General features: G+C 46.8%; 3 protein-coding genes across 5 annotated transcripts; 1 reads left to right on the top strand and 2 right to left on the bottom strand.

Annotated features, from left to right (window-relative positions):
- Nucleotides 1-5,358: 5,358 nt before the first annotated feature.
- On the bottom strand, nt 5,359-7,089 carry LOC124015221 (trophoblast glycoprotein-like). Its single transcript, XM_046330273.1, has one exon. The coding sequence runs from the start codon at nt 6,821-6,823 to the stop codon at nt 5,753-5,755; it is 1,071 nt and encodes a 356-aa protein (XP_046186229.1). The 5' UTR covers nt 6,824-7,089; the 3' UTR covers nt 5,359-5,752.
- Nucleotides 7,090-32,288: 25,199 nt separating this feature from the next.
- On the top strand, nt 32,289-75,957 carry LOC123990917 (basic salivary proline-rich protein 4-like). The gene is made up of 2 exons (XM_046291943.1): nt 32,289-32,299; nt 75,114-75,957. The coding sequence occupies exons 1-2, from the start codon at nt 32,289-32,291 to the stop codon at nt 75,955-75,957; spliced, it is 855 nt and encodes a 284-aa protein (XP_046147899.1).
- A 4,872-nt stretch (nt 75,958-80,829) lies between these two features.
- Nucleotides 80,830-101,130, bottom strand: smyd4 (SET and MYND domain containing 4). Of its 3 annotated transcripts, none has more exons than XM_046330168.1 (10): nt 100,831-101,130; nt 96,888-97,032; nt 89,672-89,761; nt 87,630-88,728; nt 85,792-86,061; nt 85,117-85,289; nt 84,696-84,843; nt 83,618-83,734; nt 83,395-83,518; nt 80,830-82,078 (listed from the first exon to the last, which is right to left on the bottom strand). In XM_046330168.1, exons 1-10 carry the CDS (start codon nt 100,962-100,964, stop codon nt 81,949-81,951), a joined length of 2,430 nt encoding a protein of 809 aa, XP_046186124.1. In that variant the 5' UTR covers nt 100,965-101,130; the 3' UTR covers nt 80,830-81,948. The 3 variants fall into 3 exon arrangements, with proteins under 3 accessions (XP_046186124.1, XP_046186132.1, XP_046186140.1); XM_046330176.1 differs by having other exon boundaries at nt 84,696-84,840; XM_046330184.1 differs by lacking the exon at nt 80,830-82,078 and having other exon boundaries at nt 83,605-83,734.
- Nucleotides 101,131-122,500: the final 21,370 nt, after the last annotated feature.

Genomic DNA, 122,500 nt, shown 5'->3' with positions numbered 1-122,500 from the left:
TATGATGAGTACTCTATGATGCGTACTCTATGATGCGTACTCTATGATGAGTACTCTATGATGAGTACTCTATGATGAGTACTCTATGATATACGCATCATAGAGTAATATTCAGACTGAGTGTAAATCTCCAGTCTGTTAATTCATTAACGAGGGTCAGACCTTGCTAAGCGCCTGCAGATCAGAGCCAGGTGCAACACTCAGAGATCGTCTCAGTTTCCTAATAGAATGGAATTACCTGATTAATTGATTAGTGGAGTTCATGTAATATGGCTTGAGACAGACAGACAGACAGACAGACAGACAGACAGACAGACAGACAGACAGACAGACAGACAGACAGACAGACAGACAGACAGACAGACAGACAGACAGACAGACAGACAGACAGACAGACAGACAGACAGACAGACAGACAGACAGACAGACAGACAGACAGACAGACAGACAGAGAGAGAGAGAGAGTGAGCGAGACAGACAGAAAGAGAGAGTGAGAGACAGACAGAGAGAGAGAGAGAGTGAGCGAGACAGACAGAAAGAGAGAGTGAGAGACAGACAGAGAGAGACGGACGGACGGAACATGAACATTGTGGTAATTGTCTCCTATTTGCCACTTTGGCAAGTTACATTTCTCTTCACAATTAGCTGCCAAGTTACTGTGACACTTTTAAACACAGTATATAGCTGTAGAGAAGAAGAAAGAGAAGGAAGGAGGAAGAGAAAGAAGAAGAACGAGGACGAAGGAGAATGAAGGAGGAAGAGAAAGAAGAAGGAAGAGGAGGAAGGAGGAAGGAGGAAGGAAGGAGGGAGAGAAAGAAGAAGAAAGAGGCGGAAGGAGAATGAAGGAGGAAGAGAAAGAAGAAGAAAGAGGAGGAAGGAGGAAGGAAGGAGGGAGAGAAAGAAGAAGAAGGAGGGGGAAAGAGGAAGGAAGGAGGGAGAGAAAGAAGAAGAAAGAGGAGGAAGGAAGGTGGAAGAGAAAGAAGAAGAAAGAGGAGGAAGGAGGAAGGAAGGAAGGTGGAAGAGAAAGAAGAAGAAAGAGGAGGAAGGAGGAAGGAAGGAAGGTGGAAGAGAAAGAAGAAGAAAGAGGTGGAAGGAGGAAGAGAAAGAAGAAGAAAGAGGAGGAAGGAGAATGAAGGAGGAAGAGAAAGAATAAGAAAGAGGAAGAAGGAGGAAGGACGGTGGAAGAGAAAGAAGAAGAAAGAGAAGGAAGGAAGGAGGAAGGAGGGATAGAAAGAAGAAGAACGAGGAGGAAGGAGGAAGGAAGGAGGGAGAAAAGAAGAAGAAAGAGGAGGAAGGAGAATGAAGGAGGAAGAGAAAGAAGAAGAAAGGGGAGGAAGGAGGAAGAGAATGAAGAAGAAAGAAGAGGAAGGAGGAAGGAAGATGGAAGAGAAAGAACAAGAAAGAGAGAGAAGGAGGAAGGAAGGAGGGAGAGAAAGAAGAAGAACGAGGAGGAAGGAGGATGGAAGGAGGGAGAAAAGAAGAAGAAAGATGAGGAAGGAGAATGAAGGAGGGAGAGAAAGAAGAAGACAGAGGAGGAAGGAGGAAGGAGGGAGAGAAAGAAGAAGAAAGAGGAGGAAGGACAATGAAGGAGGAAGAGAAAGAAGAAGAAAGAGGAGGAAGGAGAATGAAGGAGGGAGAGAAAGAAGAAGAAAGAGGAGGAAGGAGGAAGAGAAATAACAAGAAAGAGGAGGAAGGAGAATGAAGGAGGAAGAGAAAGAAGAAGAAAGAGGAGGAAGGAGGAAGAGAAAGAAGAAGAAAGAGGAGGAAGGAGGAAGAGAAAGAAGAAGAAAGAGGAGGAAGGAGAATGAAGGAGGGAGAGAAAGAGGAAGAAAGAGGAGGAAGGAGGAAGAGAAAGAAGAAGAAATAGGAGGAAGGAGAATGAAGGAGGGAGAGAAAGAAGAAGAAAGAGGAGGAAGGAGAATGAAGGAGGGAGAGAGAAGAAGAAAGGAGGAAGGAGGAAGAGAAAGAAGGAGGAGGAAGGAGAATGAAGGAGGAAGAGAAAGAAGAAGAAAGAGGAGGAAGGAGGAAGAGAAAGAAGAAGAAAGAGGAGGAAGGAGGAAGAGAAAGAAGAAGAAATAGGAGGAAGGAGGAAGAGAAAGAAGAAGAAAGAGGAGGAAGGAGGAAGAGAAAGAAGAAGAAATAGGAGGAAGGAGAATGAAGGAGGGAGAGAAAGAAGAAGAAAGAGGAGGAAGGAGAATGAAGGAGGGAGAGAGAAGAAGAAAGGAGGAAGGAGGAAGAGAAAGAAGGAGGAGGAAGGAGAATGAAGGAGGAAGAGAAAGAAGAAGAAAGAGGAGGAAGGAGGAAGAGAAAGAAGAAGAAAGAGGAGGAAGGAGGAAGAGAAAGAAGAAGAAATAGGAGGAAGGAGGAAGATAAAGAAGAAGAAAGAGGAGGAAGGAGGAAGAGAAAGAAGAAGAAAGAGGAGGAAGGAGGAAGAGAAAGAAGAAGAAATAGGAGGAAGGAGGAAGAGAAAGAAGAAGAAATAGGAGGAAGGAGGAAGAGAAAGAAGAAGAAAGAGGAGGAAGGAGAATGGAGGAGGAAGAGAAAGAAGAAGAAAGAGGAGGAAGGAGGAAGAGAAAGAAGAAGAAAGAGTAGGAGAAGGAAAAGCGCATCACCAGGTGAAAGGGAATATGTTTGATGAGAGAGAGAGAATCAAACGCACAAGTGAAACAAGATAGTTTCATGTTGTTGTGTGCAATTGCGTATTGCACTGAGGCTAGTGCTGTATGGTCGCTGTCCACGGTGCTGATCTCTGCCTCGTCGACCACTGGTGCTGAACCTGACAGCTGTGTGTGTGTGAAAGAGAGAATTATCTGAGGTCAAACTGATGTTACCCAGTCACAGTGACCCTCCTTATCACTTAGACCCCCCCCCACACCCCCCATCCCCGGGAGATCGCTCTTACTGAATCCCGTTTGACCTTGTCGTTTAAATAAAGAAAACAGCTGCGGTCATCTATCTGCAGAGGCTGCTCATTAACTGTGGCGCGCGGCGAGCCGATGGGTTTATTAGTCTATCATCATTCTCATGCTCTTAGTCACGGTCTCTGATGAGATTAAACCACAGGGGGTTGGTGGCACCTTAATCAGGGAGGACGGGGCTCGTGGTAATGACTGGAGTGGAATCAGTGGAACGGTATCAAGTGCGTGGTTTCCATGGTTTCCATGGTTTCCATGGTTTCCGGGTGTCTGATGCCAGTCCATTTGCTCCGATTCCAGACATTATCATGAGCCGTCCTCCCCTCAGCAGACCTCCTGCCGGATTAAACTATATTTTTCGTTCTGCCATAATCATATCATCATTTAGCCCTCCCGTCCCGTCCCGTCCCGTCCCGTCCCGTCCCGTCCCGTCCGCCCGCCGACGTACTGGAGCACACGTAGGTCGTGCTGAAACGCCCTCCTACGCCGCGGCCGACAGCCCTGTTCTTAAGCTCGGTTGGTGATGTGACAGAGATGTTTCTCCACCAAAAAGTGATTCAGCGTTTCTCCCATCTTTTTCAAATTGTCCCTCATAACGACCGTAGTAGAATGGGTTCCATGGATTATTCATCATCACTTTCCTTTACTCGTTTATTATGGGGGATTTTAGGCCTCCTATTTAGTTATTCTCTTTAGGAACTGCAGAGCAGCCCTGGTCCTACAGGCTTTACCTCCTGACATCTCCTGGTGAGTTATGTCGCTGAGGGATCTGTCTCTTGTCGCATGTAATACGTGGCTCACTGTTCAACAGACAGAGATGTCACAGACCTCTACTGTTCTACTAGTGGCTCACTGTTCAACAGAAAGAGATGTCACAGACCTCTACTGTTCTACTAGTGGCTCACTGTTCAACAGAAAGAGATGTCACAGACCTCTACTGTTCTACTAGTGGCTCACTGTTCAACAGAAAGAGACGTCACAGTCACAGACCTCTACTGTTCTACTAGTGGCTCACTGTTCAACAGAAAGAGATGTCACAGTCACAGACCTCTACTGTTCTACTAGTGGCTCACTGTTCAACAGAAAGAGATGTCACAGACCTCTACTGTTCTACTCGTGGCTCACTGTTCAACAGAAAGAGATGTCACAGACCTCTACTGTTCTACTCGTGGCTCACTGTTCAACAGAAAGAGATGTCACAGACCTCTACTGTTCTACTAGTGGCTCACTGTTCAACAGACAGAGACGTCACAGACCTCTACTGTTCTATTAGTGGCTCACTGTTCAACAGAAAGAGATGTCACAGACCTCCACTGTTCTACTCGTAGCTCACTGTTCAACACTGTTCAACCTCCCAGTCTGGATTGGTCCACCTCCCAGTCTGGATTGGTCAACCTCCCAGTCTGGATTGGTCAACCTCCCAGTCTGGATTGGTCAACCTCCCAGTCTGGATTGGTCAACCTCCCAGTCTGGATTGGTCAACCTCCCAGTCTGGATTGGTCAACCTCCCAGTCTGGATTGGTCCATCTCCCAGTCTGGATTGGTCAACCTCCCAGTCTGGCTGGCATTGTATTTACACATCCTTTGGATTGGTCAATTTTTGGTCTTCCCAGTCTGGATTGGTCAACCTCCCAGTCTGGATTGGTCTACCTCCCAGTCTGGATTGGTCAACCTCCCAGTCTGGATTGGTCAACCTCCCAGTCTGGATTGGTCAACCTCCCAGTCTGGCTGGCATTGTACTTACACATCCTTTAGTCAATTTTTTCTTCACTCTCCCTTTTTCACAGTCACTCACTCAAGCGCGAGCGCACACACACACACACACACACACACACACACACACGCACGCACGCACGCACGCACGCACGCACGCACGCACGCACACACACACACACACACACACACACACACACACACACACACACACACAGTGTCTCTCATTAGTTGTTTGTTGATGAAGACAAATAATCTGGGACAGAAGTTATAGAGCCACATTCTCTCTTCATCAACTAGATCTCACAGTCTCTCGTCAGAATCAGACGTTCATCCATGTTTCTCAAACGTCTCATTTCGAAGTTGTTGAAGGTTGTTGAAGGTTAAGGTTTGGTATTAACTCTGAATAGTTCAATGAAGGTTTTATGGTTTAGGATTGGCTTAAATCAACAACAAACAAAAACAACTTTGTATCAGTGGATTCGAACATGCGACCTTTGGCACAAGAGGTTTCCACGTCATCTCCCGACATCCCCAGACATGGATGGACATTGAATATTGACTTGCATCGCGGGTGACCTTGCTGCTCAACATACATTAATCCCATTAATAATTCTCAATTGTTTTATTGAATAGATACATTTTCTACTGTAATTACAGTTTATACATGTATTTACATACTGATACAGTCGTTTAGAATCATCTGTAGGAGGAACTCAAACTATTTATTCTGTTGTCGAAAGTAGTCACAACTAAACCGTCCTACTGTACATCTATATTTTAACTAGTCTTATGTGCTCTCATGTCTCCATGATGGAAGATAAGCATGTTTTCTTTTTTTGTGTGTTGTACATTGTATATTTACAGAAATGTATAATTCAAACAGATATTTACAATAAAGTTTCCATATTGATCACTGCTTTTGAACGCACATTGTATTTGTCCCTCCTGGATAATGAAGTCTGTTGCTTTCCAAATCATTGGCTACATATTAGAAACAACTACAGTTGATATCAGTTGAGAACAAAACGGATACTAATTGCTCTTCCGTTCATGAAACAGTTTACTCTGTACATAAAACAACGATTGATAATGGCATAGATTGAGGGAGTGAACGTTAAACATTAAACGGCGACGTTAGCCAACCGGGGATCGGAGTCCTGCTCGTACCGGTAATGGTACACTTCCATCTGGTCGCGGCACGCATCACGGATGTTGTTGAGCCACCGTTTGATGCCTCTCCGGTTTAGATAGAGCACCATGAGGAATACAATACCGATCAGCGCCATGACTATCCCTAGGAACACGTAGGACACAGCCTCCAAGTTCTCATTGAGACAATTCACGTCCTCACCGCGTAACCGCTCCAGTGGAATCCCCTTTTTGGCATCAGGCTCAGCGCACAGGAGCCGCGCGGCGTCCACACATTGGGAAGAGTTCTTTAACCAGAGGTAGAAGGACTCGAGTTCACAGTTACACCTGAAAGGATTTAGTGACAGATAAATGCGCACTCTCTTGTGACGGTACAAACTAGATATGTTATCTTTACCGATGTTCTCGATGGAATTGTTGGTGAGAACTAAAGTGTGGAGGTTGAACGCGTCCAACCGTGAGATGGGTATGGTTTTCAATCGGTTTCCTGACAGCTCCAGCCGGTGGAGGTTGCGTAACGTGTCGGTGCCCTGCAGCGCGTTGGAGAGCTGCGCCACGGCTGGAGCAAGGAGCGAGTTGTTCAGGTAAAGAGAACGGAGCTCCCGCAGTCCGTGAAACGCCCGGGCCGAAATATACACCAACGGGTTGTGGCTCAAATCGAGTAAATTCAACCTGGGTAGTCCCGTGAAAGCGTCGGCCTCGATCACCATGATCCCGTTATGTGACAGTGAGAGGGTCGTTAGTTCGAGTTCTGTCCCGTTATTCGTGGAGAACGCTCCTCCCGGTAACGTTGAGATGTTGTTCCCCCTGAGTATTAACGTGGTCGCCCAGGCAGGTATGTCACCCGGTAACTCAGTGTGTTCGGCATCCCGGCAGGTCACCGTCCCGGAGTCTCTGACACAGATACAGGATAACGGACACTCTTCCTCTGCTTTGACAGAAGAAAACAACAAACACACGAACACGGCCTCGGCTAATAAACAAAAACACCGGCCTTTCAGAAAAGAAAGAACCTCTCGTAAAACGCCACCAAAATAATACATTTTTCAGTTAGACGTCTTGCACAACGTCGTTTCGAAGTGGGAGACAGGACACACTTCCCCTCTCTCTGAGGCCACAGGTCAAGTAGTTTCCTCGGTTAATTTGCTTGAGAATAAAAAATATAAAAAACTCTCAATAGTATTTATTCTTCTTCATTCTCGCATTCCTTCTTTCTCTCGTCCCCCCAAAAATGTGTCCGGTCTCTCTGTCCCTCCGGAGTTTGACGCGCAGTGAAGTGACAGTATGAGTACAGTAGAATGTTGGCAGAGCTGCGACGTGAGATTGTGGAAGAGGAAGAGGCTGCGGATTTAGGGTGTGTGGACAGCAGATTATTCTCTCTCTCATCTCTCCACCCCCATCTCTCTCTCTCTGAGGTGTTTTTAACGTCTCGTTTAGTGAGTGAGTGAGTGAGTGAGTGAGTGAGTGAGTGAGTGAGTGAGTGAGTGAGTGAGTGAGTGAGTGAGTGAGTGAGTGAGTGAGTGAGTGAGTGAGTGAGTGAGTGAGTGAGTGAGTCAGACTGAGGAGAGATCCCTGTAGCACTCTCACACACTCTCACAGCACCAGCATGTGAAGAGGACACGATCCACAGAACTGACTGAATGACAGGCAGGCAGACAGACAGACTTTCCTGTTCTCCTCTCTCTTCCACCTCAACTGGTGATGGAGAGAACACCTCTAAAGCCACTTCAGCTGAGCTGATGGAACAAAGTGTGTGAGAGAGAAAGAGTGGAGTCTTGTTTTCAGGTTACCAGAATAGAAGAGGAGACTTGACAGTTGACACTGGTCCTGGCTAGACACCCTAATTAAATCCAACCATTAGAGTGCTACCAACTTCAACCTACACCCCTAGCTTACTAGCCTATTACTATTAGCTTACTAGCCTATTAACATTAACCTACGAGCCTGTTACCATTAGCTTACTAGCCTAATTCCATTAACCTACCTGCATATTACCATTAACCTACCTGCATATTACCATTAACCTACCTGCATATTACCATTAACCTACCTGCAGATTACCATTAGCTTACTAGCCTATTACCATTAACTTACTAGCCTATTACCATTAGCTTGCTAGCCTATTACCATTAGCTAACTAGCCTATTACCATTAGCATGCTAGCCTATTACCATTAGCTTGCTAGCCTATTAACATTAACCTACGAGCCTGTTACCATTAGCTAACTAGACTAATTCCATTAACCTACCTGCATATTACCACTAGCTTACTAGCCTATTACCATTAGCTTGCTAGCCTATTACCATTAGCTTACTAGCCTATTACCATTAGCTTGCTAGCCTATTACCATTAGCTAACTAGCCTAATTCCATTAACCTACCTGCATATTACCACTAGCTTACTAGCCTATTACAATTAGCTTACTAGCCTGTTACCATTAGCTTACTAGCCTATTACCATTAGCTTACTAGCCTATTACCATTAGCTTACTAACATATTACCATTAACCTACTAGCCTGTTACCATTAACCTACTAGCCTGTTACCATTGATTAACCTACTAGCATATTACCATTAACCTACTAGCCTATTACGACAGATGCTAGTCTACTGTCTTTCTCTCAAATGCCAGTCAGTTGCTGCTACAGTGTAGGCCTAGTAGTTATACCACTGCTTTGCAGAGCCCTCAGTTGTTCAAAAGTGATTAGCTGTTATATGACTGTGTCACAATGTCCCAGCTGTCATAGCCTACTGCTTGGTATAAAGGGATGTGTTGGCCTTGAATACTGGATAATGTGGTGATTTTTCTTTTTGGCCATAAGGCGTAGGATGCTGGGCCTTAATGGATGATCTGTAACAGGCCTTAATTAATGGATGATCTATAACAGGCTTTAATTAATGGATGATCTATAACAGGCCTTAATTAATGGATGATCTATAACAGGCCTTAATGGATGATCTATAACAGGCCTTAATGGATGATCTATAACAGGTCTTAATGGATGATCTATAACAGGCCTTAATTAATGGATGATCTATAACAGGTCTTAATGGATGATCTATAACAGGCCTTAATTAATGGATGATCTATAACAGGCCTTAATTAATGGATGATCTATAACAGGGCTTAATTAATGGATGATCTATAACAGGCCTTAATTAATGGATGATCTATAACAGGCCTTAATTAATGGATGATCTATAACAGGCCTTAATTAATGGATGATCTATAACAGGCCTTAATGGATGATCTATAACAGGCCTTAATGGATGATCTATAACAGGCCTTAATTAATGGATGATCTGTAAAGGTGTATATCAACTATGTTCCCCTTCTCTCATTGTATGAGTGCTGATCTAAGATCAGTTTAGCCTTTAATTAAAATCATGATCTAAATAAGGCCTTAATTAATGGATGATCTTAATTAATGGATGATCTGTAACACTACCAGGTCAAACCTTAATGGATGATCTGTAACAGGCTTTAATTAATGGATGATCTGTAACAGGTCTACCAATTCAATGGTTTTTCTATATTTTTTTAAACTATTTTCTACGTTGTAGAATAATAGTGAGGACATCGAAACTATGAAATAACACATATGGATTCATGTAGTAACCAAAAGAAGTGTTAAATATATTTTATACTTTAGATACTTCAAAGTAGCTACACTTTTGCCTTAAAATCATAGTAAATAAGATCCCTCTGTCCATCTTGATATTTTATTTTTATTGGCCAGTCTGTGATATGACTTTTTCTTTGCAACTCTGCCTCAAACGGCCAGACATGCCTACCTCTTCACTGTTAACTTTGAGACTGGTGTTTTTAAGGTACTATTTCTATAACATTTTTTGTAAAACTATTTTCTGACGTTGTAGAATAATAGTGACCTGACCCCCCAAATTACCTGAATAACACATATGGATTCATGTAGTAACCAAAAGATTAGTGTGATCCCCCCTAACATTTTATACCCCTTCAAAGTAGCTACATTCCATGATTCCCACCCCATGACATTTGCACCTGAGTTCCCCTGTCCATCTTTATTTTATTTTTATTGGCCCCCCCCCAAGATTACCTATTCCCCCCAACATTTTGACCTTTGCAACATTCTGCCTAGAAGGCCAGCATTACCTGATCCCCCCTTCAACATTTGAGACTGATTTTTGCCCCCTATTCCCCCCAACATTACCTGATTCCCCCAACATTACCTGATTCCCCCAACATTACCTGACCCCCCAACATTACCTGATCCCCCAACATTACCTGATCCCCCCCCAACACTACCTGATCACCCCCAACATTAACTGATCCCCCCCAACACTTACCTGATCCCCCCAACATTCCTGATTCCCCCAACATTACCTGACCCCCCCCCCCCAACATTACCTGATCCCCCACCCAACATTACCTGATCCCCCCAACATTACCTGATTCCCCCCAACATTACCTGACCCCCCAACATTACCTGATCCCCCCCCAACATTACCTGATCCCCCCAACATTACCTGATTCCCCCCCAACATTACCTGACCCCTCCAACATTACCTGATTCCCCCAACATTACCTGATTCCCCCCAACATTACCTGATCCCCCCCAACATTACCTGACCCCCCAACATTACCTGATCCCCCCAACATTACCTGATCACCCCCCAACATTACCTGAACCCCCCAACATTACCTGATCCCCCCCCAACATTACCTGATTCCCCCTTCAACATTACCTGATTTCCCCCCAACATTACCTGAAACCCCCCCAACATTACCTGATCCCCCCAACATTACCTGATCCCCCACCCAACATTACCTGATCCCCCCCAACATTACCTGACCCCCCCCAACATTACCTGATCCCCCCAACAACATTACCTGATCCCCCCCAACATTACCTGATCCCCCCCCCAACATTACCTGACCCCCCAACATTACCTGATTCCCCCCCAACATTACCAACATTACCTGACCCCCCAACATTACCTGACCCCCCCCAACATTACCTGATCCCCCCCAACATTACCTGATCCCCCCCCCAACATTACCTGATCCCCCAACAACATCCCCCCACCTGATCCCCCAACATTACCTGATTCCCCCCAACATTACCTGATCCCCCCATTACCTGAACATTACCTGATCCCCCACAACATTACCTGATCCCCCCAACATTACCTGACCCCCAACACTACCTGATCCCCCCCAACATTACCTGATCCCCCCCCATCCAACATTACCTGATCCCCCCCCAACATTACCTGATTTCCCCCCCCAACATTACCTGATCCCCCCAACATTACCTGACCCCCCAACATTACCTGATCCCCCCCAACACTACCTGATCCCCCCAACACTACCTGATCCCCCCAACATTACCTGACCCCCCCCAACACTACCTGATCCCCCCAACATTACCTGACCCCCCCAACATTACCTGATCCCCCAACATTACCTGACCCCCCCCAACATTACCTGACCCCCCCCCCCCCCCAACATTACCCCCCCCCCCCCAACATTACCTGATCCCCCCCCAACATTACCTGACCCCCCCAACATTACCTGACCCCCCCCCCTAACATTACCTGACCCCCCCCATTACCTGACCCCCCCCACATTACCTGGACCCCCCAACATTACCTGATCCCCCCCACCAACATTACCTGATCACCCCCCCAACATTACCTGATCTCCCCACCAACATTACCTGATGGGTGGAGCAAAAAGCCTCTGAGTGGCCCGTCTCGGCATAAAGACAGGAATACACAACGTCGTCAAACGGACGCTCGTGAGCGTGGAAATCAATCCACATGAACTAGTCTCATGAACAAAACACTAAGTAGTTCTTGTATTGAATTGAATAGAATAAAATAGAGAGAGATCTTTAATGTAGCCGTTGGCTGCATTTATACAGTCAAAACAACAAGGGAACTAGCCGTTTCTCTCTCTGTGTTTTCTTCTATTGAATTATATATAGCCTCATATTTAAACAGCTACGTGGGCAGGGGGGGGACGACACATGACAGGCACTAATTAGACAAATGTGGTTAGGCTGTTATAAGGTATTATATAAGCCAATGGTCATCTGTAAGGGATTTATCAGGTGATTTTCTTATTTGTCTAATATACGTGTTTCTATCTTACGTGTCCGTAATTAACCATTTCTAAGGCATTTATAAATTGTGTTCACCACTTATTAATCATTACTCCCACGTTAATAAACCATTTACTAATCATTAGTCTCTCTGTAGCCTCTAATCTAAAGTGTGTGCTATTTATACTTTATAGATTTGAGTGACAAATGGAGAGACAGACTGCACACCAGGGAGTCAGAGGCCCAGTAATAGTGGTGAGTTGAGGCAACAGAGGCCCAGATATACAGAGGCCCAGTTAAACAGAGGCCCAGTTATAGTGGTGAGTTGAGGCAACAGAGGCCCAGATATACAGAGGCCCAGTTAAACAGAGGCCCAGTTAAACAGAGGCCCAGTTAAACAGAGGCCCAGTTAAACAGAGGCCCAGTTAAACAGAGGCCCAGTTAAACAGAGGCCCAGTTATAGTGATGAGTGGAGGCAACAGATGCCCAGTTATACAGAGGCCCAGTTAAACAGAGGCCCAGTTAAACTGAGGCCCAGTTAAACAAGGCCCAGTTATAGTGATGAGTGTAGGCAACAGAGGCCAGTTATACAGAGGCCCAGTTAAACAGAGGCCCAGTTATAGTGGTGAGTTGAGGCAAAAGAGGCCCAGTTAAACAGAGGCCCAGTTATACAGAGGCCCAGTTAAACAGAGGCCCAGTTATAATGGTGAGTTGAGACAAAAGAGACCCAGTTAAACAGAGGCCCAGTTATACAGAGGCCCAGTTATACAGAGGCCCAGTTATACAGAGGCCCAGTTAAACACAGGCCCAGTTAAACAGAGTCCCAGTTAAACAGAGGCCCAGTTATAGTGGTGAGTTGAGACAAAAGAGGCCCAGTTAAACAGAGGCCCAGTTATACAGAGGCCCAGTTATACAGAGGCCCAGTTATAGTGGTGAGTTGAGGCAAAAGAGGCCCAGTTAAACAGAGGCCCAGTTATACAGAGGCCCAGTTATACAGAGGCCCAGTTATAGTGGTGAGTTGAGGCAACAGAGGCCCAGATATACAGAGGCCTAGTTATACAGAGGCCCAGTTAAACAGAGGCCAAGTTAAACACAGGCCCAGTTAAACAGAGTCCCAGTTAAACAGAGGCCCAGTTATAGTGGTGAGTTGAGGCAACAGAGGCCCAGTTAAACAGAGGCCCAGTTAAACAGAGACCCAGTTAAACAGAGGCCCAGTTAAACAGAGGCCCAGTTATAGTGGTGAGTTGAGTCAACAGAGGCCCAGTTAAACAGAGGCCCAGTTATACAGAGCCCCAGTTAAACAGAGTCCCAGATATACAGAGGCCCGGTTATACAGAGGCCCAGTTAAACAGAGGCCCAGTTAAACAGAGGCCCAGTTATACAGAGGCCCAGTTATACAGAGGCCCAGTTAAACAGAGGCCCAGTTATACAGAGGCCCAGTTATACAGAGGCCCAGTTAAACAGAGGCCCAGTTAAACAGAGGCCCAGTTATACAGAGGCCCAGTTAAACAGAGGCCCAGTTATACAGAGTCCCAGTTAAACAGAGGCCCAGTTATACAGAGGCCCAGTTATACAGAGGCCCAGTTATACAGAGTCCCAGTTAAACAGAGGCCCAGTTATACAGAGGCCCAGTTAAACACAGGCCCAGTTAAACAGAGTCCCAGTTAAACAGAGGCCCAGTTATAGTGGTGAGTTGAGACAAAAGAGGCCCAGTTAAACAGAGGCCCAGTTATACAGAGGCCCAGTTATACAGAGGCCCAGTTACAGTGGTGAGTTGAGGCAACAGAGGCCCAGATATACAGAGGCCCAGTTAAACAGAGGCCCAGATATACAGAGGCCCAGTTAAACAGAGGCCCAGTTATACATAGGCCCAGTTATACAGAGGCCCAGTTAAACAGAGGCTCAGTTAAACTCCTGCCCCCCAGGAGGATAGGAATGGACCTTCCTGTTTGTGTTCACACTGTGTCTGTTTGCATGCGTGACCATTAATGAATGAGTTTCTATCCCCACAGCTGCCGAATCGTGTCACTTCTGTCTCTCATACTTCTCTCCTAGATTTACAACTCCCCAGTATACAAACACACTCTCTCTCTCTCTCTCTCTCTGTCTCTCTCTCTCTCTCTCTCTCTCTCTCTCTCTCTCTCTCTCTCTCTCGCTCTCTCTCTCGCTCTCTCTCTCTCTCTCTCTCTCTCTCTCTCTCTCTCTCTCTCTCTCTCTCTCTCTCTCTCTCTCTCTCTCTCTCTCTCTCTCTCTCTCTCCCCTCCCTCTCCCTGTCTCTGTGTCTCCCCCTCCCCGCACCTCTCTGATTCAGAGGGGTTGGGTTAAATGCACAAGACATATTTCGGTTGAATACATTCAGTTGCGCAACTGGGCCTTATATATATATATAAAAATAACTGACTATATATATACACAGTGGTGGGAAATAAGTATTTGGTCACCTACAAACAAGCAAGATTTCTGGCTCTCATAGACCTGTAACTTCTTCTTTAAGAGGCTCCTCTGTCCTCCACTCGTTACCTGTATTAATGGCACCTGTTTGAACTTGTTATCAGTATAAAAGACACCTGTCCACAACATCAAACAGTCACACTCCAAACTCCACTATGGCCAAGACCATAGCGCTGTCACCAGAAGCAAAATTGTAGACCTGCACCAGGCTGGGAAGACTTTATCTGTAATAGGTAAGCAGCTTGGTTTGAAGAAATCAACTGTGGGAGCAATTATTAGGAAATGGAAGACATACAAGACGACTGATAAACAACCTCGATCTGGGGCTCCACGCAAGATCTCACCCGGTGGGGTCAAAATGATCACAAGAACGGTGAGCAAAAATCTGCCTGCTCCTCCTCTCCCCCCAGGACCCCAGCTCTAGGTCCTGCCTGCTCCTCCTCTCCCTCCAGGACCCCGCCTCTAGGTGCTGCCTGCTCCTCCTCTCCCTCCAGGACCCCGGCTCTAGGTCCTGTCTGCTCCTCCTCTCCCTCCAGGACCCCAGGACCCCGGCTCTAGGTCCTGTCTGCTCCTCCTCTCCCTCCAGGACCCCAGGACCCCGGCTCTAGGTCCTGTCTGCTCCTCCTCTCCCCGCAGGACCCCAGGACCCCGGCTTTAGGTCCTGTCTGCTCCTCCTCTCCCCCCAGGACCCCAGGACCCCGGCTCTAGGTGCTGCCTGCTCCTCCTCTCCCCCCAGGACCCCGGCTCTAGGTGCTGTCTGCTCCTCCTCTCCCCCAGGACCCCAGGACCCCGGCTTTAGGTCCTGTCTGCTCCTCCTCTCCCCCAGGACCCCAGGACCCCGGCTCTAGGTGCTGCCTGCTCCTCCTCTCCCTCCAGGACCCCGGCTCTAGGTCTGCCTGCTCCTCCTCTCCCTCCAGGACCCCGGCTCTAGGTCCTGTCTGCTCCTCCTCTCCCTCCAGGACCCCAGGACCCCGGCTCTAGGTCCTGTCTGCTCCTCCTCTCCCCGCAGGACCCCAGGACCCCGGCTTTAGGTCCTGTCTGCTCCTCCTCTCCCCCCAGGACCCCAGGACCCCGGCTCTAGGTGCTGCCTGCTCCTCCTCTCCCCCCAGGACCCCGGCTCTAGGTGCTGCCTGCTCCTCCTCTCCCCCCAGGACCCCGGCTCTAGGTGCTGCCTGCTCCTCCTCTCCCTCCAGGACACTGGCTCTAGGTGCTGCCTGCTCCTCCTCTCCCTCCAGGCCCCCGGCTCTAGGTCCTGTCTGCTCCTCCTCTCCCTCCAGGACCCCGGCTTTAGGTCCTGTCTGCTCCTCCTCTCCCTCCAGGCCCCCGGCTCTAGGTCCTGTCTGCTCCTCCTCTCCCTCCAGGACCCTGGCTCTAGGTCATGTCTGCTCCTCCTCTCCCTCCAGGACCCCGGCTCTAGGTCCTGTCTGCTCCTCCTCTCCCCCCAGGACCCCGGCTCTAGGTCCTGTCTGCTCCTCCTCTCCCCCCAGGACCCCGGCTCTAGGTCCTGTCTGCTCCTCCTCTCCCCCCAGGACCCCGGCTCTAGGTGCTGCCTGCTCCTCCTCTCCCTCCAGGACCCCGGCTCTAAGTCCTGTCTGCTCCTCCTCTCCCTCCAGGACCCCGGCTCTAGGTCCTGTCTGCTCCTCCTCTCCCTCCAGGACCCCGGCTCTAGGTCCTGTCTGCTCCTCCTCTCCCCCAGGACCCCGGCTCTAGGTGCTGTCTGCTCCTCCTCTCCCCCCAGGACCCCGGCTCTAGGTGCTGTCTGCTCCTCCTCTCCCAGGACCCCGGCTCTAGGTCCTGCCTGCTCCTCCTCTCCCCCCAGGACCCCGGCTCTAGGTGCTGCCTGCTCCTCCTCTCCCTCCAGGACCCCGGCTCTAGGTCCTGTCTGCTCCTCCTCTCCCCCCAGGATCCCGGCTCTAGGTCCTGCCTGCTCCTCCTCTCCCCCAGGACCCCAGGACCCCGGCTCTAGGTCCTGCCTGCTCCCCCTCTCCCCCAGGACCCCGGCTCTAGGTCCTGTCTGCTTCTCCTCTCCCTCCAGGACCCCAGGACCCCGGCTCTAGGTCCTGCCAGCTCCCCCTCTCCCCCCAGGACCCCGGCTCTAGGTGCTGCCTGCTCCTCCTCTCCCTCCAGGACCCCGGCTCTAGGTCCTGTCTGCTCCTCCTCTCCCCCCAGGACCCCAGGACCCCGGCTCGAGGTCCTGTCTGCTCCTCCTCTCCCCCCAGGACCCTGGCTCTAGGTGCTGCCTGCTCCTCCTCTCCCTCCAGGACCCCGGCTCTAGGTCCTGTCTGCTCCTCCTCTCCCCCCAGGACCCGGCTCTAGGTCCTGTCTGCTCCTCCTCTCCCCCCAGGACCCCGGCTCTAGGTCCTGTCTGCTCCTCCTCTCCCCCCAGGACCCCGGCTCTAGGTCCTGTCTGCTCCTCCTCTCCCTCCAGGACCCCGGCTCTAGGTCCTGTCTGCTCCTCCTCTCCCTCCAGGACCCCAGCTCTAGGTGCTGCCTGCTCCTCCTCTCCCCCCAGGACCCCGGCTCTAGCTGCTGCCTGCTCCTCCTCTCCTCCTCTACTGCCTGCTCCTCCTCTCCCCCCAGGACCCCAGGACCCCGGCTCTAGGTGCTGCCTGCTCCTCCTCTCCCTCCAGGACCCCGGCTCTAGGTCCTGCCTGCTCCTCCTCTCCCCCCAGGTCCCCGGCTCTAGGTCCTGTCTGCTCCTCCTCTCCCTCCAGGACCCCGGCTCTAGGTCCTGTCTGCTCCTCCTCTCCCCCCAGTACCCTGGCTCTAGGTGCTGCCTGCTCCTCCTCTCCCTCCAGGACCCCGGCTCTAGGTCCTGTCTGCTCCTCCTCTCCCCCAGGACCCCAGCTCTAGGTGCTGCCTGCTCCTCCTCTCCCCCCAGGACCCCGGCTCTAGATCCTGCCTGCTCCTCCTCTACCTCCAGGACCCCGGCTCTAGGTCCTGCCTGCTCCTCCTCTCCCCCCAGGACCCCGGCTCTAGGTCCTGTCTGCTCCTCCTCTCCCCCCAGGACCCCGGCTCTAGGTGCTGCCTGCTCTTCCTCTCCCTCCAGGACCCTAGGACCCCGGCTCTAGGTCCTGTCTGCTCTTCCTCTCCCTCCAGGACCCCAGGACCCCGGCTCTAGGTCCTGTCTGCTCCTCCTGTCCCCCCAGGACCCCAGGACCCCGGCTCTAGGTCCTGCCTGCTCCTCCTCTCCCCCCAGGACCCCAGGCCCCCGGCTCTAGCTGCTGCCTGCTCTTCCTCTCCCTCCAGGACCACGGCTCTAGGTCCTGTCTGCTCTTCCTCTCCCTCCAGGACCCCAGGACCCCGGCTCTAGGTCCTGCCTGCTCCTCCTCTCCCCCAGGACCCCATGACCCCGGCTCTAGGTCCTGTCTGCTCCTCCTCTCCCTCCAGGACCCCGGCTCTAGGTCCTGCCTGCTCCTCCTCTCCCCCCAGGACCCCAGGCCCCCGGCTCTAGGTGCTGCCTGCTCTTCCTCTCCCTCCAGGACCCCAGCTCTAGGTCCTGTCTGCTCCTCCTCTCCCTCCAGGACCCCGGCTCTAGGTCCTGCCTGCTCCTCCTCTCCCTCCAGGACCCCGGCTCTAGGTCCTGTCTGTTCCTCCTCTCCCTCCAGGACTCCAGGCCCCCGGCTCTAGGTCCTGTCTGCTCCTCCTCTCCCCCCAGGACCCCAGGCCCCCGGCTCTCCTCTCCCCCCAGGTCTTGCTTGCCTGCTCTTCCTCTCCCTCCAGGACCCCAGGACCCCAGCTCTAGGTCCTGTCTGCTCCTCCTCTCCCTCCAGGACCCCGGCTCTAGGTCCTGCCTGCTCCTCCTCTCCCCCCAGGACCCCAGGCCCCCGGCTCTAGGTGCTGCCTGCTCTTCCTCTCCCTCCAGGACCCTAGGACCCCGGCTCTAGGTCCTGTCTGCTCTTCCTCTCCCTCCAGGACCCCAGGACCCCGGCTCTAGGTCCTGTCTGCTCCTCCTCTCCCCCCAGGACCCCAGGACCCCGGCTCTAGGTCCTGCCTGCTCCTCCTCTCCCCCCAGGACCCCAGGCCCCCGGCTCTAGGTGCCGCCTGCTCTTCCTCTCCCTCCAGGACCCCAGGACCACGGCTCTAGGTCCTGTCTGCTCTTCCTTTCCCTCCAGGACCCCAGGACCCCGGCTCTAGGTCCTGCCTGCTCCTCCTCTCCCCCCAGGACCCCATGACCCCAGCTCTAGGTCCTGTCTGCTCCTCCTCTCCCCCCAGGACCCCAGGCCCCCGGCTCTAGGTGCTGCCTGCTCTTCCTCTCCCTCCAGGACCCCAGGACCCCAGCTCTAGGTCCTGTCTGCTCCTCCTCTCCCTCCAGGACCCCGGCTCTAGGTCCTGCCTGCTCCTCCTCTCCCTCCAGGACCCCGGCTCTAGGTCCTGTCTGCTCCTCCTCTCCCTCCAGGACTCCGGGCCCCCGGCTCTAGGTGCTGCCTGCTCCTCCTCTCCCTCCAGGACCCCGGCTCTAGGTCCTGCCTGCTCCTCCTCTCCCTCCAGGACCCCGGCTCTAGGTCCTGCCTGCTCCTCCTCTCCCTCCAGGACCCCGGCTCTAGGTCCTGTCTGCTCCTCCTCTCCCCCCAGGACCCCGGCTCTAGGTCCTGCCTGCTCCTCCTCTCCCTCCCAGGACCCCGGCTCTAGGTCCTGCCTGCTCCTCCTCTCCCTCCCAGGACCCCGGCTCTAGGTCCTGTCTGCCCTCCTCTCCCTCCCAGGACCCCGGCTCTAGGTCCTGCCTGCTCCTCCTCTCCCTCCCAGGACCCCGGCTCTAGGTCCTGCCTGCTCCTCCTCTCCCTCCAGGACCCCGGCTCTAGGTCCTGCCTGCTCCTCCTCTCCCTCCCAGGACCCCGGCTCTAGGTCCTGTCTGCTCCTCCTCTCCCTCCAGGACCCTGGCTCCAGGTCCTGCCTGCTCCTCCTCTCCCCCCAGGACCCCGGCTCTAGGTCCTGTCTGGGTCTGTGTATGTGTGTCTGTGGGTGTGTCTGTGGGTGTTTGTCTGTGTGGTAATGGCGATCCACTTGGCTCGTGGCCCAACGGTTGACATTGAACCATGTAATTGAGTTAGCCAAGGCTGCCCATCCTCATCACCTAGCTGGTGTGTATATATGTGATCAGCTGCCCATAACACTAGCAGTACAAGGCTCTCATTTGTCATTTCCCTCATTACTGACAGAACGCGTGTGTGTGTGTGTGTGTGTGTGTGTGTGTGTGTGTGTGTGTGTGTGTGTGTGTGTGTGTGTGTGTGTGTGTGGTGTGTGTGTGTGTGTGTGTGTGTGTGTGTGTGTGTGTGGCTGTGTTTGTGTTTGTGTGTGTGTGTGGCAGAGCGAGAGAGTATGAGTGTGTGTGTGTGTGTGTGTGTGTGTGTGTGGCAGAGCGAGAGAGTATGAGTGTGTGTGTGTGTGTGTGTGTGTGTGTGTGTGGCAGAGCGAGAGAGTATGAGTGTGTGTGTGTGTTTGTGTGTGTGTGTGGCAGAGCGAGAGAGTATGAGCGTGTGTGTCTGTGTGTGTGTGTGTGTGTGGCAGAGCGAGAGAGTATGAGCATGTGTGAGTGTGTGTGTGTGTGTGTGTGTGTGTGTGTGTGTGTGTGTGTGTGTGTGTGTGTGTGTGTGTGTGTGTGTGTGTGTGTGTGTGTGTGTGTGTGTGTGTGTGTGTGTGTGTGTGTGTGTGTGTGTGTGTGTGTGTGTGGCAGAGCGAGAGAGTATGAGCGTGTGTGTGTGTGTGTGTGTGTGTGTGTGTGTGTGTGTGTGTGTGTGTGTGTGTGTGTGTGTGTGTGTGTGTGTGGCAGAGCGAGAGAGTTTGAGCGTGGGTGTGTGTGGCAGAGCGAGAGAGTATGAGCGTGTGTGTGTGTGTGTGGCAGAGCGAGAGAGTATGAGCGTGTGTGTGTGTGTGTGTGTGTGTGTGTGTGTGTGTGTGTGTGTGTGTGTGTGTGTGTGTGTGTGTGTGTGTGTGTGTGTGTGTGTGTGTGTGTGTGTGTGTGTGTGTGTGTGTGCATATTGAGAACTTCTTTGGAAGTGCAGATCTCCCTTATTGTTCCATTCCCCTGCAGCGCTACTCCCCCTCTCAGCGCTACTCCCCCTCTCAGTGCTATTCCCCCTCTCAGCGCTACTCCCCCTCTCAGCGCTACTCCCCCTCTCAGCGCTACTCCCCCTCTCAGCGCTACTCCCCTCTCAGCGCTATTCCCCCTCTCAGCGCTATTCCCCCTCTCAGCGCTACTCCCCCTCTCAGCGCTACTCCCCTCTCAGCGCTATTCCCCCTCTCAGCGCTACTCCCCTCTCAGCGCTACTCCCCCTCTCAGCGCTACTCCCCCTCTCAGCGCTACTCCCCCTCTCAGCGCTACTCCCCTCTCAGCGCTATTCCCCTCTCAGCGCTACTCCCCTCTCAGCGCTACTCCCCCTCTCAGCGCTACTCCCCTCCCAGCGCTACTCCCCCTCCCCACTCTTTATTGCTACGTTTTATAACAGTCATCTGACTCTTCACCTCTCCTTCTGGGCTGTGGAATGAGTGATACACTGGAGAAAGCTGAGTCACCATCTAACACTCAGAGCCCACACACAGACAGACAGACAGACAGACAGACAGACAGACAGACAGACAGACAGACAGACAGACAGACAGACAGACAGACAGACAGACAGACAGACAGACAGACAGACAGACAGACAGACAGACAGACAGACAGACAGACAGACAGACAGACAGACAGACAGACAGACAGACAGACAGACAGACAGACAGACAGACAGTAGAGTAAGGGTACAGAAGCTAAAAAGGGTTATTGAGGAGTTCTTTCCTACTGTGAGGGTTGTGAATAACCATTTTTTTCCTACTGTGAGGGTTGTGAATAACCATTTTTTTCCTACTGTGAGGGTTGTGAATAACCAGTTTTTCCTACTGTGAGGGTTGTGAATAACCATTTTTTTCCTACTGTGAGGGTTGTGAATAACCATTTTTTTCCTACTGTGAGTGTTGTGAATAACCAGTTTTTTCCTACTGTGATGGTTGTGAATAACCAGTTTTTTACTACTGTGAGGGTTGTGAATAACCAGTTTTTTCCTACTGTGATGGGTGTGAATAACCAGTTTTTTCCTACTGTGAGGGTTGTGAATAACCAGTTTTTTTAATCTCCAACACGTTTTATGTGCTACACTGTTAGAAAGGTCCTGTAATGTTTACTGCTGACTGATTAGGCTACTTACTGGTTGCAGTGAAAATACAGTAAACAACAAGTTACTGTATTTTGGGTATACACACGTACACACATGGTAAGACACACTCTACACACACGTACACGTGGTAAGACTCGCACTCTTTTTTGAATTGTCAAGAGGAGTTTAACAAGGTTGTCCGCTGTCACCATATCTATTCATTATGTCCATTGAAATGCTATTGAAATCAGATCCAATGACAACATTAGAGGATTAGAAATCCAAGACTTAAAAACAAAGGTGTTCATGTATGACGATGACTCAAGTTTTATATTAAGTCCGCAAGCTAGATCCCTGCAATGTCTCATTAACGATCCCTGCAATGTCTCATTAACGATCCCTGCAATGTCTCATTAACGATTCCTGCAATGTCTCATTAACGATCCCTGCAATGTCTCATTAACGATCCCTGCAATGTCTCATTAACGATCCCTGCAATGTCTCATTAACGATCCCTGCAATGTCTCATTAACGATCCCTGCAATGTCTCATTAACGATCCCTGCAATGTCTCATTAAAGATCCCTGCAATGTCTCATTGAAGATCCCTGCAATGTCTCATTGAAGATCCCTGCAATGTCTCATTAAAGATCCCTGCAATGTCTCATTGAAGATCCCTGCAATGTCTCATTGAAGATCCCTGCAATGTCTCATTAACGATCCCTGCAATGTCTCATTAAAGATCCCTGCAATGTCTCATTAAAGATCCCTGCAATGTCTCATTAAAGATCCCTGCAATGTCTCATTAAAGATCCCTGCAATGTCTCATTAAAGATCCCTGCAATGTCTCATTAAAGATCTAGATAACTTTTCTGGACTCTCTGGACTAAAACCTAAGTGTAGAACATTGGCCCAAACAGGACCAAGCCTGACCTGCTGAGAAGTGAAGGACTCCATCCTAGCTGGAGGGGTGCTCCCATCTTATCTACTAACATAGACAGGGCTCTAACTCCTCTCGCTCCACAATGAGATAAGGTGCAGGTCAGGCAGCAGGCAGCCTCGTGGAGTCTGCCACTAGCACAGACAGTGTAGTCAGCTCAGCTATCCCCATTGAGACCGTGTCTCTGCCTCGACCGAGGTTGGGCAAAACTTAAAATGGCGGTTTTCGCCTTAGCAATCTCACTAGGATAAAGACCTCCTCCATTCCTGTCATTACTGAAAGAGATCGTGTTTCCTCACATCTCAAAATAGGGCTACTTAATGTCAGATCCCTCACTTCAAAGGCAGTTATAGTCAATGAACTAATCACTGATCATAATCTTGATGTGATTGGCCTGACTGAAACATGGCTTAAGTCTGATGAATTTACTGTGTTAAATGAGGCCTCACCTCCTGGCTACACTAGTGACCATTTCGCCCATCGCACGGAGGTGTTGCTAACATATACGATAACAAATGTAAATTTACAAAAAAAAACAATGTTTTCGTCTTTTGAGCTTCTCGTCATGAAATCTATGCAGCCTACTCAATCACTTTTTATAGCTACTGTTTACAGGCCTCCTGGGCCATATACAGCGTTCCTCACTGAGTTCCCTGAATTCCTATCGGACCTTGTAGTCATAGCAGATAATATTCACATTTGTGGTGACTTTAATATTCACATGGAAAAGTCCACAGACCCACTCCAAAAGGCTTTCGGAGCCATCATCAACTCAGTGGGTTTGTCCAACATGCCTCCGGACCTACTCACTGTCACAGTCATACTCTGGACCTAGTTTTGTCCAATGGAATAAATGTTGTGGATCTTAATGTTTTTCCTCATAATCCTGGACTATCTGACCACCATTTTATTACGTTTGCAATCGCAACAAATTATCTGCTCAGACCCCAACCAAGGAGTTTCAAAAGTCGTGCTATAGATTCTCAGACAACACAAAGATTCCTTGATGTCCTTCCAGACTCCCTCTGCCTACCCAAGGACGCCAGAGGACAAAAATCTGTTAACCACCTATCTGAGGAACTCAATTTAACCTTGCGCAATACCCTAGATGCAGTTGCACCCCTAAAAACTAAAAAAAACATTTGTCATAAGAAACTAGCTCCCTGGTATACAGAAAATACTCGAGCTCTGAAGCAAGCTTCCAGAAAATTGGAACGGAAATGGCGCCACACCAAACTGGAAGTCATCCAACTAACCGAAATGTGTCTGTACAAGTTAGAACTACAACTTCTGTAGAAGTTGGAATTCTGCAGCAGATATTTTTTTAAACATTTGAACGGGTGCTTGTATCTCAAATGGGGGTAGTGCTACAGAAGGCTATATGGATCAGTGTGAAAAAAAAACACCTTTTATTCTCAAAAATAATAATATAATATAATATTTTGTATTATTATGTTTCACTTCTTCCATACCGATGCCTCTTTACAGCGATGAACCCTACAGGCCAACGCACACAAACACTAGTGGTGAGCAGGTCAACTGTTTGTTCACCCACTCCCAAATGCTAGTAACCCATCTGCAACTGCCCGACTATATGGAATAAAGTGAAAATCGAAGGCCTCAACCCACTCGAACCCACTAATGCGCTGTAGGCTACAGTCAGAGACTGCATCATTTGTTTTTGACAGGGGATGCAGGATTTATTTTTGCCTGTTTTCTGCTGAGTCGTCTATTTGTTCCTCAGCTTCTCTTCTGTCATTATTTGCTTTTTATTGGCCAGGTCGCAATTGTAAATGAGAACTTGTTCTCCAACTTGCCTACCTGGTTGAATAAAGGTGAAATAAAATAAAATAAATATATATTTTACCCTAGAAGACTAAATAAACCCTTTCTCACCAGAATAATGTTATAAACCGACAGAATTTATGCTTCAATCTAGTAGTTTTCACTGTTATCTCTTCTTACGCTCTTCTTACGCTGTGCCTTGATGTTTAACAACAACAAAGAGACAAAGACATTTAGACACCGGGGAGAAAATGCAATTAACCCTCCCCCTCCAAAAAACAGGAAAGATGTTCAGTTTGACTGGTTGTAAGGACATAGAAACCTGTAAAAATGACCCAACATGTTTCTGATAAGATTTCAGTTCGTCTTGGTTGCATATTTTATGTTGCTGTTATGATGCTGATAAAGACAGTACCTTTACAGACTGTCCCTAACTGTGGTTGAAATACTATCAGCTGTCATAATGCTGATAAAGACAGTACCTTTACAGACGGTCCCTAACTGTGGTTGAAATACTATCAGCTGTTATGATGCTGATAAAGACAGTACCTTTACAGACAGTCCCTAACTGTGGTTGAAATACTATCAGCTGTCATAATGCTGATAAAGACAGTACCTTTACAGACGGTCCCTAACTGTGGTTGAAATACTATCAAATCAAATTTCAAATCAAATTTATTTATATAGCCCTTCGTACATCAGCTGATATCTCAAAGTGCTGCACAGAAACCCAGCCTAAAACCCCAAACAGCAAACAATGCAGGTGTAAAAGCACGGTGGCTAGGAAAAACTCCCTAGAAAGGCCAAAACCTAGGAAGAAACCTAGAGAGGAACCGGGCTATGTGGGGTGGCCAGTCCTCTTCTGGCTGTGCCGGGTAGAGATTATAACAGAACATGACCAAGATGTTCAAATGTTCATAAATGACCAGCATGGTCAAATAATAATAAGGCAGAACAGTTGAAACTGGAGCAGCAGCACAGTCAGGTGGACTGGGGACAGCAAGGAGCCATCATGTCAGTTAGTCCTGGGGCACGGTCCTAGGGCTCAGGTCCTCCGAGAGAGAGAAAGAAAGAGAGAATTAGAGAGAGCATATGTGGGGTGACCAGTCCTCTTCTGGCTGTGCCGGGTGGAGATTATAACAGAACGTGGCCAAGATGTTCAAATGTTCATAAATGACCAGCATGGTTGAATAATAGTAAGGCAGAACAGTTGAAACTGGAGCAGGAGCATGGCCAGGTGGACTGGGGACAGCAAGGAGTCCTCATGTCAGGTAGTCCTGGGACATGGTCCTAGGGCCCAGGCCAGTTGAAACTGGAGCAGCAGCATGGCCAGGTGGACTGGGGACAGCAAGGAGTCATCATGTCAGGTAGTCCTGGGGCATGGTCCTAGGGCTCAGGTCCTCCGAGAGAGAGAAAGAAAGAGAGAAGGAGAGAATTAGAGAACGCACACTTAGATTCACACAGGACACCTGAATAGGACAGGAGAAGTACTCCAGATAAACAAACTGACCCTAGCCCCCCGACACATAAACTACTGCAGCATAAATACTGGAGGCTGAGACAGGAGGGGTCAGGAGACACTGTGGCCCCATCCGCGGACACCCCCGGACAGGGCCAAACAGGAAGGATATAACCCCACCCACTTTGCCAAAGCACAGCCCCCACACCACTAGAGGGAAATCTTCAACCACCAACTTACCATCCTGAGACAAGGCCGAGTATAGCCCACAAAGATCTCCGACACGAGTACAACCCAAGGGGGGAACCCAGACAGGCCGACCACAACAGTGAATCAACCCACCCAGGTGACGCACCCCCCCCAGGGACGGCACGAGAGAGCCCCAGCAAGCCAGTGACTCAGCCCCGTAACAGGGTTAGAGGCAAAGAATCCCAGTGAAAAGAGGGGAACCGGCCAGGCAGAGACAGCAAGGGCGGTTCGTTGCTCCAGAGCCTTTCCGTTCACCTTCCCACTCCTGGGCCAGACTACACTCAATCATATGACCCACTGAAGAGATGAGTCTTCAGTAAAGACTTAAAGGTTGAGACCGAGTTTGCGTCTCTGACATGGGTAGGCAGACCGTTCCATAAAAATGGAGCTCTATAGGAGAAAGCCCTGCCTCCAGCTGTTTGCTTAGAAATTCTAGGGACAATTAGGAGGCCTGCGTCTTGTGACCGTAGCGTACGTGTAGGTATGTACGGCAGGACCAAATCAGAGAGGTAGGTAGGAGCAAGCCCATGTAATGCTTTGTAGGTTAGCAGTAAAACCTTGAAATCAGCCCTTGCTTTGACAGGAAGCCAGTGTAGAGAGGCTAGCACTGGAGTAATATGATCAAATTTTTTGGTTCTAGTCAGGATTCTAGCAGCCGTATTTAGCACTAACTGAAGTTTATTTAGTGCTTTATCCGGGTAGCCGGAAAATAGAGCATTGCAGTAGTCTAACCTAGAAGTGACAAAAGCATGGATTAATTTTTCTGCATCATTTTTGGACAGAAAGTTTCTGATTTTTGCAATGTTACGTAGATGGAAAAAAGCTGTCCTCGAAATGGTCTTGATATGTTCTTCAAAAGAGAGATCAGGGTCCAGAGTAACGCCGAGGTCCTTCACAGTTTTATTTGAGACGACTGTACAACCATTAAGATTAATTGTCAGATTCAACAGAAGATCTCTTTGTTTCTTGGGATCTAGAACAAGCATCTCTGTTTTGTCCGAGTTTAATAGTAGAAAGTTTGCAGCCATCCACTTCCTTATGTCTGAAACACATGCTTCTAGCGAGGGCAATTTTGGGGCTTCACCATGTTTCATTGAAATGTACAGCTGTGTGTCATCCGCATAGCAGTGAAAGTTTACATTATGTTTTCAAATAACATCCCCAAGAGGTAAAATATATAGTGAAAACAATAGTGGTCCTAAAACAGAACCTTGAGGAACACCGAAATGTACAGTTGATTTGTCAGAGGACAAACCATTCACAGAGACAAACTGATATCTTTCCGACAGATAAGACCTAAACCAGGCCAGAACATGTCCGTGTAGACCAATTTGGGTTTCCAATCTCTCCAAAAGAATGTGGTGATCGATGGTATCAAAAGCAGCACTAAGGTCTAGGAGCACGAGGACAGATGCAGAGCCTCGGTCCGATGCCATCAAAATGTCATTTACCACCTTCACAAGTGCCGTCTCAGTGCTATGATGGGGTCTAAAACCAGACTGAAGCATTTCGTATACATTGTTTGTCTTCAGGAAGGCAGTGAGTTGCTGCGCAACAGCCTTCTCTAAAATCTTTGAGAGGAATGGAAGATTCGATATAGGCCGATAGTTTTTTATATTTTCTGGGTCAAGGTTTGGCTTTTTCAAGAGAGGCTTTATTACTGCCACTTTTAGTGAGTTTGGTACACATCCAGTGGATAGAGAGCCGTTTATTATGTTCAACATAGGAGGGCCAAGCACAGGAAGCAGCTCTTTCAGTAGTTTAGTTGGAATAGGGTCCAGTATACAGCTTGAAGGTTTAGAGGCCATGATTATTTTCATCATTGTGTCAAGAGATATAGTACTAAAACACTTGAGCGTCTCTCTTGATCCTAGGTCCTGGCAGAGTTGTGCAGACTCAGGACAACTGAGGTTTGGAGGAATACGCAGGTTTAAAGAGGAGTCCGTAATTTGCTTTCTAATAATCATAATCTTTTCCTCAAAGAAGTTCATGAATTTATCACTGCTAAAGTGCAAGTCATCCTCTCTTGGGGAATGCTGCTTTTTAGTTAGCTTTGCCACAGTATCAAAAAGGAATTTCGGATTGTTCTTATTTTCCTCAATTAAGTTAGAAAAATAGGACGATCGAGCAGCAGTAAGGGCTCTTCGGTACTGCACGGTACCGTCCTTCCAAGCTAGTCGGAAGACTTCCAGTTTGGTGTGGCGCCATTTCCGTTCCAATTTTCTGGAAGCTTGCTTCAGAGCTCGGGTATTTTCTGTGTACCAGGGAGCTAGTTTCTTATGAGACTTTAGGGTGCAACTGCATCTAGGGTATTGCGCAAGGTTAAATTGAGATCCTCAGTTAGGTGGTTAACGGATTTTTGTCCTCTGGCGTCCTTGGGTAGGCAGAGGGAGTCTGGAAGGGCATCAAGGAATCTTTGTGTTGTCTGTGAATTTATAGCACGACTTTTGATGTTCCTTGGTTGGGGTCTGAGCAGATTATTTGTTGCAATTGCAAACGTAATAAAATGGTGGTCCGATAGTCCAGGATTATGAGGAAAAACATTAAGATCCACAACATTTATTCCATGGGACAAAACTAGGTCCAGCGTATGACTGTGAGAGTGAGTGGGTCCAGAGACATGTTGGACAAAACCCACTGAGTCGATGATGGCTCCAAAAGCCTTTTGGAGTGGGTCTGTGGACTTTTCCATGTGAATATTAAAGTCACCAAAGATTAGAATATTATCTGCAATGACTTCAAGGTCTGATAGGAATTCAGGGAACTCAGTGAGAAACGCTGTATATGGCCCAGGAGGCCTGTAAACAGTAGCTATAAAAAGTGATTGAGTAGGCTGCATAGATTTCATGACTAGAAGCTCAAAAGACGAAAACGTCATTTTTTTTTTTGTAAATTGAAATTTGCTATCGTAAATGTTAGCAACACCTCCGCCTTTGCGGGATGCACGGGGGATATGGTCACTAGTGTAGCCAGGAGGTGAGGCCTCATTTAACACAGTAAATTCATCAGGCTTAAGCCATGTTTCAGTCAGGCCAATCACATCAAGATTATGATCAGTGATTAGTTCATTGACTATAATTGCCTTTGAAGTAAGGGATCTAACATTAAGTAGCCCTATTTTGAGATGTGAGATATCATGATCTCTTTCAGTAATGACAGGAATGGAGGTGGTCATTATCCTAGTGAGATTGCTAAGGCGAACACCGCCATGTTTAGTTTTGCCCAACCTAGGTCGAGGCACAGACACGGTCTCAATGGTGATAGCTGAGCTGACTACACTAACTATGCTAGTGGCAGACTCCACTATGCTGGCAGGCTGGCTAATAGCCTGCTGCCTGGCCTGCACCCTATTTCATTGTGGAGCTGTTATGATGCTGATAAAGACAGTACCTTTACAGACAGTCCCTAACTGTGGTTGAAATGCTATCAGCTGTCATGATGCTGATAAAGACAGTACCTTTAGAGACGGTCCTTAACTGTGGTTGAAATACTATCAAATCAAATCAAATCAAATCAAATTTTATTTGTCACATACACATGGTCCTGTAACTGTGGTTGAAATACTATCAAATCAAATCAAATCAAATCAAATGTTATTCAGATGTTAATGCTTGTGCTTTAGTTCCGACAATGCAGTGATAACCAACAAGTAATCTAACTAACAATTCCAAAACTACTGTCTTATACACAGTGTAAGGGGATAAGGAACATGTACATAAGGATATATGAATGAGTGATGGTACAGAGCAGCATACAGTAGATGGTATCGAGTACAGTATATACATATGAGATGAGTGTGTAGACAAAGTAAACAAAGTGGCATAGTTAAAGTGGCTAGTGATACATGTGTTACATAAGGATGCAGTCGATGTTGTAGAGTACAGTATATACATATGCATATGAGATGAATAATGTAGGGTAAGTAACATTATATAAGGTAGCATTGTTTAAAGTGGCTAGTGATATATTTACATCATTTCCCATCAATTCCCATTATTAAAATGGCTGGAGTTGGGTCAGTGTCAATGACAGTGTGTTGGCAGCAGCCACTCAATGTTAGTGGTGGCTATTTAACAGTCTGATGGCCTTGAGATAGAAGCTGTTTTTCAGTCTCTCGGTCCCAGCTTTGATGCACCTGTACTGACCTCGCCTTCTGGATGATAGCGGGGTGAACAGGCAGTGGTTCGGGTGGTTGATGTTCTTGATGATCTTTATGGCCTTCCTGTAACAACGGGTGGTGTAGGTGTCCTGGAGGGCAGGTAGTTTGCCCCCGGTGATGCGTTGTGCAGTCCTCACTACCCTCTGGAGAGCCTTACGGTTGAGGGCGGAGCAGTTGCCGTACCAGGCGGTGATACAGCCCGCCAGGATGCTCTCGATTGTGCATCTGTAGAAGTTTGTGAGTGCTTTTGGTGACAAGCCGAATTTCTTCAGCCTCCTGAGGTTGAATAGGCGCTGCTGCGCCTTCTTCACGAAGTGTGAGTGGACCAATTCAGTTTGTCTGTGATGTGTATGCCGAGGAACTTAAAACTAGCTACCCTCTCCACTACTGTTCCATCGATGTGGATAGGGGGTGTTCCCTCTGCTGTTTCCTGAAGTCCACAATCATCTCCTTAGTTTTGTTGACGTTGAGTGTGAGGTTATTTTCCTGACACCACACTCCAAGGGCCCTCACCTCCTCCCTGTAGGCCGTCTCGTCGTTGTTGGTAATCAAGCCTACCACTGTTGTGTCGTCCGCAAACTTGATGATTGAGTTGGAGGCGTGCGTGGCCACGCAGTCGTCAGGGAGTACAGGAGAGGGCTCAGAACGCACCCTTGTGGGGCCCCCGTGTTGAGGATCAGCGGGAGGAGATGTTGTTGCCTACCCTCACCACCTGGGGGCGGCCCGTCAGGAAGTCCAGTACCCAGTTGCACAGGGCGGGGTCGAGACCCAGGGTCTCGAGCCGAGCTTGGAGGGTACTATGGTGTTGAATGCCGAGCTGTAGTCGATGAACAGCATTCTCACATAGGTATTCCTCTTGTCCAGGTGGGTTAGGGCAGTGTGCAGTGTGGTTGAGATTGCATCGTCTGTGGACCTATTTGGGCGGTAAGCAAATTGGAGTGGGTCTAGGGTGTCAGGTAGGGATGGAGGTGATGATGGTCCTTGACTAGTCCTTAGCTCAAAGCACTTCATGATAGGGATTGATTGAATATGTCCGGTCATGATGCTGAGTGAGTGAGAACAGCATTCTCACATAGGTATTCCTCTTGTGGGTTAGGCAGTGTGCAGTGAGATTGCATATGGTGTCAGGTAGGGTGGAGGTGATATGGTCCTTGACTAGTCTCTCAAAGCACTTCATGATGACGGAAGTGAGTGCTACGGGCGGTAGTCGTTTAGCTCAGTTACCTTAGCTTTCTTGGGAACAGGAACAATGGTGGCCCTCTTGAAGCATGTGGGAACAGCAGACTGGTATAGGGATTGATTGAATATGTCCGTTTATAGTCATGATGCTGATAAAGACAGTACCTTTACAGACGGTCCCTAACTGTGGTTGAATTACTATCAGCTGTCATGATGCTGATAAAGACAGTACCTTTACAGACGGTCCCTAACTGTGGTTGAAATACTATCAGCTGTCATGATGCTGATAAAGACAGCACCTCTACAGATGGTATCTAAATGCCATTCACAATCTCTCAAGATGCTGAAAGAAATAAATTATATTTCTTCTGTTCCTGAGTCAAAATGTAGTCTACATTTGGTGTATCATTTTACTGCAATTAATTAATTAATTCTGCAGGAGTTAATATTAACCACGTCAACACATCATTTCCCAACGTAGCCGGAATGTAGCCGTAGCGTAGCCGGAACGTAGCCGGAATGTAGCCGTAGCGTAGCCGGAACGTAGCTGTAGCGTAGCCGGAACGTAGCTGTAGCGTAGCCGGAACGTAGTCGTAGCGTAGCCATAACGTAGCCGTAGCGTAGCTGGAATGTAGCCGTAGCGTGGCCGGAATGTAGCCGTAGTGTAGCCATAACGTAGCCGTAGCGTAGCCGAAATGTAGCCGTAGTGTAGCCGTAGCATAGCCGGAACATAGCCGTAGCGTAGCTGTAGCGTAACCGTAGCGGAACATAGCCATAGCGTAGCCGTAGCGTAGCCGGAATGTAGCCGTAGCATAGCCGGAATGTAGCCGTAGCGTAGGCGGAATGTAGCTGTAGCGTAGCCGGAATGTAGCCGTAGCGTAGCCTGAATGTAGCCGTAGTGTCGCCGGAACGTAGCCGTAGCGTAGCCGGCACTGCTATCATCCTCTTTAACCACATCAACAAATCTTTTCCCAAACGTTACTTTTCCTCCCTTCTCTTTATTTTTAACTCTCCATTTTGCAGCTTGTCTCTAACAGAATTAGACGCTGACATTGTCTTTTTTCCCACCATGGATCAACGGTAACTTTCTCTGCCCGTTCCTGATTGGGCGATTGGTGTGTCGGCTATTTGGTGCAGTTAGACCCTAAAGCTTAGATTCACTCACTGACGCCAGATAATGAAAGATAAACCTCAATGTAGCCTCTCGATATAAAAATGCACAATAATTATATTTTAAGGAATTGTTTTCACTTTTCTTTATTATTTATTCAACCCGTCGGCTCTTCATCCACACAGTATTTAATCACCCTGAACCCTCTTCATCCACACAGTATTTAATCACCCTGAACCCTCTTCATCCACACAGTATTTAATCACCCTGAACCCTCTTCATCCACACAGTATGTAATCACCCTGAACCCTCTTCATCCACACAGTATTCAATCACCCTGAACCCTCTTCATCCACACAGTATTTAATCACCTTGAACCCTCTTCATCCACACAGTATTTAATCACCCTGAACCCTCTTCATCCACACAGTATTTAATCACCCTGAACCCTCTTCATCCACACAGTATTTAATCACCCTGAACCCTCTTCATCCACACAGTATTTAATCACCCTAAATCCTCCCACCCGCAGATATAACCGCAGTTTGAGTCAACATACACACACACACATACACACACACACACACACACACACACACACACACACACACACACACACACACACACACACACACACACACACACACACACACACACACACACACACACACACACACACACACACACACACACACACAAACAGGGTAACAGATAAGGTCGGAGAAGGTGGTCGGTGTCGTCTGTCTCTGGAACATAAATAAGTCATTTAGCTGTAATGGAGTGAGCCCCAGCCTCACTTGGCCAAGGCACCCGGAGAAGTTACAGATCCTTCTATCGCAGGACTGTACTGTACACAGCACGAGCCTCAGCTAAGGCACTGTCAAGGCAGTCGCTGGTATCCCAAATACCAGCATTTAATGCCCTTATGACAGTGTTATAATGCCCTTATGACAGTGTTATAATGTCCTTATGACAGTGTTTTAATGCCCTTATGACAGTGTTATAATGTCCTTATAATGCCCTTATGACAGTGTTATAATGCCCTTATGCTAGCATGGTGTCCTTATGACAGTGTTTTAATGCCCTTATGACAGTGTTATAATGTCCTTATGACAGTGTTATGTCCTCATGACAGTGTTATAATGCCCTTATGACAGTGTTATAATGCCCTTATGACAGTGTTATAATGCCCTTATGACAGTGTTATAATGTCCTTATGACAGTGTTATAATGTCCTTATAATGCCCTTATGACAGTGTTATAATGTCCTTATGACAGTGTTATAATGCCCTTATGACAGTGTTATAATGTCCTTATGACAGTGTTATAATGCCCTTATGACAGTGTTTTAATGTCCTTATGACAGTGTTATAATGTCCTTATGACAGTGTTATAATGCCTTATGACAGTGTTATAATGTCCTTATGACAGTGTTATAATGCCCTTATGACAGTGTTTTAATGTCCTTATGACAGTGTTTTAATGCCCTTATGACAGTGTTATAATGTCCTTATGACAGTGTTATAATGCCCTTATGACAGTGTTATAATGCCCTTATGACAGTGTTATAATGCCCTTATGACAGTGTTATAATGCCCTTATGACAGTGTTATAATGTCCTTATGACAGTGTTATAATGTCCTTATAATGCCCTTATGACAGTGTTATAATGTCCTTATGACAGTGTTATAATGCCCTTATGACAGTGTTATAATGTCCTTATGACAGTGTTATAATGCCCTTATGACAGTGTTTTAATGTCCTTATGACAGTGTTATAATGTCCTTATGAGTGTTATAATGCCCTTATGACAGTGTTTTAATGTCCTTATGACAGTGTTTTAATGCCCTTATGACAGTGTTATAATGTCCTTATGACAGTGTTATAATGTCCTTATGACAGTGTTATAATGTCCTTATGACAGTGTTTTAATGCCCTTATGACAGTGTTATAATGTCCTTATGACATCTATGTATTCCGCCATCTGTCGTGTCGTGTTTCCTCAATGCTCGCCCTTTTCTGCACCTCGTGTCCTCATGCAGCGCACTCACAAGGTACTGGACATGCTTCCTGACGGGTCATATTCAAATGATTTCCTGTTTTCGCCAAGTTCCTCCTCGAGAGTGCGCCAGGAGGCGCTCCTCATTCACCTGCATAACAATAAATCACTTGTCACACACCCACTGTTCACACCCACTGGTCTTACACACACACACACACACACTCCCACTCTCACACACACACACACACACACTGCACCCACACACACACACACAGGGTAATGCCCTTATGCTAGCATGGTGTCCTTATGACAGTGTTATAATGCCCTTATGACAGTGTTATAATGTCCTTATGACAGTGTTATAATGCCCTTATGACAGTGTTATAATGCCCTTATGACAGTGTTATAATGCCCTTATGACAGTGTTTCAATGCCCTTATGACAGTGTTATAATGTCCTTATAATGCCCTTATGACAGTGTTATAATGCCCTTATGACAGTGTTATAATGCCCTTACGCTAGCATGGTGTCCTTATGACAGTGTTTTAATGCCCTTATGACAGTGTTATAATGTCCTCATGACAGTTATAATGCCCTCATGACAGTGTTATAATGCCCTCATGACAGTGTTATAATGTCCTTATGACAGTGTTATAATGCCCTTATGACAGTGTTATAATGCCCTTATGACAGTGTTATAATGTCCTTACGACAGTGGTTTAATACCCTTATGACAGTGTTATAATGTCCTTATAATGTCCTTATGACAGTGTTATAATGTCCTTATGACAGTGTTATAATGCCCTTATGACAGTGTTATAATGTCCTTATGACAGTGTTTTAATGTCCTTATGACAGTGTTTTAATCCCCTTATGACAGTGTTATAACGTCCTTATGACAGTGTTATAATGCCCTTATGACAGTGTTTTAATGTCCTTATGATAGTGTTTTAATGCCCTTATGACAGTGTTATAATGCCCTTATGACAGTGTTATAATGCCCTTATGACAGTGTTATAATGCCCTTATGACAGTGTTATAATGCCCTTATGACAGTGTTATAATGTCTTTATGACAGTGTTATAATGCCCTTATGCTAGCATGGTGTCCTTATGACAGTGTTATAATGCCCTTATGACAGTGTTATAATGTCCTTATGACAGTGTTATAATGTCCTTATGACAGTGTTATAATGCCCTTATGCTAGCATGGTGTCCTTATGACAGTGTTATAATGCCCTTATGACAGTGTTATAATGCCCTTATGTCCTTATGACAGTGTTATAATGCCCTTATGACAGTGTTATAATGTCCTTATGACAGTGTTATAATGTCCTTATGACAGTGTTATAATGCCCTTATGGCAGTGTTATAATGTCCTTATGACAGTGTTATAATGCCCTTATGCTAGCATGGTGTCCTTATGACAGTGTTATAATGCCCTTATGACAGTGTTATAATGACCTTATGACAGTGTTATAATGCCCTTATGACAGTGTTATAATGTCCTTATGACAGTGTTATAATGTCCTTATGACAGTGTTATAATGCCCTTATGGCAGTGTTATAATGTCCTTATGACAGTGTTATAATGCCCTTATGCTAGCATGGTGTCCTTATGACAGTGTTATAATGCCCTTATGACAGTGTTATAATGTCCTTATGACAGTGTTATAATGACCTTATGACAGTGTTATAATGTCCTTATGACAGTGTTTTAATGCCCTTATAATGTCCTTATGACAGTGTTTTAATGCCCTTATAATGTCCTTATGACAGTGTTATAATGCCCGTATGACAGTCTTATAATGCCCTTATGACAGTGTTATAATGCCCTTACGACAGTGTTATAATGCCCCTATGACAGTGTTATAATGTCCTTATGACAGTGTTATAATGTCCTTATGACAGTGTTATAATGCCCTTATGCTAGCATGGTGTCCTTATGACAGTGTTATAATGCCCTTATGACAGTGTTATAATGCCCTTATGACAGTGTTATAATGCCCTTATGACAGTGTTATAATGTCCTTATGACAGTGTTATAATGTCCTTATGACAGTGTTATAATGCCCTTATGGCAGTGTTATAATGTCCTTATGACAGTGTTATAATGCCCTTATGCTAGCATGGTGTCCTTATGACAGTGTTATAATGCCCTTATGACAGTGTTATAATGACCTTATGACAGTGTTATAATGCCCTTATGACAGTGTTATAATGTCCTTATGACAGTGTTATAATGTCCTTATGACAGTGTTATAATGCCCTTATGGCAGTGTTATAATGTCCTTATGACAGTGTTATAATGCCCTTATGCTAGCATGGTGTCCTTATGACAGTGTTATAATGCCCTTATGACAGTGTTATAATGTCCTTATGACAGTGTTATAATGACCTTATGACAGTGTTATAATGTCCTTATGACAGTGTTTTAATGCCCTTATAATGTCCTTATGACAGTGTTTTAATGCCCTTATAATGTCCTTATGACAGTGTTATAATGCCCGTATGACAGTCTTATAATGCCCTTATGACAGTGTTATAATGCCCTTACGACAGTGTTATAATGCCCCTATGCTAGCATGGTGTCCTAATGACATTCTTATAATGCCCTTATGACAGTGTTATAATGCCCTTACGACAGTGTTATAATGCCCTTATGACAGTGTTATAATGTCCTTATGACAGTGTTCTAATGCCCTTATGACAGTGTTCTAATGCCCTTACGACAGTGTTATAATGGCCTTACGACAGGTGGTTCAGGTAAAGTGTACCTGTCCCAGCCCTCCTGATCCCACGAAGAGAAACACTATTGAAACATGGTCACAGACGGTTTAGGCAGCTGATACGTCATGTGAACCCAAGTGTGTTTGTCTACTGTTACATAATGGTTTCTATTCGCTAGCCCGGTGACCGCTGTTTGTCCCACACACACACACACACACACACACACACACACACACACACACACACACACACACACACACACTATTGTTATTGTAGCCATTTTACAGGGACAGTGCCCATTAGTTTACATCAATATTACAGTAATGCAATGTACATTAAATGTGCCAAGAGATCATTTTCACCCGTATTCCGTAGGCAGGTAAGGGCCTTCACACAGCCACAATGCCAAGGTGGCAGGCAGCCACTTATAGTGAAGAGAGGGGCTATTAGTGACACCTTGGAAAGAAAACTGCCTATGAGATAGAGAGGGAGAGAGAGAGAGGGGAGAGAGAGAGGGAGCAAGAGGGGGAGAGAGAGAGGGAGCAAGAGGGGGAGAGAGAGAGGGAGCGAGAGGGGGAGAGAGAGAGGGAGGGGGAGAGAGAGAGAGAGAGGGGAGTGAGAGAGCGAGAGGGGGAGAGAGAGAGGGGGAGTGAGAGAGCGAGCGAGAGAGAGAGCGAGAGAGCGAGAGAGAGAGAGAGAGGGAGCGAGAGGGGGAGAGAGAGCGAGAGGGGGAGTGAGAGAGCGAGAGGGGGAGAGAGAGCAAGGGGGAGAGAGAGAGAGAGATACTTCTGGCGTCTCTTACTGGTCAACAATCATCTCTCAGTAAGTGATGTCATCAGTGAATCAAGGTTCCATTACGTCCATTTGGCATAAAGCAGGAGATCATAGTTTAGGAGGTGTGGCGGTGGAATGGATCTGAATGTGGCCAATGAGATTGGATGGGTTCTGTGAATGGATCTGAATGTGTCCAATGAGATTGGATGGGTTCTGTGAATGGACCTGAATGTGTCCAATGAGATTGGATGGGTTCCGTGAATGGATCTGAATGTGGCCAATGAGAACACTACGATGACCCTAATCTTCTCTTTTTTTTAGGACTTAATATTACAATCTGCAGCCTAGGGGTGGAGTTTTTTAAACGTGTTTTAATTAGATTAATTTAACCTTTATTTAACTAAGCGAATCAGTTAGGAAACAAATTCTTATTTACAACGACTGGCTTTACCGGGGAACAGTTGGTTAACTGCCTTGTTCAGGGGCAGAACGACAGAGTTGTACCTTGTCAGCTCGGAGATTCGATCTAGCAATCTTTCAGTTACTGGCCCAACGCTTTAACCACTAGGTCACCTGCCGCCCCTGTTGACGTTTGCAAGTACAATCACTGCACACGCAGTTCACCTTCTCGATGCATCCAGATTCTGTCACCCCTCTCTCACAGCCGTCTCCGAGCTGAGACGATATATTTATGTCTCCGTCGTCAGAGCTCGATTAGTCTCTCTGAAACAAACAGCTTCCGGTAATCTATCAGTGCTCCAGCTAAACCGCTTAGTTTTCGGGGTCAGTTGTGACAAAGAATACAAGTCAGAATTGGGATGCGCATCATCGGTGATGTCACTACCGTATCCGCCAAAGACCCGCCTCCCCAAACTCCTGATTTGTTGGGAGAGTTGAGGAGACTCCAAGGAACATTTTTTTTCTCTCCCCCTTTTGTAAATGTCAGAGAAAAGCTGACAACCCCCCGAGATATTTTGTACGTTGCTCGGAAGGTTTGGATATCCAAGACTAGAGGCGATAGGCCTTTTGTAAAAAGCAGTGCACGATAAAGTATAACCTCAGCCCAGTTTTCCAGCTTCCACCATCCATCACCAGGTCCTTCCTCATTCTCCTTCCCGCTCAGGGTGAGCCTCTCTCGGCTTGCGGCCGCTGATCTATCGCCATGGGCAGCTCAACCTTGTGGAGATGGATGGCTGGGCTGATGCACTCTCTGGCCACAGTAAGTTATGGATGGCTGGGCTTGGCTGATGCACTTTCTCCACACAGTAAATTATGGATGGTGTATAGCAGAGGTGTGGAATCCAGTCACATGATTTGGACTCAAGTCACAAATATGGTGACTTGCAACTCGACTTTGACTTTAACACCAATGACTCGTGACTTGACTTGGACTTGAGCCTTATGAGTTGTCCTGACTTGATACCCTCCCCAAGCCTCCCCAACCCTACCCAAACGTCCCCAAGCCTCCCCAAACCCTCCCCAAGCCACCCCAACTCTCCCCATCTCTCCCCAAGCCTCCCCAAGCATCCCCAAACCCTCCCCAAGCCTCCCCAACTCTCCCCAAGCCTCCCCAAGCATCCCCAAAGCCTCCCCAGGCCTCCCCAACTCTCCACAACCCTCCCCAAGCCTCCCCAACTCTCCCCAAGCCTCCCCAACTCTCCCCATCTCTCCCCAAGCCTCCCCAAGCATCCCCAAACCCTCCCCAAGCCTCCCCAACTCTCCCCAAGCCTCCCCAAGCATCCCCAAAGCCTCCCCAGGCCTCCCCAACCCCACAACCCTCCCCAAGCCTCCCCAACTCTCCCCAAGCCTCCCCAACTCTCCCCAAGCCTCCCCAACTCTCCACAACCCTCCCCAGGCCTCCCCAACTCTCCCCAAGCCTCCCCAACCCTCCCCAAGCCTCCCCAACACTCCCCATGCCTCCCAAACCATCCCCAACCCAAGATTGACTAGGCTTGGCAGTTGGTTTCCTAAATCCTGCCTGATGTTACTGCTGTTCCTAAAGCCATTGACGTACGGCAGCCTAATGTAACCACACAGAGAGCGCATGTGTGTGTGTTGAGGTTGGCCAATCGTGTACGAGCCTACATCGCCCCATTGCGATCCTCGATAGTCGATCACTATGGGGGTGGGGGGGGGGGGGTTCTCATGGCTTCCCATGAGTTTCCATGGAAATATAACATTTATTTGGAAAGTAATAAATATATTTTTAAAAGCATTCCTGATTTGCGTAAATGTAATATACAAACTATTAATCTTGTTAAAAATATGAAATGGTATTACATTTGGTGAATAGCACATTATGACTTGTTTAGGACTCGAAACTCAACGTTTAGGACTTGAGAATTGACTTGAGACCTGACTCGGACTTGTCTGCCGTGACTAGGGACTTGAGTGCAAAGACTTGAGACTTGACTTGTGACTTGTAAAACAATGACTTGGTCCCACCTTTGGTGTATAGTGGTGGAGAGATGTGTGTGGACAGACCAGGACTATAGAGATGGAGAGATTGACAGAGCAGGACTATAGAGATGGAAAAGACCAACTATAGAGATGGAGAGATGGTCAGAGCAGGACTATAGAGATGGAGTGATGTGTGTGGACAGACCAGGACTTAGAGATGGAGAGATGTATAGGACTATAGAGATGGAGAGATGTGTGTGGACAGAGCAGGACTATAGAGATGGAGAGATGTGTGTGGACAGACCAGGACTATAGAGATGGAGAGATGTGTGTGGACAGAGCAGGACTATAGAGATGGAGAGATGTTTGTGGACAGAGCAGGACTATAGAGATGGAGAGATGTGTGGACAGACCAGGACTATAGAGATGGAAAGCTGTGTGTGGACAGACCAGGACTATAGAGATGGAGAGGTGTGTGTGGACAGACCAGGACTATAGAGATGGAGAGATGTGTGTTGAAAGACCAGGACTACTAACTGAAATCCGACTTCCGCTCTATCCCGATCCCTCCAACACACACACACACAAACACACACCGGAGAGGAGAGGTTGGCCCAGAGGGCAGCAGTACTGAGGCGGCCACAGAGTTGGCAAGTTTTTTAATTAGGGGGTATAATGCTGAGCGAGAGAGAGGATATTATTAGGGGGTATAATGCTGAGCGAGAGAGAGAATATTTTTTTACCAGGGGATAGCCATCCTAGTCCTCTATCAATCTACCAACAAATCCACTCTGCATTACAGCTGGATGGAAAGACTGAGAGAGAGGTGGGAGAGATGTGTAGATAGACAGAGAGAGGAGGGAGAGATGGGTAGATAGACAGAGAGAGAGGAGGAAGAGATGGCTAGATAGACAGAGAGAGAGGAGGAAGAGATGGCTAGATAGATGAGATGGCTAGATAGATGGAGAGAGAGGAGGGAGAGATGGGTAGATAGATGGAGAGAGAGGAGGAAGAGATGGCTAGATAGACAGAGAGAGAGGAGGAAGAGATGGCTAGATAGATGAGATGGCTAGATAGATGGAGAGAGAGGAGGGAGAGATGGGTAGATAGATGGAGAGAGAGGAGGGAGAGATGGGTAGATAGATGGAGAGAGAAGATGAAGAGATGGGTAGATAGATGGAGAGAGAGGAGGGAGAGATGGGTAGATAGATGAAGAGAGAAGAGGGAGAGATGGGTAGATAGATGGAGATGGCTAGATGGGTAGATGGAGAGAGAGGAGGGAGAGATGGGTAGATAGACAGAGAGAGAGGAGGGAGAGATGGGTAGATAGACAGAGAGAGAGGAGGGAGAGATGGGTAGATAGATGGAGAGAGAAGATGAAGAGATGGGTAGATAGATGGAGAGAGAGGAGGGAGAGATGGGTAGATAGATGGAGAGAGAAGAGGGAGAGATGGGTAGATAGATGGAGAGAGAGATGAAGAGATGGGTAGATAGATGGAGAGAGAGGAGGGAGAGATGGGTAGATAGATGGAGAGAGAGATGGGTAGATAGATGGAGAGAGAAGATGAAGAGATGGGTAGATAGATGGAGAGAGAAGAGGGAGAGATGGGTAGATAGATGGAGAGAGAAGATGAAGAGATGGGTAGATAGATGGAGAGAGAAGATGAAGAGATGGCTAGATAGATGGAGAGAGAGGAGGGAGAGATGGGTAGATAGATGGAGAGAGAGGAGGGAGAGATGGGTAGATAGATGGAGAGAGAAGATGAAGAGATGGCTAGATAGACAGAGAGAGGAGGGAGAGATGGGTAGATAGACAGAGAGAGAGGAGGGAGAGATGGGTAGATAGATGGAGAGAGAGGAGGGAGAGATGGGTAGATAGATGGAGAGAGAGGAGGGAGAGATGGGTAGATAGATGGAGAGAGAGGAGGGAGAGATGGGTAGATAGATGGAGAGAGAAGATGGAGAGATGGGTAGATAGATGGAGAGAGAGGAGGGAGAGATGGGTAGATAGATGGAGAGAGAGGAGGGAGAGATGGGTAGATAGATGGAGAGAGAAGAGGGAGAGATGGGTAGATAGACGGAGAGAGAGGAGGGAGAGATGGGTAGATAGACAGAGAGAGAGGAGGGAGAGATGGGTAGATAGATGGAGAGAGGAGGGAGAGATGGGTAGATAGATGGAGAGAGAGGAGGGAGAGATGGGTAGATAGATGGAGAGAGAAGAGGGAGAGATGGGTAGATAGATGGAGAGAGAAGATGAAGAGATGGGTAGATAGATGGAGAGAGAAGAGGGAGAGATGGGTAGATAGATGGAGAGAGAGGAGGGAGAGATGGGTAGATAGATGGAGAGAGAGGAGGGAGAGATGGGTAGATAGATGGAGAGAGAAGATGAAGAGATGGGTAGATAGATGGAGAGAGAGGAGGGAGAGATGGGTAGATAGATGGAGAGAGAAGAGGGAGAGATGGGTAGATAGATGGAGAGAGAAGATGAAGAGATGGGTAGATAGATGGAGAGAGAGGAGGGAGAGATGGGTAGATAGATGGAGAGAGAGGAGGGAGAGATGGGTAGATAGATGGAGAGAGAAGATGAAGAGATGGGTAGATAGATGGAGAGAGAGGAGGGAGAGATGGGTAGATAGATGGAGAGAGAAGAGGGAGAGATGGGTAGATAGATGGAGAGAGAAGAGGGAGAGATGGGTAGATAGATGGAGAGAGAAGATGAAGAGATGGGTAGATAGATGGAGAGAGAAGATGAAGAGATGGCTAGATAGACGGAGAGAGAGGAGGGAGAGATGGGTAGATAGATGGAGAGAGAGGAGGGAGAGATGGGTAGATAGATGGAGAGATAAGATGAAGAGATGGCTAGATAGACGGAGAGAGAGGAGGGAGAGATGGGTAGATAGATGGAGAGAGAGGAGGGAGAGATGGGTAGATAGATGGAGAGAGAGGAGGGAGAGATGGGTAGATAGATGGAGGGAGAGGAGGGAGAGATGGGTAGATAGATGGAGAGAGAAGAGGGAGAGATGGGTAGATAGACGGAGAGAGAGGAGGGAGAGATGGGTAGATAGATGGAGAGAGAGGAGGGAGAGATGGGTAGATAGACGGAGAGAGAAGAGGGAGAGATGGGTAGATAGACGGAGAGAGAGGAGGGAGAGATGGGTAGATAGACAGAGAGAGAGGAGGGAGAGATGGGTAGATAGATGGAGAGAGAGGAGGAAGAGATGGCTAGATAGATGGAGAGAGAGGAGGAAGAGATGGGTAGATAGACAGAGAGAGAGGAGGGAGAGATGGGTAGATAGATGGAGAGAGGAGGGAGAGATGGGTAGATAGATGGAGAGAGAGGAGGGAGAGATGGGTAGATAGATGGAGAGAGAGGAGGAAGAGATGGCTAGATAGATGGAGAGAGAGGAGGAAGAGATGGCTAGATAGATGGAGAGATGGGTAGATAGATGGAGAGAGAGGAGGAAGAGATGGGTAGATAGACAGAGAGAGAGGAGGGAGAGATGGGTAGATAGACGGAGAGAGGAGGAAGAGATGGGTAGATAGATGATGGCTAGATAGACAGAGAGAGAGGAGGGAGAGATGGGTAGATAGATGGAGAGAGGAGGAAGAGATGGGTAGATAGATGGAGAGAGAGAGGATGGAGAGATGGGTAGATAGATGGAGAGGAGGAATCGGGATATTATATTATTATTATATATTATAAGAGATGGCTAGATAGATGGAGAGAGAGGAGGGAGAGATGGCTAGATAGACAGAGAGAGAGGAGGGAGAGATGGGTAGATAGATGGAGAGAGAGGAGGGAGAGATGGGTAGATAGATGGAGAGAGGAGGAAGAGATGGGTAGATAGACAGAGGGACAGGAGGGAGAGATGGGTAGATAGATGTACTTACCTCTGTCACCAGTGATAAAACGAATGGCACTATACTAGACAGCATCCAGGTGGTGTCACCATAGAAAAAAACTGGCATTTTAAATCTGAGCTTTTTAACTAGAGAGAGGGGAAGGAGAGATGGATTGATGGACACAGAGATAGGGGGAGATGGATTGATTGACATAGAGAGAGAAGGGGGAAGAGATGGAGAGATTGATAGATGGACAGAGAGAGAGGGGAGAGATGGACAGAGAGAGAGAGGGGGGGAATTTATAGATGGACAGAGAGAGAGGGGGAGAGATTTATAGGACAGAGAGAGATGGACTTAGAGAGAGGTGAAGAATGTATCTACATTTATTTCAGTACAGTGAATTAAAAAGGGGAAGGTCATTATGTTTTTTCGGCGGGGGACAAGGAGAGGCAGACCTATTCTTAGTTTTGACCCATCGGCTGGTAGACATGACAGAAGTAGAGGGGAGACTACAGCATGACCAGGTTTGCAGCCCAAATAGTACCCAATGGGCCCTGGTCTAAAGTAGCGCACTATATAGGGAATAGGGTGCCATAGGGCTCTAGTCTAAAGTAGTGCACTATATAGGGAGCCATAGGGCTCTGGTCTAAAGTAGTGCACTATATGGGGAATAGGGTGCCATTTGGGAGTCTGTCCCAGACAGACATTCATTACTGCTTCTTCCAAGATTCCGTCCCGGAGAAGGGAATGATTTAGAATGGCAGATCAGAGGCACGCAGGAAATATTATCATCTCTACTGGAAATATGACTATAGATATTACAGGACCAGAATATAAAATGAAGAGAACCAGAATATAAATAAGTAGAGGTCACCAATAGAAATAAGTAGAGAACCAGAATATAAATAAGTAGGGGTCACCAATAGAAATAAGTAGAGAACCAGAATATAAATAAGTAGAGGTCACCAATAGAAATAAGTAGAGGTCACCAATATAAATATGTAGAGGTCACCAATATAAATATGTAGAGAACCAGAATATAAATAAGTAGAGGTCACCAATAGAAATAAGTAGAGGTCACCAATAGAAATAAGTAGAGAACCAGAATATAAATAAGTAGAGGTCACCAATAGAAATAAGTAGAGGTCACCAATATAAATATGTAGAGAACCAGAATATAAATAAGTAGAGGTCACCAATATAAATAAGTAGAGTTCACCAATATAAATAAGTAGAGAACCAGAACATAAATAAGTAGAGGTCACCAATATAAATAAGTAGAGGTCACCAATATAAATAAGTAGAGGTCACCAATATAAATAAGTAGAGGTCACCAATATAAATATGTAGAGAACCAGAACATAAATAAGAGAAATATAAATATGTAGAGAACCAGAACATAAATAAGTAGAGGTCACCAATATAAATATGTAGAGAACCAGAACATAAATAAGTAGAGGTCACCAATATAAATAAGTAGAGGTCACCAATATAAATAAGTAGAGGTCACCAATATAAATAAGTAGAGGTCACCAATATAAATATGTAGAGAACCAGAACATAAATAAGTAGAGGTCACCAATATAAATAAGTAGAGAACCAATATAAATAAGTAGAGGTCACCAATATAAATAAGTAGAGAACCAGAATATAAATAAGTAGAGGTCACCAATATAAATAAGTAGAGTTCACCAATATAAATAAGTAGAGAACCAGAACATAAATAAGTAGAGGTCACCAATATAAATATGTAGAGAACCAGAACATAAATAAGTAGAGGTCACCAATATAAATAAGTAGAGGTCACCAATATAAATAAATAAGTAGAGGTCACCAATATAAATAAGTAGAGATCACCAATATAAATAAGTAGAGGTCACCAATAGAAATAAGTAGAGATCACCAATATAAATAAGTAGAGGTCACCAATATAAATATGTAGAGAACCAGAATATAAATAAGTAGAGGTCACCAATATAAATAAGTAGAGGTCACCAATATAAATAAGTAGAGATCACCAATATAAATAAGTAGAGTCAGCAATATAAATAAGTAGAGGTCACCAATATAAATAAGTAGCAATATAAATATGTAGAGAACCAGAATATAAATAAGTAGTTACCAATATAAATATGTGAGAACCAGAATATAAATAAGAAGGTCACCAATATAAATAAGTAGAGGTCACCAATATAAATAAGTAGAGGTCACCAATATAAATAAGTAGAGGTCACCAATATAAATAAGTAGAGTGTAACGTCGTTCGTCTGTTGAATGAAGAGAGTCAGACCGAAATGCAGCGTGTAGGTTACTCATGACTTTAATGAAGGAATTGCGGTACATGAAATAACTGAAATACGAAAACATCAAACGGAACGTGAAACTAATTACAGCCTATCTGGTGACTACTACACAAGACAGGAACAAACACCCACAAAATACAACTCGAAAGTCAGGCTGTCTAAATACGGTTCTCAATCAGAGACAACGACAAGCACCTGACTCTGATTGAGAATCGCCCCAGGCAGCCAAGCCTAACTAGACACACCCCTAATCAGCCGCAATCACAAATAATACAAACCCCAATACGAATACAACATATAAACCCATGTCACACCCTGGCCTACCCAAACATATAACAAAAACACAAAATATAATGACCAAGGCGTGACAGAACCCCCCCCTAAGGCGCGGACTCCGGGACGCACCTCAAGAGCATAGGGAGGGTCCGGGTGGGCGTCTGTCAATGGTGGCGGTTCTGGCTCGGGACGTGGACCCCACTCCATAAATGTCCTAGTTCCTCCCCTTCGCGTCCTGGGATAATCCACCTTCTCCGCCGACCATGGCCTAATGGTCCTCACCCTGATCCCCACATAACTGAGGGGCAGCTCGGGACAGAGGGGCAGCTCGGGACAGAGGGGCAGCTGGGACCGAGGGGCAGCTCGGGACAGAGGGGCATCTCAGGACAGAGGGGCATCTCAGGACAGAGGGGCAGCTCGGGACAGAGGGGCAGCTCGGGACAGAGGGGCAGCCCGGGACAGAGGGGCAGCCCGGGACAGAGGGCCATCTCAGGACAGAGGGGCAGCTCGGGACAGAGGGGCAGCTCGGGACAGAGTGGCATCTCAGGACAGAGGGGCAGCTCGGGACAGAAGGGCATCTCAGGACAGAGGGGCAGCCCGGTACTGAGAGGAAGCCCAGTACTGAGAGGAAGCCCAGTACTGAGAGGAAGCCCAGTACTGAGAGGAAGCCCAGTACTGAGAGGAAGCTCAGTACTGAGAGGAAGCTCAGTACTGAGAGGAAGCTCAGGCAGGTAGTAGGCTCCGGTAAATCCTGGCTGGCTGGTGGAACTGGATGATTCAGGTTGTCTGGCCGATCTAGAAGATCTTGGCAGACTGGCACTTCTGGCGGATCCTGGCAGACTGGCGATGCTGGGCCGACTGGCGGCGCTGGGCAGACTGGGAGCACTGGGCAGACTGGGAGCACTGGGCAGACTGGGAGCACTGGGCAGACTGGGAGCACTGGGCAGACTGGGAGCACTGGCGGCGCTGGACAGACAGGAGACTCCGGCAGCGCAGGAGAGGAGAAAGGCTCTGGCTGCGCTAAACAGGCGGGAGACTCCGATAGCGCAGGAGGGGAGAAAGGCTCTGGCTGCGCTAAACAGGCGGGAGACTCCGGCAGCGCAGGAGAGGAGAAAGGCTCTGGCTGCGCTAAACAGGCGAGGCGCACTGGAGGCCTGGTGCAGAGAGACAGGAACAAACACCCACAAATTACAACGCGAAAGTCAGGCTGTCTAAATACGGTTCTCAATCAGAGACAACGACAAGCACCTGACTCTGATTGAGAATCGCCCCAGGCAGCCAAGCCTAACTAGACACACCCCTAATCAGCCGCAATCCCAAATAATACAAACCCCAATACGAATGCAACATATAAACCCATGTCACATCCTGGCCTACCCAAACATATAACAAAAACACAAAATATAATGACCAAGGCGTGACATAGAGGTCACCAATATAAATAAGTAGAGGTCACCAATATAAATAAGTAGAGGTCACCAATATAAATAAGTAGAGGAAACCAGAACATAAATAAGTAGAGGGCACCAATATAAATAAGTAGAGGTCACCAATATAAATAAGTAGATGCACCAATATAAATAAGTAGAGGTCACCAATATAAATAAGTAGAGGTCACCAATATAAATAAGTAGAGGTCACCAATAGAAATAAGTAGAGGTCACCAATAGAAATAAGTAGAGGTCACCAATATAAATAAGTAGAGGTCACCAATAGAAATAAGTAGAGAACCAGAACATAAATAAGTAGAGGTCACCAATAGAAATAAGTAGAGGTCACCAATAGAAATAAGTAGAGGTCACCAATAGAAATAAGTAGAGGTCACCAATAGAAATAAGTAGAGAACCAGAACATAAATAAGTAGAGGTCACCAATAGAAATAAGTAGATGTCACCAATAGAAATAAGTAGAGGTCACCAATAGAAATAAGTAGAGGTCACCAATAGAAATAAGTAGAGGTCACCAATATAAATAAGTAGAGGTCACCAATAGAAATAAGTAGAGGTCACCAATATAAATAAGTAGAGGTCACCAATATAAATAAGTAGAGAACCAGAACATAAATAAGTAGAGGTCACCAATTGAAATAAATCAAATCAAATGTATTGATAAAGCCCTTCGTACATCAGCTGATATCTCAAAGTGCTGTACAGAAATCCAGCCTAAAACCCCAAACAGCAAGCAATGCAGGTGTAGAAGCACGGTGGCTAGAAAGGCCAAAACCTAGGAAGAAACCTAGAGAGGAACCAGGCTATGTGGGGTGGCCAGTCCTCTTCTGGCTGTGCCAGGTGGAGATTATAACAGAACATGGCCAAGATGTTCAAATGTTCATAAATGACCAGCATGGTCGAATAATAATAAGGCAGAACAGTTGAAACTGGAGCAGCAGCACAGCCAGGTGGACTGGGGACAGCAAGGAGTCATCATGCCAGGTAGTCCTGAGGCATGGTCCTAGGGCTCAGGTCCTCCGAGAGAGAGAAAGAAAGAGAGAAAGAGAGAATTAGAGAGAGCATACTTAAATTCACACAGGACACCGGATAGGAGAAGTACTCCAGATATAACAAACTGACCCTAGCCCCCCGACACATAAATACTGGAGGCTGAGACAGGAGGGGTCAGGAGACACTGTGGCCCCATCCGATGACACCCCCGAACAGGGCCAAACAGGAAGGATATAACCCCACCCACTTTGCCAAAGCACAGCCCCCACACCACTAGAGGGATATCTTCAACCACCAACTTACCATCCTGAGGCAAGGCCGAGTATAGCCCACAAAGATCTCTGCCACGGCAAAACCCAAGGGGGGGGGTGCCAACCCAGACAGGAAGATCACATCAGTGACTCAACCCACTCAAGTAACGCACCCTCCTAGGGACGGCATGAAAGAGCCCTAGTGAGCCAGTGACTCAGCCCCTGTAATAGGGTTAGAGGCAGAGAAGCCCAGTGGAGAGAGGGGAACCGGCCAGGCAGAGACAGCAAGGGCGGTTCGTTGCTCCAGAGCCTTTCCGTTCACCTTCACACTCCTGGGCCAGACTACACTCAATCATATGACCCACTGAAGAGATGAGTCTTCAATAAAGACTTAAAGGTTGAGACCGAGTTTGCGTCTGTCACATGGGTAGGCAGACATTCCATAAAAATGGAGCTCTATAGGAGAAAGCCCTGCCTCCAGCTGTTTGCTTAGAAATTCTAGGGACAGTAAGGAGGCCTGCGCCTTGTGACCGTAGCGTATGTGTAGGTATGTACGTCAGGACCAAATCGGAGAGATAGGTCGGAGCAAGCCCATGTAATACTTTGTAGGTTAGCAGTAAAAGCTTGAAATCAGCCCTTGCCTTGACAGGAAGCCAGTGTAGAGAGGCTAGCACTGGAGTAATGTGATCAAATGTTTTGCTTCTAGTCAGGATTCTAGCAGCCGTGTTTAGCACTAACTGAAGTTTATTTAGTGCTTTATCCGGGTAACCGGAAAGTAGAGCATTGCAGTAGTCTAACCTAGAAGTAACAAAAGCATGGATTCATTTTTCTGCATCATTTTTGGACAGAAAGTTTCAGATTTTTCCAATGTTACGTAGATGGAAAAAAGCTGTCCTTGAAACAGTCTTGATATGTTCTTCAAAAGAGAGATCAGGGTCCAGAGTAACGCCAAGGTCCTTCACAGTTTTATTTGAGACGACTGTACAACCATTAAGATTAATTGTCAGATTCAACAGAAGATCTCTTTGTTTCAGAGGACAAACCATTCACAGAGACAAACTGATATCTTTCCGACAGATAAGATCTAAACCAGGCCAGAACTTGTCCGTGTAGACCGATTTGGGTTTCCAATCTCTCCAAAAGAATGTGGTGATCGATGGTATCAAAAGCAGCACTAAGGTCTAGGAGCACGAGGACAGATGCAGAGCCTCGGTCTGATGCCATTAAAAGGTCATTTACCACCTTCACTAGTGCCGTCTCAGTGCTATGATGGGGTCTAAAACCAGACTGAAGCATTTCATATACATTGTTTGTCTTCAGGAAGGCAGTGAGTTGCTGTGTAACAGCCTTCTCTAAAATCTTTGAGAGGAATGGAAGATTCGATAAAGGCCGATTCGTTTTTTATATTCTCTGGGTCAAGGTTTGGCTTTTTTCAAGAGAGGCTTTATTACTGCCACTTTTAGTGAGCTTGGTACACATCCGGTGGATAGAGAGCCGTTTATTATGTTCAACATAGGAGGGCCAAGCACAGGAAGCAGCAATTTCAGCAGTTTAGTTTAGGGAGGGGTATAGGGGGGGGGCTGCCGGTTTCGCTGACACTCACCTTGCTCCGCTAATGTATTCTACATTGTATTGGTACATTTTAAGTCCTGTTATATTCAATTATTTTAATTTAATTTAAAAATTAAATGCCCTTTAATATAAACCACATGGACCAAAACAACAAAAATGTATCCCTCATTTTAAAACCCTGTGACATGGACTAAACTGCTGTTTGAATATGGTGAACCTATTCGTACATTATTTTTTCTTTTAAAGAGTTTGGATTGCTACCAAACAGAAAGTTGGCATATCAACATCATCGACTTCAAATGAGTCTTCTGACACAAGTCGTAGAGTAAAACTGGGAGAACGTCGTGTTTGTGAGAGTCTCCCCTCCCCATCATGGACAAACCGTTAGGAATCTACAGACGTTTCTGTGAGAAGATCGATTTCTGGGATGTCTAATGATCTGACAAACATTCTCGTATACTGTAAAAATATGGATCTCATACGGTAATAATAATATACGGTAATAATGCATCTAATTTACGGTAATAATGTGTCTCATACATTGTAAAAATGTGTGTCTCTTATATGGTAATAATATGCTCATATACCGTAATAATGAATCTCATTTACAGTAATAATATGTCTCATTTACGGTAATAATGGGTCTCATATACTGTAATATACTGCCCCAGGGCAAGTAACACTGAAACATGCATGAGAGCATCAGCTGTTCCGGATGACTGTGTTGTCACGCTCTCCGTAGCCGATGTGAGTAAGACCTTTAAACAGGTCAACATTCACAAGGCCGCAGGGCCAGATGTATTGCCAGGTTGTGTGCTACGGACATGTGCTGACCAACTGGCAAGTGTCTTCACTGACATTTTCAACATGTCCCTGACTGAGCCTGTAATACCAACATGTTTTAAGCAGACCACCATAGTCCCTGTGCCCAAGAAAGAGAAGGTAACCTGCCTAAATGACTATCGAGCCATAGCACTCACGTCTGTAGCCATGAAGTGCTTTGAAAGGCTGGTCATGGTTCACATCAACACCAGTATCCCAGAAACCCTAGACCCACTCCAATTTGCATACAGATCCACAGAATCTCTATTGCATTCCACACTGCCCTTTCCGACCTGGACAAAAGGAACACCAATGTGAGAATGCTATTCATTGACTACAGCTCAGTGTTCAACACCATAGTACCCTCAAAGCTCATCAATAAGCTAAGGACCCTGTGACTAAACCACTCCCTCTGCAACTAGATCCTGGAGTTCCTGACGTGCCTCCCCCAGGTGGTAAGGGTAAACAACAACACATCCGCCACACTGATCCTCAACACGGGGGCAACTCAGGGGTGTGTACTCAGTCCCCTTCAGTACTCCTTTTCACCCACGACTGTATGGCCAGGCACTCCAAAACCATCATTAAGTTTGATGGTATGCCTGAACACTGACAACGATGAGACAGCCTATAGGGAGGTCAGAGATCTGGCAGTGTGGTGCCAGGACAACAAACTCTCCCCCAATGTGATCAAGACAAAGGAGCTGATCGTGGACTAGAGGAAACGGCGTGCCAAACAGGCCCCCATTAACGTCAACGGGCCTGTAGTGGAGCGGGTCGAGAGTTTCAAGTTCTATCATGGTCCAAACACACCAAGACAGTCGTGAAGAGGGCACAACAAAACCTTTTCCCAATTAGGAAACTGAAAAGATTTGGCATGAGTCCCCGGATCCTCAAAAAGTTCTACAGCTGCATCATCGAGAGCATCCTGACCGGTTGCATCACCGCCTGGTATGGCAACTGCTCGGCATCTGACCATAAGGCGCTACAGAGGGTAGTGCGTACGGCCCAGTACATCACTGAGGCCAAGCTTCCTGCCATCCAGGACCTCTATACCAGGCGGTGTCAGATGAAGGCCCTAAAAATTGTCAAGGACTCCAGCCACCCCAGTCCTAGACTGTTCTCTCTGCAACCTCACAGCATGCGGTACCGCAGCACCAAGTCCAGGTCCAAGAGGCTTCTCAACAGCTTCTAACCCCAAGCCATAAGACTCCTGAACATCTAATAAAATGTCTACCCAGACTATTACATTAACCCCGCCCTCTTTTACACCACTGCTACTCCTACTACTGTTTATTATCTATACATAGTCACTTCACCCCTACCTACATTTACAAATAACCTCTAATCTGTACCCCCTGCACACTGACTCGGTACTGGTTCCCCCTGTATATAGCCTCCACATTGACTCTGTACCGTAACACCCTGTATATAGCCTCCACATTGACTCTGTACTGTAATACCCTGTATATAGCCTCCACATTGACTCTGTACCGTAACACCCTGTATATAGCCTCCACATTGACTCTGTACTGGTTCCCCCTGTATATAGCCTCCACATTGACTCTGTACTGGTATCCCCTGTATATAGCCTCCACATTGACTCTGTACCGGTACCCCCTGTATATAGCCTCCACATTGACTCTGTACCGTAATACCCTGTATATAGCCTCCACATTGACTCTGTACCGTAATACCCTGTATATAGCCTCCACATTGACTCTGTAACGTAACACCCTGTATATAGCCTCCACATTGACTCTGTACCGTAATACCCTGTATATAGCCTCCACATTGACTCTGTACTGGTTCCTGTATATAGTATCGTTATTGTTATCTTATTGTGTTACTTTTTAGTATTTTTTACTTATTCAGTCAACATTTTCTTGAACTGCACTGTTGGTTAAGGGCTTGTAAGAAAAGCATTTCACGGTAAGGTCTACACTGTTGGTTAAGGGCTTGTAAGAAAAGCATTTCACGGTAAAGTCAACACTGTTGTATTTGGCACATATTGATTTGATTTAATATAATAATAATAATAATATATGCCATTTAGCAGACGCTTTTATCCAAAGCTACTTACAGTCATGTGTGCATACATTCTACGTATGGGTGGTCCCGGGGATCGAACCCACTACCCTGGCGTTACAAGCGCCATGCTCTACCAACTGAGCTACAGAAGGATTTGACTCCAGTATATCCACATTTTCAGTTTCATGCGACAACCTCAACTCAGACTATTTAAGTAAATATCTCATTGAAACGGCAGTGAAGTAGAGGAATATTTTCAGCAGCGTCTGACTTCTCTCTCCTGGCCAAACTGTCCCGTTGTGCGTTTCACCGCCTCTGAACCCCCTAATAGATTGGAGTGAGTGTGCGGCGTGGAAGAGCCACGGACAGTGTGTGTGTGTGTCAGAGGAAGAGTGTGTGTGTCAGAGGAAGAGTGTGTGTCAGAGGGAGAGTGTGTGTCAGAGGAAGAGTGTGTGTGTGTCAGAGGGAGAGTGTGTGTGTCAGTGGGAGGTTTTTTAAGGGCAGAGGGGCTATTAAAATGATCAGTGGGTGGGGTGTGATTACCAAGTCCTTCTCAAGCAATGGTAGTTAGGTAGACTATAGTATATATAGGTCCTGGGCTCTGCGTTAGGTAGACTATAGTATCTATAGGTCCTGGGCTCTGAGTTAGGTGGACTATAGTATCTATAGGTCCTGGGCTCTGAGTTAGGTGGACTATAGTATCTATAGGTCCTGGGCTCTGAGTTAGGTAGACTATAGTATCTATAGGTCCTGGGCTCTGGTCTTTAGGGCTGTAGTCTCTATAGGTCCTGGGCTCTGAGTTAGGTAGACTATAGTATCTATAGGTCCTGGGCTCTGAGTTAGGTGGACTATAGTATCTATAGGTCCTGGGCTCTGAGTTAGGTGGACTATAGTATCTATAGGTCCTGGGCTCTGAGTTAGGTAGACTATAGTATCTATAGGTCCTGGGCTCTGAGTTAGGTAGACTATAGTATCTATAGGTCCTGGGCTCTGCGTTAGGTAGACTATAGTATCTATAGGTCCTGGGCTCTGCGTTAGGTGGACTATAGTATATATAGGTCCTGGGCTCTGAGTTAGGTGGACTATAGTATCTATAGGTCCTGGGCTCTGCGTTAGGTGGACTATAGTATCTATAGGTCCTGGGCTCTGCGTTAGGTGGACTATAGTATCTATAGGTCCTGGGCTCTGCGTTAGGTGGACTATAGTATCTATAGGTCCTGGGCTCTGCGTTAGGTGGACTATAGTATCTATAGGTCCTGGGCTCTGAGTTAGGTAGACTATAGTATCTATAGGTCCTGGGCTCTGAGTTAGGTCAGACCAGAGCCCAGGACCATCACAACCTTTTGGATAAGTAAGGCAAGACAGGATTTCACACAAATAGCTCATCATTGATCTCTGTCATTCAATTGAGCATCCATTATTGCACCCTAATCCCTATGTAGTGCACTATAGATCGCTGCAGCTGTACATAGTCCATCTGTAAATAGCCCACGAAATCTACCTACCCCATCCCCATACTGTTTTTATTTACTGTTCTGCTCTTTTGCACACCAGTATCTCTACCTGCACATCATCATCTGCTCATCCATCATTTCCAGTATTAATCTGTTAAATTGTAATTATTCGCTCCTATGGCCTATTTATGGCCTTGCCTCCTCAAGCCTTTTGCACACAATGTATATAGACTTTCTTTTCTCTACTGTGTCATTGACTTGTTTATTGTGTTATTGGCTTGTTTATTGTTTTATTCCATGTGTAACTCTGTGTTGTTGTTTGTGTCACACTGCTCTGCTTTATCTTGGCCAGGTCACAGGTGTAAATGAGAACTTGTTCTCAACTGGCCTACCTGGTTAAATAAATGTGTTTTTTCTTTAAATAGTTTTGACCAGGGCCCATATGGCTTTGTAATGTTACCATTTAAGGAATAGGGACACAGACCAGGAGATTCACCTCTCCAGGTGAACTCTGTGTCCAACCTTAGAAGGGTCAAAGTTCGTTGCTGTGGCGACGAGTCCCCGTATCCATAATGCATGGTGTCATTAGGGACTGTTACCCGGCATTTTGGCGCAGTGATTGACAGGTGGAGGTCTGAGTCAGGATTGTCGTTAGTAACCATACCTGTCTATGTTACCGACGGTGACGCGTGTGTGGTTATAGAATACACAGGTGTTTTTGAACTGATAATTTCATTCCCGTTGTACAGCATGCAGGAGGGGGGGGGTGGGTCACGTTAGCTTTTTCACAACGCAGGACAATCAAAGAAAAATAAATCGCTAATTGACATTTATTGTAGTAGAGGCAGTTCTGCAGAGGGGTCACCAGCTGGCACAGTCACAAAGTAATACAATCTGATTTTAAACCTAACCCACTAGGCTACCTGCCACAAAATGAAACATATTTGGCAGAAAATGGCTTTGTTTTCATCAGATGACAACAGACGTGGAACAATATTTGGCTAGCAGCCTCACATACTATATACCTGGGTAAATGTACTGTACAGGTTAGTATCACTGAGAGTGACCTAGCTTAGCACTAGACAGTCAGATATATACCTGGGTACAGGTTAGTATCACTGAGAGTGACCTGGCTTAGCACTAGACAGTCAGATATATACCTGGGTATAGGTCAGTATCACTGAGAGTGACCTAGCTTAGCACTAGACAGTCAGATATATACCTGGGTACAGGTTAGTATCACTGAGAGTGACCTAGCTTAGCACTAGACAGTCAGATATATACCTGGGTATAGGTCAGTATCACTGAGAGTGACCTAGCTTAGCACTAGACAGTCAGATATATACCTGGGTACAGGTTAGTATCACTGAGAGTGACCTAGCTTAGCACTAGACAGTCAGATATATACCTGGGTACAGGTTAGTATCACTGAGAGTGACCTAGCTAAGCACTAGACAGTCAGATATATACCTGGGTACAGGTCAGTATCACTGGGAGTGACCTAGCTTAGCACTAGACAGTCAGATATATACCTGGGTACAGGTCAGTATCACTGGGAGTGACCTAGCTAAGCACTAGACAGTCAGATATATACCTGGGTACAGGTCAGTATCACTGGGAGTGACCTAGCTTAGCACTAGACAGTCAGATATATACCTGGGTACAGGTTAGTATCACTGAGAGTGACCTAGCTTAGCACTAGACAGTCAGATATATACCTGGGTACAGGTCAGTATCACTGAGAGTGACCTAGCTTAGCACTAGACAGTCAGATATATACCTGGGTACAGGTTAGTATCACTGAGAGTGACCTAGCTTAGCACTAGACAGTCAGATATATACCTGGGTACAGGTCAGTATCACTGAGAGTGACCTAGCTTAGCACTAGGCAGTCAGATATATACCTGGGTACAGGTTAGTATCACTGGGAGTGACCTAGCTAAGCACTAGACAGTCAGATATATACCTGGGTACAGGTCAGTATCACTGGGAGTGACCTAGCTTAGCACTAGACAGTCAGATATATACCTGGGTACAGGTCAGTATCACTGGGAGTGACCTAGCTTAGCACTAGACAGTCAGATATATACCTGGGTACAGGTCAGTATCACTGGGAGTGACCTAGCTTAGCACTAGACAGTCAGATATATACCTGGGTATAGGTCAGTATCACTGAGAGTGACCTAGCTTAGCACTAGACAGTCAGATATATACCTGGGTACAGGTCAGTATCACTGGGAGTGACCTAGCTAAGCACTAGACAGTCAGATATATACCTGGGTACAGGTCAGTATCACTGGGAGTGACCTAGCTTAGCACTAGACAGTCAGATATATACCTGGGTATAGGTCAGTATCACTGAGAGTGACCTAGCTTAGCACTAGACAGTCAGATATATACCTGGGTATAGGTCAGTATCACTGGGAGTGACCTAGCTTAGCACTAGACAGTCAGATATATACCTGGGTACAGGTCAGTATCACTGGGAGTGACCTAGCTTAGCACTAGACAGTCAGATATATACCTGGGTACAGGTCAGTATCACTGGGAGTGACCTAGCTTAGCACTAGACAGTCAGATATATACCTGGGTATAGGTCAGTATCACTGGGAGTGACCTAGCTTAGCACTAGACAGTCAGATATATACCTGGGTATAGGTCAGTATCACTGGGAGTGACCTAGCTTAGCACTAGACAGTCAGATATATACCTGGGTACAGGTCAGTATCACTGGGAGTGACCTAGCTTAGCACTAGACAGTCAGATATATACCTGGGTATAGGTCAGTATCACTGGGAGTGACCTAGCTTAGCACTAGACAGTCAGATATATACCTGGGTACAGGTCAGTATCACTGGGAGTGACCTAGCTTAGCACTAGACAGTCAGATATATACCTGGGTACAGGTCAGTATCACTGGGAGTGACCTAGCTTAGCACTAGACAGTCAGATATATACCTGGGTACAGGTCAGTATCACTGGGAGTGACCTAGCTTAGCACTAGACAGTCAGATATATACCTGGGTACAGGTCAGTATCACTGGGAGTGACCTAGCTTAGCACTAGACAGTCAGATATATACCTGGGTACAGGTCAGTATCACTGGGAGTGACCTAGCTTAGCACTAGACAGTCAGATATATACCTGGGTACAGGTCAGTATCACTGGGAGTGACCTAGCTTAGCACTAGACAGTCAGATATATACCTGGGTACAGGTCAGTATCACTGGGAGTGACCTAGCTTAGCACTAGACAGTCAGATATATACCTGGGTACAGGTCAGTATCACTGGGAGTGACCTAGCTTAGCACTAGACAGTCAGATATATACCTGGGTACAGGTTAGTATCACTGGGAGTGACCTAGCTTAGCACTAGACAGTCAGATATATACCTGGGTACAGGTTAGTATCACTGAGAGTGACCTAGCTTAGCACTAGACAGTCAGATATATACCTGGGTACAGGTTAGTATCACTGGGAGTGACCTAGCTTAGCACTAGACAGTCAGATATATACCTGGGTACAGGTTAGTATCACTGGGAGTGACCTATCTTAGCACTAGACAGTCAGATATATACCTGGGTACAGGTTAGTATCACTGGGAGTGACCTAGCTTAGCACTAGAGAGTCAGATATATACCTGGGTACAGGTTAGTATCACTGAGAGTGACCTAGCTTAGCACTAGACAGTCAGATATATACCTGGGTACAGGTTAGTATCACTGGGAGTGACCTAGCTAAGCACTAGACAGTCAGATATATACCTGGGTACAGGTTAGTATCACTGAGAGTGACCTAGCTTAGCACTAGACAGTCAGATATATACCTGGGTACAGGTCAGTATCACTGAGAGTGACCTAGCTTAGCACTAGACAGTCAGATATATACCTGGGTACAGGTTAGTATCACTGAGAGTGACCTAGCTTAGCACTAGACAGTCAGATATATACCTGGGTACAGGTCAGTATCACTGGGAGTGACCTAGCTAAGCACTAGACAGTCAGATATATACCTGGGTACAGGTCAGTATCACTGAGAGTGACCTAGCTTAGCACTAGACAGTCAGATATATACCTGGGTACAGGTCAGTATCACTGGGAGTGACCTAGCTTAGCACTAGACAGTCAGATATATACCTGGGTACAGGTCAGTATCACTGGGAGTGACCTAGCTTAGCACTAGACAGTCAGATATATACCTGGGTACAGGTCAGTATCACTGGGAGTGACCTAGCTTAGCACTAGACAGTCAGATATATACCTGGGTACAGGTCAGTATCACTGAGAGTGACCTAGCTTAGCACTAGACAGTCAGATATATACCTGGGTACAGGTCAGTATCACTGAGAGTGACCTAGCTAAGCACTAGACAGTCAGATATATACCTGGGTACAGGTCAGTATCACTGAGAGTGACCTAGCTTAGCACTAGACAGTCAGATATATACCTGGGTACAGGTCAGTATCACTGAGAGTGACCTAGCTTAGCAGAGTGACCTAGCTTAGCACTAGACAGTCAGATATATACCTGGGTACAGGTCAGTATCACTGAGAGTGACCTAGCTTAGCACTAGACAGTCAGATATATACCTGGGTACAGGTCAGTATCACTGGGAGTGACCTAGCTTAGCACTAGACAGTCAGATATATACCTGGGTACAGGTCAGTATCACTGAGAGTGACCTAGCTTAGCACTAGACAGTCAGATATATACCTGGGTACAGGTCAGTATCACTGGGAGTGACCTAGCTTAGCACTAGACAGTCAGATATATACCTGGGTACAGGTCAGTATCACTGGGAGTGACCTAGCTTAGCACTAGACAGTCAGATATATACCTGGGTACAGGTCAGTATCACTGGGAGTGACCTAGCTTAGCACTAGACAGTCAGATATATACCTGGGTACAGGTCAGTATCACCTGGGTAGTGACCTAGCTTAGCACTAGACAGTCAGATATATACCTGGGTACAGGTCAGTATCACTGGGAGTGACCTAGCTTAGCACTAGGCAGTCAGATATATACCTGGGTACAGGTCAGTATCACTGGGAGTGACCTAGCTTAGCACTAGACAGTCAGATATATACCTGGGTACAGGTCAGTATCACTGGGAGTGACCTAGCTTAGCACTAGACAGTCAGATATATACCTGGGTACAGGTCAGTATCACTGGGAGTGACCTAGCTTAGCACTAGACAGTCAGATATATACCTGGGTACAGGTCAGTATCACTGGGAGTGACCTAGCTTAGCACTAGACAGTCAGATATATACCTGGGTACCTAGGTCAGTATCACTGGGAGTGACCTAGCTTAGCACTAGACAGTCAGATATATACCTGGGTATAGGTCAGTATCACTGGGAGTGACCTAGCTTAGCACTAGACAGTCAGATATATACCTGGGTATAGGTCAGTATCACTGAGAGTGACCTAGCTTAGCACTAGACAGTCAGATATATACCTGGGTATAGGTCAGTATCACTGAGAGTGACCTAGCTAAGCACTAGACAGTCAGATATATACCTGGGTACAGGTCAGTATCACTGAGAGTGACCTAGCTCACTAGACAGTCAGATATATACCTGGGTACAGGTCAGTATCACTGAGAGTGACCTAGCTTAGCACTAGACAGTCAGATATATACCTGGGTACAGGTCAGTATCACTGGGAGTGACCTAGCTTAGCACTAGACAGTCAGATATATACCTGGGTACAGGTTAGTATCACTGAGAGTGACCTAGCTTAGCACTAGACAGTCAGATATATACCTGGGTACAGGTCAGTATCACTGACCTGGCTTAGCACTAGACAGTCAGAGTGACCTAGCTGACCTAGCACTAGACAGTCAGATATATACCTGGGTACAGGTTAGTATCACTGAGAGTGACCTAGCTTAGCACTAGACAGTCAGATATATACCTGGGTACAGGTTAGTATCACTGAGAGTGACCTGGCTTAGCACTAGACAGTCAGATATATACCTGGGTACAGGTTAGTATCACTGAGAGTGACCTAGCTTAGCACTAGACAGTCAGATATATACCTGGGTACAGGTCAGTATCACTGGGAGTGACCTAGCTTAGCACTAGACAGTCAGATATATACCTGGGTACAGGTCAGTATCACTGAGAGTGACCTAGCTTAGCACTAGACAGTCAGATATATACCTGGGTACAGGTCAGTATCACTGGGAGTGACCTAGCTTAGCACTAGACAGTCAGATATATACCTGGGTACAGGTTAGTATCACTGAGAGTGACCTAGCTTAGCACTAGACAGTCAGATATATACCTGGGTACAGGTCAGTATCACTGAGAGTGACCTGGCTTAGCACTAGACAGTCAGATATATACCTGGGTACAGGTTAGTATCACTGAGAGTGACCTAGCTTAGCACTAGACAGTCAGATATATACCTGGGTACAGGTCAGTATCACTGGGAGTGACCTAGCTTAGCACTAGACAGTCAGATATATACCTGGGTACAGGTCAGTATCACTGAGGGTAGTGACCTAGCTTAGCACTAGACAGTCAGATATATACCTGGGTACAGGTCAGTATCACTGGGAGTGACCTAGCTTAGCACTAGACAGTCAGATATATACCTGGGTATAGGTCAGTATCACTGGGAGTGACCTAGCTTAGCACTAGACAGTCAGATATATACCTGGGTACAGGTCAGTATCACTGGGAGTGACCTAGCTTAGCACTAGACAGTCAGATATATACCTGGGTACAGGTCAGTATCACTGAGAGTGACCTAGCTTAGCACTAGACAGTCAGATATATACCTGGGTACAGGTTAGTATCACTGAGAGTGACCTAGCTTAGCACTAGACAGTCAGATATATACCTGGGTACAGGTCAGTATCACTGGGAGTGACCTAGCTTAGCACTAGACAGTCAGATATATACCTGGGTACAGGTCAGTATCACTGGGAGTGACCTAGCTTAGCACTAGACAGTCAGATATATACCTGGGTATAGGTCAGTATCACTGGGAGTGACCTAGCTTAACTAGACAGTCAGATATATACCTGGGTATAGGTCAGTATCACTGGGAGTGACCTAGCTTAGCACTAGACAGTCAGATATATACCTGGGTACAGGTCAGTATCACTGAGAGTGACCTAGCTTAGCACTAGACAGTCAGATATATACCTGGGTACAGGTCAGTATCACTGAGAGTGACCTAGCTTAGCACTAGACAGTCAGATATATACCTGGGTATAGGTCAGTATCACTGAGAGTGACCTAGCTTAGCACTAGACAGTCAGATATATACCTGGGTACAGGTTAGTATCACTGAGAGTGACCTAGCTAAGCACTAGACAGTCAGATATATACCTGGGTACAGGTTAGTATCACTGAGAGTGACCTAGCTAAGCACTAGACAGTCAGATATATACCTGGGTACAGGTTAGTATCACTGAGAGTGACCTAGCTTAGCACTAGACAGTCAGATATATACCTGGGTATAGGTCAGTATCACTGAGAGTGACCTAGCTTAGCACTAGACAGTCAGATATATACCTGGGTATAGGTCAGTATCACTGAGAGTGACCTAGCTTAGCACTAGACAGTCAGATATATACCTGGGTACAGGTCAGTATCACTGAGAGTGACCTAGCTTAGCACTAGACAGTCAGATATATACCTGGGTACAGGTCAGTATCACTGAGAGTGACCTAGCTTAGCACTAGACAGTCAGATATATACCTGGGTATAGGTTAGTATCACTGAGAGTGACCTAGCTTAGCACTAGACAGTCAGATATATACCTGGGTACAGGTTAGTATCACTGAGAGTGACCTAGCTAAGCACTAGACAGTCAGATATATACCTGGGTACAGGTCAGTATCACTGAGAGTGACCTAGCTTAGCACTAGACAGTCAGATATATACCTGGGTACAGGTCAGTATCACTGAGAGTGACCTAGCTTAGCACTAGACAGTCAGATATATACCTGGGTACAGGTCAGTATCACTGAGAGTGACCTAGCTTAGCACTAGACAGTCAGATATATACCTGGGTACAGGTCAGTATCACTGAGAGTGACCTAGCTTAGCACTAGACAGTCAGATATATACCTGGGTATAGGTTAGTATCACTGAGAGTGACCTAGCTTAGCACTAGACAGTCAGATATATACCTGGGTACAGGTTAGTATCACTGAGAGTGACCTAGCTTAGCACTAGACAGTCAGATATATACCTGGGTACAGGTTAGTATCACTGAGAGTGACCTAGCTAAGCACTAGACAGTCAGATATATACCTGGGTACAGGTTAGTATCACTGAGAGTGACCTAGCTTAGCACTAGACAGTCAGATATATACCTGGGTACAGGTTAGTATCACTGAGAGTGACCTAGCTAAGCACTAGACAGTCAGATATATACCTGGGTACAGGTTAGTATCACTGAGAGTGACCTAGCTTAGCACTAGACAGTCAGATATATACCTGGGTACAGGTTAGTATCACTGAGAGTGACCTAGCTAAGCACTAGACAGTCAGATATATACCTGGGTACAGGTTAGTATCACTGAGAGTGACCTAGCTTAGCACTAGACAGTCAGATATATACCTGGGTACAGGTTAGTATCACTGAGAGTGACCTAGCTAAGCACTAGACAGTCAGATATATACCTGGGTACAGGTTAGTATCACTGAGAGTGACCTAGCTTAGCACTAGACAGTCAGATATATACCTGGGTATAGGTTAGTATCACTGAGAGTGACCTAGCTTAGCACTAGACAGTCAGATATATACCTGGGTACAGGTTAGTATCACTGAGAGTGACCTAGCTAAGCACTAGACAGTCAGATATATACCTGGGTACAGGTCAGTATCACTGGGAGTGACCTAGCTTAGCACTAGACAGTCAGATATATACCTGGGTACAGGTCAGTATCACTGGGAGTGACCTAGCTTAGCACTAGACAGTCAGATATATACCTGGGTACAGGTTAGTATCACTGAGAGTGACCTAGCTTAGCACTAGACAGTCAGATATATACCTGGGTATAGGTCAGTATCACTGAGAGTGACCTAGCTTAGCACTAGACAGTCAGATATATACCTGGGTATAGGTCAGTATCACTGAGAGTGACCTAGCTTAGCACTAGACAGTCAGATATATACCTGGGTACAGGTCAGTATCACTGGGAGTGACCTAGCTTAGCACTAGACAGTCAGATATATACCTGGGTACAGGTCAGTATCACTGGGAGTGACCTAGCTTAGCACTAGACAGTCAGATATATACCTGGGTACAGGTCAGTATCACTGGGAGTGACCTAGCTTAGCACTAGACAGTCAGATATATACCTGGGTACAGGTCAGTATCACTGGGAGTGACCTAGCTTAGCACTAGACAGTCAGATATATACCTGGGTACAGGTCAGTATCACTGGGAGTGACCTAGCTTAGCACTAGACAGTCAGATATATACCTGGGTACAGGTCAGTATCACTGAGAGTGACCTAGCTTAGCACTAGACAGTCAGATATATACCTGGGTACAGGTCAGTATCACTGGGAGTGACCTAGCTTAACACTAGACAGTCAGATATATACCTGGGTATAGGTCAGTATCACTGAGAGTGACCTAGCTTAGCACTAGACAGTCAGATATATACCTGGGTACAGGCCAGTATCACTGAGAGTGACCTGGCTTAGCACTAGGCAGTCAGATATATACCTGGGTATAGGTCAGTATCACTGAGAGTGACCTAGCTTAGCACTAGACAGTCAGATATATACCTGGGTATAGGTCAGTATCACTGAGAGTGACCTAGCTTAGCACTAGACAGTCAGATATATACCTGGGTATAGGTCAGTATCACTGAGAGTGACCTAGCTTAGCACTAGACAGTCAGATATATACCTGGGTATAGGTCAGTATCACTGAGAGTGACCTAGCTTAGCACTAGACAGTCAGATATATACCTGGGTACAGGTCAGTATCACTGGGAGTGACCTAGCTTAGCACTAGACAGTCAGATATATACCTGGGTACAGGTCAGTATCACTGGGAGTGACCTAGCTTAGCACTAGACAGTCAGATATATACCTGGGTACAGGTCAGTATCACTGGGAGTGACCTAGCTTAGCACTAGACAGTCAGATATATACCTGGGTACAGGTCAGTATCACTGGGAGTGACCTAGCTTAGCACTAGACAGTCAGATATATACCTGGGTACAGGTTAGTATCACTGGGAGTGACCTAGCTTAGCACTAGACAGTCAGATATATACCTGGGTACAGGTTAGTATCACTGAGAGTGACCTAGCTTAGCACTAGACAGTCAGATATATACCTGGGTACAGGTCAGTATCACTGGGAGTGACCTAGCTTAGCACTAGACAGTCAGATATATACCTGGGTACAGGTTAGTATCACTGGGAGTGACCTAGCTTAACACTAGACAGTCAGATATATACCTGGGTACAGGTCAGTATCACTGAGAGTGACCTAGCTTAGCACTAGACAGTCAGATATATACCTGGGTACAGGTTAGTATCACTGGGAGTGACCTAGCTTAGCACTAGACAGTCAGATATATACCTGGGTACAGGTTAGTATCACTGGGAGTGACCTAGCTTAGCACTAGACAGTCAGATATATACCTGGGTACAGGTTAGTATCACTGGGAGTGACCTAGCTTAACACTAGACAGTCAGATATATACCTGGGTACAGGTCAGTATCACTGAGAGTGACCTAGCTTAGCACTAGACAGTCAGATATATACCTGGGTACAGGTTAGTATCACTGGGAGTGACCTAGCTTAGCACTAGACAGTCAGATATATACCTGGGTACAGGTTAGTATCACTGGGAGTGACCTAGCTTAGCACTAGACAGTCAGATATATACCTGGGTACAGGTTAGTATCACTGGGAGTGACCTAGCTTAGCACTAGACAGTCAGATATATACCTGGGTACAGGTTAGTATAACAGGGCTGAGCCCCTCCATGGAAGGACATTATCACTAATATAACAGGGCTGAGCCCCTCCATGGAAGGACATTATCACTAATATAACAGGGCTGAGCCCCTCCATGGAAGGATCTTATCACTAATATAACAGGGCCGAGCCCCTCCATGGAAGGATCCTATCACTAACATAACAGGGCCGAGCCCCTCCATGGAAGGACATTATCACTAATATAACAGGGCTGAGCCCCTCCATGGAAGGACCCTCTCACTAACATAACAGGGCCTCCATGGAAGGACCTTATCACTAACATAACAGGGCCTCCATGGAAGGACCTTATCACTAACATAACAGGGCCCCCTCCATGGAAGGACCTTATCACTAACATAACAGGGCCCCCTCCATGGAAGGACCTTATCACTAACATAACAGGGCCTCCATGGAAGCCCCTCCATGGAAGGACCTTATCACTAACATAACAGGGCCGAGCCCCTCCATGGAAGGACCTTATCACTAACATAACAGGGCCCCTCCATGGAAAGAGACCCCATTCTCATATTACAGAGTCCTGCCTTTATAGGATTCTGTCTTTGCATAACGTACAGAGTCCCCTCCCTCTATATGGAGTCCCCTCCCTCTATATAGAGTCCCCTCCCTCTATATAGAGTCCCCTCCCTCTATATAGAGTCCCCTCCCTCTATATGGAGTCCCCTCCCTCTATATGGAGTCCCCTCCCTCTATATAGAGTCCCCTCCCTCTATATAGAGTCCCCTCCCTCTATATAGAGTCCCCTCCCTCTATATAGAGTCCCCTCCCTCTATATAGAGTCCTTCTGTGGTCCTTCTGTAGCTCAGTTGGTAGAGTCATCCCGCTATATAACCCCCCTCTAGGGTCCCCTCCCTCTAGTGGAGTCCCCTCCCTCTATATGATCCCCTCCCTCTATATGGACCACCCATATATAGAATGTATGCACACATGACTGTAAGTCGCTCCCTGGATAAAAGCGTCTGCTAAATGGCATATATTATTATTATATATTATAACTAACAGTTCCGCCCACTAACCCGCCCACTAACTAGAGTCCCCCCTCTATATTCAGTCCACTAACTCCCCTCTATATGGAGTCCCCTCCCTCTATATGGAGTCCCCTCCCTCTATATGGAGTCCCCTCCCTCTATATGAAAACAGCTTCCCTTGACCTGTCCATTATTTTCTTCACATCTCAGAGCAAGTTCACGCCCACTAACTAACAGTTCACGCCCACTAACTAACAGTTCACGCCCACTAACTAACAGTTCACGCCCACTAACTAACAGTTCACGCCCACTAACTAACAGTTCACGCCCACTAACTAACAGTTCACGCCCACTAACTAACAGTTCACGCCCACTAACGCTCATACCTGCTTTTGGTTGGGTTTTAACGATGGTAGAAACCCTTTTCACCTCCTAAAAATAACGCATGCTTATGTTTCACGTGTCATCTTGCTTCCACCTTTCGTCCTGTATCCTGCTGACCACAGTACGTCCAGCTGTCATAGATGTACGTATGGTCTTGGTTAATGTACTCTTTCAAAAGTAGAGTATAGCCTGGGTGTCATATGGCCTGATGTACTCTTTCAAAAGTAGAGTATAGCCTGGGTGTCATATGGCCTGATGTACTCTTTCAAAAGTAGAGTATAGCCTGAGTGTCATATGGCCTGATGTACTCTTTCAAAAGTAGAGTATAGCCTGAGTGTCATATGGCCTGATGTACTCTTTCAAAAGTAGAGTATAGCCTGGGTGTCATATGGCCTGGGTGTCATCTTCTCTTCATGTTCTTGCTACTTCAGCCTGGCAACGAGACCTATTTATATTTAATGCTTTTGCTCTCCTTAATGGTTCGCTCCAACAACAGTCAGATATATACCTGGGTACAGGTACTGTACAGATCAGTATCACTGAGAGTGACCGAGCTTTGCACAAGACAGTGAGATATATACCTGGGTACAGGTCAGTATCACTGAGAGTGACCTAGCTTAGCACTAGACAGTCAGATATATGCCTGGGTACAGGTACTGTACAGATCAGTATCACTGAGAGTGACCGAGCTTTGCACAAGACAGTGAGATATATACCTGGGTACAGGTCAGTATCACTGAGAGTGACCTAGCTTAGCACTAGACAGTCAGATATATACCTGGGTACAGGCCAGTATCACTGAGAGTGACCTAGCTTAACACTAGACAGTCAGATATATAGCAGGGTCCTTCTGTAGCTCAGTTGGTAGAGCATGGCGCTTGTAACGCCAGGGTAGTGGGTTCGATTCCCGGGACCACCCATACGTAGAATGTATGCACACATGACTGTAAGTCGCTTTGGATAAAAGCGTCTGCTAAATGGCATATATTATTATTATTATATATAGGTCAGTATCACTGAGAGTGACCTAGCTTAGCACTAGGCAGTCAGATATATACCTGGGTACAGGTTAGTATCACTGGGAGTGACCTAGCTAAGCACTAGACAGTCAGATATATACGTGGATAAATGTACTGTACAGGTCAGTATCACTGAGAGTGACCTAGCTTAGCACTAGACAGTCAGATATATACCTGGGTACAGGTTAGTATCCCTGAGAGTGACCTAGCTTAGCACTAGACAGTCGTATTCTACCATTTACCCAGGTACATGTCTATGTCAAATCTCTGCTGGTTCTCTGTCTCTCACACCTGATGCACAAACATACACACACATTCACATACAGACATATCGACTCCTTCTCCCAACGCACACTCTTCTCACTCTACCTTCTACCTTCAGTCCCCGCGATATGCAACTGTTCAGGGAAGTCAGGAACCAATACACGCAGTCAGTCAGGAAAGCTAAGGCCAGCTTCTTCAGGCAGAAGTTTGCATCCTGTAGCTCCAACTCCAAAAAGTTCTGGGACACCGAAGTCCATGGAGAACAAGGGCACCTCCTCCCAGCTGCCCACTGCACTGAGGCTAGGTAACACGGTCACCACCGACAAATCCATGATTATCGAAAACTTCAACAAGCATTTCTCAACGGCTGGCCATGCCTTCCGCCTGGCTACTCCTACCTTGGCCAACAGCTCCGGCCCCCCCGCAGCTCCTCGCCCAAGCCTCTCCAGGTTCTCCTTTACCCAAATCCAGATAGCAGATGTTCTGAAAGAGCTGCAAAACCTGGACCCGTATAAATCAGCTGGGCTTGACAATCTGGACCCTCTATTTCTAAAACTATCCGCCGCCATTGTCGCAACCCCTATTACCAGCCTGTTCAACCTCTCTTTCATATCGTCTGAGATCACCAAGGATTGGAAAGCTGCCGCGGTCATCACCCTCTTCATAGGGGGAGACACCCTGGACCCAAACTGTTACAGACCTATATCCATCCTGCCCTGCCTATCTAAGGTCTTCGAAAGCCAAGTCAACAAACAGGTCACTGACCATCTCGAATCCCACCGTACCTTCTCCGCTATGCAATCTGGTTTCCGAGCCGGTCACGGGTGCACCTCAGCCACACTCAAGGTACTAAACGACATCATAACCGCCATTGATAAAAGACAGTACTGTGCAGCCGTCTTCATCGACCTTGCCAAGGCTTTCGACTGTCAATCACCATATTCTTATCGGCAGACTCAGTAGCCTCGGTTTTTCGGATGACTGCCTTGCCTGGTTCACCAATTACTTTGCAGACAGAGTTCAGTGTGTCAAATCGGAGGGCATGTTGTCCGGTCCTCTGGCAGTCTCTATGGGGGTGCCACAGAGTTCAATTCTCAGGCCGACTCTTTTCTCTGTATATATCAATGATGTTGCTCTTGCTGCGGGCGATTCCCTGATCCACCTCTACGCAGACGACACCATTGTATACACTTTCGGCCCGTCATTGGACACTGTGCTATCTAACCTCCAATCGAGCTTCAATGCCATACAACACTCCTTCCGTGGCCTCCAACTGCTCTTAAACGCTAGTAAAACCAAATGCATGCTTTTCAACCGATCGCTGCCTGCACCCGCATGCCCGACTAGCATCACCACACTGGATGGTTCCGACCTTGAATATGTGGACACCTATAAGTACCTAGGTGTCTGGCTAGACTGCAAACTCTCCTTCCAGACCCATATCAAACATCTCCACTCGAAAATCAAATCAAGAATTGGCTTTCTATTCCGCAACAAAGCCTCCTTCACTCACGCTGCCAAGCTTACCCTAGTAAAACTGACTATCCTACCGATCCTCGACTTCGGCGATGTCATCTACAAAATTGCTTCCAACACTCTTCTCAGCAAACTGGATGCAGTTTATCACAGTGCCATCCGTTTTGTCACTAAAGCACCTTATACTACCCACCACTGCGACTTGTATGCTCTAGTCGGCTGGCCCTCGCTACATATTCGTCACCAGACCCACTGGCTCCAGGTCATCTACAAGGCCATGCTAGGCAAAGCTCCGCCTTATCTCAGCTCACTGGTCACGATGGCAACACCCATCCGTAGCACGCACTCCAGCAGGTGTATCTCATTGATCATCCCTAAAGCCAACACCTCATTCGGCCGCCTTTTGTTCCAGTACTCTGCTGCCTGTGACTGGAACGAATTGCAACAATCGCTGAAGTTGGAGACTTTTATCTCCCTCACTAACTTCAAACATCAGCTAGCTGAGCAGCTAACCGATCACTGCAGCTGTACATAATCTATTGGTAAATAGCACACCCATTTTCACCTACCTCATCCCACAGTTTTTATTTACTTTTCTGCTCTTTTGCACACCAATATCTCTACCTGTACATGATCATCTGATCATTTATCACTCCAGTGTTAATCTGCAGAATTGTAATTATTCGCCTACCTCCTCATGCCTTTTGCACACATTGTATATAGACTCTCCTTTTTTCTCTACTGTGTTATTGACTTGTTAATTGTTTACTCCACGTGTAACTCTGTGTTGTCTGTTCACACTGCTATGCTTTATCTTGGCCAGGTCGCAGTTGCAAATGAGAACCTGTTCTCAACTAGCCTACCTGGTTAAATAAAGGTGAAATAAAAATCCCTCACCCTATCTCCCTCAATCCCACTCCCTCTCTTCCTGTCTCCCCAATCCCACTCCCTCTCTTCCTGTCTCCCCCAATCCCACTCCCTCTCTTCCTGTCTCCCCCAATCCCACAGCCTCTCTTCCTGTCTCCCCCAATCCCACTCCCTCTCTTCCTGTCTCCCCCAATCCCACAGCCTCTCTTCCTGTCTCCCCCAATCCCACTCCCTCTCTTCCTGTCTTCCCCAATCACACTCCCTCTCTTCCTGTCTCCCCCAATCACACTCCCTCTCCCCCAATCCCACTCCCTCTCTTCCTGTCCCCCCCCCAATCCCACTCCCTCTCTCCATGTCTCCCACTCCCTCTCTTCCTGTCTCCCACTCCCTCTCTTCCTGTCTCCCCCAATCACACTCCCTCTCTTCCTGTCTCCCCCAATCCCACTCCCTCTCTTCCTGTCTCCCACAATCACACTCCCTCTCTTCCTGTCTCCCCCAATCACACTCCTTCTCTTCCTGTCTCTCCCACTCCCTCTCTTCCTGTCTCCCCCCCAATCCCACTCCCTCTCTTCCTGTCTCCCCCAATCACACTCCCTCTCTTCCTGTCTCCCCCAATCCCACTCCCTCTCTTCCTGTCTCCCCCAATCCCACTCCCTCTCTTCCTGTCTCCCACAATCCCACTCCCTCTCTTCCTGTCTCCCACAATCACACTCCCTCTCTTCCTGTCTCCCCCAATCACACTCCCTCTCTTCCTCTCTCTCCCAATCCCACTCCCTCTCTTCCTGTCTCCCCCAATCCCACTCCCTCTCTTCCTGTCTCCCCCCAATCCCACTCCCTCTCTCCATGTCTCCCAATCCCACTCCCTCTCTTCCTGTCTCCCCCAATAACACTCCCTCTCTTCCTGTCTCCCCCAATCACACTCCCTCGCTTCCTGTCTCCCCCAATCCCACTCCCTCTCTTCCTGTCTCCCCCAATCCCACTCCCTCTCTTCCTGTCTCCCACAATCACACTCCCTCTCTTCCTGTCTCCCCCAATCACACTCCTTCTCTTCCTGTCTCTCCCAATCCCACTCCCTCTCTTCCTGTCTCCCCCAATCCCACTCCCTCTCTTCCTGTCTCCCCCAATCCCACTCCCTCTCTTCCTGTCTCCCCCAATCCACTCCCTCTCTTCCTGTCTCCCCCAATCCCACTCCCTCTCTTCCTGTCTCCCACAATCCCACTCCCTCTCTTCCTGTCTCCCACAATCCCACTCCCTCTCTTCCTGTCTCCCCAATCACACTCCCTCTCTTCCTGTCTCCCCAATCACACTCCCTCTCTTCCTGTCTCTCCCAATCCCACTCCCTCTCTTCCTGTCTCCCCCAATCCCACTCCCTCTCTCCATGTCTCCCCCAATCCCACTCCCTCTTCCATGTCTCCCCCAATAACACTCCCTCTCTTCCTGTCTCCCCCAATCACACTCCCTCTCTTCCTGTCTCCCCCAATCACACTCCCTCGCTTCCTGTCTCCCCCAATCCCACTCCCTCTCTTCCTGTCTCCCCCAATCCCACAGCCTCTCTTCCTGTCTCCCCCAATCCCACTCCCTCTCTTCCTGTCTTCCCCAATCACACTCCCTCTCTTCCTGTCTCCCCCAATCACACTCCCTCTCCCCCAATCCCACTCCCTCTCTTCCTGTCCCCCCCAATCCCACTCCCTCTCTCCATGTCTCCCACTCCCTCTCTTCCTGTCTCCCACTCCCTCTCTTCCTGTCTCCCCCAATCACACTCCCTCTCTTCCTGTCTCCCCCAATCCCACTCCCTCTCTTCCTGTCTCCCACAATCACACTCCCTCTCTTCCTGTCTCCCCCAATCACACTCCTTCTCTTCCTGTCTCTCCCAATCCCACTCCCTCTCTTCCTGTCTCCCCCCAATCCCACTCCCTCTCTTCCTGTCTCCCCCAATCCCACTCCCTCTCTTCCTGTCTCCCCCAATCCCACTCCCTCTCTTCCTGTCTCCCCCAATCCCACTCCCTCTCTTCCTGTCTCCCACAATCCCACTCCCTCTCTTCCTGTCTCCCACAATCACACTCCCTCTCTTCCTGTCTCCCCCATTCACACTCCCTCTCTTCCTCTCTCTCCCAATCCCACTCCCTCTCTTCCTGTCTCCCTCCCCAATCCCACTCCCTCTCTTCCTGTCTCCCCCAATCCAACTCCCTCTCTCCATGTCTCCCAATCCCACTCCCTCTCTTCCTGTCTCCCCCAATAACACTCCCTCTCTTCCTGTCTCCCCCAATCACACTCCCTCGCTTCCTGTCTCCCCCAATCCCACTCCCTCTCTTCCTGTCTCCCCCAATCCCACTCCCTCTCTTCCTTTCTCCCTCTCTTTCACACCCTCTGTTCCTGTCTCCCCCAATCACACTCCCTCTCTCCCAATCCCACTCCCTCTCTTTCACACTACAGATCACCAGGTTTCTGTCACTCCCACACATGGACTGGCTTTTTCCACTTGGTTGGACATTTCTGTTACACACACACACATATTTACACAGTACATGTGATAATTCATCTCCATCACTTTAAAACCCTCTGAGTCTCTACCATTCCCACCCTCTTTCCCATTCCCCTCCAGTCCCTCTTTCTCCCCCCCCCTCTCTCATTCCTTCCCTCCCCCAATTCTCTCCCCATTCTGTTCCTCCCTCCCCCATTCCCACCCTCCCTCTGCCCCCCCCCATTCTCTCCCTGCCTCCCTCCCTCCCTCGCCTGGCTGGTATCATTCTCACCAGCTGATTTGACTCATTTTCCTCTCTGACCTTGACCTCCCCAGCCCTTTGATTGGCAGCTCTCCATCCGCTACCAATCAGAGGGCTGGTGGTAGTTTCTGATTGGCAGGTGTCCCAGGAAACCATGCCCCGTTTTAAATGATCGTCAGGTTGTCTTCCTTGCCTCAGTGAATCGGCACCGTTTGCTCACTCTTCCTCTTCCCCTGACAGTTGTGAGGACAGACTGAAACACAGACTTCAGCAGAGTCCCATACTTGTGTCCTTTCAGACAGAAATTATTTCAGAAAAGAGATGAGGTTAAAAGCCAAGGGAAGATATTATTATATTTACACTTTAATACATTATACATAAACAACATTCCCATAGAAACGACCATCAACACTATATGTACATAGAAACGACCATCAACACTATATGTACATAGAAACAACCATCAACACTATATGTACATAGAAACTACCATCAACACTATATGTACATAGAAACCACCATCAACACTATATGTACATAGAAACTACCATCAACACTATATGTACATAGAAACGACCATCAACACTATATGTACATAGAAACGACCATCAACACTATATGTACATAGAAACCACCATCAACACTATATGTACATAGAAACGACCATCAACACTATATGTACATAGAAACGACCATCAACACTATATGTACATAGAAACGACCATCAACACTATATGTACATAGAAACGACCATCAACACTATATGTACATAGAAACGACCATCAACACTATATGTACATAGAAACGACCATCAACACGATGGTAATTTAGCAGATACTCTCATCATCCAGAGAAACTGACAGTCAGTACATTGAACTGAGTTCAGTAGGAGAAAACAATGACGTCACAGCAATTAGATCATCTGCTAAATGGCATATTATTATTATTATATTATTATTATATTATTATTATTATTATATTATTATTATTATATTAGATCATACTGTATGCCACTTTTATTTGATTGACACTTATCAGGGTTTGGGGTCAATTCCATTTCGATTCAGAAAAAGTAGACCCAATTCCAATTCCACATGTTCTTTAATTGAAAAGCATTGGAAGATAAAATGGACACCAACAAAAAAAAAATGGTCTTGGGAGGCTTCTGAACCTGGAAAATTAAATATTGGTTCCAGTCAACAGCAATGGTCGACACAGTCGAGAGGGGGCAACGCCACCACCCAGTCGAGAGGGGGCAACGCCACCACCCAGTCGAGAGGGGACAACGCCACCACCCAGTCGAGAGGGGACACCCCCACCACCCAGTCGAGAGGGGGCAACGCCACCACCCAGTCGAGAGGGGACGCCCCCACCACCCAGTCGAGAGGGGACGCCCCCACCACCCAGTCGAGAGGGGACGCCCCCACCACCCAGTCGAGAGAAGGAACCCCCACCACCACCCAGTCGAGAGGGACACCCCCACCACCCAGTCGAGAGAAGGAACCCCCACCACCCAGTCGAGAGGGGAACCCCACCACCACCCAGTCGAGAGGGACACCCCCACCACCCAGTCGAGAGAAGGAACCCCCACCACCCAGTCGAGAGGGGAACCCCCACCACCATCCAGTCGAGAGGGACACCCCCACCACCCAGTCGAGAGAAGGAACCCCCACCACCCAGTCGAGAGGGAGCACCCACACCACCCAGTCAAGAGGGTCACCCCCACCACCCAGTCAAGAGGGGGCACCCCCACCACCCAGTCAAGAGGGGCACCCCAACCACCCAGTCAAGAGGGGGCACCCCCACCACCCAGTCAAGAGGGGCACCCCCACCACCCAGTCAAGAGGGGGCACCCCCACCACCCAGTCAAGAGGGGCACCCCCACCACCCAGTCAAGAGGGGCACCCCCACCACCCAGTCAAGAGGGGGCACCCCCACCACCCAGTCAAGAGGAGGCACCCCCACCACCCAGTCAAGAGGGGGCACCCCCACCACCCAGTCAAGAGGGGGCACCCCCACCACCCAGTCAAACCCGATTGATTTGGAGGTAATCTGTGGCGTAGCACAGTTCCGCTCTCCACTCGTGTCTGAGCTAATCTCATGCTGTTCTGCACATTTTGCTACGAGGCAGAGAGAAAACCATGTAGTTTTAAAGCCAACTTCCTGTGGTTCTAAACAGTTTGCCGTGGTTTGCATAGGGACCAGCTCTGGATACGTTGTTGTTGTTGTGGTGTAACTGAGGGAGAGATTGCTAGCCTACCTGATGCTGTCGGTTGTTTCACCAACTCTAGGACTGTAATATAAATATAACATGAGAGCTGAAACAAATGTACTGATTTTATCTTAAACTTACCTTTTGTATAGACATTCTCTTTCTCTAAGCTCATCTACAAAGGAGAGAGAGACGACCCCAAACAAATCTGATCTAACGTTATTAAACAAGCACCATTCGTCACAGTAGCCTGTTGTCTACAAGTAGAGAGGCAGTGTAATGTTCTCTACAAGTAGAGCAGAGGCAGTGTAATGTTGTCTACAAGTAGAGTAGAGGCAGTGTAATGTTCTCTACAAGTAGAGCAGAGGCCGTGTAATGTTCTCCACAAGTAGAGCAGTGTAATGTTCTCTACAAGTAGAGCAGAGGCAGTGTAATGTTCTCCACAAGTAGAGCAGTGTAATGTTCTCTACAAGTAGAGCAGAGGCCGTGTAATGTTCTCTACAAGTAGAGCAGAGGCAGTCTAATGTTCTCTACAATTAGAGCAGAGGCCGTGTAATGTTCTCTACAAGTAGAGCAGAGGCCGTGTAATGTTCTCTACAAGTAGAGCAGAGGCCGTGTAATGTTCTCTACAAGTAGAGCAGAGGCCGTGTAATGTTCTCTACAATTAGAGCAGAGGCCGTGTAATGTTCTCTACAATTAGAGCAGAGGCCGTGTAATGTTCTCTACAATTAGAGCAGAGGCCGTGTAATGTTCTCTACAAGTAGAGCAGAGGCAGTGTAATGTTCTCTACAAGTAGAGCAGAGGCCGTGTAATGTTCTCTACAAGTAGAGCAGAGGCCGTGTAATGTTCTCTACAAGTAGAGCAGAGGCAGTGTAATGTTCTCCACAAGTAGAGCAGTGCAATGTTCTCTACAAGTAGAGCAGAGGCAGTGTAATGTTCTCTACAAGTAGAGCAGAGGCAGTGTAATGTTCTCCACAAGTAGAGCAGAGGCAGTGTAATGTTCTCTACAAGTAGAGCAGAGGCAGTGTAATGTTCTCTACAAGTAAAGCAGAGGCAGTGTAATGTTCTCTACAAGTAGAGCAGAGGCAGTGTAATGTTCTCCACAAGTAGAGCAGAGGCAGTGTAATGTTCTCTACAAGTAGAGTAGAGGCAGTGTAATGTTCTCCACAAGTAGAGCAGAGGCAGTGTAATGTTCTCTACAAGTAGAGTAGAGGCAGTGTAATGTTCTCTACAAGTAGAGCAGAGGCAGTGTAATGTTCTCTACAAGTAGAGCAGAGGCAGTGTAATGTTCTCTACAAGTAGAGCAGAGGCAGTGTAATGTTCTCCACAAGTAGAGCAGAGGCAGTGTAATGTTCTCCACAAGTAGAGCAGTGTAATGTTCTCTACAAGTAGAGCAGAGGCCGTGTAATGTTCTCTACAATTAGAGCAGAGGCCGTGTAATGTTCTCTACAATTAGAGCAGAGGCCGTGTAATGTTCTCTACAAGTAGAGCAGAGGCCGTGTAATGTTCTCTACAAGTAGAGCAGAGGCAGTGTACTGTTCTCTACAAGTAGAGCAGAGGCAGTGTAATGTTCTCTACAAGTAGAGTAGAGGCAGTGTAATGTTCTCTACAGGTAGAGCAGAGGCAGTGTAATGTTCTCTACAAGTAGAGCAGAGACAGTGTAATGTTCTCTACAAGTAGAGTAGAGGCAGTGTAATGTTCTCTACAGGTAGAGCAGAGGCAGTGTAATGTTCTCTACAGGTAGAGCAGAGGCAGTGTAATGTTCTCTACAGGTAGAGCAGAGGCAGTCTAATGTTCTCTACAGGTAGAATATCCCTGCTGAGAAAAACAAAACGGCATCGCTGGTGACCATCTGATACATACCTCTTAGTTTACAGGCTGGGGCTTGGGGCTGTGTATTAGTGGGGCTTGGGGCTGTGTATTAGTGGGGCTTGGGGAGGTGTGATAGTGGTGCTTGGGGAGGTGTGTTAGTGGGGCTTGGGGAAGTGTATTAGTGGGGCTTGGGGAAGTGTATTTAGTGGGGCTTGGGGCTGTGTATTAGTGGGGCTTGGGGCGGTGTATTAGTGGGGCTTGGGGAAGTGTATTAATGGGGCTTGGGGAAGTGCATTAGTGGGGCTTGGGAAAGTGCATTAGTGGGGCTTGGGAAAGTGCATTAGTGGGGCTTGGGAAAGTGTATTAGTGGGGCTTGGGAAAGTGTATTAGTGGGGCTTGGGGAAGTATATTAGTGGGGCTTGGGAAGTATATTAGTGGGGTTTGGGGATGTGTATTAGTGGGGCTTGGGGCTGTGTATTAGTGGGGCTTGGGGCTGTGTATTAGTGGGGCTTGGGGCTGTGTATTAGTGGGGCTTGGGGCTGTGTATTAGTGGGGCTTGGGGAAGTGTATTAGTGGGGCTTGGGGCTGTGTATTAGTGGGGATTGGGGCAGTGTATTTAGTGGGGCTTGGGGCTGTGTATTAGTGGGGCTTGGGGCTGTGTATTAGTGGGGCTTGGGGCTGTGTATTAGTGGGGCTTGGGGAAGTGTATTTGTGGAGCTTGGGGAAGTGTATTAGTGGGGCTTGGGGAAGTGTATTAGTGGGGATTGGGGAAGTGTATTTAGTGGGGCTTGGGGAAGTGTATTAGTGGGGCTTGGGGAAGTGTATTAGTGGGGCTTGGGGAAGTGTATTTAGTGGGGCTTGGGGCTGTGTATTTGTGGGGCTTGGGGAAGTGTATTAGTGGGGCTTGGGGAAGTGTATTAGTGGGGCTTGGGGAAGTGTATTTAGTGGGGCTTGGGGCTGTGTATTAGTGGGGCTTGGGGCTGTGTATTAGTGGGGCTTGGGGAAGTGTATTTAGTGGGGCTTGGGGCTGTGTATTAGTGGGGCTTGGGGAAGTGTATTAGTGGGGATTGGGGAAGTGTATTTAGTGGGGCTTGGGGCTGTGTATTTAGTGGGGCTTGGGGCTGTGTATTAGTGGGGCTTGGGGCTGTATTAGTGGGGCTTGGGGAAGTGTATTTAGTGGGGCTTGGGGCTGTGTATTAGTGGGGCTTGGGGCTGTGTATTAGTGGGGCTTGGGGCTGTGTATTAGTGGGGCTTGGGGCTGTGTATTAGTGGGGCTTGGGGCTGTGTATTAGTGGGGCTTGGGAAAGTGTATTAGTGGGGCTTGGGGAAGTGTATTAGTGGGGCTTGGGAAAGTGTATTAGTGGGGCTTGGGAAAGTGTATTAGTGGGGCTTGGGGCTGTGTATTAGTGGGGCTTGGGAAAGTGTATTAGTGGGGCTTGGGGCTGTAGCTCTGGCCCTGGGCATATGTGTGGCTGTCATGTTCGAGGTCCTTGCTGCAAGGGGCGGAGCCATGGAGGATTCTGGAAGCGACATAGTTCTGATCGGGTGTGGCCTATACAGGGTGTGGCCTATACAGGGTGTGGCCAGGGTTTGTTTGTGGTGTTTTCATTGGCAACCACAAGCAGATACAAAAACTCTGTAATAATGTATTTTCCTTATTAGAAACATAAATTAAAGCGAATCCGATTCAAGACCGGGGGAGGGAGGGAGGGGGGGGGGCTAGATCGAGTTTAGATCGAGCCTGGGAGGGGGTAAAGGGTTCTGAGACAGATTCAAGACCGGGGGAGGGAGGGAGGGGGGGGGGTCTAGATCGAGTTTAGATCGAGCCTGGGAGGGGGTAAAGGGGTCTGAGACAGAGTCAAGACCGAGACCAGATTAATGCGAGTCCAATTCAAGACCGCGGTGGTATTTTTGCCAAATCGACGCCATAAAGAGTTCATAATGTCCGGTATTTGTGTGTTCATATTTCAGAACAACATGTCGATTCTTTAGACTTTAGACAGAATGGTGAACAAAATGCATGCTGGGGGAAAAAAATAGAGGCAAATTATTACTAACACAAACACAGTTGGGACCTTCCCATACCTTCACAAAAGGGTTAAACATTTATCAAATAATATTACATTTTTTAATTATTATTTTCAATTATGTTCCGATTTAAATCTCTTCTGGTTTTGTTGGAAAGGAAAGGTTTAACACTGAAGAGAAAAATATCCAAATCAGGATTTTTTTTTGTCGTCTGAGGAGATAAATCTAGCTAGCTAAGTCAACCATTGGCTAGCGCATCAGAAGATCAATAGAAGGCACCTGCCAATCAACTGTATTAGGGAGCAACATTTTGGAGTGACAGTGGACTCAACCAATCACATTTTGACATGTAATGTTTTTTTGACAAAAAAAACATAGTGGGGCAAAAAAGTATTTAGTCAGCCACCAATTGTGCAACAAAGCCTTGTGAAGACTTACAGAAAACATTTGACCTCTGTTATATACCCTTTGTTGGCAATGACAAAGTATTGAGGTAAACTTTTGTTATTGACCAAATACTTATTTTCCACCATAATTTGCAAATAAATTCATTTTAAAATTCTACAATGTGATTTTTTGGGGGATTTTGTTTTCTCATTTTGTCTGTCATAGTTGAAGTGTACCTATGATGAAAATTACAGGCCTCATCTTTTTAAGTGGGAGAACTTGTACAATTGGTGGCTGACTAAAAACTTCTGCTCAAAAGGTCAACAGGTCACTGTGCAATAGCGAGCAGTGATTTTCTCGAAGGTCCAGCTAGCGATCTTTTGTTGTAGGCTAGTTTGCAGCAGCAGGTGTTATCGAAGAGGATGTTGTTGCTAATTTGTTAGCGTCTCCCTTTTTACGAATAACTTTCAACAAGAAGTTAACCTTTTACTGCAGTGGGCTAAATCGGGGTCACAGAGTATTGATCTTAAATCTACTTTGAAACAAAAGTATTACACCACACACACACAAGTTTAGAGGCTTTAAAAAAACAAAAACAAAGAAATGACACCTCCACCATGTCAGATATAAAGTTGAAATAAAATTGTTGAGAAAAAAAAAAAAAAAAAAAAAGAGCTGAAATTAAAATTGCATCCCGATATTACACCTTATATTCATCACAGAACATTTACAAAAAATTATATTTCAGTTAACAACAAAAAAAAAACAGACATTTAAACACCGGAATTCTGTTTATTTTATATGAACTTCATTAATTAGGAACAATATGAATAACCTTCCACCCAGGAGGATAAAGAGGGCCCTTCTGATCATGGACTGCAGCAAAGGGCCCAGGTTCAACAGGTTCACCACTGTGTCCAGAACAGATTTAAAGGCTGTTCAGGTATTACATGTTTCAAGAAAGGAGTGGATATATTTGTCCTGGCCAAGCGGGTTTTATTTATTGAATGGAAGCTGATAATGTTGTTGTTTTTTACTCCGCTGGTCTCAGGAAGAAATGAAGAGTCCTCACAGTCTGAGACCGAGTCAAGACAGAGGACAAATGTATCCCACACAGAGACAAGATGGAGAGACTCAAAGAGACCAAGTACTACAACACTGCCACTCACTCAGCTCTCCCTGCCTGTCCTCCAACACCCCTGTAGACAGTCCTACAACACCCCTGTAGACAGTCCTACAACACCCCCAGTCCTCCAACACCCCTGTAGACAGTCCTACAACACCCCCTGTAGACAGTCCTACAACACCCCTGTAGACAGTCCTACAACACCCCCTGTCCTACAACACCCCCTGTCCTACAACACCCCTGTAGACAGTCCTACAACACCCCCTGTAGACAGTCCTACAACACCCCCTGTAGACAGTCCTACAACACCCCCAGTAGACAGTCCTACAACACCCCCAGTAGACAGTCCTACAACACCCCCAGTAGACAGTCCTACAACACCCCTGTAGACAGTCCTACAACACCCCTGTAGACAGTCCTACAACACCCCCTGTAGACAGTCCTACAACACCCCCTGTAGACAGTCCTACAACACCCCCTGTAGACAGTCCTCCATGGAATGTAGTTCCTGTACCTCAGGACAGTGGGGTCCACAGTGGAGGGACAGGAGTCTTCTGGCCCTGGAGATCACAGAGAGAGCTGGACCTGGGAAACCTCTGAGACAGAGGGACGTAGAGAGAGAGAGGTTAGAGAGGGGATGGAGAGAGAGGTTAGAGAGGGGATGGAGAGAGAGTTTAGAGAGAGAGCTTAGAGAGGTTAGAGAGAGAGGTTAGAGAGGGGATGGAGAGAGAGGTTAGAAGGGATGGAGAGAGAGGTTAGAGAGGGGATGGAGAGAGAGGTTAGAAGGGATGGAGAGAGAGGTTAGAGAGAGAGCTTAGAGAGGTTAGAGAGAGAGGTTAGAGAGGGGATGGAGAGAGAGGTTAGAAGGGATGGAGAGAGAGGTTAGAGAGGGGATGGAGAGAGGTTAGAAGGGATGGAGAGAGAGGTTAGAGAGGGGATGGAGAGAGAGAGAGAGGTTAGAGAGGGGATGGAGAGAGAGGTTAGAGAGGGGATGGAGAGGTAGGGGGGGTAGAGAGAGGTTAGAGAGGGGATGGAGAGAGAGGTTAGAGAGGGGATGGAGAGGTTAGAGAGGGGATGGAGAGAGAGGTTAGAGAGAGAGGTTAGAGAGGTTAGAGAGGTTAGAGAGGGGATGGAGAGAGAGGTTAGAAGGGATGGAGAGAGAGGTTAGAAGGGATGGAGAGAGAGGTTAGAGAGGGGATGGAGAGAGAGGTTAGAGAGGGGATGGAGAGGTAGGGGGGATAGAGAGAGGTTAGAGAGGGGATGAGAGAGAGGTTAGAGAGGGGATGGAGAGAGAGGTTAGAGAGGGGATGGAGAGAGAGGTTAGAGAGGGGATGGAGAGAGAGGATGGAGAGAGAGGTTAGAGAGGGATGGAGAGCTTAGAGAGGTTAGAGAGAGAGGTTAGAGAGGGGAGAGAGAGGTTAGAAGGGGATGGAGAGAGAGGTTAGAGAGGGGATGGAGAGGTTAGAGAGGGGATGGAGAGGTAGGGGGGGTAGAGAGAGGTTAGAGAGGGGGATGGAGAGAGAGGTTAGAGAGGGGATGGATGGAGAGAGGGGATGGAGAGGTTAGAGAGGGGATGGAGAGAGAGGTTAGAGAGGGGATGGAGAGAGAGGTTAGAGAGGGGATGGAGAGAGAGGTTAGAGAGAGATGGAGAGAGAAGTTAGAGAGGGGATGGAGAGAGAGGTTAGAGGGGGAGATGGAGATGAGAGGTTAGAGAAGGATGGAGAGAGTAGGGGGGGTAGAGAGAGAGAGGTTAGAGAGTGGATGGAGAGGTAGGGGGGTAGAGAGAGAGAGGTTAGAGTGGGTATTGAGAGATGGTGGGTGGGGGGGGGAGCAATAAGGGGGAAGAGAGGTGGTGAGGCGGATGTATATGATTGGCTCTCCTCTCTGCCCATTCAGCGGGAGTTGTTCTCACCCATTGAAGTGTAGCTGTGCCAGTTTAAAGAGCTGACGTCCCAGTTCAATACTGTCCTGTCCATACTGGGAACGGATGGCTAAAACACTACGCTCCAACTGGTCCACTGCCCCTCGCCACTCACCTGCAGAGACACAGAACACAGTCACTACAACGACGAGAGCGCAGGTACACACACACACAGAGAGAGAGACAGACACACACACACACCTGTCCTCCTCACCCATAGTGGAATATGCTCTGGCCATGGTATCAGCCAGTTGTCCCTGTAGAGAATGAGTCTCTTTCAGAAAGACACCAGCCTGAGACACTGCTCTCTGTAACAACATGACAGACTGGGCTAGAGCGAGAGACAGAGAGAGACAGAGACAGAGAGAGACAGAGAGAGAGAGAGACAGAGGGAGAGAGACAGAGAGAGAGAGAGAGAGAGAGAGAGAGAGAGAGAGAGAGAGAGAGAGAGAGAGAGAGAGAGAGAGAGAGAGAGAGAGAGAGAGAGAGAGAGAGAGAGAGAGAGAAGAGAGAGAGAGAGAGAGAGAGAGAGAGAGAGAGAGAGAGACAGAGACAGAGACAGAGACAGAGACAGAGACAGAGACAGAGAGAGAGAGAGAGACAGAGAGAGAGAGAGAGACAGAGAGAGAGAGAGAGAGAGAGAGAGAGAGAGAGAGAGAGAGACAGCGAGAGAGAGAGAGACAGAGACAGCAGAGAGAGAGAGAGACAGAGAGAGACAGAGACAGAGAGAGACAGAGAGAGAGACAGAGAGAGACAGAGAGAGAGACAGACAGAGAGAGAGAGAGAGAGAGAGAGAGAGAGAGAGAGAGAGAGAGACAGAGACAGAGAGAGAGACAGAGAGAGACAGAGAGAGACAGAGAGAGACAGAGACAGAGTGACAGAGAGAGACAGAGACAGAGTGACAGAGTGACAGAGAGACAGAGAGAGACAGAGAGAGACAGAGACAGAGTGACAGAGAGAGAGAGAGAGAGAGAGAGAGAGAGACAGAGAGAGAGAGAGAGAGAGAGAGAGAGAGAGAGAGAGAGAAGGTGAGGTTAGGAGGGCAGTAAGAGAGTTTCCCACCTTGTTCATCACATAAGCAACAGTGATCTCATGGGGAACAAAACACATTTCACCAGGAAAATGACATGACCAACATCTCCAATCACAGCCAGTCATATTCCATATCATAAGCAGGTACACACACACACACACACACACACACACACACACACACACACACACACACACACACACACACACACACACACACACACACACACACACACACACACACACACACACACACACACCTGGTCTGTCTGTCTCCAGGAGGTCCACTGCCTGCTCCAGCTGAACCCTGACCTCCTGCAGTCTGAGGTCCATTTCAGAGCGTGACACACGATGACCGCAAGACGACCGCACACACACGACCCACCCTGCACCGTCCACACTGCACTGCTGGAACACACAGAGAGAGAGAGACACACACACACAGAGAGAGACACAGTCACACACACACAGAGAGAGAGAGAGAGACACACAGTCACACACACACACGCGCACACAGTCACACACACATTGATTGATGATGAATGGCATAGGCACCATCTACTCTGACAAGATTTTGAGGATGAATTACTAGTAAAAACAGAAGTGGGCAGTTGAAATTTTTTACAAAATAGAAACATTTACTGAGAGAAATGTATGTAATTAAAGACGAGAAACTCCCACCTTTACAGGTGCCTCGCACTTCCCACACTGCAGGTGTGTGTCTGGCCCAGCCCCTCTGCCCTCTGGCCCCTCCCCCTGATCCAGACTGCAGGCCTGACAGATACACAGGAAGTGGTACTGCTCCTGTAGGAGTCGCCGACGCTCACACAACACCATCCTGCTGCTGTGAGGACCTGAGAGGGGGAGGAGGGGAGTGGGGAAATGGGGGAGGGGTGTAGGGGAAGAGGTGGGGAGAGAGGTTGGGGGAGAGAGGTTGGGGGAGAGAGGTTGGGGGAGAGAGGTTGGGGGAGAGAGGTTGGGGGAGAGAGGTTGGGGGAGGTATATAATGTTTAGGAGTATAAACATTGAAACAGTAAACGGGACGGACGGACGGACATCATTGCGTTTACTTGATAGCTACCTACACAAATAGCTAGCTAGAACAAAGTGTTAATAAGATAAATTCATTTAAAAAGACAGGCAGGCAGGCAGGCAGGCAGGCAGGCAGACAGGCAGACAGACAGGCAGGCAGGCAGGCAGACAGGCAGACAGACAGACAGACAGACAGACAGACAGACAGACAGACAGACAGACAGACAGGCAGACAGACAGACAGGCAGACAGGCAGACAGGCAGACAGGCAGACAGGCAGACAGGCAGGCAAACAGACAAACAGGAGGCGGATCTCTTCTTCACCATAACAGTGGAGGACTTCCTGTCCAGGACAGATGTCTCTGGATGCTCTGATAGAGACAGCTACTCCAGCTGAGACGGAGACAGGAGCCTCAGGCTCAGTGGAAACCAGTTCATCAGTAGAGCCTCGGTCTGGTTGAGGTGAGACCAGGTGAGAGGTCCTGAAGTTGAGGCTTGTGTTGGGGCAACAGGAGTGGTTTAGGATACTCAGTGTGGGGAATATTGCCGTGGCAATGCGCACTTCCTGGGTGGACTGCACCGCAGTAAAATCACCTGTAAAGGTCATGGGAAGGTCAAAAGGTCATGCTAAGGTCAGACAGGAAATGTTCACTCCTATGCGTTTACGGAGTAGGTCTAATCCCTACATAACGCACTTACGTTGAGTCCCATGGGCCTTTGCAGTAAAAATATAAAGAATAGGGACCCATGTAGAACACATTCACCAGACTAAATACGACAAAGACATTAAACTGAAACAAAGATTATCCATTATATTGACAAGATATTGTACTGTCTGCTTTGACAATGGAAATAGAATGTCCATGAAAAGGCAGATGGCGGGAACATTCTAACCAATGAGAAGGCAGATGGCGGGAACATTCTAACCAATGAGAAGGCAGATGCACATGTGAACAGCAGCACAACTCAAGATATAAACCTGTTTTTCCTCAAAGTTGCCGCGGGGGTTTCCGTCGTGGTTGCTGTGGGGGAAGCCACGGGGGTTGCCATGGTGGTTGCCGTGGGGGAAGCCGCGGGGGTTGCCGTGGGGGTTGCCGTGGGGGAAGCCGTGGGGGTTGTCGTGGGGAAGCCGTGGGGGTTGCCGTGGGGGTTGTCGTGGGGGAAGCCGCGGGGGTTGCCGTGGGGGTTGTCATGGGGGAAGCCGTGGGGGTTGTCGTGGGGGAAGCCGTGGGGGTTGTCGTGGGGGAAGCCGTGGGGGTTGTCGTGGGGGTTGTCGTGGGGGAAGCCGCGGGGGTTGCCGTGGGGGAAGCCACTGGGTCTACTTATATTAGTCAGTACGTAACAACCTAAACATTACGAAACTTCTATCAGATCACATAACGCTGACCACACCGGTCACGTCGCAAATTAAATTTAAACATGTCAAATATTGCACCCATACTGCGTCTGCGATGCGCTAAAATAGAAGTCATTTCTATTTGTGACACTGAGCAAGTCCTGCCTCGCCCATCTCCTCATTGGTTATACCCACGTGGGTGACTGAAAGATGAACTGAGTTCGGTCGGTCGTCATGGTAACTATGAGATGCCAATCGCCATATAAAGTCCAGAGAAGAAAAGTCCTGGAAGGAGGAGAGACGACTAGAAACGATTCGGTTGGCCGTTTTATGTGTGGATTAATTGTCGGAGTAGAGGACCTTGTGCATTTCAGGTAAAATAACAACAACGTTTATATCCCAGGACAAATTAGCTAGCAAATGCAAAAAAGCTAGCAAGTGCAAGTTAACCAGCTAAACTGCCATAAATGTTTCATGCTTTTCGACCTGTCCCCAAATTAATATAATTGGTTCAGGTTCATGGTTTGATATTTTAACCTGAGTGTCGTTTAGTGTGTGTGGGGGGGGATTCCATTTGTAAGTCGCTTTGAATAAAAGCTTCTGCTAAATGGCATATATTATATATTATAGCACGATAGTGCACCCAGTTTGGGTGTCAGAATTTAATTGCTAATTTGCTAGGTGAGGCTATGTTGACCAGATTCAACACCCTCTCATATAAAATCTCCAGTCGGTCTGCTTCACACTTTATTCTTGTGAGGACAGATTTTGGGGTGGAGTCAGGCCTCTCAGTTCACCTCTTCCTCTCTGACTGACTCGCACTCACCTGTGTCTCTGAGCAGGCTCACTGCCTGGGCGTTACATCTCAGCTGCAGCATGTGCCTCAGAGCTACACTTCCCAGCAGGCTTAGCTCCGGAGCCCAGCCCTCTCCCTCCACGGGGGCCCGTGATTGGTTACTGCACGTCATGCTTTCTGACACTCCTCCCCTTTCCCAGGACGCAGGAGGAGGTCCCGCCTGGCGCAGCCGCAGGTAGAGCGTTGCTATGGTGACAGAGTACAAGAAGCGCAGGCTGGGGGCGTGGCCATTCAGGTGAGGCAGCAGGTGGTAGACGCTCAGGTAGGAATCACCATGGTAATAAGCAGAGGGGTCGTTGACCTCCGGCTCAGTTGATGTGGCGTCACTGGAGCCAGAATTCTTCATCTTTGGGCGGATCTTTTCTGTGATTGGCTTAGAACTGGAATTCTTGGAGCTAATCTTCTCTCTGATTAGTTTAGAATCGTTATCCACGTCTCTGATTGGTTCCCGTGCCCTCAGTACCTCCTTCACCCCCGCTTTTAACGCCACCCTCAGCGCCAGCTGTGACATCACCCCCGCAGTACTCAGCTCGGCTCCGATTGGACACTCCCAGCGATGATGCCACTCCCACGCGCCCTTCCGACACCCCTCTGAGCAGTAGCGGGCGTAGCTGCACCCCTCACATGGCACAGGGCTCACCGTCTCCCCCAAACACTGATGACAGTACCTCACCTCGGTCCCAAACACTTCTCCTGCTTCCTCCGTCTCCTCTCTTCTCCCTCTCCCCATCCCTGCTATTAGCACACAGCTGTAAGCCCTGTCCTCCAATATCTCCTCTCCGGCCGCGATTCCCTTGGTGGCCACCAGGTGTCGCCCTTTTTCAGGGCTGAAGCACACGGACAAACCAGGGGAGAGAGCACTCTGCTGCTGGGAGTTTGGGGACTTTGGGTTGGTCCTGCTACACACCCCCTCTGCCTGGTGCCCTGCCCCCTGCTTGGTGGCGGTGGTTATCTCCTCTGTCCCGTTGGGGAAGTGGTTGAGGCACTGTGCCTGTCTGTCCTGTAGTTTGTGCTTCAGGTGACTTGGGTAGCCATGGTTCAGGGCTCGGTCGATGTCCTCGAGGCACTCCTGAGGAGAAGAAATACAAGTCAAACAATACAAAGATGGAACACACACACCACACACACACACACACACACACACACACACACACACACACCTCAAAAAACAATATCTGAAATGGAAAGGTAAGCAGTGTAATAATGAAGATGATATCAACTAGTGAGAAGACTGGACGGAAGAGAAAAAAGGGTGAGAAGACTGGACGGAAGACTAACTAGTGAGAAGACTGGACGGAAGACAAACTAGTGAGAAGACTGGACGGAAGACTAACTAGTGAGAAGACTGGACGGAAGACAAACTAGTGAGAAGACTGGACGGAAGACAAACTAGTGAGAAGACTGGACGGAAGACAAACTAGTGAGAAGACTGGACGGAAGACAAACTAGTGAGAAGACTGGACGGAAGACAAAACTAGTGAGAAGACTGGACGGAAGACAAACTAGTGAGAAGACTGGACGGAAGACAAACTAGTGAGAAGACTGGACGGAAGACAAACTAGTGAGAAGACTGGACGGAAGACAAACTAGTGAGAAGACTGGACGGAAGACAAACTAGTGAGAAGACTGGACGGAAGACAAACTAGTGAGAAGACTGGACGGAAGACAAACTAGTGAGAAGACTGGACGGAAGACAAACTAGTGAGAAGACTGGACGGAAGACAAACTAGTGAGAAGACTGGACGGAAGACAAACTAGTGAGAAGACTGGAAGACAAACTAGTGAGAAGACTGGACGGAAGACAAACTAGTGAGAAGACTGGACGGAAGACAAACTAGTGAGAAGACTGGACGGAAGACAAACTAGTGAGAAGACTGGACGGAAGACAAACTAGTGAGAAGACTGGACGGAAGACAAACTAGTGAGAAGACTGGACGGAAGACAAACTAGTGAGAAGACTGGACGGAAGACAAACTAGTGAGAAGTACTCTTGTTCACCATGTTCCACTCACCCTGTAGCGCTGGAGGTGGAATAGCGCTGCAGAACGGTTGGCATAGCACAGAGAGAGCTGCTCCGAGCTCAGAGACGCATAACACACACCCTGCAGGAGAGAGGGGGAGAGAGACAGGGAGTGGAGAGAGGGGGGCAGGGAGGAGAGAGAGGGGGAGAGACAGGGAGGAGAGAGAGAGGGGGAGACAGGGAGGAGAGAGAGGGGGAGACGGAGGGAGACAGGGAGGAGAGAGAGGGGGGAGACAGGGAGGAGAGAGAGGGGAGAGACAGGGAGGAGAGAGAGAGGGGGAGACAGGGAGGGGGGAGACAGGGAGTAGAGAGGGGGGGACAGGGAGTAGAGAGAGGGGGAGACAGGGAGTGGAGAGAGGGGGAGACAGGGAGTGGAGAGAGGGGGAGACAGGGAGGAGAGAGAGGGGGAGACAGGGAGGAGAGAGAGGGGGGAGACAGGGAGGAGAGAGGGGGAGACAGGGAGGAGAGAGGGGGGAGACAGGGAGGAGAGAGAGGGGGAGACAGGGAGGAGAGAGGGGGGAGACAGGGAGGAGAGAGAGGGGGAGACAGGGAGGAGAGAGAGGGGGGGAGACAGGGAGGAGAGAGAGGGGGAGACAGGGAGGAGAGAGAGGGGGGAGACAGGGAGGAGAGAGAGAGGGGGAGACAGGGAGGAGAGAGAGGGGGAGACAGGGAGGAGAGAGAGGGGGGAGACAGGGAGGAGAGACAGGGAGGGGGAGGGGGGAGACAGGGAGGAGAAAGAGGGGGAGACAGGGAGGAGGGGGGGGAGACAGGGAGGAGAGAGAGGGGGAGACAGGGAGAGGGGGAGACAGGGAGGAGAGAGAGGGGGAGACAGGGAGGAGAGAGAGGGGGAGACAGGGAGGAGAGAGAGGGGGGAGACAGGGAGTGGAGAGAGGGGGGAGACAGGGAGTGGAGAGGGGGAGACAGGGAGGAGAGAGACAGGGAGGAGAGAGACAGGGAGTGGAGAGGGGGGGGAGACAGGGAGTGGAGAGAGGGGGGAGACAGGGAGGAGAGAGACAGGGAGGAGAAATATATAATATATATATATTACACACAAAGGTTTGGGGTCAGTTGTTGGTGGCAAGTTTGATCCATTAAAATAACATCAAATTGATCAGAAATACAGTGTAGACATTGTTAATGTTGTAAATGACTATTGTAGCTGGAAACGGCTGATGTTTAATGGAATATCTACATACTCATACAGAGGCCCATTATCAGCAACTGACACTGCTGTGTTCCAATTGCACGTTGTGTTAGTTAATCCAAGTTTAGAACTTTAAAAGGCTAATTGATCATTAGAAAAACCCTTTTGCAATTATGTTAGAACAGCTGAAAACTGTTGTCCGGATTAAAGAAGCAATAAAACGGGCCTTCTTTAGACTAGTTGAGTATCTGGAGCATCAGCATTTGTGGGTTCGATTACAGGCTCAAAATGACCAGAAACAAATAACTTTCTGTCCTTTCTTCTGAAACTCATGACTTTATTCTTGTTCTGAAAACTGACGAGAATAGCCTTCAAGAAACAGAAGATCTCGTACAACACTGTGTACTACTCCCTTCACAGAACAGCGCAAACTGGCTCTAACCAGAATAGAAAGAGGAGTGGTGCACAACTGAGTACATTAGAGTGAGACTGGTGTTGAGACTGGTGTTGAGACTGGTGTTGCGACTGGTGTTTTGCAGGTACTATTTAATGAAGCTGCCAGTTGAGGACTAGTGAAGCGTCTGTTTCCAGCATCCCGGAGTCGCCTCCACTGTTGACGTTGAGACTGGAGTCAAAAACAAGGACATTTCTAAGTGACTCCAAACTTTGGAACGGTACCCAGACTATTCACACCCCCCCCACCTTTACATTTACATTTACATTTAAGTCATTTAGCAGACGCTCTTATCCAGAGCGACTTACAAATTGGTGCATTCACCTTATGACATCCAGTGGAACAGCCACTTAACAATAGTGCATCTAAATCTTAAAGGGGGGGGGGGGTGAGAGGGAATACTTATCCTATCCTAGGTATTCCTTAAAGAGGTGGGGTTTCAGGTGTCTCCGGAAGGTGGTGATTGACTCCGCTGTCCTGGCGTCGTGAGGGAGTTTGTTCCACCATTGGGGGGCCAGAGCAGCGAACAGTTTTGACTGGGCTGAGCGGGAACTGTACTTCCTCAGTGGTAGGAAGGCGAGCAGGCCAGAGGTGGATGAACGCAGTGCCCTTGTTTGGGTGTAGGGCCTGATCAGAGCCTGGAGGTACTGAGGTGCCGTTCCCCTCACAGCTCCGTAGGCAAGCACCATGGTCTTGTAGCGGATGCGAGCTTCAACTGGAAGCCAGTGGAGAGAACGGAGGAGCGGGGGTGACGTGAGAGAACTTGGGAAGGTTGAACACCAGACGGGCTGCTGCGTTCTGGATGAGTTGAAGGGGTTTAATGGCACAGGCAGGGAGCCCAGCCAACAGCGAGTTGCAGTAGTCCAGACGGGAGATGACAAGTGCCTGGATTAGGACCTGCGCCGCTTCCTGTGTGAGGCAGGGTCGTACTCTGCGGATGTTGTAGAGCATGAACCTACAGGAACGGGCCACCGCCTTGATGTTGGTTGAGAACGACAGGGTGTTGTCCAGGATCACACCAAGGTTCTTAGCGCTCTGGGAGGAGGACACAATGGAGTTGTCAACCGTGATGGCGAGATCATGGAACGGGCAGTCCTTCCCCGGGAGGAAGAGCAGCTCCGTCTTGCCGAGGTTCAGCTTGAGGTGGTGATCCGTCATCCACACTGATATGTCTGCCAGACATGCAGAGATGCGATTCGCCACCTGGTCATCAGAAGGGGGAAAGGAGAAGATTAGTTGTGTGTCGTCTGCATAGCAATGATAGGAGAGACCATGTGAGGTTATGACAGAGCCAAGTGACTTGGTGTATAGCGAGAATAGGAGAGGGCCTAGAACAGAGCCCTGGGGGACACCAGTGGTGAGAGCGCGTGGTGAGGAGACAGATTCTCGCCACGCCACCTGGTAGGAGCGACCTGTCAGGTAGGACGCAATCCAAGCGTGGGCCGCGCCGGAGATGCCCAACTCGGAGAGGGTGGAGAGGAGGATCTGATGGTTCACAGTATCGAAGGCAGCCGATAGATCTAGAAGGATGAGAGCAGAGGAGAGAGAGTTAGCTTTAGCAGTGCGGAGCGCCTCCGTGATAGAGGAGAGCAGTCTCAGTTGAATGACTAGTCTTGAAACCTGACTGATTTGGATCAAGAAGGTCATTCAGAGAGAGATAGCGGGAGAGCTGGCCAAGGACGGCACGTTCAAGAGTTTTGGAGAGAAAAGAAAGAAGGGATACTGGTCTGTAATTGTTGACATCGGAGGGATCGAGTGTAGGTTTTTTCAGAAGGGGTGCAACTCTCGCTCTCTTGAAGACGGAAGGGACGTAGCCAGCGGTCAGGGATGAGTTGATGAGCGAGGTGAGGTAAGGGAGAAGGTCTCCGGAAATGGTCTGGAGAAGAGGGGAGGGGATAAGGTCAAGCGGGCAGGTTGTTGGGCGGCCGGCCGTCACAAGACGCGAGATTTCATCTGGAGAGAGAGGGGAGAAAGAGGTCAGAGCACAGGGTAGGGCAGTGTGAGCAGAACCAGCGGTGTCGTTTGACTTAGCAAACGAGGATCGGATGTCGTCGACCTTATTTTCAAAATGGTTGACGAAGTCGTCTGCAGAGAGGGAGGAGGGGGGGGATTCAGGAGGGAGGAGAAGGTGGCAAAGAGCTTCCTAGGGTTAGAGGCAGATGCTTGGAATTTAGCGTGGTAGAAAGTGGCTTTAGCAGCAGAGACAGAGGAGGAAAATGTAGAGAGGAGGGAGTGAAAGGATGCCAGGTCCGCAGGGAGGCGAGTTTTCCTCCATTTCCGCTCGGCTGCCCGGAGCCCTGTTCTGTGAGCTCGCAATGAGTCATCGAGCCACGGAGCAGGAGGGGGAGGACCGAGCCGGCCTGGAGGATAGGGGACATAGAGAGTCAAAGGATGCAGAGAGGGAGGAGAGGAGGGTTGAGGAGGCAGAATCAGGAGATAGGTTGGAGAAGGTTTGAGCGGAGGGAAGAGATGATAGGATGGAAGAGGAGAGAGTAGCGGGGGAGAGAGAGCGAAGGTTGGGACGGCGCGATACCATCCGAGTAGGGGCAGTGTGGGAGGTGTTGGATGAGAGCGAGAGGGAAAAGGATACAAGGTAGTGGTCGGAGACTTGGAGGGGAGTTGCAATGAGGTTAGTGGAAGAACAGCATCTAGTAAGGATGAGGTCGAGCGTATTGCCTGCCTTGTGAGTAGGGGGGGAAGGTGAGAGGGTGAGGTCAAAAGAGGAGAGGAGTGGAAAGAAGGAGGCAGAGAGGAATGAGTCCAAGGTAGACGTGGGGAGGTTAAAGTCGCCCAGAACTGTGAGAGGTGAGCCGTCCTCAGGACAGGAGCTTATCAAGGCATCAAGCTCATTGATGAACTCTCCGAGGGAACCTGGAGGGCGATAAATGATAAGGATGTTAAGCTTGAAAGGGCTGGTAACTGTGACAGCATGGAATTCAAAGGAGGCGATAGACAGATGGGTAAGGGGAGAAAGAGAGAATGACCACTTGGGAGAGATGAGGATCCCGGTGCCACCACCCCGCTGACCAGAAGCTCTCGGGGTGTGCGAGAACACGTGGGCGGACGAAGAGAGAGCAGTAGGAGTAGCAGTGTTGTCTGTGGTGATCCATGTTTCCGTTAGTGCCAAGAAGTCGAGGGACTGGAGGGAGGCATAGGCTGAGATGAACTCTGCCTTGTTGACCGCAGATCGGCAGTTCCAGAGGCTACCGGAGACCTGGAACTCCACGTGGGTCGTGCGCGCTGGGACCACCAGATTAGGGTGGCCGCGGCCACGCGGTGTGGAGCGTTTGTATGGTCTGTGCAGAGGAGAGAACAGGGATAAACAGACACATAGTTGACAGGCTACAGAAGAGGCTACGCTAATGCAAAGGAGATTGGAATGACAAGTGGACTACACGTCTCGAATGTTCAGAAAGTTAAGCTTACGTAGCAATAATCTTATTGACTAAAATGATTAAAAATGATACAGTACTGCTGAAGTAGGCTAGCTGGCAGTGGGTGCGTTGTTGACACTACACTAATCAAGTCGTTCCGTTGAGTGTAATAGTTTCTGCAGTGCTGCTATTCGGGGGCTAGCTGGCTAGCTAGTAGTGTTGTTTACGTTACGTTGCGTTAAAAGAACGACAATAGCTGGCTAGCTAACCTAGAAAATCGCTCTAGACTACACAATTATCTTTGATACAAAGACGGCTATGTAGCTAGCTATGTAGCTAGCTACGATCAAACAAATCAAACCGTTGTACTGTAATGAAATGAAAATGTGATACTACCTGTGAATGAGACCGGGTTGTTGAGTTCTATTCAGTAGACCTTGGCTAGCGTTGGCTAGCTGTTGGCTAGCTAGCAGAGTCTCCTACGTTAAGGACGACAAATAGCTGGCTAGCTAACCTCGGTAAATTAAGATAATCACTCTAAGACTACACACTCTAAACCTAAACAACACAATTATCTTGGATACGAAGATACGAAGACAGCAAAGACAGCTATGTAGCTAGCTAACACTACACTAATCAAGTCGTTCAGTTGAGTGTAATAGTTTTCCCAGTGCAGCTAATCAGTGGACGTTAGCTAGCTGGCTAGTGAAGACTACGTTAGGACGGCGAAATACGATAATTACGCAATTATCTTTGATACAAAGACGGCTATGTAGCTAGCTGAGAAGAAATTGCTAAGATTAGACAAATCAAACCGTTGTGCTATAATGAAATGTAATGAAAAAGTTATACTACCTGCGGGAGCGAAGTGGGATGCGACCACTCGCTCCAAACCGGAACCGGTCTCAGTCTCTGTTATCATCTGTGCATAGGCACTTTAATAACTCTACCTACATGTACATATTACCTCAATTACCTCGACACATTGACTCTGTACCGGTTTCCCCTGTATATACCCTCCACATTGACTCTGTACCGGTACCCCCTGTATATAGCCTCCACATTGACTCTGTACCGGTACCCCCTGTATATAGCCTCCACATTTGACTCTGTACCGGTACCCCCTGTATATAGCCTCCACATTGACTCTGTACCGGTACCCCCTGTATATAGCCTCCATATTGACTCTGTACCGGTACCCCCTGTATATAGCCTCCATATTGACTCTGTACCGGTACCCCCTGTATATAGCCTCCATATTGACTCTGTACCGGTACCCCCTGTATATAGCCTCCACATTGACTCTGTACCGGTACCCCCTGTATATAGCCTCCACATTGACTCTGTACTGATACCCCCTGTATAAAGCCTCCACATTGACTCTGTACCGGTACCCCCTGTATATACCTCCCTGTATATATATATTGTATAACTGATAGGGTCAGTTTGTTATATCTGGAGTACTTCTCCTGTCCTATTCGGTGTCCTGTGTGAATTTAAGTGTGCTCTCTCTAATTCTCCCTTTCTCTCTTTCTTTCTCTCTCTCGGAGGACCTGAGCCCTAGGACCATGCCCCAGGACTACCTGACATGATGACTCCTTGCTGTCCCCAGTCCACCTGACTGTGCTGCTGCTCCAGTTTCAACTGTTCTGCCTTGTTATTATTCGACCATGCTGGTCATTTATGAACATTTGAACATCTTGGCCACGTTCTGTTATAATCTCCACCCGGCACAGCCAGAAGAGGACTGGCCACCCCACATAGCCTGGTTCCTCTCTAGGTTTCTTCCTAGGTTTTGGCCTTTCTAGGGAGTTTTTCCAAGCCACCGTGCTGCTACACCTGCATTACTTACTGTTTGGGGGTTTTAGGCTGGGTTTCTGTACAGCACTTTGAGATATCAGCTGATGTACGAAGGGCTTTATAAATTAATTTGATTTGTTACCTGTGAGTAGTACAGTGTAGTCTCTGGTTGTAAAGATGTTACCTGTAAGTAGTGCAGTGTCGTCTCTGGTTTTAAAGATGTTACCTGTGAGTAGTGCAGTGTAGTCCCTGGTTGTAAAGATGTTACCTGTGAGTAGTGCAGTGTCGTCTCTGGTTGTAAAGATGTTACCTGTGAGTAGTGCAGTGTAGTCCCTGGTTGTAAAGATGTTACCTGTGAGTAGTGCAGTGTAGTCCCTGGTTGTAAAGATGTTACCTGTGAGTAGTGCAGTGTCGTCTCTGGTTGTAAAGATGTTACCTGTGAGTAGTGCAGGACAGCAGCAGTGTAGTCCCTGGTTTTAAAACTGGAGTTGCCCTCCTTCCGGCATCTGGCAGCTCTTTCCAGGTCCTTCTGGACAGGATCGTCCTTGGAAATGCCCGACAGAAAGTCCACGTCCTCTTGGCTGAAAGACAGTCAATGAAGAAGGGTGTCGTTGGACCTCATGTTTTCCACGTGTTTGACACCAACAAACCCGTTCCAGACATTATTATAAACCCCTCAGCAGCCTCCTTGTATTGCTACAGTAACAGTATAACTTTAGACAGTCCCCCTCGCCCATACCCGGGCGCGAACCAGGGACCCTCTGCACACATCAACAACAGTCACCCACGAAGCATCGTTACCCATCGCTCCACAAAAGCCGCGGCCCTTGCAGAGCAAGGGGAACTACTACTTCAAGGTCTCAGAGCGAGTGACGTTACTGATTGAAACGCTATTTAGCGCGAACCACCGCTAACTAAGCTAGCCGTTTCACATCCGTTACACCAGCACCACCGCTAACTAAGCTAGCCGTTTCACATCCGTTACACCAGCACCACCGCTAACTAAGCTAGCCGTTTCACATCCGTTACACCAGCACCACCGCTAACTAAGCTAGCCGTTTCACATCCGTTACACCAGCACCACCGCTAACTAAGCTAGCCGTTTCACATCCGTTACACCAGCACCACCGCTAACTAAGCTAGCCGTTTCACATCCGTTACACCAGCACCACCGCTAACTAAGCTAGCCCGTTTCACATCCGTTACACCAGCACCACCGCTAACTAAGCTAGCCGTTTCACATCCGTTACACCAGCACCACCGCTAACTAAGCTAGCCATTTCACATCCGTTACACCAGCACCACCGCTAACTAAGCTAGCCGTTTCACATCCGTTACACTACAGTAAGTGTACTTTTTTTCTTTAGTGATTCTTTTTTACTGATTAAAGGGCCGTATGTTTGAAAAGTCATATTGTGGTGATGCTAAACCAAAAACACAGTGAAGGGATTGTAGTTCACGTGTGATAGTCCTGGGCAGAGTTCATGGCTGGACACTTAGGGAGAAGGGATACAACACACCATACAGTAAACCCTTTCCTAACTTTAACCTACTTCTCTTAACCTGCTGCGCAAGTTCCTAACTTTAACCTACTTCTCTTAACCTGCTGCGCAAGTTCCTAACTTTAACCTACTTCTCTTAACCTGCTGCGCAAGTTCCTAACTTTAACCTACTTCTCTTAACCTGCTGCGCAAGTTCCCCAAACTCGCTGCCTAAATTAATTATCCTAACTCGCTGCCTAAATTAATTATCCTAACTCGCTGCCTAAATTAATTATCCTAACTCGCTGCCTAAATTAATTATCCAAACTCGCTGCCTAAATTAATTATCCTAACTCGCTGCCTAAATTAATTATCCTAACTCGCTGCCTAAATTAATTATCCTAACCGGCTGCCTAAATTAATTATCCTAACCGCTGCCTAAATTAATTAGCCAAACTCGCTGCCTAAATTAATTAGCCAAACTCGCTGCCTAAATTAATTAGCCAAACTCGCTGCCTAAATTAATTAGCCAAACTCGCTGCCTAAATTAATTAGCCAAACTCGCTGCCTAAATTAATTATCCAAACTCGCTGCCTAAATTAATTATCCTAACCCGCTGCCTAAATTAATTATCCTAACTCGCTGCCTAAATTAATTCTCCTAACCCGCTGCCTAAATTAATTCTCCTAACCCGCTGCCTAAGTTAATTCTCCTAACCTGCTGCCTGTGTTAATTCTCCTAACCTGCTGCCTGTGTTAATTCTCCTAACCGGATGCCTGTGTTAATTCTCCTAACCGGATGCCTGTGTTAATTCTCCTAACCGGATGCCTGTGTTAATTCTCCTAAACCTGCTGCCTGTGTTAATTCTCCTAAACCTGCTGCCTGTGTTAATTCTCCTAACCTGCTGCCTGTGTTAATTCTCCTAAACCTGCTGCCTGTGTTAATTCTCCTAACCTGCTGCCTGTGTTAATTTTGCTAAACCTGCGTTAATTCTCCTAACCTGCTGCCTGTGTTAATTCTCCTAAACCAGCTGCCTGTGTTAATTCTCCTAACCTGCTGCCTGGGTTAATTCTCCTAAACCTACTGCCTGTGTAAATCCTCCTAACCTGCTGCCTGTAATTCTACTAAACCTGCTGCCTGTGTTAATTCTCCTAACCTGCTGCCTGTGTTAATTCTGCTAAACCTGCGTTAATTCTCCTAACCAGTTGCCTGTGTTAATTCTCCTAAAACTGTTGCCTGTGTTAATTCTCCTAAACCTGCTGCCTGTGTTAATTCTCCTAACCTGCTGCCTGTGTTAATTTTGCTAAACCTAATTCTCTAACCAGTTGCCTGTGTTAATTCTCCTAACCTGCTGCCAGTGTTAATTCTCCTAACCAGTTGCCTGTGTTAATCTCCTAAACCTGCTGCCTGTGTTAATTCTCCTAACCTGCTGCCTGTGTTAATTTTGCTAAACCTGCGTTAATTCTCCTAACCAGTTGCCTGTGTTAATTCTCCTAACCTGCTGCCAGTGTTAATTCTCCTAACCAGTTGCCTGTGTTAATTCTCCTAACCAGCTGCCTGTGTTAATTCTCCTAACCGGCTGCCTGTGTTAATTCTCCTAACCGGCTGCCTGTGTTAATTCTCCTAAACCTGCTGCCTGTGTTAATTTTGCTAAACCTGCGTTAATTCTCATAAACCAGCTGCCTGTGTTAATTCTCCTAACCAGCTGCCTGTGTTAATTCTCCTAACCAGCTGCCTGTGTTAATTCTCCTAACCGGCTGCCTGTGTTAATTCTCCTAACCGGCTGCCTGTGTTAATTCTCCTAACCGGCTGCCTGTGTTAATTCTCCTAAACCTGCTGCCTGTGTTAATTTTGCTAAACCTGTGTTAATTCTCCTAAACCTGCTGCCTGTGTTAATTCTCCTAAACTGCTGCCTGTGTTAATTCTCCTAAACCAGCTGCCTGTGTTAATTCTCCTAACCTGCTGCCTGGGTTAATTCTCCTAAACCTACTGCCTGTGTAAATCCTCCTAACCTGCTGCCTGTAATTCTACTAAACCTGCTGCCTGTGTTAATTCTGCTAAACCTGCGTTAATTCTCCTAACCAGTTGCCTGTGTTAATTCTCCTAAACCTGTTGCCTGTGTTAATTCTCCTAAACCTGCTGCCTGTGTTAATTCTCCTAACCTGCTGCCTGTGTTAATTTTGCTAAACCTGCGTTAATTCTCCTAACCAGTTGCCTGTGTTAATTCTCCTAACCTGCTGCCAGTGTTAATTCTCCTAACCAGTTGCCTGTGTTAATTCTCCTAAACCTGCTGCCTGTGTTAATTCTCCTAACCTGCTGCCTGTGTTAATTTTGCTAAACCTGCGTTAATTCTCCTAACCTGCTGCCTGTGTTAATTCTCCTAAACCAGCTGCCTGTGTTAATTCTCATAAACCAGCTGCCTGTGTTAATTCTCCTAACCAGCTGCCTGTGTTAATTCTCCTAACCAGCTGCCTGTGTTAATTCTCCTAACCGGCTGCCTGTGCTAATTCTCCTAACCGGCTGCCTGTGTTAATTCTCCTAACCGGCTGCCTGTGTTAATTCTCCTAACCGGCTGCCTGTGTTAATTCTCCTAAACCTGCTGCCTGTGTTAATTTAGCTAAACCTGCGTTAATTCTCCTAAACCTGCTGCCTGTGTTAATTCTCCTAACCGGATGCCTGTGTTAATTCTCCTAACCGGCTGCCTGTGTTAATTCTCCTAAACCGACTGCCTGTGTTAATTCTCCTAACCGGCTGCGTAAATTACCCGAACCTTTCCCGAAACAAAAACAGGATTCCTTCAAGCCATGGTCTGGAAGAAAGTAGAATGCCGCCTGGTGTTATTTTGCTAGCCAATGACATGCTGTATGCTAGAGAGACGTGCACGTATTGGCTACTCACATTACTTGAGACAGGCCAAAATCAAAGACCTCATCTATGTCCAACAGGGACGAGAAGCATTTCTTCTCATCAAGAGTGAGTCGGCTCCACTTCTGTTCAACATGCTTTTGCCACTCGACACACGGCAGGTCCATTATGTGAAACTAACGTTACACTGTAGTTGGAGAGAAACTCATGTCCGCTTCGGTGGTATTTTCAGAAACTGCGTATCCATTTTGGTTATACAGACTGCTAGGTCTCAATGTGAATAGGTAGTTGAGGCTCAAAATCAGCGCCCAGTTTCTCTTCTAACGGCAGTCATCGAGAATCCGGAAGTCGCGATGTGACGACGTCACCGAAATTGAAAGCTCTCTCATGGATTCTGCACACCGCGCCACGCACCGCAAGACCGGAACATTAACGGATCCGAATCGGTTTCCACTAGTTATCACAGCCACAAAGTTATATCATAACATTTCAGAAAACAGAAATGATATGTTTGGTCTTCATTTAAGGTTAGGATTAGTCATAAGGTCAGCAGTGTGGATAAGGGTAGGGTTAGTTTTTAAAATTAGATTTTAAGAAGATACAATTTAGAAATAGGCAGGCATTATGACTTTGTGCCTGTGGTAACTACTGAAGACTCCAAATATGAATGTCTATGGTCCAAATCGCGCAAAAAGCTTCAAAATAAAAGTCATCCGTTTGCTTAATTTGAACACAATAGTCCACAATTTGTAGTATATTGTTTCTGCTTCAAAGATGTGTTCTGTTTATCTGATCCTACCCTCCCATTTTCATGCAATTTTAGGAGGTACTGAGACTTATTGTTGAGTTGTGCGGTTATTTGGTTGGCTACCGACTTGCCCTGGCTATTGATACAGAGATGTCTTTGCATTTGTGTTATTTAAAATAAAATAAAAAATGACATAGCTGCTGCCCACTCTACTCATTGACATGGAGGGAGACTTCATGTTGAACATTAGGCTACGCTGGGGCGGCAGCGTAGCCTAGTAGTTAGAGCGTTGGACTAGTAACCGGAAGGTCTACTCATTGACATGGAGGGAGACTTCATGTTGAACATTAGGCTACGCTGGGGCGGCAGCGTAGCCTAGTAGTTAGAGCGTTGGACTAGTAACCGGAAGGTCTACTCATTGACATGGAGGGAGACTTCATGTTGAACACTAAAGATATGATCGACACGTTGGAACTACGCATTACATTGCCTCAAGCGCAATTTCATATTCTGACGTCTCTAACCCACAGATACTGGCTCAGACCATTCAGATACCGGTTCAGACCAGTCATGAGGTCTCTAGTACACAGATACTGGTTCAGACCAGTCATGAGGTCTATAAAACCCACAGATACCGGTTCAGACCAGTCATGAGGTCTCTAGTACACAGATACCGGTTCAGACCAGTCATGAGGTCTCTAGTACACAGATACTGGTTCAGACCAGTCATGAGGTCTACAAAACCCACAGATACTGGTTCAGACCAGTCATGAGGTCTATAAAACCCACAGATACTGGTTCAGACCAGTCATGAGGTCTACAAAACCCACAGATACTGGTTCAGACCAGTCATGAGGTCTACAAAACCCACAGATACTGGTTCAGACCAGTCATGAGGTCTATAAAACCCACAGATACTGGTTCAGACCAGTCACGAGGTCTCTAACACACAGATACTGGCTCAGACCAGTCATGAGGTCTCTAACACACAGATACTGGTTCAGACCAGTCATGAGGTCTCTAGCACACAGATACTGGTTCAGACCAGTCATGAGGTCTCTAGCACACAGATACTGGCTCAGACCAGTCATGAGGTCTCTAGCACACAGATACTGGTTCAGACCAGTCATGAGGTCTCTAGCACACAGATACCGGTTCAGACCAAACAGGAGGTCTCTAACACACAGATACTGGCTCAGACCAAACAGGAGGTCTCTAACACACAGATACCGGTTCAGACCAAACAGGAGGTCTCTAACACACAGATACTGGCTCAGACCAAACAGCTCTAACACACAGATACCAAACAGGAGGTCTCTAGCACACAGATACTGGCTCAGACCAAACAGGAGGTCTCTAGCACACAGATACCGGTTCAGACCAAACAGGAGGTCTCTATAACACACAGATACTGGTTCAGACCAATCAGTGCTTTCAGGGTGTGTTCATTGTCATTGTCATAGGGACAACTGCAAATAATACTTCAATGTACATTTAGGCCTAATTAAAAATACTACCATGTTTGTTGATCAATTGATACATTTAAATAATAGTTACTGTAGTAGGCTTACTAAAGTAACTATTATTTAAATGTATCAATTGATCAACAAACACGGTTTAGCCTGCGCATCATTTAGGCCTAAACTCATTGCCTCATTGCTAAAATGTCTTCTTATGGTTGTACATTCCTTGGGATCTTCTCTTTCACTGTGCTCAGTTGGGTCTTCATTTCCCCCGACATTCATTCTCTAGGCTGTAGGCCTGTTTTACATTCAGTAATTAGCAAGAGGAAGACTGATTATTTCCCCTAATAGGCCATTAGGCATAGTATAAAACAATTATCAAAATTAATGTCCTATAGCTTTTGTAGCCTATAGCTTTTCCAGGGATTTTTTTATGAGAAGAGGAATGGCCAATTTGGGAGAGGCTTGAGGAATGGCTTATTGCTGAGAGGCTTGTTGTACCCTATAGCCTGTTTGGAATGGGAACAGCTGGAAGAGAGGCTAGTGATGTGAAGCAGAAGTAAGAAAGATAAATACACTGTTAGCTAGATATTAGGACATTCATTAGGTAAATACCGTATTAACTAGATATTAGGACATTCATTAGATAAATACAGTATTAGCTAGATATTAGGACATTCATTAGATAAATACAGTATTAGCTAGATATTAGGACATTCATTAGATAAATACACTGTTAGCTAGATATTAGGACATTCATTAGATAAATACAGTATTAGCTAGATATTAGGACATTCATTAGATAAATACAGTATTAGCTAGATAATAGGACATTCATTAGATAAATACACTATTAGCTAGATATTAGGACATTCATTAGATAAATACACTGTTAGCTAGATATTAGGACATTCATTAGATAAATACAGTATTAGCTAGATATTAGGACATTCATTAGATAAATACAGTATTAGCTAGATATTAGGACATTCATTAGGTAAATACCGTATTAACTAGATATTAGGACATTCATTAGGTAAATACCGTATTAGCTAGATATTAGGACATTCATTAGATAAATACAGTATTAGCTAGATATTAGGACATTCATTAGATAAATATAGTATTTGCTAGATATTAGGACATTCATTAGATAAATATTAGGGCTATAGGCTAAATATTCACCTGTCAAAGTGCAAGAAAAATAACTAACCAGATTATGAAATGGCAGGTCTTTAGTGCTTTCCTCCAGGCCATTTAATCAAAGCTCCGCTATAATCAAATGCAACTGTAATTGTCACATGCTTCGTAAACAACAGGTGTAGGCTAACAGTGAAATGCATATTTATAGGCCCTCATCAACAATGCAGAATACATTTTTTTAAATAGTGGGGGTAGTAGGAGGTAACTACCCGTAACTCCCATAAAGACCACAAGATGGCACCAAATGATTTCCCCAACACTTTCTCTGTCTGTCACTTTTCTTGCTGAACAAAAGATGTTCTCGTGTCATCACAACTTTTGGAGATATTTCAACTTAACCATTTTGTGATAAAGTTAATCAAAACATTTTTATTAATTTTTTTTTAGAAAAGGTTGTAGATATAATCCAAATGAAGTTAGATTTTCTTTTTTTAATATACAAGTAAGGAAAGCCTTAAAGATAAATCATACACGTGTTTAGAGAGAAATATTTTGATTTTTTTTTGTTGTAAATTAGTAATATGTTGGATGCGTGTGATGGGGGCAGTTTAGAAGGTCCAGAAAGGTATATTTGTAAGACCAGTCATGAATGTGTAAATCGGGAGGTGTCACAATAAAAAGTGAACACGAGAAGGTGGTGAGGGAGTTCTGAGGTACCGGAACGAATGTGGAGAAGAATAGAAAACAACGTATATAATAAAGAATTGCTCGCATTTGCATAGTGACATAGAGCAGTAGAGTAGAGGCACATACAGAAGTTGCACACATTTGGGAACATTTTTAGTAAGCCTAGTGTCCGGGTAAAACGTGTCTTTTAAAAATGAATTTCGTGCAATTCTACATGACTGGAGACTTCGGCAGAGTCTATTTTAACGATCATTAACAAATGATCGAAATGACAGGCTACTTTGACACTGACAAACTGAGGACCTGAGCTAAAAAGAAAAAACGACCTTTGTCTGGAGTCCATCAATAGCCTGTAGGCCTCGGTGTGTGGAGAAACACATATTGTAGGCTACAATATGAGGAGAAAATGATAGTCTTAAAAACCATTCCTGTTTCACTGACTCACCTAATGACGCGCAGCTCACTCGCTGATGGCTGATGCGCTCCGCCAAAAAACTATCTATTATTTTATATTGTAAAACAATATTTGGAAGTTGATCAAATATGTTGATAGACTACAGCATAGCGTCTTCTCTTTTCAACAGCAGTCATTTGATTTCCAACTTGTCTTTTTCCTCGATTGTAATTGAAATATTGAGAAAGGCCTGTTTTGTCTGCATGCGGTTTGTTCACACACAGATTTGCCGCGTGTTCCCGACTGATGGCTGTTCCTTGTTATTGGGCTACAGTCCACAGCTCGGTTATTTTCAAAAAGTAGCTATTGATCCGCTGTCGCTAAATTATAGGCCTTCTCGTGGTGTAATAGGCTGTTCTGGGTGATTTAATTTCTTTCTGAACAGACAGCAGTAATTATATAACGTTGGCAAATGTATTTCAATTCATCAGGGGTGCTGCAGTTCCTTCAGAACTTCAGTTCCTCTATAAGGAAATAGAATCCCTGATTCTATAAGGAAATAGAATCCCTGATTCTATAAGGAAATAGAATCCCTGATTCTATAAGGAAATAGAATCCCTGATTCTATAAGAAAATAGAATCCATGATTCTATAAGAAAATAGAATCCATGATTCTATAAATCGATGATTCTATAAGGAAATAGAATCGATGACTCTATAAATTGATGATTCTATAAGGAAATAGAATCAATGATTCTATAAGGAAAAAGATGAAGTGCAACTGGAGAGATGACAGTTGTTCATGTCTATCAGAGCAGAGAGATGACAGTTGTTCATGTCTATCAGAACAGAGAGATGACAGTTGCAGGCTCATGTCTATCAGAGCAGAGAGATGACAGTTGCAGGCTCATGTCTATCAGAGCAGAGAGATGACAGTTGTTCATGTCTATCAGAGCAGAGAGATGACAGTTGCAGGCTCATGTCTATCAGAGCAGAGAGATGACAGTTGCAGGCTCATGTCTATCAGAACAGAGAGATGACAGTTGTTCATGTCTATCAGAGCAGAGAGATGACAGTTGCAGGCTCATGTCTATCAGAGCAGAGAGATGACAGTTGTTCATGTCTATCAGAGCAGAGAGATGAGAGTTGTTCATGTCTATCAGAGCAGAGAGATGACAGTTGTTCATGTCTATCAGAGCAGAGAGATGACAGTTGCAGGCTCATGTCTATCAGAGCAGAGAGATGACAGTTGTTCATGTCTATCAGAGCAGAGAGATGAGAGTTGTTCATGTCTATCAGAGCAGAGAGATGACAGTTGTTCATGTCTATCAGAGCAGAGAGATGACAGTTGCAGGCTCATGTCTATCAGAGCAGAGAGATGACAGTTGCAGGCTCATGTCTATCAGAGCAGAGAGATGACAGTTGTTCATGTCTATCAGAGCAGAGAGATGACAGTTGCAGGCTCATGTCTATCAGAGCAGAGAGATGACAGTTGCAGGCTCATGTCTATCAGAGCAGAGAGATGACAGTTGTTCATGTCTATCAGAGCAGAGAGATGACAGTTGCAGGCTCATGTCTATCAGAGCAGAGAGATGACAGTTGTTCATGTCTATCAGAGCAGAGAGATGAGAGTTGTTCATGTCTATCAGAGCAGAGAGATGACAGTTGTTCATGTCTATCAGAGCAGAGAGATGACAGTTGCAGGCTCATGTCTATCAGAGCAGAGAGATGACAGTTGTTCATGTCTATCAGAGCAGAGAGATGAGAGTTGTTCATGTCTATCAGAGCAGAGAGATGACAGTTGTTCATGTCTATCAGAGCAGAGAGATGACAGTTGCAGGCTCATGTCTATCAGAGCAGAGAGATGACAGTTGTTCATGTCTATCAGAGCAGAGAGATGAGAGTTGTTCATGTCTATCAGAACAGAGAGATGACAGTTGTTCATGTCTATCAGAGCAGAGAGATGACAGTTGCAGGCTCATGTCTATCAGAGCAGAGAGATGACAGTTGCAGGCTCATGTCTATCAGAGCAGAGAGATGACAGTTGTTCATGTCTATCAGAGCAGAGAGATGAGAGTTGTTCATGTCTATCAGAGCAGAGAGATGACAGTTGCAGGCTCATGTCTATCAGAGCAGAGAGATGACAGTTGTTCATGTCTATCAGAACAGAGAGATGACAGTTGTTCATGTCTATCAGAGCAGAGAGATGACAGTTGCAGGCTCATGTCTATCAGAGCAGAGAGATGACAGTTGCAGGCTCATGTCTATCAGAGCAGAGAGATGACAGTTGTTCATGTCTATCAGAACAGAGAGATGACAGTTGCAGGCTCATGTCTATCAGAACAGAGAGATGACAGTTGTTCATGTCTATCAGAGCAGAGAGATGACAGTTGTTCATGTCTATCAGAGCAGAGAGATGACAGTTGCAGGCTCATGTCTATCAGAGCAGAGAGATGACAGTTGTTCATGTCTATCAGAGCAGAGAGATGACAGTTGTTCATGTCTATCAGAGCAGAGAGATGACAGTTGCAGGCTCATGTCTATCAGAGCAGAGAGATGACAGTTGTTCATGTCTATCAGAGCAGAGAGATGACAGTTGCAGGCTCATGTCTATCAGAGCAGAGAGATGACAGTTGTTCATGTCTATCAGAGCAGAGAGATGACAGTTGCAGGCTCATGTCTATCAGAACAGAGAGATGACAGTTGTTCATGTCTATCAGAGCAGAGAGATGAGAGTTGTTCATGTCTATCAGAGCAGAGAGATGACAGTTGCAGGCTCATGTCTATCAGAGCAGAGAGATGACAGTTGCAGGCTCATGTCTATCAGAGCAGAGAGATGACAGTTGTTCATGTCTATCAGAGCAGAGAGATGAGAGTTGTTCATGTCTATCAGAGCAGAGAGATGACAGTTGCAGGCTCATGTCTATCAGAGCAGAGAGATGACAGTTGTTCATGTCTATCAGAACAGAGAGATGACAGTTGTTCATGTCTATCAGAGCAGAGAGATGACAGTTGCAGGCTCATGTCTATCAGAGCAGAGAGATGACAGTTGCAGGCTCATGTCTATCAGAGCAGAGAGATGACAGTTGTTCATGTCTATCAGAACAGAGAGATGACAGTTGCAGGCTCATGTCTATCAGAACAGAGAGATGACAGTTGTTCATGTCTATCAGAGCAGAGAGATGACAGTTGTTCATGTCTATCAGAGCAGAGATGACAGTTGCAGGCTCATGTCTATCAGAGCAGAGAGATGACAGTTGTTCATGTCTATCAGAGCAGAGAGATGACAGTTGTTCATGTCTATCAGAGCAGAGAGATGACAGTTGCAGGCTCATGTCTATCAGAGCAGAGAGATGACAGTTGTTCATGTCTATCAGAGCAGAGAGATGACAGTTGCAGGCTCATGTCTATCAGAGCAGAGAGATGACAGTTGTTCATGTCTATCAGAGCAGAGAGATGACAGTTGCAGGCTCATGTCTATCAGAACAGAGAGATGACAGTTGTTCATGTCTATCAGAGCAGAGAGATGACAGTTGTTCATGTCTATCAGAGCAGAGAGATGACAGTTGTTCATGTCTATCAGAGCAGAGAGATGACAGTTGTTCATGTCTATCAGAGCAGAGAGATGACAGTTGCAGGCTCATGTCTATCAGAGCAGAGAGATGACAGTTGCAGGCTCATGTCTATCAGAGCAGAGAGATGACAGTTGCAGGCTCATGTCTATCAGAACAGAGAGATGACAGTTGTTCATGTCTATCAGAACAGAGAGATGACAGTTGTTCATGTCTATCAGAACAGAGAGATGACAGTTGCAGGCTCATGTCTATCAGAACAGAGAGATGACAGTTGTTCATGTCTATCAGAACAGAGAGATGACAGTTGTTCATGTCTATCAGAGCAGAGAGATGACAGTTGTTCATGTCTATCAGAGCAGAGAGATGACAGTTGCAGGCTCATGTCTATCAGAGCAGAGAGATGACAGTTGTTCATGTCTATCAGAACAGAGAGATGACAGTTGCAGGCTCATGTCTATCAGAACAGAGAGATGACAGTTGCAGGCTCATGTCTATCAGAGCAGAGAGATGACAGTTGTTCATGTCTATCAGAGCAGAGAGATGACAGTTGCAGGCTCATGTCTATCAGAGCAGAGAGATGACAGTTGCAGGCTCATGTCTATCAGAACAGAGAGATGACAGTTGTTCATGTCTATCAGAGCAGAGAGATGACAGTTGTTCATGTCTATCAGAGCAGAGAGATGACAGTTGTTCATGTCTATCAGAGCAGAGAGATGACAGTTGCAGGCTCATGTCTATCAGAACAGAGAGATGACAGTTGCAGGCTCATGTCTATCAGAGCAGAGAGATGACAGTTACAGGCTCATGTCTATCAGAGCAGAGAGATGACAGTTACAGGCTCATGTCTATCAGAGCAGAGAGATGACAGTTGCAGGCTCATGTCTATCAGAGCAGAGAGATGACAGTTGTTCATGTCTATCAGAGCAGAGAGATGACAGTTACAGGCTCATGTCTATCAGAGCAGAGAGATGACAGTTGTTCATGTCTATCAGAGCAGAGAGATGACAGTTGTCATGTCTATCAGAGCAGAGAGGGAGAGATATCATAGAAAGTCAATTTCATTCTAGTTATGTAAGAGATATAGCTGTCTGTTTGAACTACTGTCAGACAGGTCGGAAACACATCCTAACCCCACAAGACATGCCACCAGAGGTCTCTGCCACAGTCCAGAACAGACTTTGGGAGGCGCACAGCTACTATGTAGAGCCATGACCACATGGAACTCTATTCCACAGTACTACATAGAGCCATGACTACATGGAACTCTATTCCACAGTACTACATAGAGCCATGACTACATGGAACTCTATTCCACAGTACTACATAGAGACATGACTACATGGAACTCTATTCCACAGTACTACATAGAGACATGACTACATGGAACTCTATTCCACAGTACTACATAGAGCCATGACTACATGGAACTCTATTCCACAGTACTATATAGAGCCATGACTACATGGAACTCTATTCCACAGTACTACATAGAGCCATGACTACATGGAACTCTATTCCACAGTACTACATAGAGCCATGACTACATGGAACTCTATTCCACAGTACTACATAGAGCCATGACTACATGGAACTCTATTCCACAGTACTACATAGAGCCATAACTACATGGAACTCTATTCCACAGTACTACATAGAGCCATGACTACATGGAACTCTATTCCACAGTACTACATAGAGCCATGACTACATGGAACTCTATTCCACAGTACTACATAGAGCCATGACTACATGGAACTCTATTCCACAGTACTACATAGAGCCATGACTACATGGAACTCTATTCCACAGTACTACATAGAGCCATAACTACATGGAACTCTATTCCACAGTACTACATAGAGCCATGACTACATGGAACTCTATTCCACAGTACTACATAGAGCCATGACTACATGGAACTCTATTCCACAGTACTACATAGAGCCATAACTACATGGAACTCTATTCCACAGTACTACATAGAGCCATGACTACATGGAACTCTATTCCACAGTACTACATAGAGCCATGACTACATGGAACTCTATTCCACAGTACTACATAGAGCCATGACTACATGTAACTCTATTCCACAGTACTACATAGAGCCATGACTACATGTAACTCTATTCCACAGTACTACATAGAGCCATGACTACATGTAACTCTATTCCACAGTACTACATAGAGCCATGACTACATGTAACTCTATTCCACAGTACTACATAGAGCCATGACTACATGTAACTCTATTCCACAGTACTACATAGAGCCATGACTACATGTAACTCTATTCCACAGTACTACATAGAGCCATGACTACATGTAACTCTATTCCACAGTACTACATAGAGCCATGACTACATGTAACTCTATTCCACAGTACTACATAGAGCCATGACTACATGTAACTCTATTCCACAGTACTACATAGAGCCATGACTACATGGAACTCTATTCCACAGTACTACATAGAGCCATGACTACATGGAACTCTATTCCACAGTACTACATAGAGCCATGACTACATGGAACTCTATTCCACAGTACTACATAGAGCCATGACTACATGGAACTCTATTCCACAGTACTACATAGAGCCATAACTACATGGAACTCTACTCCACAGTACTACATAGAGCCATAACTACATGGAACTCTATTCCACAGTACTACATAGAGCAATGACTACATGGAACTCTATTCCACAGTACTACATAGAGCCATAACTACATGGAACTCTACTCCACAGTACTACATAGAGCCATAACTACATGGAACTCTATTCCACAGTACTACATAGAGCCATGATGACATGGAACTCTATTCCACAGTACTACATAGAACCATGACTACATGGAACTCTATTCCACAGTACTACATAGAGCCATGACTACATGGAACTCTATTCCACAGTAATTTGTAAGTCGCTCTGGATAAGAGCGTCTGCTAAATGACTTAAATGTAAATGTAAATGTACTACATAGAGCCATGACAACATGGAACTCTATTCCACAGTACTACATAGAACCATGACTACATGGAACTCTATTCCACAGTACTACATAGAGCCATGACTACATGGAACTCTATTCCACAGTACTACATAGAGCCATAACTACATGGAACTCTATTCCACAGTACTACATAGAGCCATGACTACATGGAACTCTATTCCACAGTACTACATAGAGCCATAACTACATGGAACTCTATTCCACAGTACTACATAGAGCCATGACTACATGGAACTCTATTCCACAGTACTACATAGAGCCATAACTACATGGAACTCTATTCCACAGTACTACATAGAGCCATGACTACATGGAACTCTATTCCACAGTACTACATAGAGCCATAACTACATGGAACTCTATTCCACAGTACTACATAGAGCCATGACTACATGGAACTCTATTCCACAGTACTACATAGAACCATGACTACATGGAACTCTATTCCACATCAGGTAACTGATGCAGCAGGAGAATCAGATTTAAAAAACAGATAAAAATGCACCATATGGAACAGCGGGGACTGTGAAGAGACACAAACATAAGAACACACGATAATCTATGCACTATACACACACGTACACATTGATTTTGGTGTTGTAGAGAAGTGTTAGTAGACTAGGGGCCTGAGGTCACACACTTAATGTGTTGTGAAATCTGTTGTGAAAGTATTGTAATGTTTTTTTAGAATTTTAGAAAAAATAAATGTTAAAAGAGTAGGGTGTATGCATACACAACACTAAACAATACATGAATTACAATATAACGGTGGTGCTATGGCATAAAGGGACGACAAGAGGCAAGCCATCATTTTGATTAAGACATTAATGAGCAGGACTGACGTAGTCAATATAAGTATTTGTTCAGCACTTTTGAAATGTACAGCGACAGAATTCAGAACATGGGCCATTCTTACAGTGTACTCCCTGTACACCAAGTCAGACCGTAGGATAAATAAAGGGGGCATGTAGCAGACAATGAAAGCTTTTACAATATTCAATGATTACATTTCTCTAAAACAGGCTATAGGCTTCATGTGCACCACCAGGTCAAAAGAGTAGGCGAAATTAAGAAGGGAAAATAGACCAAATTATTAGGGTGAGGCACATCGGCTACTAACAGCTGACTACACAACATACACTTAGTTTTACTTTCTTAGCTAGAGTATATATATCTCCTTGGCATGGCCAATGTTGAATGTTTATCATTTTAAACTTGTAAAAGAGACCCTTAATCCCAGTCTTGGGACCACACAGCCACTCCACTGAATGGCAGGCTAATGATTGCTTTGCAATGCTTTCAATTAGCCACGGATTCCTTCCAAACCAGTCATTGTTGAATTTGTGGTTTCTAACTTGTTGTGTAATGTTTATGTCCAATGGCTGTTTTCTTCATTATTTCTCCACATATGACAAGGATTAAACAGGATTTGCCAGTAGCGTGTTAATGATGACTGCTAGCTAAGATTTTGAAAGTATGATGTTGACATGATCAGTCCAATCAAAGCTACTGTAGATATAATATGATTTGACGTCATTTTCTCTGTGGCCAATGAACTTGAGCCTTCTTGGATGGGCACTTCTAATGTAACTCTATGGCAGCACCCAACGGGCTTGAATTTTCGAGCTCTACCCTTACACTTGGCGGTGACGTAGTGTCCCCATGACTGACAAAACACTGAGCCAATCACGGCACAACTAGAGAACATTACCAACCCCTACCCTCCGTATTTTCCCCTGACTGCCCCACCACCACAGAAAGCACTGAGCTAGGCTGAAACACCTGCATTTTGGATCTGGCTTACTTAAGAAAACAAAAAAGAGACCATGTATTTATGCTTCTTTATTAACTCAATGATTTAAAACATTATTTTTTTTTTGATTGTTTGCAAACTGATATGTGACACGTATTAATGCCAAAATAAAATGCAAAACAGGCAATATATCATAACCCCAAGACATGCTAACCTCTCACCATTACAATAACAGGGGAGGTTAGTATTTTATATCATAACCCCAAGACATGCTAACCTCTCACCATTACAATAACAGGGGAGGTTAGCATTTTATATCATAACCCCAAGATATGCTAACCTCTCACCATTACAATAACAGGGGAGGTTAGCACTTTATATCATAACCCCAAGACATGCTAACCTCTCATTACAATAACAGGGGAGGTTAGCATTTTATATCATAACCCCAAGACATGCTAACCTCTCATTACAATAACAGGGGAGGTTAGCATTTTATATCATAACCCCAAGACATGCTAACCTCTCATTACAATAACAGGGGAGGTTAGCATTTTATATCATAACCCATAATACATGCTAACCTCTCACCATTACAATAACAGGGGAGGTTAGCATTTTATATCATAACCCCAAGACATGCTAACCTCTCACCATTACAATAACAGGGGAGATTAGCATTTTATATCATAACCCCAAGACATGCTAACCTCTCACCATTACAATAACAGGGGAGGTTAGCATTTTATATCATTCCCCCAAGACATGCTAACCTCTCACCATTACAATAACAGGGGAGGTTAGCATTTTATATCATACCCCCCAAGACATGCTAACCTCTCACCATTACAATAACAGGGGAGGTTAGCATTTTATATCATAACCCCCAAGACATGCTAACCTCTCACCATTACAATAACAGACTTGAGACTTCACTTCGCTCCCGCAGGTAGTATAACTTTTTCATTACATTTCATTACATTTCATTATATTTCATTATAGCACAACGGTTTGATTTGTCTAATCTTAGCAATTTCTTCTCAGCTAGCTACATAGCCGTCTTTGTATCAAAGATAATTGCGTAATTATCGTATTTCGCCGTCCTAACGTAGTCTTCACTAGCCAGCTAGCTAACGTCCACTGATTACCTGCACTGGAGAAACTATTACACTCAACTGAACGACTTGATTAGTGTAGTGTTAGCTAGCTACATAGCTGTCTTTGCTGTCTTCGTATCTTCGTATCCAAGATAATTGTGTAGTTTAGGTTTAGAGCGTGTAGTCTTAGAGTGATTATCTTAATTTACCGAGGTTAGCTAGCCAGCTATTTGTCGTCCTTAACGTAGGAGACTCTGCTAGCTAGCCAACAGCTAGCCGACAGCTAGCCAACGTCTACCGAATAGACTCACAACCCGGTCGCATTCACAGGTAGTATCACATTTTCATTTCATTTCATTACAGTACAACGGTTTGATTTGTTTGATCGTAGCTAGCTACATAGCCGCCTTTGTATCAAAGATAATTGTGTAGTCTAGAGCGATTTTCTAGGTTAGCTAGCCAGCTATTGTCGTTCTTTTAACGCAACGTAACGTAAACAACACTACTAGCTAGCCAGCTAGCCCCCGAATAGCAGCACTGCAGAAACTATTACACTCAACGGAACGACTTGATTAGTGTAGTGTCAACAACGCACCCACTGCCAGCTAGCCTACTTCAGCAGTACTGTATCATTTTAATCATTTTAGTCAATAAGATTCTTGCTACATAAGCTTAACTTTCTGAACTTTCGAGACGTGTAGTCCACTTGTCATTCCAATCTCCTTTGCATTAGCGTAGCCTCTTCTGTAGCCTGTCAACTATGTGTCTGTCTATCCCTGTTCTCTCCTCTCTGCACAGACAATACAAACGCTCCACACCGCGTGGCCGCGGCGACCCTAATCTGGTGGTCCCAGCGCGCACGACCCACGTGGAGCTCCAGGTCTCCGGTAGCCTCTGGTACTGCCGATCTGCGGTCAACAAGGCAGAGTTCATCTCAGCCTATGCCTCCCTCCAGTCCCTCGACTTCTTGGCACTGACGGAAACATGGTTCACCACAGACAACACTGCTACTCCTACTGCTCTCTCTTCGTCCACCCACGTGTTCTCGCACACCCCGAGAGCTTCTGGTCAGCGGGGTGGTGGCACCGGGATCCTCATCTCTCCCAAGTGGTCATTCTCTCTTTCTCCCCTTACCCATCTGTCTATCGCCTCCTTTGAATTCCATGCTGTCACAGTTACCAGCCCTTTCAAGCTTAACATCCTTATCATTTATCGCCCTCCAGGTTCCCTCGGAGAGTTCATCAATGAGCTTGATGCCTTGATAAGCTCCTTTCCTGAGGACGGCTCACCTCTCACAGTTCTGGGCGACTTTAACCTCCCAACGTCTACCTTTGACTCATTCCTCTCTGCCTCCTTCTTTCCACTCCTCTCCTCTTTTGACCTCACCCTCTCACCTTCCCCCTACTCACAAGGCAGGCAATACGCTCGACCTCATCTTTACTAGATGCTGTACTTCCACTAACCTCATTGCAACTCCCCTCCAAGTCTCCGACCACTACCTTGTATCCTTTTCCCTCTCGCTCTCATCCAACACCTCCCACACTGCCCCTACTCGGATGGTATCGCGCCGTCCCAACCTTCGCTCTCTCTCCCCCGCTACTCTCTCCTCTTCCATCCTATCATCTCTTCCCTCTGCTCAAACCTTCTCCAACCTATCTCCTGATTCTGCCTCCTCAACCCTCCTCTCCTCCCTCTCTGCATCCTTTGACTCTCTATGTCCCCTATCCTCCAGGCCGGCTCGGTCCTCCCCTCCCGCTCCGTGGCTCGATGACTCATTGCGAACTCACAGAACAGGGCTCCGGGCAGCCGAGCGGAAATGGAGGAAAACTCGCCTCCCTGCGGACCTGGCATCCTTTCACTCCCTCCTCTCTACATTTTCCTCCTCTGTCTCTGCTGCTAAAGCCACTTTCTACCACGCTAAATTCCAAGCATCTGCCTCTAACCCTAGGAAGCTCTTTGCCACCTTCTCCTCCCTCCTGAATCCTCCTCCCCCTCCCCCCCCCTCCTCTCTCTGCAGATGACTTCGTCAACCATTTTGAAAAGAAGGTCGACGACATCCGATCCTCGTTTGCTAAGTTAAACGACACCGCTGGTTCTGCTCACACTGCCCTACCCTAGGCTCTGACCTCTTTCTCCCCTCTCTCTCCAGATGAAATCTCGCGTCTTGTGACGGCCGGCCGCCCAACAACCTGCCCGCTTGACCCTATCCCCTCCTCTCTTCTCCAGACCATTTCCGGAGACCTTCTCCCTTACCTCACCTCGCTCATCAACTCATCCCTGACCGCTGGCTACGTCCCTTCCGTCTTCAAGAGAGCAAGAGTTGCACCCCTTCTGAAAAAACCTACACTCGATCCCTCCGATGTCAACAATTACAGACCAGTATCCCTTCTTTCTTTTCTCTCCAAAACTCTTGAACGTGCCGTCCTTGGCCAGCTCTCCCGCTATCTCTCTCTGAATGACCTTCTTGATCCAAATCAGTCAGGTTTCAAGACTAGTCATTCAACTGAGACTGCTCTCCTCTGTATCACGGAGGCGCTCCGCACTTCTAAAGCTAACTCTCTCTCCTCTGCTCTCATCCTTCTAGATCTATCGGCTGCCTTCGATACTGTGAACCATCAGATCCTCCTCTCCACCCTCTCCGAGTTGGGCATCTCCGGCGCGGCCCACGCTTGGATTGCGTCCTACCTGACAGGTCGCTCCTACCAGGTGGCGTGGCGAGAATCTGTCTCCTCACCACGCGCTCTCACCACTGGTGTCCCCCAGGGCTCTGTTCTAGGCCCTCTCCTATTCTCGCTATACACCAAGTCACTTGGCTCTGTCATAACCTCACATGGTCTCTCCTATCATTGCTATGCAGACGACACACAATTAATCTTCTCCTTTCCCCCTTCTGATGACCAGGTGGCGAATCGCATCTCTGCATGTCTGGCAGACATATCAGTGTGGATGACGGATCACCACCTCAAGCTGAACCTCGGCAAGACGGAGCTGCTCTTCCTCCCGGGGAAGGACTGCCCGTTCCATGATCTCGCCATCACGGTTGACAACTCCATTGTGTCCTCCTCCCAGAGCGCTAAGAACCTTGGCGTGATCCTGGACAACACCCTGTCGTTCTCAACTAACATCAAGGCGGTGGCCCGTTCCTGTAGGTTCATGCTCTACAACATCCGCAGAGTACGACCCTGCCTCACACAGGAAGCGGCGCAGGTCCTAATCCAGGCACTTGTCATCTCCCGTCTGGATTACTGCAACTCGCTGTTGGCTGGGCTCCCTGCCTGTGCCATTAAACCCCTTCAACTCATCCAGAACGCCGCAGCCCGTCTGGTGTTCAACCTTCCCAAGTTCTCTCACGTCACCCCGCTCCTCCGTTCTCTCCACTGGCTTCCAGTTGAAGCTCGCATCCGCTACAAGACCATGGTGCTTGCCTACGGAGCTGTGAGGGGAACGGCACCTCAGTACCTCCAGACTCTGATCAGGCCCTACACCCAAACAAGGGCACTGCGTTCATCCACCTCTGGCCTGCTCGCCTCCCTACCACTGAGGAAGTACAGCTCCCGCTCAGCCCAGTCAAAACTGTTCGCTGCTCTGGCCCCCCAATGGTGGAACAAACTCCCTCACGACGCCAGGACAGCGGAGTCAATCACCACCTTCCGGAGACACCTGAAACCCCACCTCTTTAAGGAATACCTAGGATAGGATAAGTAATCCCTCTCACCCCCCCCTTTAAGATTTAGATGCACTATTGTAAAGTGACTGTTCCTCTGGATGTCATAAGGTGAATGCACCAATTTGTAAGTCGCTCTGGATAAGAGCGTCTGCTAAATGACTTAAATGTAAATGTAACAGGGGAGGTATGATATTTCTGACTCTAACTTTCTCACTCATCGTTATTCACGATTAATTGATGGATTATACATTATTATGGTAGTGTTTAGAAATATGTTATGTTCTTTTTTACAATAAAAGTGACATAATAGATTATTTATCATTAATTTCTATTCTATATACAAATTAATCTGAAACACAACCAAAACAAATGCAACCAACAAATGTGGATTGGCGACACACAGACACACAGACACACAGACACACGGACACACAGACACACAGACACACAGACACACAGACACACAGACACACAGACACACAGACACACAGACAGACACACAGACACACAGACACACAGACACACAGGAACAGACACACAGGAACAGACACACAGACACAGACACACAGACACAGGCACAGGCACAGTCACCAGCTTGATGTAGCACCATAAATATGGGACCAAATACACACATATTGTAATGTCACGCCTGCTCTCCCTCTCTGGCACTCGAGGGCTTTACGCACACCTGTCACCATCATTACGCGTATCGGCGCTTCACTGGACTCATCCCCGGGTCAGCATTAATGTCCATTCCGTTTCCCCTGTCCGTGGTTCTTAAATGTTCACTCCCTGTACCTGCTTCTCGTCTCCACCGTCGATCCTTAAATGTAAGTGAATTCGTCACAATAACTTTGGTCCTCTAAAATTTAGGGACTATGTACAAAAGGTGCTGCAATTTCTAAATGGTTCACCCAATATGGATACCCTCACATTAAAGCTGACAGTCTGCACTTTAACCTCATAGTCATTGTATCATTTTAAATCCAAAGTGCTGGAACACAGAGCCAAATTAATAACAACTTTCAGTGTCCCAATACTTTTGGGGCTCACTGTATACAGAGACAGGGCAATACCATAATGGCATTATTGGCATTATTGGAACAATATGATCGTGTCTGTCGTGGAACTATTATTTTCAATGTTCAAATCCAGATATAGGAGGGCTCTTTTACAGAGAAATACAGAGAAAATACAGAGAAATACAGAGAAATTACAGAGAAAATACAGAGAAAATACAGAGAAATACAGAGAATAAACAGAGTAATACAGAGAAATACAGAGAATAAACAGAGAAATACAGAAAATACAGAGAAATACAGAGAAAATACAGAGAAATACAGAGAATAAACAGAGTAATACAGAGAATAAACAGAGTAATACAGAGAATAAACAGAGTAATATAGAGAAATACAGAGAAATACAGAGAATAAACAGAGTAATACAGAGAATAAACAGAGTAATATAGAGAAATACAGAGAAATACAGAGAATAAACAGAGTAATACAGAGAATAAACAGAGTAATACAGAGAAATACAGAGAAATACAGAAAAAATACAGAGAATAAACAGAGTAATACAGAGAATAAACAGAGTAATACAGAGAAATACAGAGAAATACAGAAAAAATACAGAGAATAAACAGAGTAATACAGAGAATAAACAGAGTAATACAGAGAAATACAGAGAAATACAGAAAAAATACAGAGAATAAACAGAGTAATACAGAGAATAAACAGAGTAATACAGAGAAATACAGAAAATAGAGAAATACAGAGAAAATACAGAGAAATACAGAGAAATACAGAAAATAGAGAAATACGGAGAAATACAGAAAATAGAGAAATACAGAGAAAATACAGAGAAATACAGAGAAATACAGAGAAATACAGAGAAATACAGAGAAATACAGAGCAAGGTTGAAATATAACCATTCCTCCACCACACAACATTATGTCTGGATGTGTATGTAAAAACAGCATGTTCCAGTATGTTTGTGAGTGGTGAATGTGAACGTTAGTGGACATAGTGAGTCTGTCTGTGCTCTGAATGTGTTTCTCACCATGTAGATGATGGGCTCCAGAAGCTTGTTGCTATGGCAGCCGGGTCCCCAGGCAAGCATGGGGTCAGAATGTCATCCGTCATTAATTGACTGTTGGCAAGAGATGGACCCAGAGTACCATCACGGGATGGACCCAGAGAACCATCACGGGATGGACCCAGAGAACCATCACGGGATGGACCCAGAGAACCATCACGGGATGCACCCAGAGAACCATCACGGGATGCACCCAGAGAACCATCACGGGATGGACCCAGAGAACCATCACGGGATGGACCCAGAGAACCATCACGGGATGGACCCAGAGAACCATCACGGGATGGACCCAGAGAACCATCACGGGATGGACCCAGAGAACCATCACGGGATGGACCCAGAGAACCATCACGGGATGGACCCAGAGAACCATCACGGGATGGACCCAGAGAACCATCACGGGATGGACCCAGAGAACCATCACAAACAACCAATCTTAAATCTCCTCATTAGTAGAGAAAGAGATACATGTTTAGTCTGGTGTTACAAAGTCGACGAGCAACAGTAACTATGTTTTATCTTTTATTTTACCTTTATTTAACACGGCAAGTCAGTTTAAGAACAAATTATTATTTACAATGACGGCCTACACCGGCCAGACCCGAACGACACTGGGCCAATTGTGCACCGCCCTACGGGACTCCCAGTCACAGCCGGTTGTGATACAGCCTGGAATCGAACCAGGGTTCTGTAGTGACGTCTCTAGCACTGAGATGCAGTGCCTTAGACCGCTGTGCCACTCGGGAGCCTCTACTATATCATGTGTATACATTACTTTTTTGAAGTGTTTTGCAAAGTGATTGCACTTTTCCCAACAGGCTGCATGAGGGCATCTCGTACAATGATGCTGATGTCGGGCCCCAGAGTCGCCTGCTCTTTTTTTTGACAACGTTACTCAGGTCTACGTTACTCAGGTAAACATCTGGCACCTAGCGGACTCCTCTGGGGGTGGCAGGGTAGCCTAGTGGTTTGAGCGCTGGACTAGTAACCGGAAGGTTGCAAGTTCAAATCCCCGAGCTGACAAGGTACAAATCTGTTGTTCTGCTCCTGAACAGGCACTGTTCCCAGACCGTCATTGAAAATAAGAATTTGTTCTTAACTGACTTTCCTAGTTAGAAAAAGGTCAAATAAAAAAATGTACTGTAGATATGCTTCTTAAACCTGACCGTGACATAACACACAGATGACAATAATTGATCATGACTTTATTGTTAGTTAGTAAATAAAAAGGTTGTTAATTGTACGTGACAACAACAAACATTTCAGGGATTTTTGTTTTGCTGAGTTAGTCTGGTTAGTTTTATAAAGATGACAAAAAAACACACAGGCACAGACACAGACACAGATGCAGACATGAAGGAGAACTCCTTCATGGAGGATAGTTAATTTAATTTAAAAAAGAGCTTGGTCTCTTTCTCACTATCCATGTTTGACAGCTCACTCAGCATCTTACAGACTGCCAGAGCACTGAGTACAGACTCCCCTGACGGGGAAAGAGCGAGGAGGAGGGAGAGAGAGACAGGCAGAGCGACAGAAGAGAGACACATTTTTTATTTATTAGGGGAGAGCGAGAGAGAGCGAGAGCGAGAGAGAGCGAGAGAGAGGGAGAGAGAGCGAGAGAGAGCGAGAGAGAGCGAGAGAGAGCGACAGATGAGAGACAGATTTTTGCTTTATTAGGAGAGAGAGAGAGAGAGAGAGAGAGAGAGAGAGAGAGAGAGAGAGAGAGAGAGAGAGAGAGAGAGAGAGAGAGAGAGAGAGAGAGAGAGCGAGAGCGAGAGAGAGGGAGAGAGAGCGAGAGAGAGCGAGAGAGAGCGAGAGAGAGCGACAGATGAGAGACAGATTTTTGCTTTATTAGGAGAGAGAGAGAGAGAGAGAGAGAGAGAGAGAGAGAGAGAGAGAGAGAGAGAGAGAGAGAGAGAGAGAGCGAGAGAGAGAGAGAGAGAGAGAGAGAGAGAGAGAGAGAGAGCGAGAGAGAGCGAGAGAGAGCAGATGAGAGACAGATTTTTGCTTTATTAGGAGAGAGAGAGAGAGAGAGAGAGAGAGAGAGAGAGAGAGAGAGAG

Source organism: Oncorhynchus gorbuscha, linkage group LG02 (assembly GCF_021184085.1).
Source record: "Oncorhynchus gorbuscha isolate QuinsamMale2020 ecotype Even-year linkage group LG02, OgorEven_v1.0, whole genome shotgun sequence".
In the NCBI taxonomy this organism is placed as follows: domain Eukaryota; kingdom Metazoa; phylum Chordata; class Actinopteri; order Salmoniformes; family Salmonidae; genus Oncorhynchus; species Oncorhynchus gorbuscha.
The sequence above is the reverse complement of the archived record's forward strand: the minus strand, read 5'-3'. Positions and strand labels throughout refer to the sequence as shown.

Bases quoted from the DNA above. Each gene is read 5' to 3' on its own strand.
- LOC124015221 (XM_046330273.1), bottom strand. From the start codon at position 6,823: ATGTATTATTTTGGTGGCGTTTTACGAGAGGTTCTTTCTTTTCTGAAA.
- smyd4 (XM_046330168.1), bottom strand. From the start codon at position 100,964: ATGGACCTGCCGTGTGTCGAGTGGCAAAAGCATGTTGAACAGAAGTGG. The intron at 89,762-96,887 runs GTAACATCTTTA...TCTCTCCTGCAG, and splicing joins CTGTCCTGCACTACTCACAG to GGTGTGTGTTATGCGTCTCT. The intron at 88,729-89,671 runs GTGAGTGGAACA...TCTTCTCCTCAG, and splicing joins TCCACCTCCAGCGCTACAGG to GAGTGCCTCGAGGACATCGA.